This window comes from Manis pentadactyla, chromosome 2 (assembly GCF_030020395.1).
Source record: "Manis pentadactyla isolate mManPen7 chromosome 2, mManPen7.hap1, whole genome shotgun sequence".
Lineage (NCBI taxonomy): Eukaryota > Metazoa > Chordata > Mammalia > Pholidota > Manidae > Manis > Manis pentadactyla.
In genome coordinates, this window is record NC_080020.1 from 213,281,216 (window position 1) to 213,400,044 (window position 118,829).

General features: G+C 48.8%; 2 protein-coding genes across 12 annotated transcripts; one reads left to right on the forward strand and one right to left on the reverse strand.

Moving 5' to 3' along the window:
- The first annotated feature begins 17,972 nt into the window (after positions 1 to 17,972).
- Positions 17,973 to 27,066, forward strand: PCARE (photoreceptor cilium actin regulator). Of its 2 annotated transcripts, none has more exons than XM_036903600.2 (2): positions 17,973 to 21,930; positions 26,204 to 27,066. In XM_036903600.2, exons 1-2 carry the CDS (start codon positions 18,248 to 18,250, stop codon positions 26,382 to 26,384), a joined length of 3,864 nt encoding a protein of 1,287 aa, XP_036759495.2. In that variant the 5' UTR covers positions 17,973 to 18,247; the 3' UTR covers positions 26,385 to 27,066. The 2 variants fall into 2 exon arrangements, with proteins under 2 accessions (XP_036759495.2, XP_036759496.2); XM_036903601.2 differs by having other exon boundaries at positions 26,207 to 27,066.
- Positions 27,067 to 37,570: 10,504 nt separating this feature from the next.
- Positions 37,571 to 103,692, reverse strand: TOGARAM2 (TOG array regulator of axonemal microtubules 2). 10 transcript variants are annotated; one of them, XM_036903594.2, is made up of 21 exons: positions 103,593 to 103,692; positions 103,220 to 103,359; positions 85,087 to 85,227; positions 83,107 to 83,220; positions 81,391 to 81,672; positions 78,565 to 78,776; positions 77,551 to 77,741; positions 74,289 to 74,335; positions 72,680 to 72,846; positions 70,418 to 70,568; positions 70,024 to 70,188; positions 67,855 to 68,008; positions 67,564 to 67,669; positions 66,581 to 66,816; positions 64,575 to 64,733; positions 60,880 to 60,997; positions 60,398 to 60,492; positions 58,733 to 58,925; positions 57,628 to 57,844; positions 42,368 to 42,454; positions 37,571 to 38,041 (listed from the first exon to the last, which is right to left on the reverse strand). In XM_036903594.2, the coding sequence occupies exons 3-21, from the start codon at positions 85,217 to 85,219 to the stop codon at positions 37,785 to 37,787; spliced, it is 3,084 nt and encodes a 1,027-aa protein (XP_036759489.2). In that variant the 5' UTR covers positions 85,220 to 85,227; positions 103,220 to 103,359; positions 103,593 to 103,692; the 3' UTR covers positions 37,571 to 37,784. The 10 variants fall into 10 exon arrangements, 8 of the variants coding, with proteins under 8 accessions (XP_036759489.2, XP_057353288.1, XP_057353286.1 ...); XM_057497305.1 differs by lacking the exons at positions 103,220 to 103,359; positions 103,593 to 103,692 and adding an exon at positions 94,270 to 94,543 and having other exon boundaries at positions 85,087 to 85,205; XM_057497303.1 differs by lacking the exons at positions 103,220 to 103,359; positions 103,593 to 103,692 and having other exon boundaries at positions 85,087 to 86,415.
- Positions 103,693 to 118,829: the final 15,137 nt, after the last annotated feature.

Below are 118,829 nucleotides of genomic sequence, written 5' to 3' on the forward strand. Positions count from 1 at the left end.
ACTACCTGCAGCCACTGGTATGCTGGTATATATTTAAAAATCAGTTGGTTGGGGGTGTAGGCAGTTCTAATTTTCAGTATTTGCCAGTTTCCATGGTGCAAATACTCTCATTTCCTGCCCATTTCAAGCTACCAAGGTGAGGTCACTGAACAAGAAGCTGGAAGAAATGTGCTCCGTCTGCTCTCATGAGCCAGCTGTAACATGTTTTACCCATCAGCTGGGCAAAGATTAGTAACATAACCCCAAATACTAGCAAAGATATGGGGAAATCCTCATGCACTGCTAATGGGAATTTAAACGGGTAAATACTTTCCATAAAGCAGTCTGCCAGTATTTAGTGACAATATTATCAGCACGTTTTACGGCTTGGCAATAACCCTCTTAGATGTACCTCAGAGAAACATTTCAAGTTCTGTAAGGACCTTCTTCATGTGGCTTCCAGGAAGCCATTCTCTCACTTACTAGGTGATCTCACCAAGCCCCTTGCTTTAAATACCATCTCTGTTTTCATGATTTCAAAATTTCTATCTCCAGCCCTGAACCACAGACACATATCCAACTGCTTACTCAACATCTAATCTATAGTGTATAAGAAGCATCTCAAATATAGCACATTCAAAATAGAACCATTCTCCATCACCCTCCCATGTCAGTAACTGACACCTCAATTCTTCTGTTTGCTCATTGGAGTCATCCTTGCTTGCTTTCATACATCTGAATTCCCCAAACCAAAATCCCATTCCCAATTCTTAAAACAAATTCATGACACCATTTATTGATGAAGAAATTCATTAATACCACTAAAATCTTTTCAAACCAATAGCCACTGGAGATCCCAGGAACTCTGTACTGCTGTTGGGCTCACTTTCCTCTGCCCCATCGCCTGTTCTTTCTCAAGGCTTTAAGTGGGGACTGCTGAGCTGGACCACAAACTAAAGATCTCACAAGCCTTGTTATCCGAATCTGTGGTTCTCATTTCTGGTTGCAATTCAAATCTCCTGGATTATCTTTCACAACGCAAACCCTAAAGACTCCCTGAAATATCTAATTTAACTGGTCTAATTTTGATTCATGCTACCTATAAGTTTATTCTCTTTTATTAGTACCCAAGGACAGTAATAAATGAATTTTTCAAACCTTGTTCCTATATGGGGAACTTCTTCCCAAGTCCTGCGGTGGGTGCCACTCCCAGACACCACGTGACACAAACAGTTCTAAAATTCTTCTATACAGGCCAACAGAATGGAAGAAGGAACAAAGGGGATGTTTCATTATCAGGATGAAAACTACCACTGTTGTACAAGAACTGAGTTTTTCATGCTGCCCACCCACATCTCTGGCTATCAAGACACCTGCAGAAACATCCTTGACACACAAAAACAGCATCAAACCAGTTTCCACTAGGATGTTAGTTTCAATGCCACCTCCCCCAGTTGAAACTCATTTGAACCAAGCCTCTAGATATAACTATTATTTTATAGAAAATTAGAATAAAGTATAAAGGAATGTCCTAAACAAGACCACAAGGTTGCAGTCAGCCAACTCCAAATGTGGGAACATCTGCAGGCAAATAAACCAAATCCTACGACCAAAAAATAGCTAAGGGAAATGGTACAAATCAAAAAAGGTGTAAGAGCTCTATCTGTAACCATTAATGTGTACAGTCTGTTTGGATCTGGATTCAAGCCAAGAAGTGTAAAAAAGTCCTTGAGACAACTGATGGAAATTTAACGCAAATTGGATAGTAAATAATATCAAGAATTTTTTGTTAACTTTGTTAGGTGATGATAATGACATCACGAGCATGTTTTTATTAAAAAGTTAGCATTTTAATTAAAATGTTAGCGATTCATACTGAAGTGTTTATGAGAAAATGTGTAATGTCTAGGATTTGCTTTAAAGTGGTCCATTAGAAATAAGTGTGTTGTGGGAATGTAAACTGATGCAACCTCTATGGAAAACAACATGGAAACTTCTCAAAAAAATTTAATATAGATCTACCATGTGATTCAGCAATTCCAACTCTGGGTACATACCCAAAGAAAATGAAACAGATTTCAATGACATATGCACTCCCGTGTTTATTTCAGCATTATTCACTATAGCCAAGATACGGAAACAACCCAATGCCAAGCAACACATGGATGGATAAAAAAGGATGTGATACACATCACAATGGAATATTATTCAACTATGAGAAAAGGAGAGTATCCTGCCATTTGCAACAGCATGGATGGACCTTAAGCACATTAGGCTGAGCAAAGTAAGTCAGAGAAAGACAATATGGTATCACGTATGTGGAATCTTAAAAAGTTAAACCTATTAAAGAAGAGAGAGAGAGAGTAAAATAGTAGTTACCAGGGGATGGAGAGCAGGGTGAGGTAGATAAGAGTGATGGTGTTTAAGAGTTCAAACTTTTAATGAGTACTACTAAGTAAGCCAAGGATATAATACACAGAATACTGCATATAGACAATAATGTAATACTATAACCAGGTGATGTGATAAATATTGCTGTATCAGCAATCATATTACAACATATAAGTGTATCAAAGGAACACACTGCACACCTTAAACCTATACAGGTTGCATGTCAAATTTATTCAATTAAAAAAATAAGTGTGGTGGGAGAGATGGATGAAAAAAGGATGACAAAATATTGCTATCTATTGAGGCTGACTGATCGGGTTTACTATTCTTTCTTCTGTTGTATAAATTTGAATTTTTTTTCTGTAAAAAGCTTTAAGCGAAAAAGCTCCAAGAAGGAAGGAATTTCAGTCTATTTCTGTCACTGCTATATATACTCAGTACCTAGAATTGTACCTGGCACATTGCACAAATTCAATAAATATCTGTGGATTGAATGAGCCTGGTTCTTTAAGATTTCAGTCTCAGTAAAGATAGACTCTTATGTCTGAGGAATTTAGAAATCACAGAAGCTGCCCTTGTATCACATGCCTGCACACACTCTAAAATGGGAGGCATTCATACACAACTAAAGCTCCATCAAGTTGTCTTTCCAGCAGCTCTTTTCCAAACCAATACAATTTCACCCCTGTTCACTGTGAACTATCAGCTGTTTCACAGCATCTTGATTTAGGGTTGAGAGAATGTCACACCCACTGGTGCTTCCCCAGAGTGGGTGGAGAGCAGCTTGCATCTTGGGAACAATGGATCAAATGACTCACCTAACAAAGAAAGCCATTGACAGACCAATTAGCTGGTACTGAGTCATAAGAAAGTCTCCTTTGTGACTAAAACAGCACTAATAGGATCTATTCTGACATTTCTTGTCTGACCATATTTGCAACAGCAAGGAGCAGGTAACATAAAAATAAATGTGAGTCTCTCTTTCAGATTCACATGGGGATCAACCCAAGGATAACAAGTTATAGTCTGTCTTTTGAAGGCCTATCAAACGCTGTCATGAGCTATCTTTATCATCATCAAGATAGTCCCAACCATAAGGCACTGAATGCCACTGAGCAAGGCAACCAAATTGCCTGCTGGTCCAGAAATCCCTCCAGTGCCTCCTCCTTGAAGGACAGGATGGAGGCTACCACAGTGTAAGGATCACTCCTTGTTTTCTAGTAAAGGAGGGAGTGTCATGTCAACCGTAGCGGGCAGCCTAAGTTGGAACCACTAGCACATCTCCCCTAGCACTGTAACCCTAGCAAACCACTTACCCTCTCTGAACCTTAGTGTAAGGCTGGAGGCACCGGAGGGAGGGGTGAGCACCTCGAACGCTGATGACGTGCCAAAATCCTCAGCTGTTTCCCCCTCCGAACCTGGAAAAATTGCCTTATCCTCCCGCTGCTGTAAACATATGCTCTCCCTCCCCCTAACTTCTTTAAAAACTCCCTGCCTTCCCTGCAGGGTGCGACTTCTCCGGCCTGTGACTAACCAGACCAGCGAACATTGCCCGGGATTGCGCCCTATTAAACTTTTGGCTCCTTTGTAGCCTTCTCACCTGGTTATTTCTGCTGGATTTTCACCTTACACTTAGTTTGCACGTTTGTAAAAGGAGATAAAGATTACCTGCCACCCAGTGTTGTCATGAGCACAAGGCCTGACTGAAAGTGAGTGCTCAGTAAAAAGCTGGATGTGAGAAAAGCATACCAACCACTGGACAAAGAAACTCAGTACTAGGGGTTTCCCAAGAGGAAGAACACCCTGCAGAATGGGGGATCAGGAAAGGCTTCAAGGAAGAGATATATTTTGAGCTAAGTGGGAAGGACAATGAGATCCAGTTATATAAATGAGGACTGAGAATTTACTGAGTGCTGAGTATGGACTGTGTGTTGTTCTAAGCATTTTCATGAATAATTCTACCCTTGAAGGAGAAATATCATTTTACTCTCATTTTCCAGTTGGAGAAATCAAAGCATAGAGTGGTTAAGTAACTTGCCCAAGACCACACAGTAACAGAATCAGTACTTGAACCCAGACAGTCTAGTTCAAGAGATTCAGCTGTTAGCCACATACTTTGCAAGAGAAAGGCTTGGAAGCAGAGAAGCTAAATGTATGTTTGGAGTTAGTAAAGAGTCCAGCCGAAATAGAATCAGTGGTACAGACTCGTAGGAGATGCGCTGTAAAGGCAGGTTAGGACTAGACCAGGAATGGCCTTGAATGGCACACTAGGAGGGTGAACGACTAGCCTGTGGGGATGAGAAACCATGAGTTTCTAAAAAGGGAAAGACTAAGTAATCTGTCAGTACTGTTCAAAATGGAAACTCCAGCCTAAACTTTATGCCCTGTATCTGTTATATACTGTCTTAATAAAAAGCGCATTTTAGAATTCAAGCGGTTTTAAGTGAAATTTAGCAACTAAAAATAAAGTTGCCTTGAGCCAGCCTTTATTGATTCAATTTAAATAGATTTTTAAAATAGCAAATAATTTTACAAATGATTTCTCCACAGACAGCTTCATTTTTATATTAAACGTCCTCCCAATAATGACCTGCATTCAAAATGAAGTAGAGACAAGTTATACAGATGCCCTTGGGGGACAGAAATCCATTGTTTCTGCCTTTCCCATTACACCTCATTAACCACTTTGCCGCTTAACAATGACACCTACATGTCATCATTTTAACCGCTTGGTTATTATACAATAATATATATAACTACGTTATAATAATCTTTTGGATGTTGCACATTTCACAAAAGCACTGTCCCTGCAAAATATATACCAGCCACTCAACCTCTTTGGGTGCTGTCCATCCGTCAAGGTGCTGGATGAGCTAGCCACCCACTCTACTTCACTCCACTCCTCTTGCCCCCATGGTGTCTGTTTCTCCAGCCTCACCCTTGCCCTAACCCAGACTTCAAAGCAAGGAATCTTTCAAAGTTCAGCTTGTCGAGTAAGGCACCACACACCTACCAAGGAGCTGACTTTTCAGCAATTTAAAGGCATTGTTGCTAGTAACATTAGCCTAGCATCTTTGCAAGCAATGGCCAATGACATCATGGACACTGTGTGCCTCTTTTGCAAAGGCCACTGGCCATGCTCAGGTCTCAGCTGCATCTAAGATTGGCCACCCTACACATACTAATCCACACAGTCCTCAGCTCCTGCAACCCAAAGAGGCCCAAGAAAAGAGGCATGGCCTTAGGGTTGCTCTGGTCCTCATTTGTCAAGCACTTCAAGTAATTCTTAGTATCAGTAACTACCATTAGATATTACACTGTCCTTAGGAACTTCACAACCTAACTGAAAGAAAAATACTAAAACTCCCCCCAAAATTGTATGAAGGATAGAATCTCAGGCTTTGAGGTTGGACATAAAGGGTTTGCCTGGAACTAAGAGGGTTCCCAGGATACAACAGTTTCAGTGTTAAAACCAGAACAGTGCCAGGGATACAGAGTAAGTTAGTCACCCTATAGATAGATTAAAATTCAAGATAATTAGCTTTGGGAACTCGAACAAATAAAAGAGCCTCTCAGAGTCTCAGCTTCAGTTGGCATAGTAGTATACCTACTTTATCACATATTTCTTGTAATAATTCAATAAGCTATTGCATAAAAAGAATTAAGCATGGGCCTGATATGGAATACTTGCTTGATAAGTGTTAGTATTGCATGCATAATCGATAACTACAAGATAGCATGTAATTAAAGAATGAATTAGATGTTTTAGGAAATGAAAAATGAGATAAGGGAGAAATTAAGGATCATTAAGAAAGATTCCAGAGTAATAGGGTTGATAGATAAAATACAGATTCCTCAGTTAAAATTGAATATCAGATAAACAAGAAGTAATTTTTTAGTATAAGTATGTATCACATTTTTTTAAATGTTTTGTTTATCTGAAATTTGAATTTCACTGGATATCTGGGCATTTTATTTGCTTAAAATGGCAACACTACATAGAGGAAGTAGAACTTAAATTGTTCTTTGGAGGAAGAGGGAAGAAAAAAATGCCAGGAAGAGAGATTACACGTGAACAGCAGTGCACTAAAGACAGGAGCAATACGTGGGCTGGTCTTGTAAGTTTTTGGAAAAGAACCTAGCCAAAGAGCCTAGATCTGATGTGGAGTATATGGGAGAGTTAGAGGTAAAGGGCGGAGATCAAAAGGAAGAGATCCCTGAGAGAAAGACTAAATGGGAGGTCAGGAAGGAAAAGAATGGATCCAGTGTTTCAAACCCAAGTCACTATGAGGTTGCCATAGGAATGGGGGGGAAAAGAGTTGGATGCAGAGAGATATTGTGAAAGGGGGCAAAGTCTGTGGAGCAGCAGTGACTAAAGTTCTGAATGTGAGTGTGTCCTTTCACTTTGGAAACTTTAATCCCTGCAGTGTCATTATTGGTGACCCGAATAAGCAATTACATGTAGCTCTAGAGAGGCCTCGTGGTAAGAAAAAACATAACGCATAGGACTTTCAATGCCCTCATTGCTCCTCCCTTAGTAGTAAGAGGAGATTAAAGCTACGGGGATCATAGATTCCCCTCATTGCTTTCCTCCCTCCTGAGAGACCCCCCAGAGTTCTCCTGCCCTCCAGAAACACCAGGGCTCTTCAAAGAGAGTGGGTTCAATGCAGCCAGCCAGTGAGGCGCCTGGGAAATCAGGTCCATCTCCCTTGGTGTCTGCATTGCTGTTTTTGAACTCCCAGGCTGGTTGCTTTCTTCCTGATGTGTGTACCTGAAATTCTACTCTGTGGTAAATGAAAAATCTGCAGCTTCAATTAAAAGCTCTTCTCTGGAATGGCAGTGCTTCTTTTTAGAAACACTCCCTTGCAGGAGCGTGTAATATTGATTCAAAGCAACAAATGGTTCAGAATAGCTGGAGGTATATGTGAAACCAAAACCAACGGTCTTTCAGAGAGAAGCAGACCCAAAGGATCTGCTTAGAAACTCAACTCTGAGAACTTTATCGAATCCTGATTACTCACACTGCCACTCTTCAAGATCATTTCCCACCTCTGACTCATGAGACAAAGCCCATCCCTTGACCACACCCTCCCGTGCATCCTTGCACATGTACCCTTCCAGAGCCTTCCTACATCTCACCTTTTCCATGAACAGCTAATTCCTAACTACTCCAAACCACACTAATCTCTACCTTTTGTTAAGGAAGCACACGTTTGTATACTATGCTGTATTGCTCATGTAGAAGCATTTTGTCCTGCCTTCCCAGTGAGGCTGTAAATTCTTTAAGGGCAAGGAACGTTTCTTTTGTCAATACCTACTTGCTGTATTAAATTTAAAATTGAAAGTTGTAACAAATGTATGATACTAATGCAAGATGTGAATAATAGGGGGAACTGTGAGCAGGGCCCAAGAATTCGGTGTACTGTCTGCTCAATTTTCTGTATACCTAAAACCGCTCTTTAAAAATAAAGTCTAGTAACTGAAAACAAAATGTATAATATTTTTTACCAATTCTTGAGTTCCTTCTTCTCTTTCAAGAGAGAGAAGAAAGCACAGAAAGGGAAAAGAAGACATTTAAATAGTGGACCAATATACAAAAGTTAATTCCTTGCCAAGAAACAATTGGAATTTGAAATTAGAAATGCAATACCACCAACATTAGTATAAAAGAGGGAGCAAGAGCAATGCTTAGGTACAAATCTAAGAAAATATATACAGGATCAATATGAGGAAAACTAGAAAACACCAATGAAAGCAAAGATCATCTAAAAAAATGGAGAGAGATTCTGTGTGTGGATAGGAAGACTCAATATTAAGATGTCACCTCTTCCCAACTTGATCTATGCAGTCAATGTAATTCCAACCAAAATCCCAGTTAGTTATTTTGTGGCTATTAACAAGCTGATTTTAAAGTTTATATGGAAAGGCAAAAAGGTCCAGAATAACCAACACCAAAACAGGGCAAAGCCAAAAAATTGACAAGACTTGACTTCAAGACTTACTATAAAGCTACAATAATCCAGACAGTGAGTGTGGAGAGGGCAAAAAAAACCACAAATAGGTCAATGGAACAGAATAGAGAGCCCAGACATAAACCCAACCAAATATAGCTCAAGAATCTTTGCAAAGGAGCAAAGGTAACTCAATGGAAAAAAAGTATAGTGTTTTCAATGAACAGTGCAGGATCTGGACATTCACATGTGGAAAAATGAATCTAGACAAAGACATACATCTTTCACAAAAATTAACTCAAAATAGATCATAGACATAACTGTAAAATGTACAATGGTGAAACTTCCAGAAGATAACATAGGAGAAAATCTAGATGATTTTACTTTGGTAATGACTTTGTAGGTACAACACCAAATACCTGATCCATGAAAGAAAAAAATGAACAATTTGGACTTTATTAGAATTTAAAACTTCTGCTACACAAAAGACCCTGCTGGAATGAAAAGACAGCCATACACTGAGAGAATCTTTACAAAATACGTATCTGTTGAAGGACTTATACTCCAAACATGCAAAGAACTCCTAAAACTCAACAATAAGAAAAAAACAACAACAAAAAGGGACAAAAGATATGAACAAAACCTCACCAGAAAAGATATATAGATGTCAGGTAAGCATATGAAAAGATACTCAACATTGGATGCAATTAGGGAATTGTAAATTAAAACAACCACAGGATACCACTACAGCCTATTACAATGGCTAAAATCCTAAACACTGACAACATCAAATTCTGGCAAGAATGGGGAGCAACAAGAACTCTCATTCAATGCTGGTAGGAATGCAAAAATAGTACAGACACTTTAGAACACACTTTGGCAGTTCTTACAAAACTAAGTATAGTCTTACCTTATGATCCAACAATCTCACTCCCAAGGTATTTACCCAAGTGATCAGAAAACGTATGTCCAACACAAAAACTTGCACATGTACATTTAGAGCAGTTTTATTCACAGTTACTAAAAATTGTAAACAACCAAGATGTCTTTCAATACGTGAATGGATAAACAAATTATGGCACCTCTATATAAGAGAATATTGAAAGCCATAGAAAGAAATGAGCTATCAAGCCATGAAAAGACTTAGAGAAACTTTGAATATATATTGTTAAGTGAAAGAAGCCTGTCAGAAAAGACTACACATTATTTGATTCCAACTATATGACATTCTGGAAAATGCAGAACTAGAGACAGTAAAAAGATCAGTGGCTGCCAGGGGCTGGGGAGGGAGGAAGGGATGAATAAATCAGCACAAGGGATTTTTAAGGGCAATGAAACTATTCTGTATGGTTCTGTAATGGTTGATACATGGCCTTATGTATTTGTCAAAACACACAGAATGTACAACACAGAGAGTGAACCCTAATGTAAACTATGAACTTTAGTTAATAATAATAAGACAATATTGGTTCATTAATTGTAAAAAAGGAAAACAAAAGTGGATTGGGAAGCATTTTTAATACTCCATTCAGGTTTTTAACATGAACTAACATTTTTACCTTTTGATGTTATTATACAGGAAAAGATGCATTTCTGTAAAATATATCTAAATGGCTTCACAGTATATTTCCAATTATTGAAACCCATGCTAATTTGTCTAAAATTATAGTATGCTTTGTCCAGGATGCTCAGCCTTAGTTGAGCCTTAGCAAGATGTGCCTTAGCAGGAATGAGGTTTCATTGGAGGCCTGGGTGGGCACGAGGTTCATCTTACAATGAAACTTACCACATCATGTCCCAGTTTTCTCAATGTCATCCAGAAAAAAAATTTCCAGTTTTTCATGACTCTTCCTTAACAAGAGCACAAATTGTTTAGAGTGTTAGTTGGGGCTTTATGGATATAGGTGTTTTCATACTGGGCTTCCTTGGGCCCCTATGCAGATCCCACTTCCGGAAAGCCAGGCTGGTGGCAGGCTTTGACTTGCCTCCCAGTGCTGGAATTCTCCTCTGAGTGCACCAGCCAGCTTCCCAACAGGCAGCAGATACATAATAATGACATTGCCTGTGGTGCCATGGAGACCAGATTTAAAGGGCCAGAGACCATTAATTTTGACCTTTAACCTACCTCTAGGCTGCCACCAGCAATGACAGAGGAAAAATTGTTAATGGGCCAGGACCTTCACTTCTCAGCAAGGAAGAAGCCCCAGGAAGCTGAAGAGACTCTCCCAAAAGAAAAAGGGGAAATCAATACCCCAACTCACTCTTCTTCCTCCCTCTTGGGGCCTGGAGCCCAGGATGCCCTTGGGATCTGCCCCCTGGGTGCCAGGAAGGGTGGAGAGGGGTGGGAATGGATCCGAGGAGGGCAAACGGAAGTCATGCTGCACGACCTGCGATTTCCTGCCTCCCCCTTTTGGTCACAGGGTTATAGCCTGTGCTGGGCCTCCTCAGAGCTCCAAAAACATGTCTTCTATCCATCAACAAGCAGCAGCACTGCTTTCTGATACAAAGAGAACATTTTGAACAGAAGTCTGAATGGATGTTGTCATGATTTCTGATGATGTGACAGTGTTGGCCTTTTGAGCTGTAGCCTCAGATCGGGTAATAACTTGGACGAGCAGCCCGTGGTGATTCCGTAAGGCTGTTCTTGAGATTTTAACTGACCCCTGGCTGCCTATGATTATTGGAGCCAGTATGGATTTCCCAGTCACTGACTCAAGTGTGCAAAAACATAATTTTCTCTATTCTCCTATAATTGAGTGTAATTTCTGCCTTGAGCCACCATTCTGCCTCAAAGCAGAGAAAGTTTAATCTAGTCCCTCTCAGATAAACTCATTCAAATACAGTCATTTCTTAGCCAATTTAAGTTTATAATTCAGACACAATTAGGTTTAAAACTCTCTCTCCTTTTCCCCCACCTTCTCTTCCCTAAAACTAATCTCAGCTTTCAAGGGCTGATCCAAGGAGCCCATTTCTTGGTCTTAACCTGTTCTCTCCAGCTCTGGGCATAGCAAGCGACATGCTCCCTTGAAAGATGACCTGGGACACAAAGGGGTTCCCACTAGTTCTCTCCATTGAGAGGGCGGCTCCCTCCTTAGCTGCTCCTCACACCTTATCCTGGGCCGGCCCACTGGTTTACTCTCTTTCCCTGCAAAATGTGTTCTACAGAGAAGTCTTCAGGACATTGTGGGTGTCCTCTTATGCCACTCTGACCTATGGGAGACTGGGGAGGGCTGGTCTCCCATCCTTTCCTGCCTAGACATGCCACACCACTGTCTATCAAGACGCTCTGTCACATCAAGATGACCTGAGGCACCTCTCCCAAGGCTGGCTGCCTCGCTCTCCCGGCCTCTTCTCCTGGGACCCTCTAGTTGAGGCCTCTAGGTCAGAGATGGGGCACAGAGAGCACCACAACCACACATAACCCTGTGGCTTCTCTCCAAACTCTTTCTCCTTCCCAGGTCAGGAGGTATTTTTTAAATACTGGAGAGGGTGGGGTTGGGGGGACACCTTGTCTGTGTTATACCTGAGTGGGGTCCTTGAACGTAGAACTCGGTGATTCACTGTCTTGCTCTCAGCTGCTCTGCTGAAGGGCTTCCCAGCACGGCTGTGGGGAAAGGGCTTGCAGTGCATGGAAGAGATCTGATGAGTGTTAAGGAGAGAGAAGCGTGTCTGTTAACATTTCCCACCTGTCTGCCACAATACAGTGTGGTTCATTTCCATTCATATTTTACTGTGTGAAATTTTTAACAGTAACTAGACCAATTTTATTTCATGACTGAAATTGGGTCAGAAGAAAATTCTGAATGAGATTATTCTAAAAATATTTTGTGAAATACATGTTCACGGTCACTTCCACTACCCCCTACCCCCAAGTCCACCTGCCCATTTCTGACTGCTCATTTGGATATGTCAATTACTGAAGGATGGGGAGCAAATTAGCCTCTTTACTTAATAATCACACTTTGGAATTCACTTAGGAAGCTCATTTCTCACTCAAGTTGTCATTTTCACATTTTCAAGTCACCCTTTTTGTTTGTCATTTTATGGCTCCAAAGAACTTGATATCTTATGTCAACCAGTTCACTTCCATTTTGAGTATTCTTTAAAACATTAAAACCAGTCTCAGATCCCTAAGAGAGGCCATAATTTATAATTTCATCTTGAAATGTGTCCACTGTTAACTGTTTCAGAGAAAAAGCTCAAACTAGTCATGTCCTCCCATTTCACAGGAACTCAAATTATAAAAATAATAACTTCCTCAAAAAATAATAAATTAGCAACCTGAATGTAAATTTGTCCAGGTACTTTACAAAGTATAAATTTAGCCTTTCTAACCTAACAGCAAAAACAGAAATTACAGAGAAAAAAAGCTGATAGTTGAGTATGTGAATTGAAAACTTCTGTACTCCAAAAATCACCATAAACAAAATTAAAAGGCAAAAGGAGAACTTAAAAAAAAATACTGGCAACATGGCCAAATCAAATGTTATGATCAATTAAAAATATGACCAGTCAAAATGTTAATATTGTGAAAATTAACAAAACAAAAATAACCCCCAATTTTTACAAATGAACATAGGATGTACATGTAATCCCTGAGAGAAAATAAGCAAATGGCCAACAAAGCATAGAATTTTTTAAATTTACAAACTCTCAAATAAACTCATAAATGTAAATTAAAACAAGATGGCATTTTCTTTAAAATCGGCAAAAATTTTTTAAAGGGTAATATCCAATACTGGCACATTTGCAATAAAGCAGATACATATTCACACTGCTGCTGGGAATGTAAACTGGTATAACTCTTCTAGAGAGCAATTTCACAATTTGTACCAAAAATGTTTATATTCAGGGGGAGCATAACTCTCCACTCCCTAAGTGTGACTGTTCAGTGGACGTGCAGAGTAGAGAAAGAGGGTAGGGAAAAAACTTTACAGTTGAGCGACCTAACACACACTGCATCAGCCGGGTGATCAAGGTCAACGGAGCAGTCATAAATCACGTTTATAGTATGTACTCTTTATATGATGGAATAAAAGTGGAACATTACCTATGTGATCTTTCTCTCAAAAGACCATAACCCCAATCTAATTATGAGAAAAACATCAGACAAATCCCAATTAAGGGACATCCTACAATATGACCGGTACTTTGCAGAACTGTCAAGGTCATCAAAAACAAGGCAAGTCTGAGAAAATGCCATTGCCAAGAGCATCCTAAGAAGTCATGATGACTAAATGTAATGTGGTACCCCGGATGGGGATGCTGAAACAGATAAATGACATTAGGTAAAAACTAAGGAATATGAATTAAGTATGGGCTTTAGTTCATGGTTATGTATCAATGTTGTTTCAATAATCATAACAAATGTACTACACTAATATAAGATATTACAATAAGGGACACTAGGTAGAGGGAGCATAGATGGGAAGTCTTTACTCAGTTTTTCTGTGAACTTAAAACTATTCGAGACAAATAAAGTCAATTAATTTTTTTAAAGTTTACATTCTTTGGCTAAGCAATTCCACATCCCAGAATTGATCCTTAGAAAATAATTACAAATGTGGTCAAAGATTTACCTACAGGATATTTCAGCATTGCTTAAAATAGAAATAATCTAAATGTTCAATAATACGAGTCTAAGTAAAGAAACTTTTTCTTCTATTTAATGGACTATTGTGTAGCCATTTAAAATGCTGTGAAGGATATTTAGTGGTAGAAATACAAATGTGTTACAGAATAAGAAAAAACGAGGCTGCAATTTATATGTACAGCAAGATCTTGTCTTTACTGAGACAGGATAGATATTAATTTTTAATACCTTTGATATTTTCTAAATTTTTATACTGAACTTATTGCTTTTTTTATTGTGGTAAAAATACATACAACACACTATTTACTATTTTAACTACTTTAAAATGTACAATTCAGTGGCATTTAGCACATTCACAAGGTTGTGAAACCATTAGCACTATTTTATTCCAGAACCTTTTCATCACTACCAAAGAAAACCCTTTTCCCATTAAGCAGCCACTCCCATTCACCCATCACTCCAGCCCCTGGCCATCACTAACCTATTTTCTATCCCTATGGATTAGCCTATAGAGATGCCATATAAGTGGAATCATACAGTATGTGACCTTTTATATCGAGCTTCTTTTACTTAGCATAATGTTTTCAAGGTTCATGAATGTGGCAATATCAGTACTTCATTTTTTTATGGCTGAATAATATTCCATTGTATGGACATACCACTTCTTGTCTATCCATTCATCAGTTGATGGACATTTGAGTTCTTTCCACCTTTATCTATCATGAATAGTGCTGCTTTGACCATTCATATACAAGTTTCTGTTTAAGCATATTGCTTCCAAAATAAAGAAAAATATGCCATTTGTATAAAATTATATTCACCTTAGTCTTCTTGGATTGCTATCATAAAATACCATAGACTGGGTGCATTAAACAATAGAAATTTATTTTCTCGTGCTTCCAGAGGTTAGAAGTCCAAGGTCAGAGCTGCAGTTGATTTGGTTCAAGTATTTTAAGTATCACCTGCATGAGTTGTAGAGTCAGCCTTGGATAGTAATCTCCCTTAAACATTATGACAAATACAGGGGGGTGTTTTGGGGACAGAGGCTATTTTTGTCTTGGTAATCCTGAATTTGTAACTGGATGTATTCAAAACAGTTGTGAGTGAACCCAAATGAAATTTCTCAGATAAGGTTGTAAGTGGTGGCTGGTGCCTCACCCCCATTCAGCACAGACAACCCATTCTTTGGATGTAAAAGTGAAGAGAACTGAATCTGCTATCTGCTCTTCAATCCAAGGGCAATTTTGTGAAACTCTTAGAAAAAGTTACAGTATTTAAATATAAGGAAAAACCACACAGAGTTGTCCAACAATATTACAAAGACGATTAGCTAGTTTCTCTCATTACACTGTAACCCCAGGAAATGGCGAGATTCCTTCTCACTTACATTCCACCCATGAGGCCAGCGTCTTATCTTCACTGTTACAGGTGGAGAGTCTGGGACTGAGGAGGCAAAGGCAGAGAGCTAGGGGGTCTGCATGGACTTGGGCAGTAGGAGAAAGAGCAGGGGTAGGGAAGGAAAGAGCCTGAGCTATGTAAGCTCACAATACAACAAAGAACATTGACACTGACATTGTGGAACAATAATAACACTTACTATACTAAGTCACTAAGATTTGGGGGTTGTTATAGCAGTTAGCCTAACCTGAGGTAAATACCTGATTTATAGGAAAAACTGATTCTATTTCAATAAAACAGCTTTTCTTAGTCAAAAAAAAATGGATGAATTTCTGCCAAACTTGGAGAGGACATTTAGGACATTTTGATTTGAAATATAGACTACATAGCATAGATGAAATACTCTTGGGTAAAGTCTTAGGAGTGGAATTGATAGGGCATAAGGTAGGTGTACATTTAACTGTCAAACAGTTTTCCAAAGTAGTTGAGTCATTTTATATTCCCACTCAAAGTAATTCTTCTTTTTTTCATTTGAAGCAGCCCCAATTTGAAAAGAAAGAGAAACAAAAATTAGTCTTAATGAAAATAAGTGGTAATGAATAAAGAGCTTTCTAAATTATTTGGAATAATCAAGAAAACTAGTCTACAAGGCATAGAGCTATCTGACAGCTGATCCTCCAGGCAAATACTTTTGTTTTGATCTTTTGTCTGGAAATAATCTTAGCCACTTAGATCAAAGGTTTTCACAAGATGATTCAAGTAGGGGCCCAAATCCCAAGAGGAGAAGAAGTTACATAAGAACCCTTCAGATTAGCTTTCCACTCTGTTAAATGGAAGCGAGAAGACTCTTCCCACATGGCACACTTGTTTACCGAGCCAGCCCAGCGCTGTGACAAATGAAACTTCTTGATGCCTAACACAGCTCACCCCCAGGCACTGAGTCAGCTTTGTGTCTCCCATGAGCTCTGCTTCAAATAAACAGATCAGAGAACTTTATTAATTATGCACTCTGGGGCATAGGGCTGTGATGGGCACCAGGCTCTGCACACAGCCCCAGTAGCTGGTTTCCAGCTGGCTCACGGCACAGGAGGTATCTCAAAATCCTCTCTGTTTCTGAAACTGTCTCGATACCCACAGTGTTATTTTTGTTGGTTGTACGGGGCTCAGGAAGAGAAAATGAAAACTATAAAGCCAGAATCTGAGCAAGTCCAGAAGCTGCTCAAGGCAACATTTTTTCTATTAGAAAAACTAAAAGCTGGCAACAAAATAAATGTTCAAAAGTAACAAGTGGTTAAATATAAAGCCCTTCTTCCTCCTCAGCTTGTGGGAATTGTTGTGTGTTTAAGAGCAGGGAAATGACACAATGCGGCCTTAGAAAAACCCTGAGGTGACAGTGTCCGGAGCAGAGGGCCATTCTACATAGACACAGAGTGGCACAGACCCAGACCCTGGGGCTGCAAGTCCACCAGTAGGAAATTATTTCCAGACAATTCAGGACAGGATGGAGCTTGGTCCTGGACAAACTAGTGAATTTCCTTACGACTTTCATTATTTTATGTGTCTTAGATGCCAGGGGGAAAGGAATAAAAATTCCACACTCTTACCCCTTTTTTTGAGTACCAACCACTTACCAGGCACTATGCCAAGCACTTGGCATGCATTAATTGACTTTATCCCCGCAAGAGCCCCATGAAGTAGGTACGATTATCCCCATTTCAAAGATGAGCCCTTCCTCAGGAAGTTAAATAGCTTGTGGAAGTTCCCCCAATGAAAAGGAGGAGGAGTCAGGATCTAAACCCAAGTCCCCTCCTGCAAGCCCTTGCTCCAGACTTCACTGACAGCGTGAGAAGTGTAGAAGGAGCGTCAGTGGGCAGCGGCTACCCTTAGCCGTGGGCAGGGGCACCATGCTCAGATTGAGTAGAAGCTGTGCTGAAAAAGGAAAATATGTTTTTCCCTTTAGCTCTCCTCCTAATGACCAAATGGCTCTCCAGTTTTAGCTTATTTTCCTATGAGAAAGTTTTAATAAAAAGCCTTTTACTGTAAGGATATTGCCTCCCTGAGCCCATGGTCCACAGTGACCAGCTTTTTTTGGCAGTAAGTTTTTCTGCTTTCCCCCTCCAAAACAGGGGGTGCAGCTTCCCTGCTATCTAATTCACTTTTCTAGTTTAAAGGAAACCTACCTTGCCTTTTGTGTTCATTATCCTATTTAGACACATTCTCCAGCACTACAGACAGGTTGTTTTTATAAGCCACACAACAATATATTGCTTCAACAACTATCTATTGTATGTGTTGGGATCTTCTTGACATTAACAGGTTGGAACACACTTGGCTGATTTGCCCTTCATAAGCCACGAAGGTCACCTCTCTGCCAGGATCTGTAATTGGTGAGCCCTTCCTTCTCTCCTACAAATGCGTCTCTTCCGGAGCCTTTTGCAATCATGGCTCATTTCTCTAGGTTTCATACGGCAGGCATCTGAACGGAATTAAAAGCATAAGCACGTGCAAAAATAATCCACTTCCAAAGATAGTAAATGCTGAGAAGTTCTATATTAGAACACACTGAGTGCTGACTGGCTAGGGCATGATTAACCTAATAGGCTTAAAGTTCCGCTTGCCATCCACATCTGTCAGGACACAAGCAAAGCGCAGGTCCGTAATCCATGAGACTAAGGTCCTTTAGATTGCCGTGCTGCTCACTAACAGCAGAGGGTTCAAAACTTAGGACAAGACGACAGGCGCCACTACCTCTACAGGGCAGGCCAAGGAAGTAAAGGAATTGGCTCCAAGTTTAGGACTTCACACCATGGACTTCAAAGGATTCTGGCCTGAAAATTGCCTGGATGGACAAGTAAGACTGCCTTTTGTTCCCTTTTCAAATATGATTCTTTGAAATTGTCAAGGATGTGGGTAGAGATGCCCCCAAGCTGAAATCATGGGGTGTGCACCTTCCCGCAGTGACATTGTTAACAGCATTGCTAAGAGTGGCATCCAATTTTTTAAAAAGCCCAAAGAAATTTTGCCAGGACATCAGGGTGTCAGTGAAAGATGTTCCATCCCTTTGCCGGTTCAAAGCTCCACCTGCTATGACTCTGGGGCGGCCTTATCCCAGGGACAGAGGCTGGCAGAGGGGCAGCCAGGTCCCAGGTGGACCAGAACTCCAGCTGAAGGTCTTTGTCAGCTCGCAGGAGATCCCGATGCAGGCGAAGGGAAAGATGTGCAAGGACTGATCCCAGAAACCCAAACCTCCCCTTCCCAGTGGAACAAATCACAGGGCCACATGGCTAAGGACATTCCATTCAAGACACGGAGTTCCCATAAGTCACAAGGGACAGCCTTTTCTGGGGAAGAAAGTAATACCCAAGAGACCTCCAAATGGGAAAAAAAGCCTGAAGGCCACAGGCCGGGATGCCAAGCTGTTTGTCTTGCCCAGGAGTCTGAAGGTAAAGTGGACTTCCCCGAGGCCCTGGTGAAGGCCCACCAGCATGCTTACACCTATCTGCACACCTGCCTCTCCAAATATGAAGCGATTCTGTGCATCATCCACCAGGCCACCCAGACCCAGGAGCACCTGCAGCCCATGGTCAGCTTCCTGCTGCTGTGCTTTGATGAGGTCAACCGGCTCTTGGGGGAGATCTCCAAGGATGGAGAAATGCTCCTCCAAGAAGTTAGAGAGGATCTGGCTTGGCCGTTGAGGAAAGCAGGGCCCCGGAAGCAGCCAGATCTCCTGCAGCAGCTTCTGCAGTACACAGTCAGCAAGCTGCAGGTGCTCTGCGGCACAGTGGCCTCCCTCACCGGTGGCTTCCTGGAGGGCTCCAGCAGGTACCACCTTGCCACCACAAGCCACCTGGGAAACAAGCTGAGCACAAAGAGGGCCTTGGATGACCGCCTCCTGAGGGCTCTGGGGCAGCTGGAGCACTTGGCAAGTGGCCACAATGACCCTGGGGTGCAGGGCCCACCCTTATCCTCTGAGGACAGTGGCATTGGTGGTGACAGTGAGTCTGTGCAGCTGGCAGACAAGCTGGGCAGGCAAGCCAGCTGGGACTTAGAGCTGGGTCCAAGAGAATGGAGGCCAGTGATTTCACCCACAGTGGAAGCCAGGCTGGCAGGACATACCTGGCAGCAAAGTCCTTTCTGGGTGGGTCCGGACAGCCCCCAGCACTGCCCACTCTCAAGGCCTCCTACAGCAAAGATTCAGCCATCAGCACAGAGGGGAGCCGGGAGTGCCCGCCCCTCCAGCACAGGCCCAGAAAATCCTGCTTGCAGGCCTTTGCAGATGGGCAAAAGCGCTCCGTGTGATTCCCTTGAGACTGGGATCTCCGTGGAAACGCAGCTCTCGAAAGGCTCCAGTGTAATGGACACTCCATCCCTCAGTGACGGCGAGGACAGCAGCACAGAGGAGGAGGAAGACGAAGTCAGCAGCACGAAGCTGTGCCCATGGCAGGAAAATGCTTCCCATGCAAGGCCTCAGTCTTCACCTGCTGGCCCCGAAAGCCCATTTCAGCCCCACCTCAGGAGGCTGAGGAGCTCCCAAGCCCAGGAAATGTTTCTGAAGATGAAGGAAGCAATCAGCAAAAGGATCAAGTTTGTCCCGGCACCCTCTGGGCATGAGGACTGGGCAGAGGAGGAGGAGAGGAAAATTGTGGCCCCACGAAGACCTAGAACAGTCAATGGCAGCAGGACGGTCCCCATGAGGCAGAGGAGGTCCCAGTCAGAGGTCTTTCTTAAAAGCCACATGGAGGATTCTACCCTCCGGGAGCTGCGAAGGGTCCAGACAGACCTCAGCCAGAGGCTGGAAGCATTCTATGCCCTGGGCGCACAACAGCAGGCTCTGCGGCCCAGAGCAGCAGCTCTGAGGCCCGGCAGCAAAGGCAGGGTTGCCCCCAGCAACACCATCAGCAAGCTGAAGGCATCCCTCACCAAGAACTTCAGCATTTTGCCAAGTCAGGACAAGAGCATTCTGCAGAAATGCAGTTCCTGCCCCAAGGGTGAACAGCCCTGGCAGGAGAAAGCTGAGGGGCTTCCAAATGCCATCCCATCAGGTGAGAAGGCCTGTGAGGCCCCTGGGGCCAAGGACTGGACTGTCAGTGGCTGTTCCACCAGAACATCAGTCAGGAAACTCATTGAAACTTTCAGCTCCAATGAGACTCTGAGGATGCTGGGAGATTCCAAGGACTCTGGGCCAAGCCCCCGCCTCAGGAAGTGGGGGGTCCCCAGCATGCCTCCCAGATTTCCCATTTACAGGGGACTGGCCCCCTTGTATCCAAAGCCTCAAATTTCTCCAGCAGTAGGCAGAGAATCTCTCAAGGTAGACCCAGGCTGGAGGCCCCTGGCTCCTATTTTTCTGCCTCTGCTTCCAGGAGGAGAGCCCAAGAGTGAGGCCCTCAGCTGTGAAACAGAGCAGGACCCGGAGCATCTCCCTCCACCACCTCTGGAAATCCTGATGGACAAATCATTCGTTTCTCTGGAGCCCCCAGAAAGCAGCAAGCCGGCACAGAGCTCCCTTGAAGGGACCCACGTGCCAGGGCTGGGAGGGGCTGGCCCTGCCCAGAGACTGTGGGCTTCCCCAAAGCCAAGAGCCTCCCTGAGCCCCACTGACCTGTTGCCCAGCAGGAGCACTGCCGCCTCCACCAGGCCCTGTGGCACAGGGCGCGGGAGCGGCAAGGACAGCTGCAATTCTGGAAAGCCGAACCACCCACCAGCAGCCCGCAGAAAGCCAGCAGTGGAGAGCACTGGGGCTCAGGGGCAGGCACGGGCAGGCAAGGCCACAGGCCTCCCCAGGCATCCCCAGCAGGCTATCTCCTGGCCCCACTCCAGCCACACATCTGGGCAGAGCAGGTCCTCAGAACCCAGCCTGGCCAGATCAACTCGAGGGCCACCTTCTCCAGAGGCCAAAAGGCAGAGCCAAGAGAGAAGCAGCCTGCTGGTCAGGAAGGCCTCTCCCACAAAGGCGCACTGGATGCTCAGGAAGCTCCCGAGCCTGCCCGCCACCCACAGCCCTGTCCAGTCAAGTGTCCCCTCCGTGCACAGCTCCCCCAGCCCACCAGTCAGCCCTCTGGCAAGCCCCAGGGTGCTAAGCCCCCCAACAATGAAGAAAGGAGCTTTCCTGACACCCCCACCCAGCCTTCCCCTGGTGAGCCCGCCCACTCATCATGAGGTCTTCAGCCCCCAGACCCAGAATACAGAAGCCAGTTCCCCATCCTCTGGCCCCACTCTATCCCTGACAGCATCCCCCACTCAGGGGTGCAAGGAAACAAGAGGTGCTGAAGATGGTCAGGCAGCCGTGGCCAAAGCATCTGAGAACACACGTTCTGTATTCTGCCCGGCCACCCCCTCTCTGTTTGAAGCTAAATGGCCATTCTCAACAGCCCACCCATTCAGTGCACCATCGCTGCCACCTGAAGCTGGAGGCCCTCATGGGACCCCCACAGGATGCTGGAGGAGCAGCTCAGGGCCACGACTGAGGGGGGACTCACGTCGGGGAATGGCTCTGTGTGCCCTCAACCCTCAGCCCTTTGTCAGAAGGACAGTGTCTGACCGCCGGCCCGGCTTCCGCCTTCCCCTGCCTGTCCCAGGCCTCACCAGCAGCACTCGTGAATCCCAGCGTGGCCAGAGCAGGTAAGGGAGACTCCTCAGACCGTGGCCCTGCTGTTCTGAGAACAGAGCTGATGGGCCTTTACGATCAGCTGGGTCAGCAGTTTTCTAACAGAACTCCAACAAACAGGCAGTTTGGAAAAAAGGTCTAGGAATGTCCAGCCTCCCCTGCCCCACAACCTTGAGCCACGGTACCATCCGCTGTCACTCATTTCAGCGTCCCAGGAAAGATTTTAACTGAAAAGAGGCACTGCTGTATTTAAAAAGTTTAAAACAATCATGTTAGTCCAACCACACACACCCCTTTATTTTACGGGTGGGGAAACTGAGAAGAAGTGACTTGCCTCCCTGTTTGGGTCACTGTCACCTGTCTGGAGGCAGCAGCCTGATTTCTCTCCCTTCTGGTTTACTGCAATAGAGCAACTTCTATGTGGGAGGGTCTCAAACTTTTATTTAAAATTTGTTGAGAACCCAAAAGAGCTTTTGTGTTTGTCGGTTGTAGCTATTGCTTTTTACCGTAATATAAACGAAAATTGAGAAATATTTAAAATACTTATTAATTTTAAGTGACCCTGTTATATGTTAACATAAATAATATATTCTTATGAAAAGTAAATATATTTTCCAGAACAAAAATATTTGGCAAACTATTTGCCAAAAGAGAAGAGTGGCACTGACGTATTTTTGCAAATCTCTTTAGTGTCTGACTTCACAGAAAGACAGCTGGATTCTCAGACCTGCTTCTGCAGTCAGTGTCATGTAGATTCAGTCTACATTCATGAAGGAATGAGTGGAAAAGGCAAATAATATCTTGGTATTATTATGAAAATAGTTTTGACCTCACAGATCTCCCCAAAAGTGTCTGGGGGACACCCAGGGAACACACCCTGAGAACGGCTGGTCCTGGAGGTATGAAACATAAATGTGTGGCTAGTATCCACCCGAGGACCTGCCTCCACTTCTCCGTTCTAGCCTCATCTCCGTTTCCCCTTTCAGAGGTGTGTAGAGTAAGAACAAGACTCTTCCTAAACACCAAGAACCAAAACCCAGGCAAAGAGCTGCCATTCCTGCCCTTGGCTGACTGGGTTCTGTGTGTGCATTTGACACGAGGGGTAGCTGGCTTGCATGTCATTGACCCAGCGATGCAGACAAGCCTGGGCATGTGGCTGCAATGGGCCATGAGTCACAGTCTAGCCATTGCCTGGACATTGAAAGAAAGACTCACAGGACCGAGTGGCTGTTTTACAGAACACACAGGGAAGTGCATCTTTTCCAGAATTGCAGCATGGGGAGAAAATGTAAATCTGAGGCCTATTAGAGAGTGCAATAAATCTTATCAGTGCGTCTTGATATCAGATCAGACAAAGCTCAACCAACACCAGTCCTTGCTATCTTTGCAGTGCCCACAACTCTGTAAATCAGCAGCTTATTTCTGCCAGAGTGATACGTATTACAGCCTTCACAGTATGTCAAGGCATAAATGGTAATTTTTTACAAAGCACTTGGCAGTCAATTTTAAATAAAGATATTATCTTGGGAAAGTTGTGCATTATTATAGTTATATAAATTTCCCCAGCCACTTGAAAGAAATGAAATATTGATTATTTTTGCAAGAATCTTAATGTAACATTGCTCTTTTCTTAAATCTAAAATGAGCTTCCCACAGCACAGTGCCTTTCATCTAAGAACCTCTGTGTTAATGCATTATTCCTCACACTAGCCACTTATTCAGTTATTAGATTTCTAAATCTGTGCCCTTCAGGAGAAGAGCTTGAGAGAATAGGAACAATAAAATGGCATTAATTAAAAATACTAACATTTTAAAACAGCAGGAGCAATAATAAAGTAACATAAAATTGTTCAAGAAGAAAATAATGCCCTTTCTTGGGCTTCTCCTTGAAATAGGTCAGCCTGCAAGGTTGTTTTATGTCCTGAATCTCAGTATTTGGAGAGATGGAGAGAAGTACTTGTAGTTTGAAAGAGAGAGGATTCATCAAGAGGAGGCTTCCCAATGTCGCATGGATGGTCACATAATGACGTGCATCCATTTCCCTGACTCCTGGTAAGACCACACCTCTAAGCCGTTCTGGAAGGTGAAACTGTGAGCACATGATGGCGGTGATGGGAAAATCTCACTGCCTAGCCCACCCCACCCTTCGCCCAACCCTGTAAAGTGGGCGTCCAGGAGCAGAAGCCCACCAGCTGAAAGCACCAAGTGTTTTCTGCTCTGTAGATGACAAGCATTTTTGTTCTGCTCTCCTCATACAGGAAACTCTACCAGGGAACTGAACGTGATTTCCCAGATCACGCAGCTAGCCAACAAGCCAGTGCCCATGAGCAAACTGCTCAGATGGGCAGTTTCCCTGAGCAGGGACTCGCAGGGATGTGACCACACCCACTGTATCCTGCAGCCGGGGAAAGCTTGCAGGATGAACTGTCCTGCATCTGGCACTGACCCCTTTCTGGTCGTCCCATGCTAGGAGCGAGCCCTGTTTATAGAATAAATGATGCTGCTTACATCCTCCTGATCTTGGGGCCCAGGGGATCAGGAGCAGTCCTTGGAGGCTTACCCAGGAAGCTCAGTTACTGAGCTTCAGTTGTTATTTATGTGTGGAATCCCCTGGCAGAGGTGCCATTCTCTAGGTCTCAGCATGCCAGGGCACTGTGAGCAGTCAGCAAGGATCCAGAATTTCTCTCCTCATGTGGTGCTTTTAGTCTTTGCCTGGGCTGGACTGCTCTCTGCAGCCCTGACCCCATTTCCTGAATTAGGCTCCCAAGTGACCAGGGGGGGTAACCTGCCTCCCCAGCAGTTCTGGGAACAGGTAGAACTGGCCAAGTCGTGACAGTGGGAAAAATCAGCTTCCTAGCCTGAGCCTCTTGCAGATGTGGAACCCGGTTAGGACATGGGGAGACAGTTCTAGAACCAAATCATCTGTCAGACCTCGGTGTCAGAGGCCACTGACATTGCACGCCACAGCCTATGCTCTGAGCATGCCTGTTCTGTCCCTGCCAGCCTCTCTAGTTGGGGAGCAGCAAAGGGTCATGCATGAAGTGCAGAAGCCTCCCCCGCTGCAAAAGGGGCACAGGGAGAAGTAGTGAAGGTGGGAGCTGTAGCCCACAATGACAGTGGGTCCTGCAGGAACCAATGAGAGGGCCAGAAGCACACACAGATGAGACTGACTCTAAGGAACACTGTGGGTTCCTCACTGCCTGCCAATCACATATGTATGACAGTCTCAGGGCTAACCCCCACATCCCCACATTCCTGCCACTTTGATTTTGTGAGGATCCAAATTCAACCTTGTCCTCCACTGGTTTGATATCCCAAGTAAGCCTAACCACACATGAGCGCACTGCGTAATAAAGCTCATGGAATAGTCGAGAACGTGCTGTCACAGGCAGAGAAGGGCCTTCTGCTCTGTGCATGTAGGGAGCTGGGCCCAGTTCTGCATGGCAGGATGGTCCCAAGGGTCCTTTGCAGTTGCGACTTCCTGTTCATGCTACAAAGCACCAGGGTGGCAGCAAACCACTTATTGAACACTTGCCATATGCTAGTTAGTATACTCAGTTTTTCATGCTTCACCCGGATTCGAACCCAACCAGCCAGGCTCCAGCCTCCACACAGGAGTTGTAAAGCCAGCCTGCCAGCACAAAGCCAGAAGGGCTTTCTGAGGTTGGCCCCCAAGCTTGCTCTGTGCTCATGACTATCCTCCCTTCTGCAGTCCCAGTGCACACTGGGGGTCCCTCTCCACTCAAAGCCCCTCTCTCTGCTTCACTTGGCAGCTGGGAGGCTCTGTTCCAGCCAAATGCCAGACCCAGGTGAAGCAATTTCCATTTTACTCCATTCAGGAAAGGGTGACAGCTGAGCAAAGGAGGGGTTGGGTTTTTTTTGCTGTTATTGTTGGTATTGTTTTAATTCAACTAGCTAAGGCCAGCCCTTTATTAAACAAGAAGTACTTTAAAAACAAAAACAGAATAAAGGCCCAGCTCCCAGAGCTTATGAGGGTGTTGCTTGGTCCAGAGCGGTGGGATCCTGGACATCAGGGGAAGAACAGGACTCAGCCTGTCAGCTGAAACGCTGGCAGCACAGCTCCTGCAGTGACTGCCCACAGAGGGCACACACGAGGATGGTGCCAGCGGGCCCGGCTGGTACAGAAAGGCGGGGGCCTGGCAGCAAAGGTCCACGGGGCCTGTGGGTGAGACAGGTGGGGAGGGACTGCGGGAGGCAGAATGGAGAATGGGAGGGGGCCCCAGGAACAGCGAGGACTGTTTGATCCACACCTGTCCTTTCTCCCAGCAGCAGCAGCGAGGAGAGTCTGAAGGACCCAGAGCCGCGGAGCAGCTCCTGGCGCTCAGAGCCAAAGGGCAGCAGCAGGGGCGCATCGCCCCCAGAGCTCTGCATTCTGGGCCACGGGCTGCAGCGGGAGGCCAGTGCCGGCCACCCCCAGGACCAGCCCCAGCAGAAAGAAGAGGCCTGACAGGCTGGCCAGTGGCGTCACACTGATGCCAGTCACCCCAGAGGCAAAGGGTGACAGCCAAGCGTCATGTGGCCCACAGATGGTGGGCCAGCCACACTGCTACTGAGGTGCCTGGGAAGGCCTGGAAGGTGCCCTGCCCAGGGGAGTCTGCTAAACTCTCAACAATCGCCATTTTCAGTCCCAGATCCTGGTTTGCTTTGGGGCTCAAAGGTAAACTCTAACTTTGGGCCTCTCAATGACACTCTTTAATCCTTCAAGTACTGGCCTTAATATAGGGATAAAATGTATTTATCCCATGCCTGATGGGGTAGGTATTTTACCTGGGTTAACTCCATGAAATCAATCATCACAACAGTGAAGAAAACAGCATTCTCCTGGTTTTGCAGATAAGAGAACTGAAGCTCTGCTCCCTGGATCCCCCTCCCTGCACACACACACGTGTCTTGCCTGAGATCGCACAGCAAGGAAGAGAGCAAAAATGTGAGCAGTTGTGCTTGGCACTAGAATCCATTGTTTTTCATCACATTTCATTACCCATGACTATTCCATCCCTCCATCTGCCTAAAAGCATGCATAGTTGTTCAAATGGTTGAAAAGCTTTGTTTTATTAAGGCTAAAGAGTGGCACAGCATTCAAGTCCCCATTACTAACTTTGTTTAGAAGCTGATTGCTCTGGAGATAAGACTGGGGAGAATTAAGACGCACAGCCCCACTGTCTTCTTCCCAAGCTCAGTTGCAGAGCCCTAAACACAAAGCTTCCAGCTGCCTAGCACAGCCGTACTGCCTCTCAGGCTAAGTATGTCTCAGAGGCGTGTCTCAAACGCTCTGCCCTACGCATCCTCATGCCTCTCAAACTGAGTGGGTATAACCAAGCCTCCCAAACAAGCAGACTATTCTCCGTGCCCAGCTGGGGCTTGAGCTCAGGAGGACATGTGGGTGTACACACACACACACACACACACACACACACACATGCCAGTCTCCCCTGAGGCTTCTCAGTCAACTTGATTCCTAGGTCATCTGCAGAACTTCTGATATTAGAAGTGAAGAATGGTCATTCATGCCACAACCCTGCTTCTGCCAATAAGCTGGATATTGGCTGCAAATCTTGGAATGTTTCCACTGGAAGCTGTGAAGTGCTTTCTGAGAAAATAATTTGCATTGATTGGGTGATTCAATGCCTGCTCAGTGAGTTGTTAAAAGATAAGACTTCTCACCCATGTGGTACAGCCAAGGGGCAGTCCTCCAGATCTGCTGTAAAGCTGCTTTTTAAGTTGGGAAAATTATAAACTTCAAGTCCTTTCATGTTGAAATAGATCATGATTCAAGAACATGTTAAACTGGGTCCTGAGGCCCGTGGCTGCCTCCCCCAGGGATGGCCACAACTCCAACTAAGAGAGGGTGTGCAGTTACTAAAGTAGGGACGACAGGGATATCTCTTCGAAGGCACCCAAGGAACAGTTGATTAAACTACCAGGAGGGGCCACCACCCACCCCTGCACTGGGAAATGTCTGCACACACCGAGCCCTATGCTCGCAGATGCTGTGCAGCCACACTAACCGGCCCAGCAGGGTTGAGCAGCAGCAGGGCTGTGCTGGGCCTGAGCCCCCTGGGGGCCATGGGCGGCCCCTGGGAGCTGCCTGGGCCACAGGCAATGGGAGGAAGGCCAGCTACCTATGCAGGGCGGGGCTGAGGTAGGCTTGTGAGAAGCCAGGGTTAGGGAACTTGCTTGCTGTGGAGCTGGGCGTCTCCCCTGCTGGTCAGGCCAGCAGTGGGTAAGGAAGGATGGGCCAGGATGACAGGGCCCTGAGGCGGGCATGTGGGAAGCAGGCAGTGTGCAGAGATGCAGCTCACAGGTAAGAAGCCCCAGGAAGGACTAGTCAGCAGGGGACTCACCTTGCACTAGGGTTAGGGGCAGGCTTTCTGGAGGTCTGAAGAAACAAAACAGAACTCCACGGCAGGGAGACTGGTCAGGGACACAGTTGATGAAATGGGACACCACATAGGGACCATAAAAAGCCTAGTTACTGGAACCACGCTAAGAAGTCGGAGCCAGCTCCACCCCGAGGAGGGGAGGCCGGCCGAGTTCAGCCCAGGGCCCCCTGAGGCCTCATCTGAGAGGTCTGGGGCTGGTTTGAGGGTTAGATGGGGACTGAATGCACTGGCCAGGGCAATGAAAGCTGGAGGTAGGCAGCTGCGAGCAGGTGGCGTATTATGTCACGGAGCAGGTCAGCATCTGATAGGATGCCCTGGAAAAGTATGGAATGGACCACTGCTGCCCTCCACGAGCGTGCCCGTCAGGAGGCTCTCTGAGATCAGTTGCCCCCTCCCCAAGCTAGGCCGATGAGCAGCGCCAGTCCCCACTCCTCCCATGCCACGGGCAGCAGCGGAGGGACACATGCCTGCCATCACCTGGAGCAGCTCCTCATCCCTCTGCATTTACTGAGAACCTACCGTGCCAGGACAGTGGTAGGCTCCAGCCATGTGCCCCCATTCACAGTGTAATGAGAGGCCCCAGGAGCCTCAGGACCAGGGAGCAGGAACAAGGAGCAGATGCAGCCATCCTGTTGCCAAGGACCCAAAATCCCGAGTCAGGTGCAAGGGGCCAGAAAACAATTAAGGTCAAAGGTGAAACAGTGACGAGCTGGCAAAGGAGCAGATGGGTCAAAGACGTTTCTCAGCTACCATCCCAATTACCAGACTTAGCCCAGATTACGTGTAAATTAGACTTTGCAAAAAGAAATTAAATCCACCACCACAGACCACCTGTGTGGTCCCAGCTCAGTGTCACCCCTCCCGGAGTCCAGACCTTTCCTCAAGCCCATGTCCCTAACTCTGCCTTGGACAGCACACCGCTGGCGGCCATGAGGGACAAGGCCCATTCCACAGCTTCCCAGATGGGTCACCCTTACCGCCCCTGCCCCCAGAACCTCGTGCTTGCTAGGCCCAATCCCTTCCTGGGCTCAAGGAGAAGAGAGGGCAGGTGTTTTTCTTTGTCTTTTTAAGTCAATGGACCCAGCCCGTTAAGGACCTCTGAGTCTGCATTTTTCTTCATGCAGTTAGAAACAGGAAGGAATGTTGGGTATAAAGACAAAAGGGCGTCCACCACAGATTCATTTGAGGGGTACATATTATACCCATATTCTTACTGGGCCAACTTCTTTCAGGGGGTGTATGACCACCCTCCACACCCCTGGAGACCCCCAGAACCACGAAGAGGGAGGTACTCAGCCAACTCTTTATCCGACACATTACGAACATAGCAAATAGTTATGCCATGAAACAAAAACACAATTTTCTGGTTCTACCAAAAGGATTCATGGAGAAAAAAAGCAAATATAATATTGTGGTGGAACAGTGATAGCTTTTTGCAAGTATAAATACAATCTCCAAGATGAAATTCAACTTCCCCCAGCAGCTTGGATCAGTGAGGTTGTTTACTGTTAGCACGTCTATTTCCTTCCTCACATTATACACCCAGTTCAGAGCCTGAAATAATCCACATTAACAGAAAATGCAGGGCAGACAAACCAAAGGGACTTTCCTTTCATTGTGAAGAGTTTTTTGTTTAACAAGACTTGCCTCGTAAAACCTACCATGTGAATGAAAGGGATTTTGAGAAAGATTTCCTTTTTCTAAACTAAACTAGTGTTTTGCATGTAGCAGAGGAGCTGACGCAGTGAATCACAAGTGTCAGCATGCCTGTCAGTTGATCATCTGGTTGTCTGCTCACAGGCTGCCAACACCGTCTCCATCTTCCAAAGGAGAGTCTTTCAGAGGTAATGCATTTTTAAGTAGCCCCACATCAAAGATTCTATTGAACCCCCGTAAAGTCAACGTGCTCGGATCCTGTATTAACAGCACATGTTATGCGGCACTGTGGTTTACTCCCTGTGCCTACCTGAAGTGGACATGAAGTTCCATTAATCTATCCAGACATTTTTATGAAATGTAATTAAAGATGCGTTGCACTCATACAGGAGCAAACAGTTAATTCGCTCAGTGCTCTAATTCAATTTCATGGAGGACCCTGGACACCATTGGCTTGGTTACACTCCTGGACTTCAGAAAGTAACTTCACAGGTTGTCTGTGGGCCCTGCATCAGGTGAATGTAGAACTCGACTAATCTAGCAGCCCGGGTCCTGAATGCTGCCATCGCAGGTACCAAGTACCCAGGAAGGATTGGATGTGAGGCACCAATCGTTTTTGGCTGGAATGGAGAGATGGCACTCCCCGGACTCAGGTAATACACCTGGACAAACCTGAGGGGCCCAAACTGGAGGAAGAAGAATGAAACAAGGAGGAGAAGGAGGAGGCAGAGGAGGATGTGAATGTGATGGTCACTCTGGGGAGCCAAAGTTTATCCCCCTCCTGTTGGGCGGAATTAGGACACTGGAGCCTGACTCTTCTATCACCCCACCACTCACCCTCTGCTCTGGCTTCTGGGGGACCATTTCTTCATCTGTGATGATGCCAACCTACTTTTCCTTCCATCTACAAGACATGGGCAAACCTGCCTGCCCATCTTTTTGAGCCATCTGGGAGAACTGAACTCATAATCCCTCCACCAATTCTGTTTTTAATGTGCATCTCTGCCGTCTCTGCACTTTCAGATTCTGATTAAGAAAGAACAGTCTTCCCCTCCTTCCAGAGCTGCACTGAGATCATTCGATAAGGTTAAAAACAGCTGTCAAATTCAGTTAGCATTGACTTCCTTTTTTGAAGAATTCTGTCTTTCAAAGTGAAAGACTAAAACATTTTGCTTGCAATCACAACTACGTATGTCAAATATGCCAAATGGAAAAAAAAACAAATTAAGCTTCAGAATCTCACATTTATTCCCATGTTGAGGCGTGGGTGATCTGTCAGTCAGATGGTAGAAATGACTTTAGTGCCTTCTGAACAGCAGGCTGTACTGGGACGAGGCTAGAGTTAATAATAATTATACCTTTTCTTTGCATGTAATACTCTACCTTTTCAAAATGCTATTATCTACACGATTTTATTAGATCTTTTTTTTAAAAAAAACCTTATGAGATGAACGAAGCATTTTTTCAATACCTTTTACAAATGAATAAAAGAAGGTTCAGAGCTGTCAAATGTCTTGCTCCAAAGACACATTGCCAGCCAGTGGCAGCACAGGGCACAGGTCCCCTAGCCCCTGGCCAGCCTTGGTTCCAGTAACTACTGCAAACAGTATTTAGATTATTGTGGTGGAGGGGGAATGAGGAAGGCCGAAGAAAAGATACCACAATCTAATTGGGAAGAAATTCTCAGTTTCCTCCAACATTTACAAGTAGGAAGTTATTTTTCATATCCAGCCCAAGGCCAGCTGTCATGTTAGCCAATCCTCTTAAACTAACTTGCATGAAAACTCAAAACAGAATTTCCAAAACAATTTTTAAAAATAATCCCCTCTACACCCGTCAACCACTCCCCATTGTTGCCAAGCACACACATTTAAAACTGCCCCTGACATTAAGAAAAATAGAAAAGTCTTATCCAGAAAATCTTTGTTCCTCATTTCCATGAACCCTCCAAGTGGGCTTCAAGGTGAAACCCCCCTGGCAGGAGCAGAAAACACTTGGGGCGACAGCACCTGCCCTTTATTGCCAGTGCCCCAGAGTGGTAAAAACGAGTGGATGAGACAAAAAGGAAATACAGACCCTAGGAAACAAATTGCCTTCATGAAAATTATTTATCTAGCTTTTTTTTTTTTCTCCTTTGCATGGGGGCAGGATTGGCTGTGTTTACAAAACCTGGTGACCTTTTAAAGCTATTGTTTAGTTAATGGCTTCTGACACCAGCCGCAGAGGTCCTGGATCACTTTCTGGATGTGAAATTCTCAAGGAGAACCCAGGGTGATGCTAATAACAGCCGTCAACCCACAGAGAGGTAATTATAAAGCTGTGATTAAAACAAAAGCAAACCTTCAAGTGTTCCAGCCTTCTCCACGGAAACACCAGGCAACGGGATACAGAGGAGCCACAACGCCCCCTGAATAAGCCCCACTAATGATAAGGGCCAAATGGAGCCTCTGAGGGTCCCTGACCGGTGAGAAACCCAGGGCTAATTATGCCCCGTTTGCCCGACCAAGGGTCTCCTGGAGCCTCGCTGGGAACAGGCAGCTGTTTCTCCAACTTGCCTGATCTCAGGAACACTCCAGCTGCTAGGTGATTTGGAGACACCCGGCCCCTCACTCCAGGAACAGATGTACAGCTGAGGCTAGGAACTCTGAATTTCTAACAAGCACTCCATCCCGGTCTCCTTCCCTCCTCCCCAAGTGATTGTTTTCAACAATGTTTCGGAAGCGAACTCCCAGGTGTGGGCTTGCCTGGGAACCTAACAACCACCGAGAGCAGCGGGCCTGTGGCAGTGGCCCTGGACCTTGAGAGCGTGTAAGAAGGACTGAGGGCTCTGATTTGGTAGGTTTGGAGTACGAGCCTGGGGTCTGTATTTACCGAGCACCATGGGTGCCGCTGTTGACCGCAGGCCACAGTCCACACTGGGCCTACACCCTCCCCGTGCCAGCAGCCTGCCGTCACGGTGTGCTTGGAACCTGTATTTTCCACTATAAAGCTTTTCTACTCCTCTGCCTGCCCTCAAGTCTCTGCCCAAACAAAAGTGATCATGGCTGACTCCCTTGCTGTTACAAGCTCTGAATAAATCTTTGCCTTTTTCATCTGAGTGGAGTTCCTTTATTTCCACAAATCCCTTCCCCACCACAGGCTACAGATAGCCAAGTGGTCACCACATGCCCCGATGATCAGAGCGGGCCAAGCAGGCCCCCTCTGCCCAGAACTTTTTAAAGGCAAAACTCTGGGGTCAGACTAAGTCCAGGACCACGAGATTTCAACTGGTCCCCTCAAAGGGCTTGGACTGCCCCAAGAGGAGGTAAGTATCTCGGAGCCGTCGAGTACCCTGGAGCGGAAGCTCGGGGGCTGTGGAGCCAAACAGGCCTGAGCATGAATCCAAGCCTCAGCACTTCCTAGCTGTGTCTCAGGGCCAGGTTGCCACAAGGGAGCCCCTGCCAGGTCAGCAGCTACAGCCTCACCAGGGGGCTTGTTGGAAATGCAGAATCTCAGCCCCACCCAGACCTGCCAAATCAGAATCCACACTTCAACAGGAGTCCCAGTGATTCCCATGCACTGGCTGCCACAGCTTATCAAGCATCTCTGGGGCCCATTTTGTGGGGGAAATGGGGGAAATAATATCTTCCTTATGAGATGTGGAGCAGAATGTCAGACCGGAACACGGCAGACACTCGGTGAGAGGCCGGCGCCTCCCCGCTTCGCTTTGAGGGCTGCCTCTCCTCCCATCCCACAAGGAGGTGAGTGATCCTCTTTGCCTTCACCATTTCTCCCGTCCTTTTCCTAATGGCAGGACTGAGTTATATAATGAAAGGAAACTGCTTTCAACAAGAAAATGCTGTGACCCTCCGAATCACTCGGCCCCCAGCAGAGCTGGGAGGAGGGGGGCAGTCCTGCAGGGAGAAGGGCTTCCAGAATTCTTCTTCTTCAGCTGGCGGGGAAATGCCAAGGCAGCTGGGAAGCGGGTGTCAAGCAAGGAGAAGGGAAAGGCAACTGGAGAGATGACAGGCCCCCAAACCGTGAGAAGGGCCCTAACTTCCCAGTAGAGGGGCAGAACGTGCTCTGTCCTCTGAAACAAGCCCAGTGCAGGCTAACAGTGGGTCTCATTCCACAAAGCCCCGAGGTACAGCCTCTTCCTCCAACTCCAAGGGCCGCAGAGCACAAGACCCTGCTCCTAGCTGCCCCTAAAGCAGTGACCCCTAAAACCTAATGGCCGGTATTTATCAGATGCTGCCTGGCTCATGGCATTGTGCTAAGGACTTCACGAGAATTATCTCATCAGCTGTCACAATAGCCCAGTTAAGGTGGGTGCTGTTGTCATCCTCCCCCCTCCCACCTACCACAAACACATACACATGCACACACATTGAATAAAGAAAGATCAGAGAGGTTGACAAGGGTCCGAGGCCACATACCAGTAAGCAAGAGTGCCTGGACTTGATTCCAGCTCCTCTGACTCCAGGGCCTGGCCTCAGTCTCTGTTCCTAACCCAGGACACCCCAGGACTGCCAGGTAAGAAGAGCCGGCAGGCCAGAAGCCTACAGGGCCAAAAACACTGACATTTTTCTACAGCTTTGATTTTATGGTGGTTTCAGAATTTGGCCACCCATTAGAATCACTTGAAGAGAAAAGAAAAAAAGAGAATGAGAGAGAGAGAAGAAAAGATAGAAATATGTTATGTGTGTGTAAGTAAATAATGGAATACTACACAGCCATGAGAAAGAAGGAAATCCTGCCATTTGCAAAACCTTGGATAAACCTTGAAGGCACTATCCTAAGTAAAGTAAGTCAGACAGAAAAGACAAATATTGTATGATTTCACATTTATGTGAAATCTAAAAATGCCAGTCAGAGAAACAGACAGTAGACTTAGTGGTTACTGGGAGCTGGTGGCTGGGGGAAATGGGGAGATATTTGGCAAAGTGTACAAACTTCTATTTATAAGACTAACAAATTCTGAGGATCTAATGTACAGCACAGTGATGATAGCTAATAATTCTGTATTATATACTTGAATGTTGTTAAGAGAGTACATCTTAAATGTTCTCAACACAAAACAGAAATGGTGATCATGTGATGGAGCAGGGGTGTCAGCTAGCGCTATGGTGGCGAACATCAACACACTGTACACCTTCAACTTACACCAACAATGTTACATGTCTATTATATCTCAGTAAACTTGGATAAAAAAGGAAAAGAAAATAGAGCTGCCTGGGCCCCACCCCATACAATTCAATCAAAATCCCAGATATAATTTCTTTTTTTATCTCACTGGATGATTCTGAATGACAGTGAGAGTGGAAAATCATTTCTCCAGAAGGTAAGAGATAAATCAGGGACCAGAAACAAGACAAGAAACGGGCCTGCAGACATATTTTCTTAAAATCTCTCAAACTCCTAAGCAAGGAATTCCTAAGCAGTTACATGTTCTCAGATAAGTATTTGGTCCTCAATTCTCACCCTGGAGAGAAAGAGAGAGAACGCATGTAAGAATGTTCTTGCATAGGTAGAGGCTGTAGTCCCACCAGCAAGAGCATCCCGAGTAAGTACAGGTCCTGGCCACACACACACACGTGGCTAAGCAGAGAATGGGGTGGGCTTCCCTCAAACCCACCCTGGCTCTCAGGACCATCTTCACTTCGTTTCCCATGACTGGCCTTCCAATAGGCCTCATTCTTGCAGGCGCCCCCAACAGGCCCGGGCCCAGATCACTAACATGCTGTCTCCCCTGTGTTTTAAAAGTAATGATGTGGGAAACCTTTTAAGACTGAGATTCCCCAGGGTGCGCCTGAACCACCCAGCCCTTCCCCAGCAGGGCTGTGCCAGGACCTCGCCTGCAGAGCCCAGATAAGCAGAGACCAGATTAAAGCCTGAAACAGTGAAGGGAAACAGCCATGCAGCACTTTATTCTTTGCTTTTCAGCTTTCTTAGTTGTCTTTAACACCAGCACGCAGGAGGAAAGGTACAGAGCAGAGGGTGTGGGGGACTTCCAGTTTGCAGATGCATTTGGAAGACAGGATCTGAATGCAGAAGACAGGACGATGCCTTTGACCTTAATTTCTGCCTTTAAAATCCTTGCCAGACTACATCCCTGGCACCTACAGTTCTAAAAAATCCAGAAATATTCTGATGGGTTCTAGGATCTTGACAAGCAGAAAATGTCAGTTTCCTTACCAAGTTCAAAACTTCTGCTCAGACTCCAAGCAACACAATTAACTGAAACTATAAAACTTTACAAATGTTTCAAATGAGCCTCTAGGACATCTTTGACAGCTCCCTGCCCAGCAGGCCTTTAACCAGATTCAGACTTTGCCCAGGAAGGCCCTGCCAGGGTCAAAGGTGAGAAGCAGCTCATGCTGGGGCTGGAATTACCCAAAGTCACACTTAAGCCGCCTATTAAAAGCTCCTGTCATAGAACGACTGTGCCACGCCCAACCTCCCTCCCCACCCTCGGCCAGGCCACTGGGCGGGCCGGCCTGGCAACACCTGGCAATGCTGATGAGATGAAAGAGTGGCTTCCTTGGCCAGGGGCACCCATGAGGCTTGGAAATATGCAAGTGAGTTGATATGGGGCCTCCCAGCCTTCCCTGGGCCATACTCCCCACGAGAGGCTCAGAACAGCAGTGTGGAACCAGTGTCATACCTGGGGATGGGTGACAGTGGAGAGGGTTGGTGGAGGGTTGGGGGGACCAGAAAACTTGCTGCCATGAGCTGGGCCCTTAGGGCCTCCGCCATCTGGATCTGCCTGAGTGCTGCTGTGGGTCTGGCTCCTCGGCTGGGATGGGGAGGTTGTCCCTTCAGCCTTCGCCTTACCCATGTGTCTGAGTAATGACCTGAGCTCTCATTCACACAGTTGTCCATGTGCCACTGCCAGATGCAAAACAGAGCCACTCCTGTGTCCAGAACCCAAGGCCCAGACACCCCCCTCTCACTGCCAGGACCCCACTCCTCTGGCTGCTCCACCAGTGGGTAACACCCTGTCTCAGCTTCCTCACGGCCTGGCCCATCCTGCACCCAACCCCACTCTCCAGCTCCGTGACCAGCCGACTAGCAGAGCCGGCGCAATCGCACAGCTTCCCCAGGGCATCGCATACTGTGTAGGGTTTCATTTGTGGCATTTCAAGTGTGAAACATTGTCTATTCTTTTTCAGAACTATCTAGAACTCCAACCTCCACAAAAAGCTTTTAGTAACACAAATGTTAAACTCTCCTTTTGATAAGATGGACAGATCCCATGAGAAGGGTCCTATAGGACCAACAGACACTGCACAAAAGATTTCGCAAGGCAGAAGCACAATGCCCCGAGATGTCTGTTACACTGACCTCAAATCCAGCTTATAACAAATAGGATTTGAAGCCCAACTCAGGGTCTGTGGTTCAGGAGTACTTGTCCAGCTGCTCACAGGTAGGGAGGGGGCTGTGCCCCAAATGATCTGCACCATGCAGAGCTGGGCTACCCTTCTCCTCCCCGATTCTTTGTCTCAGTATCATTGGCAGCCAGTTTTGCTGTTGTCATGTTTTGCATTCTTAGTTGCAAACCTAGTTACTGGAAAATTCTCTCAAGTTGAAAAAGTACAAGATAATAAAACCTTAGAAAAATAAGTAAATCTTTTATTTCTACTTCAAAATATACTTTGTACATCTGGAACTCTAAGGGAAAGTATACCAGGAGATTATTCCATCATAAAAATAAGATTAAAAAATGATTGCCCATTTCAGATCTGTCTTTCATCCTGCTGAAAGGGGCATGAGCTGCCGATTGTCTTGCTGCCTGGTACCATCCCTCTGCTGGGGACCTCGGGACTGCCTCACAGGGATTCCGTGTCTAAGAGTTGCTGCAGCGTTTTGAGGACTTGCTTTGGCTGGCCAGCGGCCAAGTCCTGCAGCCTGGAGCCCATCTGCTCCTGGAGGCTTCTGGACAGCCGGCGCACCACTGGGCGGACGTTCCCACCATGCCCGGGCAGAATGCCACTGCCGATCATGTTGTTCAGGAAGTACCAGAGGACCGGAAGGACGTGGCGCTCCACCACCTGGGGCTTTCGGGGGTAAACCGAGGCTACCAGCACTGTGTGGCAGAGAAGAGGGAGTTACTTGAGTCAGGCACTCCCTCCCTCTCCTGCTGCCTCTTTTGGGACACCAACTCTGTCCTCCAAAACACAGGCAGTCCAGCAGGGCCAACAAATCCATTAAACACACTACGTAGGGGTCACAACACATTTAGGGGCCCATGGACAAGTTTTAATTTCTTTTAAAATCTAAAGAAAAACAGTGAAGATATCCAGCCTGATTTATATCAACCAGTCATAAAATATAATGTTTAACAGTTTTTTATGGAGGAAGCAGTGTGCAAAGGCTAAAGTCCTATGACAGTCATAAGTGTGCAAAGGCTAAAGTGCAAAGGCTCAGGTCCTATGACAATCATAATCGGTCCCTGCAGCCCAGGGAGAGGAGAGGCAGACACACCAGGATTGCAATCCTGCCTCTGCTATTCACTAGCTGCGTGAGCTTAAGAAAGCCACGCAAGTTTTCTGAGCCTGTTCTCTAATCCGTACAGTAAGGATACTAATCCTGAACCAAACTCTTGAGATTGTTCACGATTAGACTGTAAACGTATGTCAAGTGTCTTTGTTGATAGCATGTGACAAACTGCAGCTAGGATGAGTATTGCTTTAATCCATGTTGCCACTTACACAAGTTCACACAAACACAGAATGCTTGTAGCACGGACAAAAGTCAAGACTCTCTCAAGCAGAGCATTGCGGAAAATAAAATAGCCAGCGGGAAGTAAGACCAGCATGGCCTCCCCGGTGTCTGGACGCGGAACCTCACAGTAAGACCAGCAGTGACCCAAGAGGGATGAACACTCCTTGTAAACTCTGCAGAGAGCCTTCATTCCAGTCATGAACCCCCAAATCTGATTACCCCAGGTCCTCTTCTTCTTTAAACTCCTGAAAACCCAGAAGCAGACTACACCTGCCAGCAAGCTCTCCATCGCAGAGTAAATGCCAGGGCTGCCCCAGATGTCAGAGGCACATCAAGGGCTAGCCTAGGCTGCTGCAGGGGGCTGCCCCAGCCTGCGGCCGTGGCCCATTCCCCTAAGTGCATGCTCCAGCTAACAATGCTTGCTTTACAGTCAGCACGCTCTGCCCCTCACCCTGCCAAAGGGTAAGTGCTGTGAAGGCAAATGATGCTGAGAGAAGCACTTTATTTACTTATGTGCCAAAGAAACTGGAAGGTCCTTGGGCCAACACACCCAGGAAATGAATGCTGCCTGAGTCCTGAGTCTGGGGCTCAGAGCTGTGCAGCATGGCCCCAGCTCACCCTCACAGAACCCCAAGAGGCAGGATACTCATCGCTCACAGAGGAGGAAGCCAACACTCAGGGGTCGAGGGGCTTGCCCCAGACCACACAGCTAACCAGGGCAGGGCACAGAGGCCAAACCTGCTTCAATTGCCACCCCTGGTTGCCCCAATCCCCTGGGGTCTCCGCATTTCAGAGGCTGATCTGGAGTTTGGTTTTATTTTTAGTGAAAGCCCCAATTTGCCTTCCTTCATGAGCTTCACATCACCCAATCCCCTGGCAGAGCCCCGCAGAGCCCTGGGGTTGCAGATCCAGACGGGAACCCAGGGACCAGAGACAGCCTGTCCCCTCACAATGCCATATCCCATGGAACGTGTACATTGACCTTCAGGCCATACCCTCAGGGTGCCTGCACCCCACACTGTGGGGCCTTCTAGGGGGCTCCCCAGTGTCACAGAGCCCTCAGAGGTAAAGGTGGCCCTCACTCCTGATGGAGCAGGACTGCACCGTAAGCCACCCAGCCACGCTGGCATTGAGCAGCGACATAAAGCAGAGCCAAGAGGTGGGAGCCGTTAGCTGTGTCGCAAACAAGCTGTGAAGGGAGAACGCAGGGAACAGGAAAGCAGCTGGTCAGGGCCAGGGTGGGGGTGGCAGGGAGGGCAGTCAGAGGAAACCAAAAGAAAACCAATAATCCTGATTAGCAGGTATACTGTAACCAAAAGTGTCCTAAATCTCCACTGAAGCTCACCTGCAGATGGTGAGGATTATCTCAGGATAATAATACCAGGCCCTGGCAGGGCTCCCTGCCCCCACCAGGAGCAGGAGCTCACCTGTCCCAAGCAAGGAGTGAGGGCCCACCTGCCCCCAACAGCCACACCTTACCTGCTCTTCCTCCCTGACATGCCGCCCTTCTCACTGAACTCTCCCCCTCCCAGCAGTGAGGCATTTACACTCTCGCCCCAAGAAGCTCACTTTGGTCACTTCCAGATACCCCGGTGCAGCAGGGCAGGGCGGGGGTCACCTGGCTGACAGGTGTGGGCCTCCCCAGCTGGCAGAGGCGGCCGTGACTCTTCTGGGAGTCATCATGAGGAAGAAAACCCCATTAAGTTTGAGCTTAAAAGGAAGCTAAAGTAACTAGCAGAAGCTTTGTTCCTGTTAAGCCACTAGTATTAGTCTGCTGTGTGTCAACTGGAGTTTCCTTCTCTGTTCCTGGCTGACAAGGAATTAACGAAAGCTAGGTAGAAGCTCTTTGCTTTTGAGGTCTCTTGGAAATAGAGGGAAAATATTTACAGTAAATAGATAATCTAAAGTGAGGTTCCTGCCAGCCTCTGGGGCCCATAAATTACTTACACAAAGACAGGTAAGGCTTTTACCCAGAGAATGCTGATTTTGAGCAACAGAAAAGGATTCCGGGTCTGGTACTCAGAGTGGCCTCAGTTACGTGGCCACGCTCCTACCCCATGGTGTTATGGCTGCACTTAGCCCCTGCTGCTGCCTTACTTGCCCTGCCTGCTTGGAAAGGCCTGGCACCTGAATGGGAGGTAAGGGGTCACTCCAGAGACGTTGGGAGGACTGAAGCAGGGCACGCAGGCAAGGCCAGGAGCAAGAGATGGGGCGGGAGGAGCTGGCATGGTACCTTCAGTCAGGGAGCCCTGAGGGACCGGGGCCTCAAGGCCACAGGACTGAGGCTGGCACAGAGGAGGACGTGCTCTCGAGAGGCACACCAAACTCAGGTGGGAGGGCTGGGGAGAAGGTCGGCAGCGGAGGTGACGTGGGCACAGCTCAGGTGGGGGAAGAAGGTGGAGAAGGGCTCTGCAGGCAGGATGCCACATGTGAACAGGCCAAAGTGGGAGGGTGGGAAACAAGCCACTACAAGGAGGGCAGTGCGCCGCCGCACAGGGGCAGAGGCAGGGCCGCGCAGGGGGAGGCCGCTAGCGGAGGCTGAGGGCTCCGCAGTGCAGCCAGGTTCCCGGGACAAATCCTGGATTACTCACCAAGGGACCTGGGTGCTTAACCCTGCTAAGCTCCATTTTCCGTATTCCTACAAAGGGTATAGTCGTGTGACCCACGCTTCCCTTGTGGGGTCTTATGAGGATTCCATGATCCAGTGCATGTGATTGGAGCAATGGGGGAAGGAGGCAGATCGTAGAGGGCCAGGCAGCCACAGGTCTCGTGGGCCACTCCAGGGAGACTGTATACTATCGTAAAGACAGCTCAGGAGCCACACAAGGATTTAAGCAGGGGGGTGGCATGATTCATCTGCATGTTAGGGGGGGCCCTCAGGAGTCTAGAGAGCAGACTGGATCTTTCTGCCTCCTTTCTAAATAGGGCCTTCCTAAGATAGAGTGGGAGGCTTTGGGCAAGCAAGAAAGATGATACAACCAAGGTAAGTAACCTGCCCAAGGTCAAAGTTGCCAGGAGGCAAATGGGTCCTTCTGCCCCAAAGCCTCTGTTTTCCAAGCTGCCACCTCCAGGGTCCCAGGGGAAGGTTTCAGCCCTGGAATGGAATCACCTGATACTGCCAACTCAAAGTAGACATAGGCCTGGAGCAAGTCTTCCTCAGCTGAAGCTTGAACCACACCGGGCAGATTCCAGCTGAGCCTCCTTTCCGTGTAATACAGTTCTGGGCACCTGGCCAAGGGGTCGGATGGGCTGAAATCCAGTCTGTCCTCTGCTTGCCAGGGTGTGCGTGCCAAAGAAGGGACAACTCTAATTCTCGTGGCAATGCTACTGCTGATGAAGCCATGCACCCACAAGGCGGCATCTACCCAGAGGGTGGATTTTTCTGATTCACACAGAGGGTAACCTGTGGGCTACTGGAAGCCCTGTTTGCAAAGAAGAAGAAATGAATAACAGCTTCCTTAAAACTATTTTGGTGATGTACAAAGCTGTCTCATTTTGACCAAAAACAAAGACTGTTTTCTGGCGATGTGGGAATTATGTTTAGAAAGCAGATTATCAAAAAAATTTAAATGGTATATGAGAACTGTTTGATTATTTGGGGGTCTGAGGTAAGTGGGTGGTTCAGCTACATGCCAGGAGAGAAGAGATTGACTGGAAGGCTGGGGTGGGGAGGTTTGGGGGTGCTCACCGGACAGACGTTCTGTGACATCAAGTACCGCACGGCCACTCAGGAAACGCACCCGCCCAGCAAATGCTTGTAGGAGGCAAAGGTTGTCTGGAAGAGATGGAGAGGGTCAGTGGCTGGGGTGCTATGACCCAAGCAATGGCACCAGCTCTTCGGCACCAGGTGTCTACATTGGGAAGAGGCCCTTGGGGAGCTGAATTGATTTTTCCGGGTCCCAAGGGGGCCACTTAAAAAAGTGAATGTACATGGAGGGTTTGGGGAACAGTGGGTGGCCTGGTATAAACCGTCTCCCAAACAAGCTTCATTTACTCCCACAGATCTGGCTCATATTGTCTGTGCTTCTTCAAAATTGCTATGAGATTTGGGGCAAGATGATAGATAGATCAATAGGTAATTGATAGGTAGACAGGTAATTGATAGGTGACAGGTAACACAGACAGATGGATGATAGAAATGGATGGATGGATATAGATGTGAATATATGTAGTTTTAAGGGAGACTGAGGCACTGAGCCATGGTCAAACCAAACGTCAGTAAAGGGTTGGGACTGGAATTCAGAAACCATGGCTCTCCTTAAGGCCTAAACTTGGGCTCTAAGCAATAGGACATACCCACAACCAGGTGGTCAGCAATTTCCACCTTGAATATTTACTGATATCACTCTGTAATAGGCATGGATATTATACTAAACACTAAATAGGACCTGATCCTCTTCTCCTCCTCCCCCTCAAAAGCCAGACACATCAACAAACTCTAACCAAGAGCCTGGGGATTCTGGGGCTCGGGTGGCCGACTTGTGTCAATCTGCCTGGTACCTTCCCCATTTATCTCTGAAAGCCCCACATCCCAGGAAACCTCTTAGTGCCTGGCAAACACCTGTCAGGAGCAGAAGCACCTGGCTGGCTCTGGTAGGGTCAAAGGAGGGCATTTGCGGGTTGGGGTCAGGGCGGGGGCATGTATTATCCCTCAATAGTTTATATATGACCTCCTGTGTGAGACCCAGGCCCAGATGACACACTTGTGAAGACAGCAGTTTATCTTCCATATGCCCCAGTGCACCTTGCAGGAGGTTTAAGGGTAACAGGACTTTTTAATCTTTTATTTTGTTGTCCCAGCTCCCCAACACCTGCCCAGAACTCCAGCCACACCCCGTCCCAGAAGCCCAGCTCTCCCTGCTGCCCAGACAGCTGTGCTGAAGCCTGGGGACAGGGCACTTCCCCATTTGGATCTTGAAGGAGTGTTTATTAAAAACGCACCCCTAACAGTACAGCCCCAGGCAAACTGGGTAGTGATGTTTCAGGGGTAGAACGGCTCTTTGGCACTCTCTGCTTATATTTCTAAAATCAACTCCAGCAGGTCCCCATATGTACCGAATTTAGAAGCTGCTCATTCTTCCCCATTCTGACCGATGTCTCCTGGTTTCTGAAGTCCTGCATTCCTCACAAGCACATGCAAGGTGAGGAAAGCGTCCCTTCACCTGAGAAGTGTGGGAGCAGTCTTCTTTCCTCTGGATTGCCTCTGCCATGAACCGTGTGGGTACCCAACCTGCCCAGCTCAACACTGTGAATGCGGCAGTCACAGTGCCATTCGACGGAGGCGGGGCAAGAAACTGAACGCATTTGTCAGGGGTGTGGCCATGAGGCCTGCTGGCACCTGTCAGGGAGGTGAGGCGGGAGGGCCTGGGTGGCTGTTACCGCAGACAGCCCCAGAAAGCATGTCCCAGGGTCCCAGGAGCTGACCATCTCAAGGCCAGATTTCCCTTTGCAGGGGACAGAGATTAGAGACCTGCCCAAGGAAGATCTTTCAGGCCAGTTCGCCTTTGCCAAGTTCCCTCAATACTCAGCATCCCCACGGATGTGCAATCCAGTTTGCTTTTCCCATCAGGCAACAATTCCTGCTAATTCCCGCCTCCCTTGCTCTCCTCCTGAGACCTGTAAGGGATGTAGATGAGAAATGTACACACGTGCATCATCTACATCTCTGCTGCTTGTAAAGCACCATCCACAAGGCACAAGTCTTTAAAATACTCTGTTCTGGGAGACAGAAGAGATGCCAGCCTCTAGAATCTTGAAGTTAGTAAGAAGTAGTCTCAGGGTGTCTTGGTAAAGCTTTAATAGTGGAAGAACAGGTTTTTATATCAGTTGTCATCTACATTCTTGATTCCAGGTGCTTCTATTTGTCCCACACCCACCATTAGCCATGAGCTCACCTCTGAGAACAAGGACCTCCCCCTACTTGCTCTCCCCCAACTGTACTCAGTCCAGGACCTCCTCTGGACACAGCTGGACCTCCCCCTCCTGGCCAGTGGCCTGTCCTCCCAGAGCCAGAGAGAAGTGAAGAACTTGAGGAATACTTGAGCATGCGCATCCAGCACTCACCTGTGCCAGGGCATGCTCCCAGGGTGCCCGGCACACAGCGGATGCTCACAGGGCAACGTTAAAGCACAGACACTAAGCATGCCCAAGCTGGTGTATAACCCCTGAGTAGTTGGCTTCTCTTCCTTGAACAACTTGCAGAGTGACAGCTCACCTCCCAGGTCACACCCAGTTTTAATGAGAGGCAGAAAGTACAGCAGTTAAGGGTGTGGCTCTGGGTCCACATTGTCTGGATTTGAACCCTGGCTCTTCCATGTTCTACTATGTAACATAGGACAAGTCATTTTTCCTATCTAGACCTAAGTTTACCCATCTATAAAATGGGGATAATACTAGTACTTTCCTCATAGAGCTGCTGTGTGGCTGAAATGAGCTGACATAATGCTCAGGATAGCACCTTGAGCATATAATTACTATGTGTCAGCTATTGTTCCTGCTATTACTATTATTCCCCTAAAAGCCCAGCAACCTTCATGGTGGAGAGACCAGTGAAGAGGCTGGAATAGAACTTCTGCAATCTTAAAAGTCCATTCTCCAGAGGGGCAGAAGATGGCGGCGTGAGTAGAGCAACGGAAATCTCCTCCCAAAACAACATATATCTATGAAAATATAACAAAGACAACCCTTCCCAGAATAAAGACCAGAGGACACAGGACAATATCCAGACCACATCCACACCTGAGAGAACCCAGCGCCTCGCGAAGGGGGTAAGATACAAGCCCCGGCCCCGCGGGAGCCGAGCGCCCCTCCCCCCAGCTCCCGGCGGGAGAAGAGCAGGCAGAGCGGGAGGGAGACGGAGCCCAGGACTGCCGAACACCCAGCCCCAGCCATCCGGGCCAGAGTGCAGGGCCCTCGATACTGGGAAAACAGGGCAGCAAGAACAGTGAGCAGGCACTGGAGGCTGGGCGACAGAGGACATAAGAAAAGCGCGCGACCATTTTTTTTTTTTTTGCTTTTTTGCTGTTTTGTTTTGGCGAGCGCTTTTTGGGAGTTTTAAAGGTATAGGGACCCCAATACTAGGGAAACAGGGCAGAAAGACTGGTGAGCAGAGGCCTGAGGCTGGCACTGCAGAATAAAGAAAAACGAACTACCACCTTTTTTTTTTTAAATTAAAAAAAAAATTTTTTTTTTCTCTTTTTTTTTGGTGGGCGTTGTTTTGTTTTGGCGGGTGCTTTTTGGAAGTCTTAAAGGGGCAGGGAGGGTCACTTAATCCAGAGGTAGGGAATCCGGGATCTCTGGGCACCCTAACCCCTGGGCTGCAGGGAGCAGGCAGGCCCCTTACGGAGATAAATAGCCTCCCAGCAGCTCCTGCTCCAACGCGACTCCACCATTTTGGAGTAGCTGCCCGAGCCAGGCCACGCCCACAGCAACAGCGGAGATTAACTCCATAGCAGCCGGGCAGGAAGCAGAAACCCTGTCTGCGCGCAGCTGCGCAGCACAAGCCACTAGAGGCCGCTGTTCTCCCAGGAGAGGAGGGCCACAAACCAACAAGAAAGGAAGTCCTTCCAGCCGTCACTCTTCCCAGCTCTGCAGACTATTCCTATCACCATGAAAAGGCAAAGTTACAGGCAGACAAAGATCACAGAGACAACACCAGAGAAGGAGACAGACCTAACCAGTCTCCATGAAAAAGAATTCAAAATAAGAATCATAAACATGCTGACAGAGATGCAGAGAAATACGCAAGAGAAATGGGATGAAGTCCGGAAGGAGATCACAGATGCCAGAAAGGAGATCGCAGAAATGAAACAAACTCTGGAAGGGTTTATAAGCAGAATGGATAGGATGCAAGAGGCCATTGATGGAATTGAAACCAGAGAACAGGAACGCATAGAAGCTGACATAGAGACAAAAGGATCTCCAGGAATGAAACAATATTAAGAGAACTGTGTGACCAATCCAAAAGGAACAATATCCGTATTATAGGGGTCCCAGAAGAAGAAGAGAGAGGAAAAGAGATGGAAAGTATCTTAGAAGAAATAATTGCTGAAAACTTCCCCACACTGGGGGAGGAAGTAATCAAACAGACCACGGAAATACACAGAACCCCCAACAGAAAGGATCCAAGAAGGGCAACACCAAGACACATAATAATTAAAATGGCAAAGATCAAGGACAAGGAAAGAGTGTTAAAGGCAGCTAGAGAGAAAAAGGTCACCTATAAAGGGAAACCCATCAGGCTAACGTCAGATTTCTCAACAGAAACCCTACAGGCCAGAAGAGAATGGCATGATATATTTAATACAATGAAACAGAAGGGCCTTGAACCAAGGATACTGTATCCAGCACGACTATCATTCAAATATGATGGTGGGATTAAACAATTCCCAGACAAACAAAAGCTGAGGGAATTTGCTTTCCACAAACCACCTCTACAGAACATCTTACAGGGACTGCTCTAGATGGGAGCACTCCTAGAAAGAGCCCAGCACAAAACACCCAACATATGAAGAATCGAGGAGGAGGAACAAGAAGGGAGAGAAGAAAAGAATCTCCAGACAGTGTATATAACAGCTCAATAAGCGAGCTAAGTTAGGCAGTAAGATACTAAAGAGGCTAACCTTGAACCTTTGGTAACCACGAATTTAAAGCCTGCAATGGCAATAAGTACATATCTTTCAATAGTCACCCTAAATGTTAATGGGTTGAATGCACCAATCAAAAGACACAGAGTAACAGAATGGATAAAAAAGCAAGACCCATCTATATGCTGCTTACAAGAAACTCACCTCAAACCCAAAGACATGTACAGACTAAAAGTCAAGGGATGGAAAAACATATTTCAAGCAAACAACAGTGAGAAGAAAGCAGGGGTTGCAGTACTAATATCAGACAAAATAGACTTCAAAACAAAGAAAGTAACAAGAGATAAAGAAGGACACTACATAATGATAAAGGGCTCAGTCAAACAAGAGGATATAACCATTCTAAATATATATGCACCCAACACAGGAGCACCAGCATATGTGAAACAAATACTAACAGAACTAAAGGGGGATATAGACTGCAATGCATTCATTCTAGGAGACTTCAACACACCACTCACCCCAAAGGATAGATCCACTGGGCAGAAAATAAGTAAGGACACAGAAGCACTGAACAACACAGTAGAGCAGATGGACCTAATAGACATCTATAGAACTCTACATCCAAAAGCAGCAGGATATACATTCTTCTCAAGTGCACATGGAACATTCTCCAGAATAGACCACATACTAGGCCACAAAAAGAGCCTCAGAAAATTCCAAAAGATTGAAATCCTACCAACCAACTTTTCAGACCACAAAGGCATAAAACTAGAAATAAACTGTACCAAGAAAGCAAAGAGGCTCACAAACACATGGAGGCTTAACAACACGCTCCTAAATAATCAATGGATCAATGACCAAATCAAAATGGAGATCCAGCAATATATGGAAACAAATGACAACAACAACACTAAGCCCCAACTTCTGTGGGACACAGCAAAAGCAGTCTTAAGAGGAAAGTATATAGCAATCCAAGCATATTTAAAAAAGGAAGAGCAATCCCAAATGAATGGTCTAATGTCACAATTATCGAAATTGGAAAAAGAAGAACAGATGAGGCCTAAGGTCAGCAGAAGGAGGGACATAATAAAGATCAGAGAAGAAATAAATAAAATTGAGAAGAATAAAACAATAGCAAAAATCAATGAAACCAAGAGCTGGTTCTTCGAGAAAATAAACAAAATAGATAAGCCTCTAGCCAGACTTATTAAGAAGAAAAGAGAGTCAACACAAATCAACAGTATCAGAAACGAGAAAGGAAAAATCACGACGGACCCCACGGAAATGCAAAGAATTATTGGAGAATACTATGAAAACCTATATGCTAACAAGCTGGGAAACCTAGGAGAAATGGACAACTTCCTAGAAAAATATAACCTTCCAAGATTGACCCAGGAAGAAACAGAAAATCTAAACAGACCAATTACCAGCAACGAAATTGAAGCGGTAATCAAAAAACTACCAAAGAACAAAACCCCCGGGCCAGATGGATTTACCTCAGAATTTTATCAGACATACAGGGAAGACATAATACCCATTCTCCTTAAAGTTTTCCAAAAAATAGAGGAGGAGGGGATACTCCCAAACTCATTCTATGAAGCTAACATCACCCTAATACCAAAACCAGGCAAAGACCCCACCAAAAAAGAAAACTACAGACCAATATCCCTGATGAACGTAGATGCAAAAATACTCAACAAAATATTAGCAAACCGAATTCAAAAATACATCAAAAGGATCATACACCATGACCAAGTGGGATTCATCCCAGGGATGCAAGGATGGTACAACATTCGAAAGTCCATCAACATCATCCACCACATCAACAAAAAGAAAGACAAAAACCACATGATCATCTCCATAGATGCTGAAAAAGCATTTGACAAAGTTCAACATCCATTCATGTTAAAAACTCTCAGCAAAATGGGAATAGAGGGCAAGTACCTCAACATAATAAAGGCCATCTATGATAAACCCACAGCCAACATTATATTGAACAGCGAGAAGCTGAAAGCATTTCCGCTGAGATCAGGAACTAGACAGAGATGCCCACTCTCCCCACTGTTATTTAACATAGTACTGGAGGTCCTAGCCACGGCAATCAGACAAAATAAAGAAATACAAGGAATCGAGATTGGTAAAGAAGAAGTTAAACTGTCACTATTTGCAGATGACATGATACTGTACATAAAAAACCCTAAAGACTCCACCCCAAAACTACTAGAACTGATATCGGAATACAGCAAAGTTGCAGGATACAAAATCAACACACAGAAATCTGTGGCTTTCCTATATACTAACAACGAACCAACAGAAAGAGAAATCAGGAAAACAACTCCATTCACAATTGCATCCAAAAAAATAAAATACCTAGGAATAAACCTAACCAAAGAAGTGAAAGACTTATACTCTGAAAACTACAAGTCACTCTTAAGAGAAATTAAAGGGGACACTAACAGATGGAAACTCATCCCATCCTCCTGGCTAGGAAGAATTAATATCGTCAAAATGGCCATCCTGCCCAAAGCAATATACAGATTTGATGCAATCCCTATGAAACTACCAGCAACATTCTTCAATAAACTGGAACAAATAATTCAAAAATTCATATGGAAACACCAAAGACCCCGAATAGCCAAAGCAATCCTGAGAAAGAAGAATAAAGTAGGGGGGATCTCACTCCCCAACTTGAAGCTCTACTATAAAGCCATAGTAATCAAGACAATTTGGTACTGGCACAAGAGCAGAGCCACAGACCAATGGAACAGACTAGAGAATCCAGACATTAACCCAGACATATATGGTCAATTAATATTTGATAAAGGAGCCATGGACATACAATGGCGAAATGACAGTCTCTTCAACAGGTGGTGCTGGCAAAACTGGACAGCTACATGTAGGAGAATGAAACTGGACCATTGTCTAACCCCATATACAAAAGTAAACTCAAAATGGATCAAAGACCTGAATGTAAGCCATGAAACCATTAAACTCTTGGAAGAAAACATAGGCGAAAACCTCTTAGACATAAACATGAGTGACCTCTTCTTGAACATATCTTCCCGGGCAAGGAAAACAACAGCAAAAATGAGTAAGTGGGACTATATTAAGCTGAAAAGCTTCTGTACAGCAAAAGACACCATCAATAGAACAAGAAGGATCCCTACAGTATGGGAGAATATATTTGAAAATGACACATCCAATAAAGGCTTGACGTCCAGAATATATAAAGAGCTCACACGCCTCAACAAACAAAAAACAAATAACCCAATTAAAAAATGGGCAGAGGAACTGAACAGACAGTTCTCCAAAAAAGAAATACAGATGGCCAACAGACACATGAAAAGATGCTCCACATCGCTAATTATCAGAGAAATGCAAATTAAAACTACAATGAGGTATCACCTCACACCAGTAAGGATGGCTGCCATCCAAAAGACAAACAACAACAAATGTTGGCGAGGCTGTGGAGAAAGGGGAACCCTCCTACACTGCTGGTGGGAATGTAAGTTAGTTCAACCATTGTGGAAAGCAGTATGGAGGTATATCAAAATGCTCAAAACAGACTTACCATTTGACCCAGGAATTGCACTCCTAGGAATTTACCCTAAGAATGCAGCAATCAAGTTTGAGAAAGACAGATGCACCCCTATGTTTATTGCAGCACTATTTACAATAGCCAAGAATTGGAAGCAACCTAAATGTCCATCAATAGATGAATGGATAAAGAAGATGTGGTACATATACACAATGGAATACTACTCAGCCATAAGAAAAGGGCAAATCCAATCATTTGCAGCAACATGGATGGAGCTGGAGGGTATTATGCTCAGTGAAACAAGCCAAGCGGAGAAAGAGAAATACCAAATGATTTCACTTATCTGTGGAATATAAGAAGAAAGGAAAAACTGAAGGAACAAAACAGCAGCAGAATCACAGAACTCAAGAATGGACTAACAGGTACCAAAGGGAAAGGGACTGGGGAGGGTGGGTGGGTAGGGAGGGATAAGGGGGGGAGAAGTAGGGGGGTATTAAGATTAACATACATGGGGGGGTAGGAGAAAAGGGAGGGCTGTACAACACAGAGAAGGCAAGTAGTGATTCTACAACATTTTGCTATGCTGATGGACAGTGACTGTAAAGGGGTTTATAGGGGAGACCTGGTATAGGGGAGAGCCTAGTAAACATAATATTCATCATGTAAGTGTAGATTAGTGATACCAAAAACAAAGCAAAAAAAAAAAAAAACGGGCAGTTCCTGTGTGGTAACCTCCAACGAGTTCTACACAAGGGTATAAAGGGCATATAAAAGTGTAGGCAAAGGGTCTGTTTGTGTTTATACAGAGGATCAAAGCCTAATTGGGCTACCCCGAAAATGAACTAAGATACGATATGAAAAAGAACTTCCAACATCTGCACTCTCTGGAAGACTCATGCCAGAAGATGATCATCAAAAAACCCCATCAAAGATCCACGCACTGCTACAGCTGTAGATGCACTCATCCCACCGGTTCCTGGACTTGCCATGGGAATGAGGAAGGAGATATCTAAGCTGGCCTGTGCATACAGTGAAACAACAAATTTGACTGGATCTATACTGTTGGAACTCAACCAAGAATTTGGAGAAGTGCAAATTGTAGCGCTCCAAACTCTTACAACTACAGACTATTTACTGTTAAAAGAACATATGGCATGTGAACAGTCCCCAGGAATGGGTTGTTTTAATTTGTCTGATTTCTCTCAGACTGTTCAAGTTCAGTTGGACAATATCCACCATGTCATAGATAAGTTTTCACAAATGCCTAAGGTGCCTAACTGGTTTTCTTGGTTTCACTGGAGATGGCTGGTAATTACAGATATGCTTTGGTTATGTAACTATACTCCTATTATGTTAATGTGTGTGCGCAATTTAAGTAGTAGCTTAAAACCTATATACGCTGAAGTTACTCTACAAGAAGATATGTCAAAGAAATAATCAATCTTCCCATGTTTTCTTCCGCCTGCTACTTCTATAGCTTTTCTTCTTCCTTCCTAACTACAACCCTTAAATAGAATTCGTGCCTCATATCAAATTTACCGAGTATCATAATTCTTCCAAGTGGTAAAGATACCTCAAGACAAATGCTGGGCATAGAAGCCACAGGGCATAAATATGCAAAGAAGTAAAAAGCTAACCTTTTCAAACAATAAGGCTTCTCTCTCACTTACCAACTTCACATTTCCCTGTATGGCCCCGGAAGATGACTGGTTAGCCAGAGACGGGTAAGATTCCTCAAGGGAGGAACAACCTAAGACAGGCACAGTCGCAGGGGGGCCATCAGGTGAGAAATTGGGGATCAACAGAGGTGAGGCTTAGAACCTCACCCCCCCTGTTCTGAGAGAAATCTTCTGCATACGTGGATGTTTTATTGCCCTGATCTAGCTTGGATTAACACATAGTCTACAGGCACACACCTGATCATCTACATTTGCTCTCTTACAACACTAAACTATGTTTTCTACCTTTATCTTGTATCTACCTACCACTTCAGCATTTTATTAAAAATAATAATAATAAAGAGAGAAATGTGGTATCCACATATAAATCAAGTATAAAAACCAAATGAGTATTCATATTTGAACTGACTGTTTAGAGTTCATAATGCATGAGCAAAACCAAAAGTTTCTGTGATGACTGCCCTTGTACTGTTCACCATGTAACTTATTCATTATGTAAGAATTTGTTCTCCATGTAAGAACTTGTTTGTTATGCCTCAGAAGATTGGAGACTGACGAAAATTAGGCTTGGGGTGGATTAATGATTGTGCATTGAGCATTGACTCCCCTATACAGAATTTTATTGTCGTTAACAACCATTTGATCAATAAATATGAGAGATGCCCTCACAAAAAAAAAAAAAAAAAAAAAGGACAGACTTCCAATGGTAAAATTAATAAGTAACCGGGATGTAATGTATAGCATAAGGAATATAGTCAAGATATTGTAACAGCTTGGTAGGGTGATAGCTGGAACCTAGAATTATGTATATAAATGTTCTACCACTGTGTTGTACACTTGAAACTAATGTAATGTAATACTGTGCGTCAACTACCCTTCAATAAAAAATAATTATTTAAAAAAAAAAAAAAAAAAAAAAAGTCCATTCTCCAGTAGCCTGACCTGAGTTTTTCATAGGCTCCTCTTCTGTGCCATAAGAAAGCCATGGCTGGCTTTGATGCTGTGTGCTTGAAAGGGCAGGTAAAGCCATGCAGTGTGAAGAGCTCCAGGCTGGCCGACCAGACACCCTGTCCTCCCTGGGCCTACTCTCTCCTCTCTACACTGGGACAGAGGTCTTGGGGCGTCCCGCCTCCCACCTGTCTCACTCAGCCAAGCCCTGAGGCCACCAGTCCATGTCATCCTCAAGCTACTGGGAAGCTAGAGAAGAGCTTTCAACAAAGTGTAAAAAATATGGTAGTGTGGACAGTGAAAGAAAGAAACTGGGGTCAAACTGGACTCCTGACAATAAGCCCAAGGCTCAATAAGTCATGTCATATACCTGAATTCTCTGTGGTCACCAAAACTAGGTCTGTTCATCACAGGAAAACTGGGAATGATCCACCCAAACAGAAAAATGCACATGGTATACCATGTGATGGAGCTGTTAAAATGACTAGAGTCTATAACAGGTGTGAATGCTCATGCTCTCCTTTTCTAAAAGGCAGGATGCAAATGTAAATGTGTAATAGAATCACAACTCTGTACAGATAAGCACAGAAAAAAAAATCTGTAAAATGAAAATGCCAATTGTTAATAGCGATTTCTTTTTAGGAGTTGGGGCTCTGAGGTTTTTTCTTTCTAAGTACTTTGCATTTTCCACTTTCTCCATAATTAATAAGTATGACTTTTATAGTGGTGAAAAGTGAACTTTATATTTTTAAGTTAACCAGAAAGACTGCATATCAGCACAGGAAACTGGGTAGTGTTAAATGAGAAAAGCTGTCACAATTGTATACATTATTTTTAACCAGTGAAACCTGTTTACATGCAGACAAGAAAAAGACAAGATATTTTTAAGCGGTTGGTATATCAGAGGAGCACCACTGATGAATTTTTAAATTCCACTAACAATATAATGTTGGTCATATGATTTATATCAGGTGATGAATTTAAAGTCAGAGAGCATAACAGCAAAAGCAGATCTGAAGCCACTCGCTTCCAAGCTTCTCTGCTCTCTCCAGCACAGGCCGGGGGCCGCCCTGAATTAAGAGAACTCCTTCTGGCGCTGGTCTGACCAGGATGGGGTGAGCTGTCAGCAGCCTGATGTTTTCATTAGTGATGTTTCTTCTGTAACGAACCCAGTAACTGAGACCAAAGACAGAACTAGTCAGCCTGCTGGGGAACTGCCTGACCCCCAGAATACCTCTGTGATACCAGCAGGAGAGGCCCGAAGGCAGGCAGTGGTAAAAGGCCGGGATCAAAGTCAAAGATCTAAGTGTCCAACACATTCTGCTTCCTCATCCTCCCCCTAAACCAGGACATGGGCAGAAACCCCCATCTGCTCTGTCAACCAACACACCACCTGCCCTACTCCCCCTGGCACTAGAAAAGATGTGGTAGCCAGAGAGGCAGCTTTATCACTCAATTCCTGAATCAGGAAGAATCTTAAGGGGTTGCCTAAGACCAATCTCCCAGTTTGGCTGTGTGATCTGGACTTAGTGTTCTACCCTGGCCATGTTCTTGATCCCCTTGGCCCCCATCAAGCAGGAAACAAACAGCAACATGCTGAATGCTGAGCCACTCCTTTGTGACACTCCACATTCAAGTATTTCGCAGCACTTCACAGTTCCTCTCCAGCCTGAACCCCGGAATGCCCCGTGGGGCCTGAAGACGCAGACTTGGGAGAAAGCTGCCTCTACGCAAAGGACTCTAAGCCACTTCCAGGGGGCCTCTGGGTACTAAGGGTCAACTAGAGGCAACAGACTCAGCCTGGGTGATATGGGAAGGAGGGGTTACACCCTTCTCTTCTGCCACACCTGCCCCAGTCTCTGCCTCGACCACCCAAGCTCCTGGGACGATGGGAAGTTCAGTTACTTGCATCCATTTTTCCCTTTGCAGGCTGGGCTCAGGCCATTCCAAGCAGATGAGAGCTGTTCCCAGAGAGAGCTTGGTTATGCCTTCGGTACACCCTGGCAGTGAGGAGTCTTGCTGGCATCCTAAATCCCTCCAGCTCTGACCTTTGTGGAAATAGAAATTGGCTCACCACGTCATAGTTAAGAATGCTTCCAAAACTCATGTGGCTGGTTGGCTGAGAGGGTATGGCTCGCAGCACAGCCATGGGGCCCCCAGAGTCCAGGGCCACACCTGTTCAAAATAATGTGGAGCCAAGACACCCCGGGACCCCGGGACCCTGTGAGAACCTTGGGCCGTGGGTTTGCTGGGCTTCGTCCATTCCTCTGCAGCCAACCCCCAGTCCACTCATCCAGTTAACACCGACCTAAGAATTAGAGAGCAAGATAGTAGCCCTCACACCTGCCTCCACTCTCCCCACACCAGACCTTCTGGTTGATGGAGCAGGGTGGGCATGGCAGCAGTACCCAAGGAGATGCTGTCCAGGAGGAAAGGAGAACTGTAGACATCTTCTGGAAGTGGCAATCTGCCTTGAGGTGTGGTCAGCTCACACAAGCAAGCCATCCCCAGGCCCACTTTCCAGGGCATCCAGCCCAGGTGGGTGCAGCAGGGCCCCAGGTAGAGGGCACCTGAATCTTGTAACAATGTGAGATACCAGATTCTGCAGACCAAAGCTCCACAGGTCCAGTGCACTCAGGGAGGCCGGCAAATGGTGAAAAGTGGAAACAAAAACACTTGAAGGGGGAAGAGTTAAAAGCTCCTCTCCCCAGACAAGGGTGCTTATCCTCCTCAAATAGCTGAAGCCTAATTTGCTTGGTGCAGCTTTTCCCAATAAATCCAGGGCTCGCAGTGATTTACCAAGAGCCTTGGTTATTGGCAACAGCAATCTCACTCACCCAGAGCAGTGCTGAGAACAAGCCGTAATTTAAAGCTGGATTTATATTGTTTGTTCTACAGCAACAGACTCAGCAAATCATAAATTGTCTTTGAGATGAAGAGAGGAAATTGACAATATTTATGAACTTGAGAGGCAGAAAAGGGCCTGACCAGGCCTTTGATTTGTCACGGAAACTTTTGGAGGCTCCAGCCAAGGACGCACTGCTGTCCTGCCCCAGGGAGCTGGGTCAGGCCAGGGTGTGGGCTCGGGGAGGAGGCGGGAGTGGGCCAGGCTGTGCTTCCAGCCTCTCCATGGGGATGTTCCGCGGGGCCCCAGGGCAGGACATTGCTCCATGCTCATCAGGGCACAGCCACAAGGCAAACAAAAGCCATTTTGAGATCATAAGCTGCCTTACATCAAGGCAAGACTGGTTGTGAAAACTCATGGTTCTACTGTTATGGACATAAGTCTACTCATGGCTACGTTCTCACACACACCGGAGGTTTTGAACTTGTACTTCAGTCTGGGTACTAGATACACCAAATGTCACGTCCTAATCATCTATGAAGAGAATGGAGAACAGAATACACCAAAAATCCCACCTGATGTTTGAGGACCAAGACGTGAAACTGCAAAGCACAGAAGGAGCCGTCACTACCTTTCCTGGTGTGAACTCCCCCCTTTATTCCTCCGCTCCTCCCTGGCGCCGCTCCCCACTGCCTCCCCACTCCTCACCCCAAGCCCCGGTCCCAAACAATCTTGCTGTAAGGCAACTCTTGCCCATTCCACACTCAAAAAGCCAGTGGGGCTCCAGCCTAACTCCTGTGCCAATCAGGGTGGCCCATCACCTGGGCCTGCCCACCCATCAACTTTGTCCTCCCCAACAGGCTTGCCCAGCTGCCTCGCCAGCATCCTGCCTGGTCCCCAAACAAGCCACATCTACTGCTACCATCTCTACAACTAAAAAAAACTGCTGGCAACGCTTCCCACCTCCTTCCTGGCAATCTGACCTATTTTGTCTTCAGTGCCCTACTGGCTCAGTCACTATGGTGCTATGTGACCCTGGGTGAGTCACCTCCATCACGGGTACTATGAGGAGGGAAGACTAGATCATCTCCACATTTCCTGCATGTGTAACCACCTAAGACACACAGGTGGATGCTACACGGAAAAGCCTGCCAACCAAGAATCTCCGAGGCCTTGGGCTGCCGGCCACTGCCCCATGCAGCCCCCAGGGAAACATTTGCCACCCAGTGCCTTGTGCTGCCCTGCTGACTCTCAGGCAGGAAGGGCGGGGCAGGCCCTCCCACCCTGGGGAAGAACCAGGGAGGAGCCATGCCCCCAAGAGCCACTGCGGGGGCTGCAGCGGAGGCTCACCCAGACTCTCCATCAAGGCGTCCAGTGCGGTCCCTGCAGCGGAATACACCCCCACGCTCTTGGAGTTGAGGTTGTCTGCCACTGCGATGATGATGGACAGCAGCATGGGGAGCAAGCTCTCTTTGAGGAGGGGGATCATCTTGGCAAGCGACTCCAGTGCCCACTGGTTCACTTTCTTGTTGGAATCCTGAAGCCTTGGGGTGAAAGCATCAAAGACCTATTGAGGGAACAGAAACCAGGAGCCCATGGGAACCCAGGCTGGGAGGAGTCCTACAGCCCTGCCACCCTTGGCAGGGGCTCCTCCTGCCTCCCTGCCATCCAGCCTATGCCGGAACATCCCCAGTGACAAAGCTCACCTCCTCAAAAGGGGAGGGGCGAGAGGGGAAGAACGGCCATGTATCAAGCATTCCTGTGCAAAGCATCACGGGCATCCTATTAGGTACTCAGCACTCCCCCTTTCATGGGATGATCTTAACAACCCATGAGGCATGTGTTCTCATCCTCAGTTTACCATTAAAAACAAAACAAAACAAAAACTGAGGCTTAAAGAGGTTAAATGACTTGCCCCAGAGCACACAACAAGTAAGAAACTTGGGTGGACACACAGGTCTGCTGATTTCAAGCCTCTTAACTACTCTGCTCCATGGCTTGCCTGTAAGCATCCTTTCTCCCAGGAGAAGCAGGCACCTGCCCTAGGTCCCAGCCTGTGGAAGGCCTGTGCCTATCCTGACCCACCCAGCCAGCCAGCCTGGCCCATTTGCCTGGCCAACCACAACCCAAAACCTCAAGCACATAGCTAGTCTAGGAGCTGCCCTCAGCCTTGGCATTCTCCACCTCTACCCTCCTCTCCACAGACCTGCTAGAGCCCTGAGGCATGCCCAGGACATCTCTGAGTGGTCCCTGACAGGAGGCAGTGCCCTCAGCCCCTCGGCCACTTCCAGGCAGGCTGCAGTGTTACCAAGGCAACTGGATGGCATGTGCTTGTCAGACTCTCTTTACTCTGACGGGTCTGGCACAAGGTCCAACCCTGCTCCGGATTTTCCAAACTGAAGTTGCATCCACAGGGAAGAGACAGGTGGACGGGCAGGGGTGGGGCAGGGCTCACCTGGACCAGGTTGGCGGTGACGAGCTCAGGCTTGGCCTTGCAGTGCTCCAGGAGCCGCCCCACGCCTTCCATCCGGGACTGGTACTCTTTGGCCTCCAGCAGCCGCATCACCTCCCGCAGCTGCTCGCCCATCGCCAAGCCACCCCGCAAGGAGGAGCGCAGCCCCACGGGCCGAGGGCCATTGAAGCTGAGCCTGTGGGAGGAGTGGCTGACCTGGGCAGCCCCCAGGGATCGACACACCTCTTGTCCCATGCCCCCTCCCACAGACAGGTGGGGCTGAGACGAGAGGTCACCTGCAGCTTAGTCCCTCCCCACTGCTGAATATCCTGGCCTCGGAACTCTGGAAATCCTGTCCTCAGGGGACAATAAAATGGCTCCCTGGAGCCCCATCCCCTTGTCAGGGGGCACAGCTATCTTTTCCTGCCTTTATTTTTCTCTTTTCAGAAACCATGTGAAGAATGGCCATGGGGAGGAGAGAGGGAGGGAATGGGTGGGAATCCAAAAAAATGGCTGGTGCATGTTTAGTCTAAGAGTGGGGGACAATCTTGCCAGGTGCCTTCATCCCGGCCCCTGGATGGTGAGGCCCTGCCCACTCCTCCAGTAACTAGGGGAATGTTAAGAAGCCATGATCTCTTCCACTGGGGTCCCATGCCCACCGTGTCTATCCCCTGGCCCATTCTGGGTGGCATGAGAGCACTTACAGAACTCCTCTCTCCCATCCCAACTCAGAGCCTGGGTCTTTGACTCATGCCCCACACCTGGGTCCCAACTGCCAGAGGCCGACGTCATTAATTCTGTCACTCTTTGGCTACTGCATGCCAACAGCTAGCTGGGCACTGAGCATAATGAGGTGAGAGACACGGGCTTTGCCTGAATGAGCTCACAGACCCATGCGAGAAGGGCTGACAGGGGACTGGAGCACAGGGGCTGTCTGCTCCCTCAGAAGACAAGGGGCACAGTGTCAGGGAGCTCTGAGAGGCGGTGACAGGTGAGCTGAATCTCCTGGAATCGTGTACAGCAAGTAGGCGTGTTTAGGTGCCCACCTTAGGTGCAAGCACAGCATAAGGCAGAGGAGGGAGAGAGAACATGCAGGGGCAGGGAACAGAGCTGCCCTGCTCTGGCCCAGAGAGGATGTGCAGGGAGGAGAGCAGGAAGCTGTTCCTTTGAGAGGCGGGCAGGGCGCTTCCCTGGGAGCCAGGGGGTGGAGGGGGCTCAGATGCGCTCTTCCCAGGGCGCTGCAGAAGTGTTTCAAGTTTCAGGCATAGGAGCGGCCATTGGATTTCTGCTTGGTCTCTCACTCCTCCTCACACCCATCCTCCAGCCCCTTGGCCTGTCCTTCTCATCTGCCTTTGCCCCAAATCTGCCTCTAAATTAGTCCCCATCTGGCCACTCTGATGCTGAAAGAATCTGATGCTCTAAGTGAATGGAGAAGTGCTGAGCTCACGGACAGCCCGCCTTCAGCACGCCCCACCTGTACGAGGAGAACTGCACCCCACCTACCCAGACTGCAGGAACCAACCTCTGCGGAAAAGGCTCCTGATCCCAGGGTTTGGTCTCCTTGGGATTTGGGTGGGGGAGCACGTCCTACACATTCACCCATGCATGTTGCAGACACAACTAGGTCTCAGGCGCAGCCCAGATCCACACACCCTCCCAGAGCCACACCTGTCCTCGCTGGGCAGCCCGTTCTCACCCACCACCAGACTTCTTGACACCTTGTGGCCTTTAGCAGATGGAAGTTCATCTCTATCTTCAATTCCCTTGGAAAATACACAGAGAACATGAGCCAAAGGGGTGGCCCTCTGGGGAAATGCCGGATACTCCAGCCTAGACCACAAGAAGAAGAGCCCCTTCTCCCTGGGAGAGCTTCAGAGGGCACAGCTGAGTGTTCCAGGGCACTGGCAGGCAAGGCAGGGGTCAAGATCCCCACTCAACTGATGGAGGTGTGGGCAGCCAGGGAGGCGCAAAGGACAGAGGTGGTGGGGGCAGGGCCAGGTACCAGCACAGGGAGAGGAAATCACATTTATCCCACCTGGCAGGAGTAGTGGGTGAAATTAAAGCCTCTCCCCACTTCCCTGACTGGCATGACGGCTGCCAGGCTCAGCTCTGATCCCCACCCCTGACCCACGCACACCTCACTGACTTACCCGCTGTTTAATGGCCGCCATGACCTTCTGTAAGTCATGAGATGGGAGAGACTGCTTCAGAAATGCATCAAACTTTGCGTTCGACATCAAGATATTCACCATCTTCCGTCCATAAAACCTGCCAGAGGAAAAAGAGCAAGAGGAAGAAACAGCCACAGAAATGCATCATAAATCTGCTTTACAGATTTACATGAGTTTTCTAATTACACTAAGAGAGGTTTTAGTAATTTTTCTAAGTTTCATAGTAATCGCTACTCAGTTAAAAACTAGATTCCTGAAAGAATATATATCGTTCCTAATCCATTACCAAGAGAAAACCACTATTACATTTTTACATATTTTCTTACAGTCTTATATTTCAGTTGGTATCAGAATGCATATACAACTTGTATCTAGCTTTGTTCACTTTATCATTAACTATCTTCCCATGTCATCCTTTTTAATGGCTACAGAATATTCCATTGGGTGCCTATTTACCAAAATGTGCTTAACTTTTTTCTAGCTTGGGACATTTAGAAGTCTCAGCATGGATGCTGTGGGGCAATATAGGAAGGAGCAGATAGAGGTGGGGAGGGGGAAGGAATCAAGGAGGGCCTCATAGAAGAGGTGTCCCTTGGGTTGGGACTCAAAAAATGAGTAGAAGTTTACAAGTGAGGCAAGACTGGGGACTAAGTGTCAGGAGGGAGTCATTCCAGGGCCCATAAGGCAGTCTGACATGTTAGCAGGCGTGTGGTAAACCTAGGATTACCATATTTCACTCAACCTGAGATTCCACTGATTGTAAAATGCACCATTAATTTATTTTCCACTAAGGAAAACAGAAAAAGAAAGTCCTGGCAATTTCTGCTGCCTTCAGTGACAATGCCCCGTGTGTGAAGTCATCCCTTTTACATGCGAGTTCAGAAACAGAGGTAACGTTGCTGTGTTCCTTCTTTCTTAAGTTGGGCAAAGTACTTGGTGGTTGCTTTCTTAAAAAAATGTGGAATTTTGGTCTTTCCTTCAGCAATGACTGTTGGCGTTACTATCTAATATATGCCCCACCACACTATCCATGCCTTTTCTCATACACAGTAACTTTTCATTTCAATGCCAAATAATCGTGTAATATTTCTAACACATTTTAAATAGCAATTAAACTCAACAAGTCCCCATAGAGCATCCACAGTGACCTCTTAAAACAAATGTAAAAGTCAAACAAGCACAGAAAGTCTCATAGTATAGTTCCTACCATGCAAACTATAATTCAAAGGTTTATACTATGAGCAACAATAACCAAGTATGCAAATATGCCAAAAGGAAAACCCAAGTCAAAATTACTGCCTGGCCAACAGCACCCGTGAGACACCTCTGATTGTATGATATAAAAATGTGGGGGAAATTGTGTGTCTTAAAATCAATGAAGTATGAAATTCCCCATTTTGCATCTTAGATGACTCAGTAAATAGTAGTGGCTTTTAACATTAGAGGGAATACAGCCGGAGAAACAGGCTTATGGAGGTGACACTGCAGATGACAGGGGGACATCCTGGCGATGAGTCCAATGGAGGCATTAGAGATTCAGGACTGATGCTCAGAGAGGGGTGCAGGCAGGAGCACAACATGGGGAAGTGTCTGAGTTTGCTGGGGTTGGAGCCAAGGGACGCGGTAACATGGCTCAGGGAAAGTCATAGAGGGGGAAGACACTCCTGCGGCCCCCTCAGTCAGAGCGCAGGGGAGGTGGGCAATGGCCACAGCGGACAAGGAGAACCTGGGGATGCAGTGCCATGGAAACCGGGAAACACAGGGGTCCAGGGAGGAAAAGAAGTGTAGCCAACATCAACCAGGGCAGAATGGAGGGGGGATGAGATCTGGAGAGATGGTAGATCTGAATTTTCATCCCCCTACCAACAACTAAAACAAACCAACCAAAAACTCCTACTTCCCCACCAGTAGTCCTCATTTCAGTAAATGCACTGTCATTCACCCGGGTGCTCAGTTGAAAAACCTAAGCATTAATTTTGATTCTTCTTTGAAAGCCTCACCACCGACACCCTGTGAGCTCTGCCTCCAAATCATACCCCAGTCTGCCTCTCCTCTCCCTACTGCCAGCCTCCAGTTCCTCTCGTCTGGACTGTGAGTGGCCACCTGCCTGGTGTCCCTCCTCCATCCTGGTCCCCTCCCCTACTATAAGGCCTCTACTAAGCAGCCAGAGAGATTTTTTTAAAAATCAAAACGCTAGCAAGCATATGAAGAAACACGGACTCATTAGTACCCAGGGGAAAAGCACTCTGAGAAACATTGAGCTGGCACTGTTACCCATTAGATCAGAAAAAGTTAGAAAGCCAGATATAGCAAGGTTGTGAGGATACAGGCACCTTGGGCACTGCAGAGGTGGGAGAGAGGGGTACAGTATTGGGGGCAGAGAGGCACAGCATGCAGGGTGGGGGCCAAGGAGCACAGCAGGCAGCGGGGAGGCCAAGGGGTGCAGCATGCTTGAGAGCTCCTAACAATGCTCAGGCTTAAGTGGACATGGGCCCCTACACACAGCCCTGCTCCCAGGCACATTCCCAAGGACATTCCCCTGGGCTGTGTCCAGGGGGCACATTCAGGGGGATGTGATGTGTGGCACTGTGGCAGTGGGACTGTGGGAAGCAAGCATGCATTGCATCCTGCCAGCGCTGCCTCACACTGTCCACAAGAATGCACCACCTGGGACACAACACAGTGCACAGTGTAGACGTGGCCCCTGGGGCAGTACTGGCGTGGTGTGGTCTCCAGACATGGTGATAAGATGCCATGAACCGAGGAGTGTCATTAACTGAACACCACCCCATCTTCTGAAGATGGTTAATCAGATTCTATCACTCTCCTGCATAAAACCATCTAATACTCCCCACACGCTTACTAAAAAATACTCCAATGGCCTCTGGTCACAAGCAAACCAAAATCCCAACTCCTGACGGAGGCCCGTGAGGCCCTGCCTGGCCCGGCCCGGCCTCTCGGCCTCGGCGCCCACCACTCTGCCTCTCTCACTGTGTTCTGTGCAGCCTGGCCCTTCTCTTCCTTGAACACCGAGTTTACACTGGGTCCTTGCCGGGACGCCAGCCCCCAACTCCCTCCAAGAGTGGCTCCTCCCAGCCATCAGCTCTCCACTCAATGTCACTCCTCAGAAGGATGTGCCTGCTCTCACCCTGACCGAGCCTCCACCCCATTCTCCACCGCATCTTGTTCTTTTTTTCCTTTATATCCCTTATCTGTCCTTCAAACTATCACAACTATCTATTTGTTTATTAGCCTACAACCTGAAGAGGAGGTCAGCTCCAAGACAGCAGAGGCCTAATTTTCCCTACTCACTGCTGTATCCATAATGATGAAGAGTGCTCATTAAATGTCTTCTGAAAAAATGAACTAATGGTCTTTCTGAGAATGGAACAGGGGTGGGTCAGGAACAAGCGCAAGGCTGAGGTGGCTAGAGGGGGAAGAGAAGGAGAGAAAGTGGACACAGGAGTGCTGCTCAATCCCCAGAGGCCAGCTGTGCCGGTGGAGATGGGGCGCGGGCTGTAAGGAAAGGACAGCGCTTCCGTCCACCTGACTGTGCCTCTGCATGATCCCAGGGAAGCTGAGCTGCATGGCCAGGGCCCTCAGGGCTCGCCTGTCGCCTTACCCACCCTGAGCCAGCTGGGTGAGCAGCCCCCAGGCCCCTGGCCCTGCATTACCTGGTGTCCTGGTTGGAGTCCTGGGCCAGCCTCACCAGGTTGTGCATCAGCATGTCTGTGCTGTCCCTGGGGCCAGACAGAAGCTTCTCGGCGCCAATCTGCTCCAGGATGACTGACAGGTGCTCGGCAGTGCACTTCCGGACTGAGGGGTTTCGGTGGCTGGAAGAAAACACAGTCACAGTCAAGAACTCAGCCAAGGAATGGGGTGAGGGGGTCCCCAGAGTGGCATCCATGGGCCTACAATTGTGCATCCATATTTCATGCCATGATGAGCAACAAAATGTGTTCTGTGTGACTACAGTGAATCTTCTAGGAAACGACAGTCACTTCCCAGTAACAGAACTAAGGATGCTGACGGCAGCGGGTGGGGACCGAGTATGGGGAGCCACTCTGTGTTCCGTGTTTGCAGATACTGTGCCCGCCATCTCTGTGCCTACCTGAGCTTGAATTCTGCCCTGTCCAAATTTCTCCACCTATAAAGAGCTCACCTTTTCTCCACCTAGAAAGAGCCCACCCAGTCAACAGCCCCTTCTCTGCCTCCTCAGCCTCAGGCAGACATTCCCTGGGGGCGACACTGTCCTTGTCCACAGGAAGAACAGGGGCACCCTTGTGGCCCCAGTCAGGATGGGAGCTCCCTGCAAACGGGCACCAATCTCCCTCTCCGCCAAATCCCCAGTGCCCCACTGGGGCCTGGCACATGCCGACACTTAGTGGGACTTGCTGCACGTTTGTTAAAGGGAATTGAGACAGGAGGAAGGGACAGGGGAGTAGTGGGTGATCTGACAACCATAACAGGAGGATCCTAAAATCTTACAGGAAAAACACACCAGGGTGTCTCCTCTTTCTTTTTCATCCCAGTGGAACACAAAGGGGGACACAAAAGGGCCCTCCCAGTTCAGGGTGATCCAGGCACCAGCACCGTGAGTGTCTGAATCCAAATCTGCTTTTTAGCAAGAACCCTGGGAATTCAAACCACAGCCCTGCTTGAGGCTCCCCAGAGAAGGACTGACCCAAGTTCTTGCAACATGATCAACTGCCTCAATTTGTGGGGAACACACCCTCCGAGCCAGGCCGCTCGCTAAGCACCTTCCACCGGCTCCCTCCTCAACTCCACATGCTAGTATTGCCATCACTTCGAAGCCGAGGCAAAGGGAGGAATCCAGAAAAGTCCCCAGCTAATAAGAGCCACAGAAATCACTCCATAAATGTTAGGTGGAGGCAGGCACTGTTCTAAGGGCTCATTCATGAATCGGCTCATTACTCCTTACCACCCCATGAGGAGTTACAGAGTTATTACCCCCTCTTATCCATCATTGTTATTCCCACTTTACAGACGGGGAAACTGAGGCACAGAGACGGTAAGTAACATCCAGGATGTGAACCCAGGTAACTGTAACATGGCAGCAATACCGAAGGCCTGCTGGCCGCCACAACCCGTCCTGGGGTCTGTGCATACGTGTTGTTTTGCCCTGTGTGTGAAGCGCTTGGGAAACGTTTTTGGTTTTGCTTTTGGTTTCGGTTTTCATGTAAGGGGAAAGCAGGTGTGGCTGCAGAAAGGCTCCAACAGCAGGCAGCCCCTTCCGCCTCCCCGGCAGAAAGCCACACAAGCTGAAGAATGAGATGCTGCCCCTGGCTCTCCTCACGGCCCAGATTCCATCAGGAGAACGCAGCTGCCCTGGGCGGGGGCAGGAGCTCCTCAGGCCCGGGCCACAGGCTGCCTCTACAGCCCTGTCTCCGGTGACCGTACCACAGCCACTCTGGGCTCCCTCGTCTGAGTGGAACAAAGCAGCTGTCCCTTCCCAGCTGGGGCTTGGGGCGGCACCTCACTGTGCCCAGTCTGACCCAGGAAAGGTGGGAGAGAGGCCCACTGGGAAGCGGGCTCTTCCTCCCCCAGCCAAATGCACGAGACACCTGCTCCATCTCCCTGGCCCTCCCCTCCCAGGGTCTCTCCCCTCGCCTCACCCTCCCAGACCACCCCACCCCTCAGACAACAGGCGGCCACATACTAGACTCCCGCTGAGGTGAGGGCCACCAGGGAGCGGGCAGGGGTCACATGCTCCACCATGGCCCCCAGCGACCGGTTGGCCGCTCTCTGGATGAACTCGCTGGTGTTCCCCATCTTCTGCAGCAGGCAGCGGGCGATCTCCTCGGCCTCCTGGTCCATACTCTTCTTCAAGGTCCGGAAGAGGTCTCCCAGGGTGCTGATGGCCAGGCGTGACACCTTGGAGCGGAGGTTGGTGACCTTGGAGAGAGATGGGAGAGGGCCCCTCAGCTCTGCTGGCCCTGCTAGGGCTCCAGACCATACAAAGCACGCGGCCCTGCACCGGCCCGGCCCGCTGCCTCTGCCTAGCCCTGGGCCCAGGCCGCGCCAGGCTGGCAGCAGGGACCCTGCAGCAGCTCAGGACAAAACAGCCCCACTTTTAACAAATGCTATTCTTGGTGTTATCATCACAATTATGAATTCCATCTGCAATCTGAAATATGAAATTTGTACACCACTTAGTCTTCAAAGCACCTACACAGATCATTTTCAGTTTGATCGTCACAAGTCCCCTACAGGAACAGTGTGTCCCCAAGGAGTGGGGCACAGCCTCCACATGGGATGACATGCACTTACTGTCTCCCTGGGCCCAGCGTAGGCCAAGCCCCAGCCCCATGGGAAGCACTCCAGCAGCCCAGAGCACTCCAGCCCTCCTCGGGCATTTGAGCACAGAGGCTGTGACAAACGGGCATAACAGACTCTGATCGCTCCAATACCCAGAGATTAGAAATGAGGAAACCCCAGGCCTCAGTTTGCCAATCGGAATAGTGGGTGGCCACCTCCTGTCTTAGTGACTGAGGGCTGAGAAATAAGAAGGGGTGCTCATGTCCCAGGGAGCTGTGGGCCCCTCGGCGGCTGCATGACCCACACTGAACAGCAGCACCAGGAAATGGGACTGGCTGGGGGCTGGGGCAGGTGCACAGTGCACAGGCTGTCTGGAGGCCTCACCTCCCCAGTCACGGCCAAGGACACGTCGTGCAGCCTCCCGGGGAGGACCTCAGAGTGACAGGCCACCAGGCGTCGGATGCTCACCAGACCCTTCTCCTTCATCTGCCTGAGATGCAAGTCCAGGACCTGTCACAGACAGGAGGGCAGGGAGGGGCCCCACTCCCTCTGCAGACCAGGAGGGCCCCGTCACCACCCCTCCCTGGCAGTTGCAGGGAGGGGGCAGCTGGGGCAGGAGCTGGTCTGCTGGGCTCCCCTGACCACTGGGGTGGGAAGGAAGACGCAACTCCTCACCAGTCGCTGCTGTCCAGGCACTGGAGGGCCTCCAGCAGCCCCAGCTCAGGGTTCGAGAAAGGCCTCAACTCCTTAAAGGCTCTGAGGTCCATCTCCTCCTCCTCTTCTTCCCATTCAGGAGACCCCAAAGTCAGCATGGCAGGTAATGAGTTAGCTGCACTCAAAGAACAGAAAAGGAATGGCTGCTTTCACCAGGGACTGAGGCCTGGCCGGCAGTGCAGCCCACCTCAGGGGGCCAGCAGGGAGAAGGGACAGGTGAGGCCCAGCACCACCCCGGGAGGCAGGGACACCACCTAACTCTACCCTTTGCTGTTGTTCCACTCCGGCCCTTGTACCCTGATTATCATAAACACACTGGTCTGTGTTCCGCTGCTGGATGTCGGGACATAAAGGCCAGCAGGCCAGTGGTCACGCTGGTCCTGCCCTGTCTGTGGTCGAGGCAAGGCACCTAAGTCTGTCAAGGAGAGACTCGCCTACTCACCCTCGTGGCCCTCTCACCTCATCCCCACCCAGCAGTCCTATCGTCAGCTTCCCCACCTTTGCCAGCCTTTTGTGAAGTTGCCCACAGGCAGGGAAGTGTTCACAAGGCAGACAGCAGAGCAGAAGCCGGGGAGCAACGGCTGGAGGACGCAGGGGGACAGTGGCTGGAGGACACCGGGGGGCAGTGGCTGGAGAAGCCAGGGAGCAGCGGCTGGAGAAGTGGGGGAGCAGTGGCTGAGCACCAGGCGCTGTAGCTAACCGGCACCTGCCTGGTCAAGGTGTGGCCACAGGGACTGGCAATAAGCAGGGATGTTGTTTAAAAATCAGATCATGTTTTCTAGGCTCTCCTTCCTTGGGGACAGATGCTAGAATCGTAAAATTCTAGAAGAGGAAGGCAGTAGAAAGGCCATCTGTAGCATCCAAAGCCTGAAGCCCGTCGCTGAGGCACCAGAGGCCCCAAGAGGCTGGGGGCCCCTCCCACCGTCCCTTGGCCCCTCTGTCGGCAGCGTCCCTCCTAATCCAAGCTCTCACTACCACCTCTCCCTTCCTGGCTGTTTCTCTTCAGAGGTTCATCTCCACAGGCATGATTCTCACTGTGGCCAGTGCAGGAGGCCCTGGGCAAACCTGAGTTGGGAGGCAGTCCTTTAGAGCCAACATAAAAAGACCTCATTCCTGGATTCTCTTCTCAGCTTTGCCATGGAATCAAAAGTCATCAGCCAAAGTCATAGTCCCTATAGGCCACCCTCATTTTGAATGACTCTGGGTGTCTGCATCTCAATTCTATTGTGTATCAAATGAGTGGGGTGGGTTAGATCATTGATATTTCCCAAGTGTCAACCATTCAATTACCACTTTCATGATTTTCACCATCTCTCTTCATTACCTGTACTTGTATTCATTCGGTACTTTTCCTCAAATCAACCCACTTTTCAAATCCTAAATAAGTTTATTCTGAAAGGAAATTTGTGTCACTACCATAACTGGTAAATGAATATTATTTGTCATAGTAGTGCCAGATTGAGACCTCCTATTTGAGGGGATCAAAAGAGCAGAAAGAGAATGCAGAAGATGTGAGTCAGTATCACTTCCGGCACCAGAATGGTGCTGTATTCCCGGGTCTGCCAGCCTGGTCCCCCCACATCCCCCACTTTAACCAGGCTGGTTATTTTCAAATACTCTTTAGTAACAAAATCTTTCCAGATGAAATCTCACATGGATGCCAAGTATACAAGAAGGTGAGGCAAAAAAGAGGCTCCTCTGGTAGAATGGGGACAGAGGCACCCCTGTCTCTTGACACCCTCCTGAGCACCAAGTCTGTAACCAGCCCTGTCCAGCCCTGACATCTTACGAAGCAACAGGCAGGACCCCAGGGTCTTGCCAGAACCCTCTCTTCCTTTTCCTGATGTTTCCAGCTACTTCCACGGTGCTCTTGCCCTGCATCTGCGGTCCTGGTGTACTGCTGAGCCCCCTAGGATGGGTAATCAATCACCAGCAGTTCCCTGGGTCCCCAGCCTGGGCCCCAGATGCTTTTGACTCCCAGACACTTTTCCTCTCTCTGTGGCAAGCTGACCACACCCCAGGCTGCCCCCGACTCTAACATGGGCAACAGGCAGAAGCAGAGCCATGCCCCAAAGCGTCCCAAGGCAGCAGAGCAAGAGGCACAGTTCCCCGCGTCAGTCTGGACCCCACCTGACGCATGACGGGCAAAGCCGGGCTCCTGCTTGCTGACAGGGATGCAGGGGAGTGAGGCCCGGTTGGCCCGCTTCCTCAGAGTGGAGCCGATGTTGTTTCTGCGTGGGCTGCTCAGCCCAGTGGGCACAGACAGGGTCCCGCTGCCCCGGAGGGGAAGGAGGCCTGTGGAGGCAGAGGAAGTCCTAGCCCCGCGCCGGGCCTGCCCTTCCCCAGCCCCAGTGTCCCCCTTTGGGAATGGGCCTTTCCAAGGTGCTGAGAGGCGGCGGGGCTCCCTGTCCAGGATGTCTTGGGATGGGGCAGGTGGGGAGGGGTGAACAGTGTCTCTTTTGGCCCAGATGTTGGCCAAGGGGCCTCCCCAGCCTGAGGGGATCCCACCCCAGACACTCCGCACCTTCCTTTGCCAAGGTTCTCTGGGAGACCAGGCTGTGGGAAGCTAGCTCCCGCTCCCTCTCGGGCTCCTTCACCCTCTGGAACAACTCCATCTCCTTCATCTGCTTCAGCCGCATCTTCTCCTGGGCAGACTTGGAAATGGTGACCTGGATCTGGCACAAGGTCAAGGTAAACTCCACCACCCGTGGGGACCCAGGTGTGCTCGCTGCACTGTCATCCAGTCAATCTTCAGGAACAGGAGCAGCTCCATGTGCCAATCATTGTCCCAAGAGGGAACAAACAACATGAAGGCCTTGCCCCCAGAGCGCCGTGGAGCGGGGAAGCAGCAAGCAGGCTGGCCTCCAACCAGACAATGTGCACCGGAGGGGAATAAGCAGCAGAGGGGCACAGGGCTTCGTTTTAGGTAGGAAGGCCCAGAGGGCTCCCTGGGAGGCGGAACTCCAGTAGAGACATGAAGTGAGGGGGCAGGCCATGCAGACTTCCAGGAGAGGTGTTCTAAGCAGAGGGAGGGCAGATGCAGAGGCCCTGACGCTGGCTGCGCTGGGTGGGGGTGGGGGCGGCGAGGAGCACCCACAGACAGCGGACGGCAGGACACGGGGTCCAGGTGGCAGGCGTGGGCGGAGCCACAGAGCTCTGGGCCCTGTGGTCCCTGGGGAGGACTTGGGCTCTTCCTCTGAAGGACACAGCCACTGGGGGTCTGAGCAGAGAAGGGATGTGATTGGACTTCAGCTCTTGGTGGAGGCCAGGGGATTTTCTAAATGTTGTCATGTTGTCATATAATTAATATATATATATATATATAGTTATACAATTAAACTGTTACTGGAGGTCAGGGGAAGGTCTGGGCTGAAGAAAGAATTTTGGGGTCCTCAGCATATGGATGGTACTTACTGCCATGGACTGGATCAGATCACAGAGGCCAGTATACACACCAGAGGCCAGAGATCTGAGCTCTGGGGGCCTCCAGTGTGTAGAAGTCAGAAAGAGGGGATGGAGTCAGCCAAGGACTGGGAAGGAGGGAGCTCTGATGTAGACAGAGAACCAAAAAGAAGCCATCCCCTTGCCCTGTCCCCAGGTGGGGACTTCAGGGAGGATGAGCCACAAAAGCTGCTGAAGGGCCAAGTGAGGAGACGACCAAGATGTACCATCCACGGGAAGGTGGAGGTCATGGCGACCTCCATGGGGGCAGTTTCCATGGGCCAGTGTGGACTAAAGCCCAACCGGAGAGGATGCAGGAAGGAATGGGTAGGGCAATGAGCAGTTATGTTCTGGTCTGCTTTTGTTTTCTTAAGGTAAAAGAATTAGCAGAGGGCTGAGATGCTATTAGGAATGATCCAATTTCAAGGAGACTGTGCTGAAGCAAGAGCAGGAGCGTGTGCTGGAGCCGGGGTACGAGCTGGACGGAGCTGAAACTGGAGGAGACGGTGGTGAGCGAATGGGCCGCTAGAAACCGAGATGCCGGTGGGGGTGAAGTTCTCTGCAGAGCCAAGAGCCACAGGACAACCGTGGGAGTGAGCGGTCAGGTGGGATGGGAGTGAGATCATTTCACGGCCCTGAATTGTTCTCCCTTTGTTTCGTGTTCTGTTGGCCCGGATGGAGTGGGAAGGTTGTGGGGCCTGGCCCTTCTCATCATCATCCCTGATCCCAGTCTTAACTGTACATGCACTTAGCAGGCCTTCAAGACATGTTTATGCCCTTTTATAGCTCTGTTTCGAAGAATAAGCACAGGCCCCTATCACACTGACTCTCCAAGTTTTATTAAATTCATCCAGACCAGGGAAGAGAATCATGTGGACCAAGGTCACCTTCGAAGTGCAAGGTATTTGTCAGCCTGTCAAGTGCAGCCTTTGGCTGATGCACCTCTGAGTCAGCTGCCTCTCAGTTGCTATCTTGGGTGTTGGTTCAAATTACTCGGCTTGGTTCACCTAAGCCCCTCTATACTCTCCCCCACATCCTGCTTCCTTCCGAGGTGTGACCTCCTTCTGCCCTCCCTTCCCCCCTCATCCCCGCCCCTCAGCTCCCCACTGTACTCTTCCTTTAGCCTAGCCTCCCCATCCCCAGCTTCCCCTCCTCTCTCGTCTCTCTCCCTTTCTTCAGCCCTCACCCCAAACCTGTCCACAGGTTCTAACCTTAAGCACTAGGGAAGCTGCCCGAGGGGCTCTCCTCAAGCTGGTCCTACATGTATATGTCTCAGAAACACGCTTGTGTTCAGCCAGTGGTCCACTCTGACCCCAACTTCCTCCTCCCCTTGATTTCCAGATACCTTGCTGTTGCTGCCCTTTTGCTCCACCTCTTTCAGCAAGGGGTGGGCATCTTTCGCATGGATGAAGGAGAAGGCGGTCAGTGTAGGAGCAGAATGAGATGAGGGCAGGGCAGGCTTCTCAGGGGCAGCAGACCTGTCTCTGATGAATGGGGCCAAAGGTTTTGGCTCTGAAGATTTAAGAATAAGAATGGAGGTGAGGTCAGCCAGCACCCTGAAGCAGCAGCAGTCCCTTTGGGCTGCCTCTGAGGCTCTATGACCCTGTAGTTTGTGCCCAAGCCCTCTACCCTCAGTTAAGTTTACTCTACAGGGCGGCACTAGCAGGCTTTGAGTGGCTGCCTGAGAACCAACATCATCCTCTTTTCATTCCCTCATTCATCCATTCATTCAACAATTACTACATACTTCATTCTAAGACGAGGGAGGGAGGGAGGATGCCAGGTAGGAAACAGGAGTGGATCTGTTATCTAAGACGTTTGAGATATTTCCTGAGAATATAAGTCTGTCTTACCTGGGAGGTGTGTACCTCAGGAAGGGTAAAAACCAAAACGAGCCCACTGACCATTTTATACACCAGGCACCTGCCTGAGACTATGACACAGCATGAAGGGGCCAGAGAACGGACCCATGCCTGCCCAACCCTCTCTCATTTTACAGAGAAGCTGAGACCCAGCAACCTTCCGACGCTCTTGTGATTGAGAAAACACAAGTTCATTTCCAGATGACCTTCTGTATTCTTCCAATCAATGGATTTTCAAAGTACCTTTCTTATTATGGAGTCAGGGTGGGCTCAGGTTCATTAGTGTTTTCTTAATGAAAGAAGGTTAACTGGGTTTCCTTGCTCACAAAGTTTGGAGCTCCCTGAACTTGGGTGAACCTGCAAAGCAGGGGTTCTCTGGGATGGAGTCGCCATTTGAGGGTGTCTAATGTTGGAAAGGACGTCTTGAGTTTGGGGCCTACTCAGGCTCCCAGGTCACTCGAGACCTCTGGGTGGCCCATGCCTTCTGCCAAGTATTCTTTTGCTCAGTGCAAGGAGCACCCAGAGACCCAGGGGAAGGATCAAGGGCCAAGGGGGAGGCAGGGGAAGCCCCCATCTGCCTAGGAGTCAGAGGCAGGGCAGAGGGCACAGGTGTCCGGGTGCCAGGTGACCATAGCAAAGACTGCAGAAATGCTGCAAGATTTGGGGAAGCTGGGTGAGGGGTCCCCTGCCTCCTGCCAGTCAGCGCAGCAGCTGCCCCCAGCGCCCACCACCCATGGCCCAGGCCGAGGGTGCTCCACCCGGGCCCCTCACCCAACCTGCCCAGGGCTCAGCTGCCATCCTCTCCACAGAGTATGATGGTCAGGCTGGAGGGCCTTCTCCTCCCTCTGCTAAAGCTCTCTCAGCCCCAGCCTCCTGCCGGCCACCTGTCTCACTTCTGGCCCCGCTCCCCTGACACTGAAACCTTCCGGGACCAGCTGAATAAGGGGTTTGCAGGCTGTGGCTTAACCTTCCACTCTGTCTGGCAAAGAGGATCTGCTTTACTTGCTTAAACAGCAGGGGCCAGCAGCACAGTGGGTCAAAAGCACCAGCTTCAGAGCCATCATCACAGGGCCGTGCAGGAAGAGTACGTACCCAGAGACTGAGGGGTCTTCTCCTGAGGCCCACTCTCCAGAACCAATCTTAAAAGAACGAGGGAGAAAAAAGCACCATGAGAGATAGCAAGTAAGAGCTACTGCTGTGAGGGGCCCAGGCTTGCTCCAGGACAGGGCGACAGCCGAGACGGGGAGAGAACGGAGGGTCTGTGCGCAATCCTCTAAAGAGGCCCTTGGCCAGGGCTTCTAAGCTGCAGGAGATGCAGCTCCTTCCACAAACTCGAGGGCAGGCTGACCGGCAGGCCTGGCCAGGTGGGGTGTCTAGACACAGCTCTGAGCCACAGTCTCTGGCTACACAGCGTGTCAACCCCTGCTGTGACCGCAGGAAAGTACCTGCAGCAGAGAAGGGCTACATCTCCTCCCAGCTCAGAGCAGGCTGAGCGCAAGTCCTCCCGACTGCCTGCACTCCAGGAGAGCTCAGGGAGCCCTAAACTCCTCCTCCTCACAATAGTAATCCCCACTCCCCCGCCCACGGGGTCTAGAGGGCCTGACCCCCTTTGCTGCTGATGGGAAATCCTCACAGTTTTATACTAGAGGCTCAATCCCAAACTACCCACAGGAAGGGAAGATGGGGCATTCCCCACACTGGTTTTAACTGTAACCTTTTAAACAGGCAGCACCATTTAACCCCGTCCAGGAGGTATTTACTAAAGCCCCACTCTGCATGCAGCACTGCTCTGGACACTGGATAGAGCATCAGTAAGCAGCCCACAGTCCCTGCCTCACAAAGCTTACATTCCTGTGCAGACCGGTTGTGCGTTACTCCACGTGGATTTTCTCTGCCCACCAGGGAAGTGCACAGACATCAGACCCCCCCAGGGTGACAGGGTAACAAGCCACAACTAGAGGACAGGGACATAACATCCTGTGCTCTGACCTCAGGGACTCACTCAGCAGAACGGCCCAGGCCGTGGAGGGCCAGAGGAGAGCAGCAGGAGAGCAGGCTTGGACATGGTGCCGGGGCCCTCACCCCGGGGCACAGCAGATGGGCAGATATTTCTTACGTGGCTAACCCATGCCAGGTACCAAGCAGTGGAGCCACAGAGATTTTGCAATATGGCCCTTGCCCTGAAGTGCCCAAGTTAAAGAATAGAAATGAGGGTAAATAAAGGCTGAACAAATCAGTGGAAGGGAGGTGGTCAGGAAAACCGTGAGCCGGACACTGTGTGGACAATACAGAGGAAGCACTTCTGCTGCTCACCACCCTGTGGGAGACAGGAAGGACCGCCGAGCAGAGGTAGAGGTGAGGCTGGGGCTTGAAGAATGGAAGCGCTCGACGGGGGACAAGGGGGGCTGGGCGGTGTTGGGGCCACAGGGACGGAGGAGGGGAGGCCCTGGCCAGGGCTCTGCCCTTCCACGGGGGCATCTGTCTTTAAGTTGCTGGCACCGGGGAGTCAATAAAGGCAACATGCATGGACAAGGTGTATGCAGAGCAGGGGTGTAAAAATAAAAAATTAGAACGCAGAGCCGAGGCCTGCAGGGAGACAGGTCGGGAGCTGTGGGGAGTCCGGAGGGAGGCAGCCAGTGCAGACTGAGGACAGAGACGAGGCAGGAAAGGGCTGGCAGCTCCTGTACTTTTCTTGTTTAAGAAGAACCTGATGAGATGTGACAACCCGTTAGGAATAGGAGGCAGCCCAAACAGGAGTTGAAGAAGACGCGGAGACTGGAAGAACTAAGAGAATGCCTGCACCTTGCTGGAACTCGGGAGCCTGTGGGAGGGGGGCGGGCTTGGGAAGCACGAGGTGCTCCGTCTGCGATGGTGACGGTGGTCCACATCCCTCCCTCCCTGCCTCCCTCCCATGCTGGATCCGCTCAGCCATGAGGACCCTGGAGATGCCCACAGCAGGCGGGACTCCCGTCCCACGTGGAGCTTGACTCAGCGCAGAGCAGCGGATGCAGTACTCGCTCATCCCCATGTGATCTTGGAAGCCATCAGCACAGCTAAGAGTCCTCAAGGGAGAACAAGGAGATGGGAACAAAGGGCCTTGGGACACATCTCGGGAATGGCCACGTTCAAGGGACGGATGAAGGAGCGTGCACGGGAGACTGCCTGGACGGCCCAGAAGCAAGCATGCAGTACGGAAGGGGAGGAAGGAGAAGAGTTCCAGGACATCAGCTGTCTACACATGGACAGACGTCCAGAGCAATGAAAAGAGAGGAAAGGCCACTGCCCTGGGGACAGAGAGTCATTACAGCCACCAAGAAGGCCTCTCAGAGGGGAGGAGGGGGCGGGAGCCTGAGCAGCAGAGGGGGAGGAAGTGTCCCATGTGAGCAGGCAGAGGGTGATGGAGTGGGCCTCTGTTGAGGTGGCTGATGACAGAAATTGAGGAAGACTTCAAACCCAGGGTCAGGCCTATGGACAGGTTCCCACCCTCCCCAGGAGAAAGATGTGGACATGTGTACAGACGTACAGAGGGAAGGCAGCATGGGAGACAGAGTGAAGCTTGAGAGAGAGAGGAAATAAGCACCGCAGACCCCAAAGAAAGCGGACAGATGTCAGTCACATAAGAACTGGACTGTGACCTGTGCTGGGTGAGCCGGCCATGGGCTGTGGGCTGTTTGTCCCTGGCTCCATCTCTCTCTCTTTCTCACACACACATACACACATGCACACACACACACACACACACACACACACACACACACACACACACACACACATATACATACACCCTTGCTCCAACTTCAGTCTGGACTGACCACGAGGTTGTTCTTGGCCATCTGGAGAACACCTGTCCTGCTTACAGGCCATAAATCCATATTCACTACAGCACAGTGATCCTCCCAACCTTTTTGGGTATGAAGATTCCTTTTTAAGTCCAAAAGATTGTAGACTACCCACTCCAGCTTCCATACACATGATAATGCTTATATTATTAGTATCCATAATTTAAGAAAATACATAAAAGCAAATAGCTACCATAAATTCAATTAGAGCCTTAAATAATTTGTATTTTGTTCATCACTGCAGCAACCACATACATGGGGAAACTGATAGAAGACAGGGGCTGAGAGATTGTTTATTAAGCCCACACACTCCGCCCGCTGGAATAGAAAATCAGAGTAACAAAACTACGGTGACATCCCAGGTCTGTGACTTGTGAGTAGGGGACCCGATCCTTCACAAGTCAGTCCCCAGAGCTCTGCCTTGGCATGGAGGTCCAGCTGTGGGAGCCCAAGCAGACCTTGGGGGGATAGAAGGAGAGAGGACTACAAGACAGCTCTGACTTAGGGCTGCTTACCGTGTGGGGGGCACCCTCGGGCCCACGAGGACATCCTGGCCTGGAGGCAGGAGGCTGGGAAGGGACCCAGCTGCACAGGAGGAGGTCCCAGGGGACACCTCGGCCTTTGGGATGGGCGGGATGACAATGCCCCCCAGTGACTTGTGCATCTTCTCATCGTTGCAGTGCAGGTACTGCCGGGAGATCTGCACCTGGGAGTGGAGGGGAGGGTTTGGGCTCACGGATTCCATTCTGCATGCTCCCCTCACATGGGGTGGTCCCTTTTATCAGGAGACCCCTGGGCAGTAGGCAGTGTTGGGAAGTGTCCTCTGGTTTCTATTCTCAGCCACCCATCCCTGGGACCCCTGGGAAACTCAGTATTTCCTACCATTCCAGGCGAGAAGACTGGCTAGTCGGTCCCCACATCCCTACTCCAACCCCTTTGTTATTATTATTTCTTTTTCTGTTCTTCTCATTTCAGAAGATCCTAGAACATCAAAGCTGAAAGGGATCTTCAGAAATATCTGGTCCAATTGCCCCTTTTTATAGATGTGCAAAGTGCAGCCCGGAGAGGGGAGTGGCTTGCCCGAGGTCACACAGCCAGTGAGGGGCAAGATGGAAGCCGGAGCCCAGGTCTCCTGTGTCCTGGCCCAGCATCCTTTCCCCGCTGTCCCACTCCCTGGCCTAGAATGGACATGGTCAGAAGCACAGGGAGTTCTGGAACATTTAGACTAGAGAAAGCATAGTGACCACCAAGTGTGAGAGAGATGGTCCCACAGCCTCTGCCCAGGAGGGGCAGCAGGGAACCCCTCGGGGCTGCCACCCAGAGCTCCTGGGCCAGCTGCAAACGTTTTGGAGGCTGTGGGGCTAAGATAAGATGAGGCCCCCACCCCCCACCCTGCCATGCTGCCCCATCCTTGAGAGCAACCGCTGAGATACTTGCAGAAAAGCTCAGGACTCCGAAACAGGGTTGGTAAAGGGTGGGAAGGAGACAAAGGGACAGTGAGGCAACGCAGAGCAGCCGAACCTCCGCACCTCCTGGGCACCAGGCCTCAGCTCCTGGGCAGCCTGACTGCTCCCTGGCGGGTCCAGGTCCTGCTCTTTCATTGCGCTGGTCTCGGGGGTGGCAGGGATGCTCTGGATGGGAGGCATGGGCCTGGGCATCTTCAGCAGCCTCTGGGAGAGGCCCCGAGGGATGGTGCTCCTCAGGGGAACTCCTCTGGGGCCCCCCGCAGGATCCAGAGAGGCTGTATGGGGCAGCGATGGGGAATGTGTTAGTCCCAGGAGCACAGGCGGTGGAGGGTAATTCAGATGCCGGGCAACAGGACCTCACGTCCTGGGGAGGCTGGGATGGCAGCGGCGGATGGCAGGAGAGAGAGGGTGGGGAGACGGCAGATCCACCCCCAGCCCCGCCCCACCACGAGGCTGCACACGCACTGAGTGCCCATTCCCCTTTCTGTGAAGTTTGGTAGGAAGTGCCAATCAAAGTCACCTATTCAGAGGCAGGTTGGGCAGAAAGGGAAACAAATCAGTACTAGATTGGGAGTGAGGACAGTAGGTTCTGGTCCTGGTCAGAAGCTGCGTGACCTCAGGCAAGTCTCTGAATCCCCATTTACTCTTCTGTAAAATGAAAAGTGATCACATCATGGAATTACCACAAAGACTTGAGGACATAACTTACATAAAATGCCAGGAAAGGACCTAGCACACGACAGGTGCCCATAAGTTACTTCTGTTTCCCCTGCCTTTTCAGCTAATGGTGTGGAGGCACAGCCGCTGTGACACGGGACACTCTACAGACCACTACACTCCCAGTCCCTTTATTAATACCCATGTGCCAACAGGCATCGCCATCCCCCGGCCCCATCTGCCATCTGTCCTCTCTCAAGGGGCAGCAGCTGCTGGGCACAGCACACATGTGCCTACGGCACAGGCACAGCGATGGGCCAGGAGCTCAAGACTACAAACTGGTGGTGGTGGAAAAAAACTAGCATTTAACTTTTGAAGGTCATTTATTTCCATTGTATCAACATGGTGGCATCAAAACAGCCAAGGCAAAGCACTCCCCCGCCCCCCGCCCACCCCTCTCCGGCCCCCTGCGGGCTCTGCTCTCCCTTGCATTGCTGCAATGCAGTCCCATTCGTGTGCTGCTGGGAGAGAGGTGCGGAGGGATCACAGCCCAGGTGGAGACCATGCCACCAGCACGCCTGCTGGGGCCCCACCTGGGCAGCACAGAGGGGCCAGCGCAGCCTCAGCAAGGGTAGCGAGGGCAAGCCCAGCCCTACTCAGGGGACCAGAGATTCCTGTCCCTCCATACTTGCTGAGGAGCATGAGAGCTCAAAGTCACTTCCCATCTGTACTCGGGGAGAACAGCTCCTGTTCTTTTTCTCACCCCCTGGAACCTTGTCAAAACAAATGACGTGTAGAGAAAGGCTTCAGATCTCTAAGGCAGTAAGTCACTGGTCTGGCAACTCCAGAAGCTGCCCCACCTGGAAATTCTAAGCAAGCCTCTCGAGCACACCAGCCCCCACCTGCTGTCTCTACCGTGCCCAGCCACAGGGCACCTCCCCAGTGGAGCTCCCCTGCATCATCCTGGCACCCCTGTGGCTCCAGGGGGACCAGCAGGGGGAGCTTGTGAGTGGAGAGGACGAGCCGGTCCCAGCTCCAGGTCTGACAGCAGCAACCATGTCCCCCTTGAGAGGATGCCCCCGTTTCATCCTGAGGCTTCAAGACTTCTTATTTCTTTCATCACCCAAGAGTTCATCTAGCTAAAAAGGATATCATTACAGGATTTGCCCAGGAGAAGAGGAGGGAAGGAAATGACAATTTATTAAGTTCTCCCCCTATGCCAGGTGCTGAGAATTCTGTGTGTAATTTTTCATCAAATCCTCAGTAATGCAGAAGTACTAGTACCCCATTACACAGAGGAGGCAACTGAGTCAGCTTAAAGGGGTTACCGACTTGCCCAAAGCCCCAGAGCCCTTGAATATCAGGCCTAAGATCTGAACCTGGCCTGCTCACCAGGTTTGTCCATGACCCAGAGGAGAGAGAACTGCAAAGCACTGCTGTCCAGTCGTTTGCTCATGTATTCAACGAACATTTCTTGAGAGCCTCTTTTGTAGGACATCCTCTGACTCACATTGAGGACTCTGCCCTGTCCTCTTAGAAGTTACCATCGATGCAAGATTCAGGATTTAAACAAATAATCACACAAGTAGCTACACAAATGCAAACTATGAAAAGAGCTAAGAGGGAAGCTACTGGGCATTACTAGAAAGCCTCTCCGGGACAAATGCAGACTAGGGGGGCAAGGGCGCCTCTCTGAGGAAGGCTTCTGAGCCAAGGGAAGGTGAGTGGGGCTCAGCCGGGTGAGGCACGGAGGGAGGTGGGGAGCAGCCGGTCCCAAAGCCTGAGGCGGGAGAGAGCACTGTGCTCCCAAACGGGAAGGTCACTGTGGCTGGCGAGCAGAGACTGGGGAGAGCATGACACCCATGAGTGAGAGCAGAGGGTCCTGGGTGCCTGTGAATGTTTAGAAGATTACTCAGTGCATCCAAAAATCACTGGGTAGTTTATGCACAGTTGGTGGGAGTGGAAGGAAGAATATGATCAGATTTGTAATTTAAAAGGACCCCTCTGGAGCCAAGACTAGAAGGAAGCAAGGGTGGAAATGGGACAGTCAGTTGGGAGGCCACTGCAGAGGCCCAAGCAGGAAAAGAGGTTGGGGCTACAGAGAGGATGCTTGGCGGGGAACCCCTGACCAGCCCGGAAGAGCACCAGCTGCCAGCTAACCCCTGCTGGTGCTCACCGCCGAGGTGGCCAGGGTCACAGACCTCAGGGTGGGTGGCGAGGCCCAGGGCTCACCTCGCAAAGACACTGCCAAGCCATCCGAGAGCCTCCTTTTCTTGAGCTTGTCCTTGATCTGGGTGGTGTCCCGGGCCACGCTGTTGGCCTCGGACTCCAGCGAGGGGAGGGGCCCCAGAGGGTGGGGCCGCAGAGACAGGGCCCCCGGGATCCTGGGGTGGCCATTCCTGGCCTGCCAGCCCTTCAGGGGAGTGCCCAGCTTGAGGTTGCCAGGGTCCCCATGTCCACCCAACAGCGGGGATGGCTTCTCCAGCAGGATGCTCGGCTCTGGCTGGAGAGAGGCTAAAGGAGACAGAGGTCAGAGTGGCTTGGCACACAGTGCCCCGGGTGGCACCCGGCCCCAGCTAACTCTTGGGCTGCATCCCTGGAACAGTGAATTCCAAGTCACTCCTTGGGTCAACTTGTTCACTCAACAGTATCTAGGTAGTGCCTAACCTAAACAAGACCTGTGACATGAACAACTCGGGGGAAGAAAAGGGGGATCAATACGTGGCACTAACACAGCATGACAAGAGGCCTTAAATACCCAGGGAAGGCCCAGGGCCACCATCAACCCATCTTCAGGGTCCAACCAATGCATCTAGTATCACTGAGCACCTGACAGGCCACACGCAGACTGAAAAGTTCAGTTGATTCAGAGCAAATCATGTGCCCGTACAGACACCAGTTTATCCAATTACTCATGCAGTGAACGTCCAATGAGCATATAGAATGTGCCAAGCACTGTCCAAGCAGTGGAGATACAGAGATGTGTGAGTCAGTCTTTATCACTAAGGGACTTTCAGTCTCTTACAGAAATAAGATATGTTCCTACATATCAACAAAATGTGCACGTAGAGGAGGAGCATCCGGAAGTCCCTCATGAAGTGGTGGTTGCAAACCTGGCCTTGAAGGAGGCCAGGAAGGAGCCCGGGGAGGTGGGGGGGGAGAAATGCAAACTAACCAGCTTTCAGAATCTCTGCCGCACGTGCAGCTCTCCTTGGAGTGCCCTGACATAAGCCAAGAGGCCCACGGAAGAGGGCACAGATACCAAGCTGGGGCTCGCACCAGACCCAGGGAAAGCTGAACTCAGACTTAGCCATAGACCTGTAAGGGGACTGGCCTGAAAGAGGGCAAATAGCCACAACAATCTGACTCTCCGTCCAAAATACTGCAACAGGGACTCCACAGAGAAGATGGTCTGCAGCTAGAAGCTAGAGCAGAAAGTGGCGGAGAAGCTGGGTGTCCTGGAAATCACTGCTCCAGCAGCTCTCTCTCTGGGGCCCATTCCCCACCACCTCCCTGGATGCTGAGAGCCGTCCAGACCCCCAGGCGGGGGGCAGCAGACCCTTTCTTCCCAGGGCCCATGGGACTTTTCTTAAGAGAGCTGGGCGTATGCTGAGATCCTCAGCTCCCTATCCCTGTGGGTCCCCTCAGTGCACTCACAACCCCTGAGGCACAGAATTGAAAGGACACACCTAAAACCAAAGGGTGTTTCAGCAGGAGCCGCCGTATAGGTAACATCTGCCAGTAGCTTGAGGACAGTCAGGAATCCAAACACACTCATGTCCTCCCTGCAGGATGACGCCAAGCTCTGCTCTGTAGCCACTGGACCTGACTGGGCAGCTGCCAAGTGGAACCCCCCATTCTCTGCCCGAACTCTCCAGAGAGACCACCCGGGGCACTCAAAGGCCATTTGGTGCGACCAGGTCATCAGGCCAGGACCTCCGATCTCACCTTCTCTGTAAGTCTGCAGGCTGGCGTTGCTGCTTCCACTCGGGAGTGTGCAGGGCCCGGCCCTGCTCCGAGGGACGCTCCCACAGTACACAGCCACTGGAGCCAGAACCTTAGCTGGGGACACGAGCACAGGGACATGCCACCCGAGAGTCCATGGATACCAGGACTGGGAACACACTGCCCCTCAGGCAGCCCCCGCAGCCCCAAGCCCAGGCCCCAGACGGGGGTCTGCCACCCCAAGCCCAGCCAGCCAGGGCCACGATCTGGCCGAAGTCCATGAACCTCTCTTCCCAGCCTTCGGGGCTGGCTGCTCCCCCTCCTCACAGCTGCCTGCCCTCTCCTCCCTCCGGGCTTTGCTCCAAAGCCTCGGCCACACCTCCTGGCCTCCTTCCTGGGCTCCCCTCCCCCTCCCCACCTCCGTCCACTGCATGTGGACCACCCCTCACTGCCAAGCCTTGAACTGTTACTGCATGTGGGAACCCCTCACCTGTGGCTTTGGCCTGAACACACACACACACACACACACACACCACCATGGCAGACAGAGCACCCCATCACCTGCTCAGTGACCCTCCCCTGGGAGTCCTGGGTGCCTCCTCGGCACCCCACCCTGATCCTCCATCCTCTCTCCTAAACTCCCCAGCTCTGCACAGGGCACCACTGATTCCCACCGCAAACACTTACTAAGGACTCAGCCCCTCCCGGTCCCGATGACACAGCCAGGGACAGGGCTGCCTGGGTCCTCAGAAGGACCTCAAGTCTGGTGTGGGGCCAAGTGGGGACCTGCGCTGGCAGTCAGGAAAAGTGGGGTGACCCATTTCTTCAAGCAGCCCTGCCTCTCCCCTGTGCCCCACAGCAGCCAGGCACACCTCCATCTCACACTCTCCTCTCCTCGCCCACCTGGCCCCACTGCCTGCTGGGACAGGCACAGCATGATTCATCTCGGCCCAGTTGGCACTTAAATGTTTGGGAGCTGAATTGTCCTACACCTTCGGGGCCCAGCGCCTCCCAGACACACCTGAGGACTGCCCACGGGGCCCTAACCCACCTGGAGAAGCCCCACCAAGGTTGGGACCCAGCACACCCACCCCCAGGGTGGCAGGACCTAACCCGAGTCAGAAGTCTAGGTTCCCATCCTGTTTTTGTCACCTGTGTGTCTGGAAGAAATAAGTTAACCTCTGAGACCAGTAGAACAAAGGAGTCAGACAGGACCAGGGGCTCACACGATCACAGCTTCATTCTGTTTCTAGATTTCTAGATTCTTCCTAAGCTTTCAGCACCTCCCACTTCCCTGCAAGAATCTAATGTCAGGCAGGATCTGATGTAGCACTAAATCACACAGTTGTTTCCCCACTAACCTACCAGAGCCCCAGGGTGTTCTGCCCCTAGCACACTGACCTGGTGCCCGAACTGCCCCGCAGTCTGGGTCCTTGGCATCCCTCCCAGGTGGCCTCCGGGCCCCTACTCCACCTCCAGGGAAAAGCTACTCTCCACCTCATCAGCACCCATTCCCTCGGGGGCGGGACCTGCTGATTCCCTCCCTCTTCAGAGGAAACCGAGGCTCACACAGCAGGGTCCCAGAGGCAGTGCCAGGCCAGGAACTCCATCTCCTCACACTGTTCCCCGCCTCCTGTCAGCTGCGGACATGGAGACACCCAGCCCGTGAGGTCCTGGCCCCACGTCCTCTGCTTATCCTCAGACTCTGACCACAAAGCGGGTCAGCCCCTCAGCCAGCCCACCAACACAGAGAGGGCAGACAAAGCTCAGGCCAAGTACCTAGAACACTCCAAGCACTTCTAGAACTCTCCCTGGGCCCCCAGAGAGCCCCCAAACAGCAAGCTGAGCAGGAAAGGCCAATGTCAGCCTGCAGAGCTGGGCTGAGATAGACAAGCAGAGCCGCCTGCCTGGCCACATCTCCCTGGCAGATGAGAGGAAGATCCGCCACCACCACCCGCTCCGTGGCCTCCTGGTGCCACTTACCTGGAGGGACAGCGTCACGGGTGCCCATGCCCCCGGGAGGAGAAGGTGCCTGGGAGGTTGTCAAGCGGCAGCAGCTACTTCCTGGGCTGTGAGTACAGTCCTCGGGGGTCCAGAGGGCTCTGACCTGTAACATCCAGGGACCTGTGGTGCGGGGGGCCAGAGAGAAGCCAGTACAAGGAGCAAGCACTTTCTAAACTGTCTCACAGGCAGCCCATCAGGAGCCAAAGCATTCTCACAGTGAAAAAATCTGCCACAGGACCAAAGGACACCTTTTGTCTGACATGTAGACTCTCTTGGTTGCATCAAACCTCCTAAGTGCCCAGGCTGCCTGACTGAGGGCAAAGTTCATTGTGAGAAGTGTCAGTAAAACTGACACACCTGGCTTCACTGTGACATGAACACCTTAGGGTCTCGGGACAATGGAATTTGTCAAGGGGACATCTGACATTTTGTTTCTGCACCGGTTTCTATTTTCTTCAAACATCCGTTACTCTGCTAGCTGCCCTGGAAGCTCATGGTGAAGGCTGCACTTGGTGGCCCTGCCCATCACTCAGGCACCAGCGGGGTCCCCCCAGAAACCAGCTCTCGCTTCCTCTCAGGATGGGCCAGTCTCTATCTGCACGAGGTTCTTGGCCCTCATTCTCACGTCACTGACCAAGCCAAACCTCAGGCCCCCTCAGAGGGTCACTTCATTGTCCTGGGGCTGACCGTTGGACCACTCCCCACCCCTTCCCGGCCTCCCCTAAACCCCTGGGTCAGGCACTAGCTCTTGCTCTGGCCCTAACTTCATTCTCTTTCCATATAACAGGGGTCTCACCTCAGGCTCTGCAACTTCACACAGTTTTATAAACTCTTTGCTGAGATAATGGTGACCCATTTCACCCTGACAGATAGGAAGCTGATCGTTGATAAAATTAGAGGTAAAGGCCATATCTCCCAATTTCTACTTGAGAGTAGCTCCCTCGAGATACCATCTGGGGACAGGGCAGGATGCAGTGCCGACTTCCTCTCTATCAGGAACTAGAAAACCTGCCTTCCACCTGGAAGCCAGCCGCCACCATCCCCACCCAGGCCCCAGAAGGCAGAGCAGCTCCTAGCAACACTTGTGGCCCAAACAGAGGTTCCAGCCCAGCCCTTGCCTCGTCTCACTGCTCACCACCTCAAGGCACTCCGGGTCTCTGTCGGAGGAAAATTTCCCTCACAACCAGGGTAGAAGGCAACTCCCAGTCTGATGACTCCTGGGATAAGGATCGGACCACATGGTGGTGACAAGAAGCCAGGAATGTCCCTGAGACACAGCACTTTTCCCAAGCCAGGTGCTGGAAGATGCTACTCGCCAGGTCCCTACCTCCACCCCTCACCCTAGTGAGCTGGGAAAGAGACTCAAGACGTTGGCAAGGAGGCTGCTTCCGGGAAAGGTCAGCAGGAATGTCCCAGGCACAGGCAGACCTTCCAGGGCTAAATCAGGCAAACAGACTGGAGTCCTTGGGGACAGTGAGAGCGGCAGGCCCCGCAGACTCATGCCACCCATCTCTAACCTGAGCGTAGGCTTGTATGAAAATTAGGTGCAGAAAAGCAGTATTTAGCCATAGCCCTTATTCTCAGCGACAGGTCAGAATCAGTGGGAACTAATTAAAATGACGGATACCATGGCCCCACCTCTGGCCCCTCCTGACAGAGTCTTCTAGGGAGCAAGCCATCGGGATCAGTCTGGTTTATTTTTCTTAACTTCTGAATGATTTTGATGCTCAAACAGGAGTGAGAACCACCAGGCTGTAGTTGGGATTCGCTTTACAATAAGATCACAGCCCTGTTCCTTACCTTAGACGTCGAAGTGATTACCGCTGCCTCAGTTTCCCCAAACTGATCACGCTCTAGGAGGCTAAAGAGAAGATTTGGAGCTGCCTGAGAGCACAGACAGCCTAACCAGGGGCCACCTTTACTGCCAAGGGCCTTCTGAACAAGACTGCCCTCGGCCCGCTCACCACAACCTCCTCAGCAGGCAGAACAGCAAAAGGCCAAGATATCCCCTGTGCTCCAGGCCCTGAGCAGCACAGAAGGGAAACCTAAGTGCACATCAAGCTCGCCAAGCCAGCCAGCAGGCAGAGCCCCTTTTAGGCCTGCCCCTACCTGTGTCTACGCCTTTGACCCCCTCAGGCACCCAGGGCAGGATCTTCTAGGCTCTGCCCAACCGGAGGTGGTCACAGCTGCAAACAATAAACCATGCCTTAATATCTGATGTGAGAGCAATGAGTGGCACCTCCCCCAAGGAAAACCACATAGGCCCAGGACGTGGTGGGAATTTAAAGAGCCATGTCCAACCCAAAAAACCAGAGTCAGAAATTCCAGCCCAAATGTGGATGAAGTTTTGCAGTTTAGCATGGACAGTACTTAGCACCTGACCCCCGAGGCCCAATTCCCTGATCCCCTGTTTGTACCTGGCCCTGCTCTGAGCACCAAGGTGTGGGTGTCCCCTGTTAGAACAGCCAGCCCCTGGCCTAAAGGGCCAGCAGCCAGAGGGTCCTGGGGACCCGGATTCCATCCTCACCCCTGATGCTCTGGCTCCTGCACCCTCAGCCTCAGTTTCCCAGCTCAGGGAATGCAGTGGCCTATGACTGACCATTGTCCACTCTGTCCACTAAAGCTATGGCCACACAGGTTCCATGGTGACCAACACCACAGGAATGAAGAAAGGTGATAAGAAGGGACTCAGGTTTCAAGTGGTAAACAAACAAAAGCTAGGACTGGCCCAGGAAAGAGTGTGGGCTCCAAGGGCAAAATCCCAAACACCCCTGCTCTTTGCACAGCCCACAGGGAGCCAGCGCCCTGCTCTGTGTCCACCTTGCTCCAAACTTCTCTGAGCCCAGGTCCTTTAACTGCCAAAGAGATATTAACCATCTACCTTCAATAGTGTGTCATCACTCAGTACTGAACCGGGCCCCTAGCAAGTGATCAACACCCAGCGGCATTAGTATCCTTGCAATTAACCAAGTTCACAGCCACTGCAGGTGGAGGGCAGGGTGGGAGGCTGTGGAAATAATCCTGGAAGAGAAGAGTAAGAGTCTGGCTTGGGGCGGTGGTGGTTCGAATGGGAAGTAGGGGCAGATCAGAGAAATAATTTAGGCAGCAAGTCAACAGGACTTGGAAGCTGACTAGATACAGGAAGTCTAAGCTGAGTGCAAGGTGTGGACGTGGGGGCTGGAGGGCAGGGTGCCACTGGCCGCTGAGATGGTGACACAGGAGGAGGTGCGTCTGGGAGAGAAACTGAGTCCTGGTGTGGCCACGTGGGTCTGTGGCTTCTCCAGGACATCCAGGTGAAGATATTCAGAAAGCTGCTGGTCTGAGGCTTTAGAGTGGGTTGTCTGGGCTAGAGCTACAGGCCTGGAAAACCCCAGGAAATGACAGTGATTGAAGCCACGGAGCAGATGGCATCAGTGAGAAGACCTGGCCTGAGAGAGAAAGCCCAGAGCCAGGCAGTCCGGGAGGCTGAGAGTGGTGCCAGGAAAGCCCCGAGAGTGGGCAGTGAGCAGAAGAGTCAGCTCAGCAAAGAGGTCAGGTGGGTAAGAGCTGGGGAAGGCCCGCTGCATTAAGGAATCAGCCAGAAGGCTGGGGAAAGCAGTTTCCGAGTGCGTGGGGACCTGGAGGAGCACAAGCTGCTGTTGAGGAGCGCAGGGAGCGTCCGGAAGTGGAGACAGTGAGGACTTTGGAAATTCTGGAGAGGAAGGGAGGCGAGAATCGGGTGGGAGCTGGGCAGGAGTGAGGGCGGATGATGTTTGTGTTTGTGGTTCTCTGTGTGGTTTGAGCACAGGAATTACTAGAGCATTTTCATAGGAGGAGAAGGGCCTGGCTGAAGCAGGGGAACTGAGGGAGCAGGATCTGGGAGCTGGCGGGAAGGGACAGTTCGGGGGCTCTCCCAGGCTGCAGGAGGGCACCAGGCCTCGGGCACGAAGGGAGGGGACCCAGGGGAGTGGCTGGAAAGTGGGAAAGGCCATGTTGGAGGGAGTGTCCATGACACAGGAGGTAGCACTGAGCATGGGAGCAGGACTCAGGAGAGCAGCGAAGTTCTGGAACATGGTGTGTGCTGACCCCAGAAAAACACAGTTCTCTTCCTTTTCCCACCCCGACCCCCACCAAGCCATAAGCCTCCATCTTTGTCAATCTGGGTCTGGGCTGACATCCACAGGGACTCTCATTTTCTGAAGACTCGGCCACTCCTGGAGCTGGCAGTCCCGAGAGCCACCTTTCCCAACACGGGGAGACTGACACCCACACCCACCAGCCCCTCTGTGGGAGGCATCCCGGGGCCCCAGCTCGGGCTCCTGGCTCGGCTGTGACTGCACAGGGGCCAGCAGGAAGGCAGTGCATGGAGGAGACGGCCCCACCACCACGCCTGCTGCTGTCCCTGCCCCTGAGCCCACTCGAGCCACAGCCCGTGTTGCAGATGCCATCTGCTCTGCTGTGATGCGATCGGTGGGGTCAGTCCTCCAGGAACCCCACTGTCCCCCGACAGAAGGCAGCACAGGGCAGCTACAGGCCCGCGGAAACTTAAAGAAACACAGACAAAGTGCCAAGACAGTGCCCAGCACATAGTAATAACCCAATAACTAGCCTGAGGGAATGAAGAACCCGCTGAAGCACAGCCTTTCAGGAAGTCTTGTTAAGAAGAAACTAAGTGAAGGAAACTAACATTTCTCACTCCTTGCTACGTGCCAGGCCCCAGGCTAGGGGCTGCCATGTGAGGTGCCACTTTGCTGCGACATAGAGCAACAAAGCAGACATTGTTGTCCTCACTTTATAGATAGAATGATTGAGGCTCAGAGAGGTTAGGTAACTAGATCAAGGCCACAGAGTTACTAAGTGGAAGCATTAGGCTGATGCTCTCTGCTCTTGAGGGAAGTAGAACATTTCAGAGTGTGTGCTTAGGCAGTAGGCTGGATTAAATTCCACAGCCTGCTAGCTGTGTGACTTCACGCAGCTAAACGTCTCTGAGCCTCTGTTTAACTGCAAAATGGAAATAATAATATCTATCTCACAAGGTTACTGAGAGTATTCAGTATGATATGAAAAGCAATACTGTGTCTGGCCCCTGGCAAGTACTCAATAAACAGTGATTATTAATATTATTGTTTACTATTTCACTGCATGTGTTCAGATGTTCAAGAAGAAGGAAAATGTCCTTCCTGAAAGTTCTTGGGGCAAGAAAATACAGAGGCCTGGCGAGGCTGGGTGCAGAATGGAGGTGCCCCCTGGTGGGGCAGGACGTCCTCCCATCGGGTGGTTTTCTGGAGTGAGCGGGAGGCAGGAGGCAGTCCCCAGGACACGGCCTGAGTACCCCCTGCCAGGAACTGCTCCGATAGAGCCCTTCCTCCGTTCAGGAGGCAGTTAGCTCCTGCATCTTACCTCCCGGGACAGGGTGGTCTCAGGGGCAAGAGCCCAAAGCAGAGCTTCATGACCGTCTTTGTGCCCAAGGCAGCTGAGGAATGCGGCCTTCCACCTGTAAGAGCTCAGCATGAGCGTTAGGTGTGGGGCGGCCGGGGAGGGAGGGTGTCGGGGGACAGAGAGAGCAAGAGGAGAGCCGCACAGAGTCCAGGGCTATGACACTGGAAACAGCCCCCTGCCCCTCCCCAGGAATTCTGATATGAGAATCACTGGTTAGAAGACATGGGAAAGCCTATGGCTGAGGAAAAGCTTTATTTAAGCTGTGCTTGAAAAACAGCGACGGTAGGTGACAAGCGGGGCTGCCCTGTTTGTCTCTCGAGCTTGGGCACTGCACAAGGGCATCATTAATTAAGGGGACACCATCCGCACTTCAGATGCTACTGATTAGTAATTGACACAGCCCTTCTCTAATCAGTAGAAGTGAAGTGCCTGGAGAAAAAGGCGTCTTTTTCTAACTCACACAAAGGCACTGTATGAGCAGGTGGTGGCCCTAGGGACAAAGGTTACGTGATGTATCCATAGATTTACAAAATTCAAAATCTTCTGAGTCTTCCCCCACTTTTCTGTATCATGTTGATGCAAATGTAAGTAAGCGATCAGAACAGATGCTAATAATTTAATGAAGTTTCACATTGTGGGGACAGGAAGTGCCTTAATCTGCTCTGCTCTCACTAAATTTCAAGCCGCAAGGGACCTCAGAGATCAGCTAGTGTCTTAGCTGGTAAGTGAGGAGATAATCCGGGGCCTGGAGAGGCTGCATGACTCACCCAGGCCATCAAAAGAAGCTTTTACCATACCAGGCCCCCCACCACTACAGGCATCACACTGGCCACCAGCTGGCAAGACCCTCGGCAGAGCTGGAGGGAAGCTTCCTTCGGCAACTTCCCAGCAAGGCCTCCCCCAAGCGGTCCCCTCCGCGTGGCAGTGTACGCTCAGAGCCATGACAGCGCGTTCCTGAGGGCTAAGATTCTTGGTGGGGCTGGCTGCCATTTGTCAAATCCTGCCTGAAATAACACAGCTGCCAGCCACAGCTTGGAAGGCTTCTACTCGCCCTGAGATTTCCGCCATTAAGGCAGGATTACAGAGCTTCGCCGTGGTCTATCCTGGAACCTTGAACAAAAACTACCTGGTCTATTGCCCAGGAATGCTTTCTACATGGCTTAGCTGTTCAGGGACCCCTGCCCAGCAGCTGGAGCTCCTGTCTTCAAACTGCCATCTGAACACTCATTCACAGGTATGAAAGGACAAGAGGACTAGGAAGAAATAAAACATCCTTTCCAATCAGTCTCAGCAAAGGCATCTAAGTGTCTGTCACACTCCAGGAAAGGAGTCTCGGCAAAGATGCCCCTGAAGGAAGCTCAGCAGACCTCAGACACCAGCTCAGTCCTGTTCCCATTGGCCCCAGGAGAAAGCTGACGCCCCATGTCCAAAACCCAGACTCTTTCATGTCCATCTCCAGGGCATGAGCCAGGTTCTTCCTGGGAAAGTAAAATGGCTTCTGTGGAGGGCCATTTCTTTTTTCTGTCCTCATCTTATTGAAGGGAAATCCAAGGCCCAGGAAGGGATGTGAGTTGGGCCAAGATCCAGAGGTTCTGAGGCAGAGACAAAGTGGAGGTCTCAGACCTCCGGACAACTGCTCAGGAGCCACGTCTGCTGCTCAAAGATCAATGACAGAGAAATAACTTTGATAAGTAATTGGTCCCCTACAAAGGTGAATGGTGGGCAGTGGAGGGAACAGAGGGGTGGGGAAGGCAGAGAGAAAAATGGAGGTCAGGAAACTGAGTACAAAGAGAGGGCAGAGAGGGAGGAGACGGTGGGGGGACACCCAAAAAGAAGGAAAGAAGCAAGGAAGAAAGGTCAGAACAGGTACTTCAACATCTTGAGAACCAGAGATAGGCAAATTAAAGTCACAATGAGATGCTATCACCAGTCTGCAAAGATTGGCAAAAAATAAGATTGTAGCCGATACCAAGTATTGATGAGATGCAGCACACCAGGGACTGTGTGAGGGGTAAATGGGCTTGACCACTTGGGAAAGCAGTCTTGTTTTATCTAATAAAGTCAAAGATGTGCAATTCTGCTCGTAGGTACCCACCCTAGAGAAAACCTTGCACGTGTGAACCAAGAAAGTACAAGAATGTTCATAGCAGCTCTACTGATAACAGCCAAAATTTGGAAATGACCCCAGTGCTCAATAGGAAATGAAGAAATAAATGCTGCTGTATTTGTGCCATGGAATATTCCACAGCAATGGAAATGAACAAACTCCCGCTCTACTCAGTCCCATGGATGACTCCACAGCGGAATGCTTAGTGAAAGAAACCAGACACAGAAGGCTCCATAGAGTGTGATTCTATTTATATAAAGAAAGACAAAATTAAACAGGGTGTTTAGAAATGCATACATAGATGGTAACACTTTCTTGAAAAGCAAGGAAAAAATAAGGAGTGTGATTAACCCTGGGGGGCAGGGAGGAGGCTGTGATGAGGAAGGACCCGAGGAGTGGGGGTCTCGGGTCTACTGCCAGGTGCCTTTTTCTTGACCTGGGTAGTGGCGGCTACATAGACATTTACTTTATAACTCTTCTTTATAAACTGTTTGTGAGTTTTATACATTCTTTTGTCTGCAAACAGTAAGCATAAAATAAATAATAAATTTCCAGGTATCCATGCTGGTGAGCAGAGTCTGGTACGTCTGAGGTGTCCCTGGGGCAATGGGAGACCTTCAGAGACAGGCTCTGCAGAGCTCAACCTGACTCTCTGGTGACCTGCTTGCACTTTCTTCAAATCTGCGAGGCCAAGGCTCCACAGGCTGAAACAGAGTCAGCCAGCCTGGGCTTGGGAAGGTTGCAGGGCCCTGTCCCTCCAGGGCGTGTGGAGCATGCAGGGCTGGCCCGGCTCAGGGCCAGCCTGATGACGCGCCGCTGCACACCCCACCCGGGCCTGGGCACACCAGCTCCCCAGTTCAGTGAGGCGACACAGAGCCCGGCCCACCCACCCCTCCCAGCACTCTGGACGAAACACCAGCCCTTCAAGGTCCCCATCCCACAAAGGCTTTCTTCCTGGAGACAGGATTCACAAAACCCTTGTTTTAGAAGCCTGAAATCCGCTCTGGAAAAGAGTAGGATCATCTCCATAATCATAGCAATGGCATCAGCAAAGTGACTTCTATTTAGCACAGAGCCAAACATGCCGGTGGCTGTCCTCACTGTCTCCACTCCTCACAAGAAGCCCCAAGGGAGGCATTATTTAACCCCACTTTACAGGTGAGAAAACCAAGACTCAGGATGAACAGAGCCTAAGTCCACACAGCCAGGAAGAGAAGCCAGATCCCCAACCGCAGGAGCCCCTCCAAGGCCTGCACTTCCCTGGGCGCCCTAGTGCCCAGAGCACAGACTTCCCAGGCTTGCCCATCTCCCTGCGCCTTGGCTGGGTGCATGCCCCTGCGGCAGAGCTCACCCAGACAGAAAGCTCTGACAGAGGCCGTGCCCTGGCCGGGGAGGGGAGAGCCCAGGGCAGCTGCTCCTTCCTTGGCTCACAGTGCTGAGAGCAGCAGGCCAACCTCCCCCAGAGCCCACGGAGGGAGGCCCAGAGAGAGGCACAGCCTCCCCAATGTCGCACAACCTCCATTTCACAGTGCCCTTTGTCCTTGCTCCAGGTCAGGTCCTTGATGCCCCTCCAAGGACTTCAGACATCCTGACCAACCCCCGCATGCCTCTCCCCCAACAAATGGTTTGGTGGGCACCTCTTACCTCCGTCCAGTAGTCAACCCCCGTCACCGAAGGAATCCAGGTTCCCTGGTCTCCCCACAGACAATGCTGCCCATGAGCCCAGGAAGGCAAGGTCGTGGTGGCCCCCACTCCTGGCCAGCCGCAGGCTGCAGGCCTCCTGTCTGGGCAGGTGCTGGGGGCAGCCGCTGGCCCTGCTGCTGGCACGCTGCTGGTCTCTGCCAGGCTCTCCTTGAATAAACAAGGCTGCATAGCAACCGCTCCGCTGAAGGAGCCCACAGCTCCCAGCATGGGGGAGAGGGAGCCAGGAGACATTTCCCCCTGGCCTCATTTCCTCTGGGGCTCACTGGGGCACTAGGCACTCCCAAGTGTTCCACGTGTCCTGCGGGGCTGCCAGAGAGACAACGAACTGGTCCCCACTGCGGGGTGACTGCAGTAAGGGGGTATGTGGCAGGCTGGGAGCAAGGATGCACTGGCAGTTAGTTAACCCCTGGTTTTGCCACAGTTGGCCTCTGGACCAATTCCAGTTCAGCTCTCAAGCTGCTTCTAGAGGCAGAAGAGCAGGTAGTGTGAGCATCCCGGCCTTGAAAGTTCAGAGGCAGCAGGCAGAGCTGGGTTTGACTTCTGATCCTGCCTCTTCAAGCTGTGTGACCTCTGGCCAGTGCTTAACCTTTCTCAGCCTCAGTTTCCTCAATAAAATGTGGATAAGAGTAGTACTGACTGTAAGGATTAAATAGGTGCATGTAAACCCATAGTAGGTCCTCCATCACTGTTAGCACCCTTCCTCAGAAATACTTGGATAGCAGGAAGCAGGTGGCCTCCTCCCCAACCAGATTCCATTGTCCCACCTTTTAGAAAATGTGAACCCAGCAGCCTATGTGGGCTTCTTCACTGATCCCAGGCCCTTGGACAGAAAGCCCAGGCTGCTGTCTCCCCTACTTGAATGACAACTGCCCCCACTGCTCACCCTACCCACTTCTATTCTCACTGTCACTGACTTCATGCAGCCTTGCAAAGAGCCACTTGCCCAAAGACACTAAGAATTTTTCCAGGCAGCACCCCCCACGTTCTTTACAGCAGGATGGGCAGGCATGTGAAGCACAGAGCAGGGAGGGCTGGCGGGAGGCTCTTCACAAGTTCAGGAGGCCTGGCTGCCTGAATCACACGTGAAGGGCTTCCTGATTAAACCCGCTCCCGGCCTTCCCAGCACTGTCCTGGGGTTCTCTCCTTTTCTCTGAGACACCACTGAGGGCAGGCCCGTGGGGGCCCTCCTGAGGCCCTGGAAGGAGCAGCCTTCATTAACCAGGCTCCAGGAGGGGCCAGGGAGGGCCAGCCGATGGGCTGAGAAGATCCCGCATGGCAGGCACAGGCCCCAGGCCAGAGCCCCACAGGCCCCCTGGGCCCCACGGGAGGCTACACCCCTCCATGGCCCCTCTGGAGGCCAGCTGGCAAGTTGAACTGGACTCCTGAGCTCCCACCAGCAGAGCCAGAAAGGAGGCACCCCTGAAACCAGGGCAGGAGGTAGCGAGGCACAGGAAGAGGCTTCCTTGTGCTTTGCACTGGATCCCCCCATGAGGTAGGTGTGAAGACCCCCAAATTTACAGATGGGGAACCATGGCCCAGCAAGGCCAGCCCTTGCTCAAGTTCCACAGCTTGTAAGTGAGAGCAGGTCATCAGTGGAACACCAGAACACGGTGGGGACAGGACAAGGCTGCCTCCGTGTCCCTTAGCCGTGCCTTAGCTGTCACATCTGTGCTCCTCCCCCGCTCCCATCCTCAAATCACAGCCCAAGAGTCAGAGCTTCTAAAATATAGATCTGATGGTCACTCCCCAGCTGGACACCCCTTGTGGCTCCCTGTGTCCGGGGACAGAGGCCACACCCGGCACCACGGCTGACAAGCCCCTCCAGCCTGGCCCCTGCCCTGGCCTGTTAGCTGCGTCTCTTCCTGCTCCCTGCTCTTCACCCTGACCCGGCTGGGTTGCAGCTGAGAGCACTTCCTGAGGGCTGCCTGTGCCCTGCTCTGTGCCAGACGCTGGACACATAGGAGCGACCAGGCTGCCCCAGAAGCTGAGAGATGATGGAGAGTGACCCCCAACAGGCCTGCCATGCGTTCCTGCATGTCCTGTCATCTGGGAGGCGCCCTGGGCAGAGCCCTTGAGAAGCAGAGCTCCAAAGCCAGACTGGACCTGACCCACTGCACGACCTCGGGCAAGGGTCAAGCTCTCAGAGCCCTGCTTCCCTCATGCCGAGCAGGGAGGACGGAGCCCTCCCAGCCCCCTCGGGCGTGTGAGTGACCCTGGGAAAGCACTCAGAGCCCCACCTGGCACTCAGCCTGTCGCAGGCTCACCATCACTGTGACGATGTGCTGACAGAGAGCCTGGGGACCCTGAGTGTGGCATCAACCTGAAGCCTGAAGGGTGAGGAGCCGGCCAGGCGGCAGCAGGGGTGGAAGCTCCTGAAGCCGCTGAGCAGCAAGCCTGGGGCCCCTGTGAGCCCGGGGCTGCTACCTGATGTGAGAGTGGGGTCAGGGAGGCTGCCTTCTGGAAGCTTCCTGGTAAGCTCACCTGAGAAGGTCACAGCAGAAAGGACTTGAATCTCTTGGCCCCAGTAATTTGTTGTCATTTCTTTTAGCAATCTTAAATAAATACTCCCATAGCTAATTGCATCTTCTTTCTTAAAGAAGCCCGCACACTGTTTAAGCTCCAAACCCCACAGAGCCTGGACTGACCCCTGATGGAAGGGTGTGCAAGGCACAGGCAGAGTGATTGCAGGGGTGGGAGGCTGCAGGACAGGGGTGGAGCGAGGAGAGGCTGCTAAGCCAGCCCACAGCGTGTGCTCACAGACCCCAGCCATGGGGCTCTCAGGCCTCTGGGGGTCTGTTTAACAGCTGCACCTGAACAGCGCACACACATATGAGCTCTGTGCACACACACACATTCACACACATGCTTGTCTGCCTGGTGAATCCTTACCCACCTGTCAAGACAGCTTGCTATGGGTTGAATTGTGTCACCCAAAAATTCCTATGTTGAAGTTCTAGCCCCCAATAACTCAGAACAGGACCTTGTTTGGAAATAGGGTTGCCTCAGATGTAATTAGCTAAGTTACGGGGGGTCCTACTGGAGGACGGCAGGCCCCTAATCCAGTATGTCTGGCGTCCTTGCATAAAGGGGATGTGTAGATACACACACACAGGGATGAACCATGTGTAGGCTGGAGCTATGCTGCTAATATCTGTGCATACACCTGCACACACATGCTCATACCCACACACACCTGTATCCACCTGCACCCACCTGCACACATCTGGCAGTCCTTGTAAAAAAGGGACGTGTGAACACACACACACACAGGACAGAACCATGTGCAGGCTGGAGCTATGCTGCTGATACCTCTGCACACACCTGCACATGTATGCCCATACCTGCACTCAACTGCATACACCCCTCTCAGGAAACCTTCCTCCAGTCACCCACTTTGAGTATGCAGCTGTCTCTGCCTGTCCCAATGTTCTCTGCCACAGCTCTGACTCTCTAGTGAGCTCAGTGACTCTGTGTCGGCATCCTCCACCATTCTTTGAGTTCCCTGAAGACAAGGTCCATGAGTGATTATTTCTGTACAATCAACACGAGGTACAAGGTCCAGCCCACCCAGATTTGTTGAATAGATACTTAAAATGAATGGATTAAGCTGATTAACTGACCATGCAGAATCACAAGCCAGGAGAAGGACCTTTGAAAACACCAGATAGGCAGTCCCCACCACAGCCACAGAGGACAGCCCTTGTCTGACCAGAAAGCAGCTCAACACGATCTCAAAAACCTATATTCTGTAACTTTTCCCACTGATGAATTTGGTCAGTGGAAGACTATTGCATTTTGACCCCATTCCTTCAATAAAAATGTCTCTGAGGATCCTCTTGGCCCTTGTTGATCTGTAAAATGAACTAAACTGCTTCTCTTTCCAGCAATACAAAGGACTAGACATCCTGAGCACACCTTCCATTGCAAAATATCTGGACATCCTGGTTAAAGTATACAAATAGCCTTCTAAATAGAGAGCTGGGCTCTTCATAGGGACCTCATTGAAGGATTTACCTGCCCCCATTTTTTCTCACTCCTGGCCTTTTATCATGCTGTTCCCTCCACCTGGAAAGCCTTTCTGGTACCACTCCCTGCCCCTTTACATATATATACACATTGCCCTTGGCCAAGTCCCACTCTCCTTTTGGGAGCCCTCCCTGACTCCCCAGAGCCACCTCTGCTTTTCTAGCCCCTGCACATCCCCATCACAGCTCCACTCAGCACACTGAGCTGCAGTTGTCCACCCCAGCCTGCCCGCAGACAGGCGCACACATGCTGAGCTGTGAGCTCCTTGAGGGTAGGGTCCATGTCTCCAGATCTCTGAAAACTACACCAGCCAGGTGCACAGTAGACATGCAGTGCAAGTGGTGGGAGTGAGTGACACAAACCCTGACAGCGTGGAAGAGAAGGGACAGTTAGGGGCACAGAGCTCCCTTTCCCTACAATGTTCCCTGCTTTTCCCAGGAGCCCACATTATCTCTAGGCTACAGACCAGGGTCTGGGCTCCGTACATTGTATAGTGGATTGTGTCAGGGTGGGGAGGTTCTGACCCCTTGACCAGCATTGCCCCATTAAAAACCAGCACCATCCTAGCCACAGAGAGGTTAGGTCATATGGAGCATGGGGCACAGCTCTCCTGCTGGGGACCCTAGGAAGTCAAATTCCCAGGCTGGACTTCCCCTCATCGCTGTTTCAGATTCCCACCTCTCAGGATAAAGTGAGTCATGACTGGTAATGATTAGCATGTGATGGTGCCGTGGGCTCCAGATAAGGAGACAAGGAAATTGGTCCCGTTCTGACTCTGTCGTCAACTTTACTGTGTGGCTTCCAATGAGTCCCCATCTTCCCTGGGCTTCATTTGTGAAGCGAGGGGATCAGACCCTAGATGATCTCTAGGACGCTTCACTCTCTGATGCTCAGTATTCAGGGTCCTGCCCAGGCTGGAAAGGGCTGGAACCCTCCTCCCTTCCACATTCCAGATGCCCCCACACAGAGAAATAGAACAATGGAGGCAGGCTGGCACTGTTTCTGGACTGACACTTGGGCTGACTCGTTCTTCCAAAATCTGACTCATACTCCCACTCGCGCCCCTCAGAGCCCAGCCTGGAGAGCCTGGGAGGTGCTGACGAGGCTGCGGGCTGGGGGTGACTGGACATGCCAACGGCAGAGAACAGGCCCACCCCGTCGGCATGCCCCTGTGGGCCGGCCTGTTCCCTGGGAAACTCCCAAGTCACAGGGGCAGAGAGAGGACCGAGCCAAACCCTTCGTCTTACAGATGAGGGGAACTGAGGCCCCGAGTGTCACAGAGGAGATCAGGGGTAGTGAGCAGACAGGAAGTGAGGCCTTCAAATCTGCTCCTCTGGCCCCAGCTGCACCCCAGGGACTTCTCCCACGAGGAGCACCCCCTCCCCACAGGGGTGTGCCCCGCTTCCTCTCGCCCACAAGAGAGGGTTTGAGAGCAGCAGGGTGAGAGGAAGGGTACCTTTCCTTCAGTGATGGATGGATGGGTGGATGGATGGATGGATGGACAGACGGATGGATGGACGGACGGATGGATGGATGGATGGATGGACGGATGGATGGATGGATGGATGGACAGACGGATGGATGGATGGACAGACGGATGGATGGATGGATGGATGGACAGACGGATGGATGGGTGGATGGATGGATGGATGGGTGGATGGATGGATGGATGGATGGACAGACGGATGGATGGATGGACAGACGGATGGATGGATGGACGGATGGATGGATGGATGGATGGATGGATGGATGGATGGATGGATGGACAGACGGATGGATGGATGGACAGACGGATGGATGGATGGACGGATGGATGGATGGACGGACGGATGGATGGATGGACAGACGGATGGATGGATGGACGGACGGATGGATGGATGGATGGATGGATGGATGGATGGATGGATGGACAGACGGATGGATGGATGGACAGACGGATGGATGGATGGACGGATGGATGGATGGATGGATGGATGGATGGACAGACGGATGGATGGATGGACAGACGGATGGATGGATGGATGGCTGGATGGATGGATGGATGGACGGACGGATGGATGGATGGACAGACGGATGGATGGATGGATGGATGGACAGACGGATGGATGGATGGATGGATGGATGGATGGATGGATGGATGGACGGACGGATGGATGGATGGGAAGGAGGAGGGGTGAGAGGAGGAGAGGGAGAAAGGAAAACTAGTATGTGAATGAGTAAACGAACGCATGAAATTAAAGAATGAATGTGAAGAAAGAGAGGAAGGGCAGAAGGAGAGAAGGAATCAACAGATGAGTGAATAATGCTGGGAACTAATAGGGAAAAAGGATCGAATACATTTTGGTAAGAACATGCAAAGAAATAAGAAAATTCTTAAAATGTTCCATGTTTCCAGTTTGTGAAAACTCATAAAGCATATGATCACATATTTAGGATATATATATATATATATACATTTCGGTTGCATGTTTTTCTTTTTAAGGCTGCACCAGCAGGGTCCAGAAGGGAAGGGAACTTCCACCCCCACCTACGGGCAATGAGGCGCGTGGCAGCAGGAGGCAGCGCCCTGCTTGGCTGGACAGCGCCGGCAGGGCCCAGTGGGACAGCGGACATCCATCCCACCCGGATCCGTGGGCTACACCTAAACAGGGCGACTGCAAAAAGAAGATTAACTAGGACGATCTAGAGTCTTGCGACATAACACCCAAACGTCTAGGATACAACTGAAAACTACTCTCATGCCAAGAACAAGGGGAAATCAGAACTTAAATGAGAAAAGACAACCAATGACATAATACCAAAGCTGGGATTATCTAACAAGGATTTGAAAGCAGCCTTCATAAAATGCTTTGAAGAGCAGTTAATGAACATGCTTGAAACATAAAAGAAAATAGAAAGTCTCAGCAAAAAAATAAAAGATACAAAGAAGAATCAACTGGAAACTTTAGAACTGAAAAAAACAACTCAATGTGAAAATGACATGACATAGGAATGAATCAGCCTACTTGAAGACAGAACAGAAATAACCCAATAGAATAACAGAGAGAAAAAAGGCTGAAGTGAGTGGAGCCTGAGGGACGTGAGCGACTATAACCAAAGATCTAACATTTGTACTATTGGAGAGGAGAGAAGAAAAAGAAAAAAGGGGAGGGGTTGGGAATATTCAAAGAAATAAAGGCTGAAAACTCCCCAACTTTAGTGAAAGTCATAACCTACAGATTCAAGAAACTGAGCAAATCCCAGACAGAATAAACCTAAAGAAATTCACTTCAAGACATATCATAATCAAAGTTCAGAAAACTAAAAGCAAAGGAGAAAGTCTTGAAAGAAAGAAACCAAGAGATTGTGTCACCTAAAAGAATGGCAAAGGGAAGATCTTCAAACAGAAAGGAGATGATAAAAGAGGAAACTTGAGGCATCAGGACTGAAAGCGAGAACAAGGAAGTAATAAAAACATGGGTGAGTGAAGCAGACTATCCTCCTGGCTGGAGCAGGGCAGGCGCCGGGTGGAGCAGCGTCCCAGCGGCCTGCAAGTCCCCAGCACAGCTCACACAATCAGCTACCATCAAGGGACAAAGTGAAGGAGTGTATTTGAAATATTTCGAGCCTCTGCTGAGTGCCAGTTAGTGTGCTTGCAAAGGTCCTTTACTGTTTAAGACATTTTGAGGAGGGTTTTCTGTTACTTGAAGCTGTCAGCTTCCTAACTGACAAGGCAACTTGTTTACCGAGACTTTCCATCCAAAAGCCCTGTGCTGAGGAGAATGTAATGACTAAACTGGAAAACCAAGGTGAATCCTCACTAGGGTGACCCTTAACCCAAGCCCCATGAGCACAGCCACATCCTTGGTGCAGACTGTGTGGCACAGATAGGCTCACCAGAGAACCTTTCCCAAGCATATGAGAGTTGCTTCCCTAGAAGGGCAAGCAGGTGAGAACAGACTTGACCCTTCTGGACCAGAGACAGGGGCAGGTGGCGCTCCGGGCGCCGAAGGGAACCGCTCTGTCTGTGTTCAGATCTGCTTCCCCACCGCACCGTGGGCAGGTATCAGCACACCGCAGCCCATCCAGTGGGAAGAGAACCCACAGGGAGGTGCCCTAGGCCACAGCACATAAGCAACAGAGCAGGCTGAGCTGAAATGGACCCAGTGGGGAAGGCAAGGGCTCTGCTGAGCCCCTGAAGGGAAGCAAGCCACAGTGGGGCGGGCTTGGCTACATGGCCCCAAAGCCAGTTCGCTACAGAGCGGTGCACAGGGGATGAACTTTCTGGCATGCTAACAAACAGAGGCAGAGAACTCTCCAACCCTAGGAAGGTGTGAGAAGCCAGACAGCACCCTTCCAGGATGGTTAATGGGAATCCAGCCTCCCAGTCCCTGACCCCATGAAGAGCACTTGGAGCTCAGTGACACAGTGTCTGCTTTTCAGATGGATCCTAGGTTCCATTCCAGCTACATTCTGGAATCATGCTATTGACCAGACCTGCCCCAGGACCAACAGGAATCTCCAGCCCTGCCATTCCCCAGTTGTGTTTTGGAGAACAAATATGAATGCAAAAAAAAAAAGGGAGAAAAATTCTGGTAAAGAAAGTTTGGGAAACATGAAATGTTGAACTGGTTTCTTAACTATACCATGTCTCGGGGCCTTTAGTATGTTTTTGTATTATAATGCCCCAGTAAGGGGTAGAGTATGATGCCATTTCCAAATATATATGACTATAGGCCTGTTTGTTCATGAAATATTTCTTAGGACTAGAGTTTTAAGGAACACATGTTGCAAAACAATTCAATGATCTGTCTTAAAGTTTTCAAGGCAACTAGACCAGAATTCAAGTCCAACTGAACAAGTCAAATTATATTTTACCTCTTGGGATTCTTGAGACAAATCAGGTCTCAAGAAAGGTGTCGAGATCAGTCAAGGTGTTCATTTCCCGCTCCAGCTGGTACCAGGACATCATTATTTCACTCCAAAAATGTCATCAGAAGCAGAAGAGGAAGAAAAACCTTTCAGAGAAAAAATTAATAACCTCAGAGAAGACATAAAAAGCAGCCTTGAGGTGAGAGGAAAGGGAATGTATCTTCCCACCATTAGAAAGTCAGTCAAGGATCTCCCTACCCCACCCCCCAATCTTTTCTCTAAAAACTATAAACTACCACAAATGCAGACTTTTTTGAGTGATTTCATCCCCCTCTGGAATATGACTGACAAATACTTCTCCAAGCCCCTCACCTGTTACCCGAGGAGCCAGCGTCAGGGAATTTTCAAAGGCGAGAAGTCCCAGGCCCACTTACTCAGCCTCCCAGCCTACTGGTTGCCAGCAGCCTGAGCGGTTAGCCAGGGCTCCTGGAGAGGGGGAGGCAAGGAGAAGACACGCACATCTTCCCCAAAGACACAAGCCAGCACCGGCCAGGGGGAGTCAGGCCCACACTGGGCTCTGGGCCCTGGCTCTGTTTGATGTGGAAGGAAAGAAAAGACTCTTGTTTCTCACTGTTCCCCTGGGTGACAGTTACCATGGATATTAATCAAGTTTTGGTGCCTGTCAGCTGCTAGTTGAATATAAAGAGCAAGCTCTCCCTGAGCCACTGTCATGCAGAAACACACATGGGAGACAGAGACAGCAAGCCCAGGTCCACTGATGGAGGGGACACAGCAGGCGCCTGCTCCAGGGAGCCCACCCTGGATTCCTACCATGGCATGCATACATGCACACAGGTCCACACAGTACACACTCCCATCAGGAGAAGTAATTTGACATGGATGGATACTGATAAACTCTTTTTACCCCTCATTAATATGCAGGACATTCAGAACTCTAAAGAACACTTCCTGGAATTCCCTAAGGAAATACCCAAAAACAAGTCCCTGAGTAGGCCTTCTAATGACTCAGTTAGTAATCAGAGCTACCATTTATTTGCAAATCTAAGCACTCTATGGGTATGAGCTCATTTATCCTCAATCAGCCCTTAGGGTAGATACTCTTATTATCCCCACTCTACAGACAAGGAAACTGAGGCTCAGAAAAATCACCCAGGTAGCAGTGGTAGGGCCAGGGTTAGAAGCCATTTACTTAGTTCCATAGCAGTTCTGCTGTACCTTCAGGACATCTGGGGTCCAGGCCCAGCTTTGTCCCTGTGGCCTCATGCAAATTCATTAGGCGTTCCCGTACTCCATTCTCTCATCTCTACAATGGGAATAAAACTATTCTCCCTATTATGTCTTAGGACTTTAAGAATCATGTCTAAAGTAATCCAAATTTAGAGATGAGAAAAAGAAAGGAAATTACCATTTATGAATCTTCTACTATGGGCCAGAGTAGTTACATTGTTGCTTATAATGACTTACCTCTAATTCTGCAGGAAAGATAAGGACCCCAAGGGAAAGCCACGTGTCAAAGACCTCATCGACAGCAAGCCCAAGACCCTGGATCCGAACACAGGTCTATTGGTTCCAAAATTTTTGCTTTTTACGTTTTTGTTTCTTTGTTTTTGTACACCAACATGCTATGGGTACAAAAAGAATCCATTAGCATTAATAACCCAAGTCCCCTTGGGACTCTAATCTTCTGGAACCCTCATTTGCCAGTGTGGGCCCGTCCTGCAGCACAGGCCACAAACAGGCTACAGCTTCTGACTTCTGCGCTTGGGAGGGGCGTCCACCCAAGCCCAAGATATGCCCCAGCTATGAGTCCCCTGTCACTCATTGCTCTGTCTCACATCCTGCCAGGCAGCTAGCTACAGACTCTATATTCTCACCTTTAAGTGGGGCTACAACCAGAACTGAAGATCACATGGCAAATCCCAGCCCCCACAGCTGGCCTCTTGTACAAGCCTAGCAAAGCTCCTGAAGCCCAGCTAGAATCCTCCTGAAACCTCTGCGCAGAATATCATCATGCAACACAGGTGGCCATCTGTCATGCTTGCTGCAATTAGTGACAGCACATTCTGCTGCTGAGATCAAAGAGCAAATATCCTGTATCCCTCTCCTGCTGATTTTCCCAGAGCTCTCAAGGCTGCAGGGTGATGGCCTCATCCATCCCAGGGTCAGGGGAGCCTGCTTGGGGGACCCGATGAAGTCCTGACTGTGACCACAGCAGAAGCAGCGTCTAAGGACCCTGTGAGTAGCTTCCTCCCAGAAACCCATCCAGCGTGTACATCCAGTGAAGGTGTAAAGGACCAAGACGGCCTCATCTCCACCAAACTGACGAAAAGGGCCGACTCAGGGAGAAGGTGAAAGGAGGGGGAGAAAAGAGAGACAGAGGCAGAGAGAGAGACAGTGTCTGTGACCACAGAGTATATCTCTGAGTGTAGAAGCCAAGGTGGTCATGTACAGAATTTGTGTCATGGGAAAAAATAACAATTTAACTGTTATAAAGAGAGGCCTTAACGGGAAATAGAAGAAGCAAGGAGAATAAAGGTACTTAGGGTTGAAAGAAGTGATTTTGTACTTAATGCTCTATGGCTCTATAGTCTTAAGCTCATGTCATAGTATCTCTGGGGCCTTGCACTGCACACCTGTGAGGTGCTGGTCGCTGGACACAGCACCAAAATATTTTATTTCATCTTCACAACCATCCTCTGAGTCGCACTTTTCTTCATTTTGCGGATGAGGAATTGAAACTCGAAGAAGGTAAGTGGTTTGCCAAAGGTCACGGAGTAAGTGCCCGATGGGTCCCACCGCTGTACCTCCAAAGCACTTGCCACCCTGAACACCTTTCCCAGAACAGGCATCCTGAGCCGGCCAGCCACCACCTCTGGCAGGGTCCCTCTAGGACATTTCATGATGAAAACTACAGTGGCCTCTTTGCTTTTTTTCTCTTTAACTTTAAAAGATCCAAATTAATAAACAGTCCAGACTTGGACAAATTTCTTGAAATCGGAAATCCATAAAAAATGTTCTCTGTCTTCGCCCACTCAAACTATGCATTTGATGACAAACAAGCCCTTGGGGGCCTAAAAGTGCAATGTCAAATCTGCTGCTTTTCTTTCTCTATCTCTCTCTCTCTTTTGGTTAAATAAAAGCCTTTCCCTGCAAATGTTTGCATTTGCAGACTTGCAGACTCTTCAAAAACAAAAAACAAATACGGTTTTCTTTTACACATGATACTTCTCAAGCCCAGAGTCTTGCAAATGTCCCTGAAATGCAGTAAGCTCTTTTGTGAAACTAATGAGCTGTCAAGATGCACACAAAAACTGAGCGCCATTTCTCCTGCTTTTTGGGGGAGTTGGCAGCTGTTACAAGCCATTGTTCTGGTGGGAATAGTATGGTCTTATGTTTGTATTTTTAGATACATATGCACATAGAAAAGTCTGGAAGAATATATGTAAAACAGTATTTCTGCTTATTTCAGGATGGAGGGGATTATGAATGATTTTTACTTTAATTGGTATTTCAAGGTTTCTCTACTATGAACATAGATTGCTTACATGCATTTTTAAATTACTATAATAAAACTATGCAGCCACATAAAAAAGATCAATAATCAGAAGTGAAATGAAATTTCTCCTTCTGGCATGAGAGAGTAACATAGACCAGATTTACCCTCCCACAATAAACAATTACAGAACCAGACAAAATATATGAAACAATCGTTTTCAGACTCTGGACAACAGGTAGCACTGTGACTCCTGAGAGAAAAGAGACAGATGAAGCGAGGCCCACAGGAGTCCTAGCTTTCTGCCTAGAGGCACATCCCAGACCGCAGAGCAGGAAAGGGGCACCCCAATACAGCTGTGGGGGGGAAACAGACAACAGGGTTCAGAGAAGCTGCGGCAGCTGGAAGTTGCAAGACAGGTTTCTGGTGGAGGGAAATGTAGGTAGAAAAACAACTACAAAGAAATTTCATCCAGGGGTGTCCTGGAGTATTTACGGAATACCAAGAAGCTCCTGTGTAAAGTGAAACTCCAGGAGGTCAGACAAAGGCTTCAAAGGAACAGTGAGGTGAACAGTTCCCTGAACTTACACAGCCCTTGAGTTCCAGCTTGCTAGAAAGGACAGCCCTTGTGGATAACTCAGGGCATTCACTAGGGAACTCAGGAGGGTCGTGCATATTGTGATGCTTAGAGCCAGCACTAAAGAAATAAAATAAAGAAGGAGAGCAAATAAGCCGATAGAGAAGATAAAGTGGAATTTTTAAAATATTCAACCAAAAGGTATAAACAAAAGAGGAAAAAAGGAAAGCACAGAACAGACAAGACAGGTATCCTAATCACATTGATAACTGTATTAAATGTAAATAGCCTAAACATTCAAATTAAAAGGAAGAGAATCAGGCTGGGCGAAAGCAAGATCCAATTATATGCTGCTTAAAAAAAATAAACTTTAAAATTAAAAACACAGGTTAAAAGTAAAAGGCTAGGAAAAGATATATCCTGCAAACAATAAGCGTAAGAAAACTGGAGGGGCTACATTAATATCAGATGAAGCAGACCTTAGGACAGGAGATATTACCAGGCAGAAAGGGGGACATTCACAATGACAAAGAGGTCAATTCATCAAGACATGAAAGTCTTATATGTGTATGTACCCAGTAACAAAGCTTAATATACATGGAGCAAAAACTGGCAGAACTAAAGGAAAAACAGACAAATCCACATTTAAAATTGAATACCTCATTAGACCTCTTGATAATCAGTAGGATAGGCAGACACCAAGTATAGAAAACCTGAACAACACTATCAGCTTGACCTAATTGATATTTGTAAGACACTCTACCCAGTAATAGCAGAAACACATTCTTTTCAAGTGCATAAGAAACATTCACCATGATAGATTATATGCCAGGCCATAGAACAATAAATACAAAGAATTGAGTCATATAAAGGATGTTCTTTTACTACAATATAATTAAATTAGAAATTAATAACAGAAAGATCTTTGGAAAATCCCCAAACATTTGGAAATTGAAAGTCATCCTTCTAAATAATCCATGACTCAGAGAACTGACAAGAGAAAAGAGAAATTACAGCAAGTTTTGTACTGAATGAAAATGAAACCACAGCCTATCAAAATTTGTGTCATGCATCTAAAGCAGTGCTTAAAAGGGAAAATTTAGCGTTCAGGGCTAAATGGGAAATAACCCAAATCTCCATCAACAGAAGGGATAAAAAAATTGTGGCAATACCACTTCATACAATGGAATACCACTTGGCAATAAAAAGAACAAACTATAGATACTTGCAACATCAGTGGATCTCAAAAACATTATGTTGAATATCCTTCATTGGAAACTGAGAATTAAAAGAGTACATTTATATGATTTCATTTATATGAAAGCCTTAGAAAGATATCTATTCCATAGTAACAGAAAGCATATCAGTGGTTGCCTCAGACTTGTGGGGAGGGGGACACGTTGGGGATTAACTGGGAAGATACACAAGGGAACCATTTGGGGTGACTGAAATTTTCTCTATCTGGATTGTGTTGTAGTTCTACAGGTGTAAATATTTGTTGAAACCCATTGACCTGTACACTTAAAATGTATGTTTTTATTGATTGTAAAACATACCTCAATAAAGGGTTTTTTTTAACAAGCACAGTAGTTATGGGACAATGTGTCATTTATCTTGCCTCCTAATGTGTCGCACTATGAAGTATACAGTGTCACCTTTGATGTCTTGTCGAAACTATTAAACCTAAATTTAATCAAGACTTAAGATCTGTGCTACACCAGCGCCACTAGCTATTTAAATATAAACTAATGAATGAAAGTAAATGTAAAATTCAGTGACTCAGCCATATTGGCTACATTCTGAGTGCTCAATGACCACATGTGGCTGGCGATTATCATATTGGACATTGCAGAGAATGAGTCCATCATCACAGAAAGTTCTGTGGGATAGTACTGATACAACATCCAGATTATAGGAAATACAGGGCCCAGGGAATGAGTTAAAACCACAAGAGGAAACAAATCCAGCATGTGGCTCATTCTAAAAGACAACAGGACTGGTCTGTTCCATGTATCAATGTCATAAAAAAGACAAGCGGGGAGAGGGGAAGGGAATGTTTTAGAGCAAAAGTGACTAAAGACTTAATAAAATCCAATGAATGAAACATAACTAACTAGGTCCTGGCTTGAAAAAAGCCAACTATAAAAGAAGTTTGGGGGACAGTGAGGAAAAATTGAATTATCAACTGGAAATTAGATGATAGTAGGGAATTACCATTTGATTTTTTGGTGTAATACTGTTATTGTGCTTATGTTGCAGGTCATGATCTTCAGGAACTTCACACTTAAGTATTTAGGATTAAGTGTCATGACATCTACAATTTACTTTCTAAAAGGTCAGCAAAAATAAACATGCACACAGATGTAGATGAAGCAAAATGTAGGAAAATACTAAGTGGCTTAATCTAAGTGATATGCATACAGATAAATTATACTACTCTTGTAAATTTTCTGTATACTTGAAATTTTCATAAATTGGAAAAAGAAAAGAAAATTCTACCTCCTCCACACACACACAGTCATTGACAATGTAAAATCATGGTTTTCAAGGACAAACTCTACAGGGAAAATTAACGTAGCTGATGTAGAGTGTGATTTTTCTCTGGTTTTGGCTTTATTATTATTACTTCACTTTTGAAGTAAATGCAGGAAGGGAAACATTAATTCAAGCTTCCTATGCTCAGTGACCCTGGTTTCCTGTCAGCTGGGTGTTTTGCCAGGTTGGTGTGTGTGGTCTGGTACGGCAGGGAGGTGTGGCCAGGCCCAGGAAGGGTGTAGGTAGACCAGCCACCTGCTCTGTGGGCACTGCCTGAATCAGCGTACCTGTAGGTGACAGCTCCCCACCTGGACACTCAATCTCCCTAACTCAGGACTCGCTTCGTGATGCATGCTGCCAGACTAGACATTAGGGCTCCGCTTCAGGGCCTGAACACCAGAAAAGAGTTGGGAGCACAACAGCATTTCTTTGGGGCAACCCAAGAGGTGGGGGTACAGAAAACACACCCTCACCTACCAGGGGAGTTTACACAGGAAGAGGTCAGGAGCAGCTTTTTGTCACAACTCCTGGGCTGCCGTAAGAAATGTGCACAAAGCGAGGCTGACACCTAGTGGTTGCTTTTACGCCGACTTGGTCCTGCCGACCTGAGCAAGTAACCAGGCGACCTGAGGCCACATGTGGGGGAGAGAAAATGTGAGGACAGTGCCCTGGCTCCGGGCGCACCCACTGAGTTTGGCAAATTCGAGCCACAGCGAAAAGCTACATGCGTGTGCTCTCAACTCCCGAAGCTGACTGTCTCGTGAGGGAGACAGGACCACCTGGGATACCTGAGAAACTGCCACAGGCTCTCCGGTCATCAAAACTCACTTTGGTTCCTTAGAACTAGACTTGTCTCCCACACTTAAACTGAATCAAGGATCTCAGTTCTAAGGTGGTCAATTTGCATGTTGCTAGCATGTAACTATTCAACATCTATTTACCAGTCACTTTCATTGTTCTTGCTTCCTAGAAGGCCCCCCCCTCAAGGCCCGGGTCAATGTAATCGTCTTCAATCGCTCTGACCCCTGCCTGGGACTGGGTCTCTTTCCTGTGGTTTTCCATCGTACTTCACTTGTGAAAGTGAGTGACATTTGCTTCCTTCCACCTTATATTCTAATTAGTTGTTTAACTGTATCTCCTTACTCATCCTCATCCCCAAATTATAAGTGCCATAGTCCCAATCCTGGGAACCTTCCAACACTGTGTGTCAAATGCAATCAATCAACTGTGTGCAAAGCACTGAGCACCCAACTGTGAGACAGGAGAGGCCAAAAATAAGCCTTCCCATTAGAAATAGTCCCCCCTATGAAGACCCCCAGTGCTTCCCCTACCCTACTCAACTGGAATAAGATAAATCACACACAAAAAAACACACAAAATCACACAATCATGAGGTAGCAGTCAAGTAAATATTATGCATAAGAATATTGTGTACTTTTTGCTTAAACTGGAATGTTCGGCTACACACACTCCTAAAAGAGCAACCAGATCATTTCTTCCAATGCAATTACCCCAGCCTGAGGAGGTGGAAGAACCATTTCCCAATTTAAAATAAAAATCACTGTATCATATTCCTATCAGATGAGAAAAGTAAATTGTAATGGTACACTATTCCATGATGACATCAATTCTCTTAATCTATCGGTTTATCTCAAACCCAATCAAAATGCCCAACAGATTTGTTTTTGACTTGGGGGAAAATTACTTGAACGTTCATCTGTAACCTGTGATGGCAACACTGACAGGGAATTGGACCGTTATCTACTCAAAGTTAAACTACACCTACCCTGGGACCTAGAATTCTCCTTCTCCATACCCATCCTAGAAAGCTCCTGGCATGCACACAAGAAGCAGACACACTATTTTTCTGAGAAATTGTTAACGATCTCATATTTATCTATCACAAATGGCTCAACAACCTACAAGTGCAGCAGTGGTTCTCAAAAATGAGCATGCTCACGCAACGCAGCATCGCCGCCACCTGGGCACTTGTTAGAAATGCACGACCCCAGCCCCAAGCTTGAAAATCCTCCAAGACACACTGGGTAATGAAAAGTAAGTTGAAGTTGAGGGAGACCACACACAGGATGATCCCAACCAGATTCCAGGCAAGGGAGCTGGGCTGAGGCGGTCTGTAACACTCAACCTTGTAGGGCACAGAGCAGATGGAGAAAGGCAGAGAGAGGATCTGGAGAGGCGAAGAATCCCCCTCTCCTGGAGATCAGCATGTGGTTGGATTATTACATCATAAACTCGGGAATGTCCGAAGGGCAGAGAGCATTTAGAGGCGGCAGGTCAGAGACCTCAGGAGGCCCCAGTGGTTCTCCCCGACCCGAGCTGTAGTCCCTTCCCGAGGCCAGGCTGATTCTGCATGCGCACTGAGATTCTTTGCAGTTCCCACACATTCATTTTGCTTGAGCCGCCTTCAGTAAGTTTTTGTTTTTCACAACCAAAGGATCTCCTTAATACGTAAGAATGAAATGGCAAAAAGTATTTAGGAAAGCATTTCAGAGGTATAAAGATACCAACAATAAAGATGAATTACAAAGGCACCGTTCATACTAACCTAGTACTGGCACCCGAGGAGAGCGCAGCAGAGTGGAAAGAATGGGCAGCACTGAGGCCCACCCACCGACGACAGACAAGCACAAGGCCATGGGGCAGAGGGTCTGGGCCTGAGTGGCTGCTGCAGCGGTCACCTCGGACCAGGTGACTGATGTAACAAACATTTCTCTCACAGTTCTAAAAGCTAAGAAGTCCAGGATCATGGTGCCAGCAGATCTGATGCCCTGCTGAGCGCCTACTGCCTAGTTTGCATGTGGCCGTCCTCTCATGTCCTCGCATGGCAGAGAGCAGAGGACATGAACTCTCTCGAGTCTCATACTAATCCCATCAGGAGGGATCCACTCTGATGACCCATTACCTCCTAAAGGCCATCATATTGGGGATTAGGGTTTCGACAGGAATTTTGGCTGTGTGGGGGGGGTGTGCAACTTCACAGCAGTGTTTACTAGTGTGGAGAAAACTGCCATGAGGGGGAGCCCGAAGTTAGTCTCATCTCAGATACACTGAAAAGAATTTCATACGTGTTAGAGCAGCAGCTTTCAAATCTTACCCGCAGACATTTTACGCTACAACCTAAAACAATGACCCTCAACTACATGCGATGGACTGATACTCTCTCTCTTCTATTTTAAAAACTGGTGGTTGCAACCCACATGACTTCCCAGTCCACTGGTAAACCACAACCAGTTACTAGAGAGGTAACTAAAAAATATATAAAGTGACTAGAATAAAATATGAGGAATCTCCCTCTAGGAGAAGCTTTTTAAGCTTAAAAGAAAATTATTAAAGAAACTAGTATTAAAAAATTAAAAGGTAAATTGGGGGGAAATATTTGTGGCATATGCTTGGCAAGGGATGAGTATCCTCAGTGTATTCATAGTCTTTTAAGGTAAATAAGACAACCCTTGTAACACTGGCAAGGACCTGAAGCCACAATACTCTGAATAAATAAAATGCAATGAAAAGAGCAGGTGACCTGAGTTTCATGGCTAAAAATTGACACTACCTATCTGGAAAAGGATTTTGGCAAATTCTGAAGTCTGAAGAGAATATTCACGTGTTTTATTAAGTAATACTATTCCTCAGGAATATATCATAAGGACATATTTAAAGAAATGTGAGTAAAAATATTCACTGTAGCATTACATATAACAAATTGAAATAGGATGTTTAAAGTGTAACGGGTGGAATACTAAAAACCACAAGCATTTATTTTCAAAGGATAATTAACGATATGGTAATACGTGACAGGAGAAAATGTTTATGGTGATTCCAATTTCATAAAAAACGGTGTGCACTCATGCAAAGAAAGATTAAAGGGAGATAAATCAAAACATTATAAATGGCTATGTTAATACAATTTTATTTTCCTTTATGCTTTTTGATATTTTCCAAAATTTACTCAATAAACATCATTACTTCTACAATAGATTTTTAAAAATACATTAATGAGAAGGAAAAAACAATTGAGTTCACTCTCTCACCTGTGGAAAAAGGGGAAGTGTTTACCTATAAGGCTCTGTCTGAATTTCTTTAAAATGCCAGAGACAAAAAAGGAGTTTCCCACAGAATTTGTGCCCATCTTGCCTTCCCATATTGATAAAGTGTTTAGCAATCAGTTATTCAGAAAACAATCTCTTGGCCCAGTGCTCACCTTGGACACTTTCAGTGTCCCAGGTAAACTGTTCCATGTGGCTCTACAGCATCCTTGCAACAGACAGTATTGTCTCTCCTGCCACAGATTAAAAAAAAGCAATCAGGTGGACTGATCCTTGCTATGCTGCAGTGTGGACCCAGAACTGGAGCTTGGCCCTAAATTTGGCCTCTCCACAGCGCAGACTGTATTCCTGTTTACCCTCTTCCATTTCCTGGACCCGGTCCTATGGCAAAAATCAGCATTTTAAGAGACATTGCTAGTTGCACAACAATGTAATGCCACAGTTAAAAATAACTTAAATGGTACATTTTATGTATATTTCACCACAATTCTCTTAAAAGGCAGGGGGGGATGTGCTTTGCCGGGTTGAGACTAACAAGGTTAAAGTTCAGCTGAAGATAGCACGTTTGTTTCTCAGGGGCAACTATGTTGGGTGGTAACCATGGTCAGGAGCAAGCTGCCCCCTAAATGATCAGAATGTCACCTAACCAGCAGTCCTAAGCTAGCCGGAAGAGGTCCAGAAGACCAGCATTCCAACCACACTAACTGTTCAAAGAAGGGTGAGTATGGGACCCACAGCAACAGGTCAGGAAACCAAGAACCCCAACCCCTTCACTATAGACAGACTACACACTGCCCACTAGCAGTAGTTACTCAGACCACCCAGCTCCTTTCTCTGACTTCAATTCCACAGTCTGGTTCAAAGACAATCTTACAATTATAAATTTGGTTTACTGTGTGCAATTTTCTGTGCAGAAAGAAGGCGTGTCACCACCCAACATGTGCACTCTACTCCACCTGAGCGGTCAATTCCCCACTGTAAATATATACACCACTTAAATACCAATTTCTCCTAGAAGCCTGGTTCATGACTTGACTGTATGAAATTGTATCAACTCTAGAAACAAGGACAAAATAAAGTCTGTGAACCTGCAAAGCCGGGCCCAGCTCTGGAACACCAGGCCTCACAGGGCCAGCCAAGGCAGCGCCAACAGCCTCTCCCTTCAGGGACGGCGCGCCAGGCAGCCGCATCCCTCTCCCACTGACTCCAACGGAAATGCGTGGAGCCAAGAGCAAGCCTCCAACACAATGCTTTCGTAGCTATTTATTTCCATCAGGACATTTTAAAAACTCTAGCGACCAAAAAATACAAAATTTCCTCCCTCTTTAAGCCATTATTACCTAGAAAGAATATGCCTGGTAATTTTTAAAGTGATTTTCAATTTTGGGTTCTTCACTTGACATTCCTTGCCTCCTTAAGTGCATTTATAATTGCCCTGTTCTCAGAAATATTTTCCTATTAAAAATTACCCACATGCAATCTAAAAACCAAATTAACACACAAAACAGACTCAGAGAACAGACTGGTGGTTGCCATAGGGGAGGGGGGAGGGGATGAGTGAAATCGGTGGAGAAAAAAAATGAGAATGTTATCTTGATCTGGGTGATGTTACCTGAGTGTACATACGTATGAAAACTCATCGAACTGTACACTAAGATTTGTGCATTTCATTCTTTGTACCTCAGTATAAAACATATTTTAAAAAAGGAAAACTACCCACACCATATATGTTTTAGTCCATTATGGTACTGGGGAGCACAATATAGTTTTCTCACACCAAGTCGGCGAGCCCTGTACGGAAGGTGAGCACCATCTGACCCATGCTTCCTTTGCTTCCTATTCCAGTGATGCCCACTAATTCGTTCACACTATGGCCTCTCGTCCTGCCAGTCTTTGGATCCAGGATACCATTTGGACACACAATGCGTCAGCACAGGAATGGTGCTGAAATGCCACAAAGGTGAATGAAGACTACATCAGATTAAAAGAAAAACAAATTTTATGACTGAATTGCCCTCCAAGGATGTACAAATGGTCACATGAAAAAAGGTATCAAAACCACTGTAGCCTGGGAGGACTCGCCACAGCTGAGAGAAGCCACAGAAGGATGTCGCAAGTCCAGAGTTCACGGGAGTGGAGGGGGGCACCAACATGCCCCCACCCCGTCAGTCTGCCTGGGGGCCCCTGCGGTTTCCTTCTCGCTCAGCGCTGGTCCGCCAGGCCTGGCTGCTCTCCCCGTGCACCTTCACTCCTGTGGCGGAGGCGCACCCGGCCTGTGGCTTTCCCATCACATAACCGAGTCCCCCCATTTTCTCCCACCTCACAGGAAACCCCATTCACTCTAACTTTGAAACAATCCCAGAAACCCCCCTAACTCCCTTACTGCCACCTGGTCTGTCACCGTCCTTCACTTGGATCACTGCCAAAAGCATCCTACTGGCTTCTGCCCCATAGGATACAGTCCTTCAATTTCTCAACAGTATCAGGGTGGTAATGAAATCTCAACAGAGGCCAGACTGTGTCACTCCTCTGCTCACACTATGTACTCCGTGTTTTAGAGCACAAACCAGTCCCTACAATGGCTTGCGGGGCCCCATGCAGCCCGACTGCTCGGTACCTCTCCGCCAGTCTCGCTGCTCTCTCTCTCCATTCAGTCCCACTGACCTCTCAGTTTCTCAACACACCAGGCAGGTGCTGCCCTAAGGTCCTTTCCTCTCCATAAACTCTCTTCCCCTACACTTTCTGCCCCAGTACCTCACCCCTCCCAGTCTCTGGTCAAACCTAGCCTTGTCAGTAAGCCCTATTATGCTTGTGAATTTAGTTCCACAACCTACACATCCTGCCCCGACACCCACTCTCCTACCACTTCCCCCGCTAAGTTACCACCTTCTAACACAGTACAGAGGACTTAGGTACTCACTGTACATCGTTTACTGCTTGTACCTCTCTGGAAGAAAGTCAGCTCATCGGGACAGATACCTTTTATTGCTGTTACTCAAGTATTGTATACCAAGCAACTACATTATCCCTGGCCCAGAGCAGGCAATCAGTATTTGTTGAGTGAATGAATGTACATTACTAACTTCCATAGGAATTCTGTTGTAACAGCCTACATAGCATGTATCCAATGTTCTCACTACCAAGATCCCATTTCTGACCCTCAAACATCCCTTTGCACTAAAACTTCCGAAGTCTCAAACTTAAAGGCTTGACATATTTACATCAGAACATACTAATATACTCATCTATACCCAAATAATTCATTTCTACAAATTATTCTTAAATACCACTACCCTCTTTAAATATTTCTTGCCAAAAACATTTAAACCAGAATCTAGTCATAAGGAAACAGTCAGATAAATCTAGACTGCAGAGCATTCTGCAACACAGCTTCATTTATGTGGCCTATTTTAGACACCAAAGTCACGCTAGACACACACAAGTGGTGTTATCTCGACTAGTAAGAACAAAACGACAACCAAATACAATACGTGTGCCTTCCCTGATTTTCATCATGGATGGAAGGTTGATTTCTCAAAATTAAAAGTTGGGAAGAAAAATTAACCTCAAGAAGACACCATGACACACACACACACGACTCTTATTGTCTTGATTAGGAGTTGAACAACATAGTGAAATACCCTGAAAGTAGAAAATTTTTTGTAACAAGACTAATTAAACTCTGGATTTGTCTAAACCAAAAACAAAATTAGTAACCAATCACTACACAGGTATAGTCCCGTATCTTGACGGGGAGTCAGGTACTGGGGAGCTCTGACTCACGGACAAGGCGGAATCTAATACATGAGCACTTCCATCCTCAGAACTTCAACCCTCAGAACAGCCTCGGGCCGTACAAGCACAACCCGGCCAAGTGAAACTGCAAAGGAACAGCCGCTAGATGAAGACAAAGTTTTTGGTTCTTTCACTACATTACAAATTTCACGTCATCCAACAAGCCTTGAACACATTTACCTACTAATGCTAGTGGAATAAGGTCATTTTTTTGAAACCTTCATAGGGCAAGCCCAAATGCGTGGCTGTGTTCCTCTACACATAGCACAAGACAAGCACTGGGTAAAGATGATTATTTATTCACTTTACAAAGAGAATGGTATTAAAGTGTCATAAACAGTTCCATTTATAGACAAATTTAACTGTACATTACACCAGTAGCCGGTTCAACCTGGCTTTCCCAAGACGCTTCTATGGCTCCAGCTCTATTAGCTGAGCACAGAATCTCAGTTCCCCCACTGATGTTAGAAAGTCCCTCAGAGAGAATGGTTTTGTGTTTTACATATTCACAGGCAGGAAAAATAAACCCATCCCCAGCCCTTCCTTCCAGTCGGGCTTCCACCTGCATGCTCCCTAGAGCACTAGGCAAATACTGGCTCATTCTTAAAAAAAAAAAAATGTACTGATAATTTGAAAAGGCCTTTGCAGGACACCAAAATACTTATTTATATATACATAAAAAAATCTTGAGTCAGATTTATTATTTTAAAGGTAAACAGATATCCTAACACTGCCAAGAGTGGGTAATGAAAAGGAAGGAAAACATTAAGTTACTGAATTATAAAAATATTTTCTTTGGAAAAAAATTCCAACAAGGTTGTCATTAATATCTAAAACCAAAAAGAAAAAATAAACAACTGTTCTTTGATCCATTAGTAATTTAAATAAAAATGAAAACCTCTTCAAAAGCAGCTATACCTGAATTTTTTTAAAAAGTTGCAGGTAATGAGCACTTCTAAACCTATATACTGATGAGTCTTTACAGGCAACTTGCAGTCAAGAAAAATCCTTAATATGGCTAGTTCTTTAGGTTTTTAATTACCACAATTTTGTTTTAAAAAAATATTTCACGTGACAGCATAAAAAATAAGTGGCTGTTTTGGGGAAGCATTCCAAATATTCAATCTGACT

What these genes read in the sequence shown, in the direction of transcription:
- PCARE (XM_036903600.2), top strand. Translation starts at nt 18,248, where the DNA reads ATGGGGTGTGCACCTTCCCGCAGTGACATTGTTAACAGCATTGCTAAG. An exon ending in TCCCAGCGTGGCCAGAGCAG is followed by an intron (nt 21,931 to 26,203) that starts GTAAGGGAGACT and finishes CCTTTCTCCCAG; the next exon opens with CAGCAGCAGCGAGGAGAGTC.
- TOGARAM2 (XM_036903594.2), bottom strand. Translation starts at nt 85,219, where the DNA reads ATGTTACAGGTCAGAGCCCTCTGGACCCCCGAGGACTGTACTCACAGC. An exon ending in TGCCTGGACAGCAGCGACTG is followed by an intron (nt 67,670 to 67,854) that starts GTGAGGAGTTGC and finishes CTTGCATCTCAG; the next exon opens with GCAGATGAAGGAGAAGGGTC. An exon ending in TGTCACAGAACGTCTGTCCG is followed by an intron (nt 38,042 to 42,367) that starts GTGAGCACCCCC and finishes TCTGCCACACAG; the next exon opens with TGCTGGTAGCCTCGGTTTAC.